Raw genomic sequence first — 144179 nt, 5'->3', positions numbered from 1 at the left:
GGACAATAAAAGCAGAATGAGTTTCCAAAAGAAATGGAAAAACACCTAAAGAAATATCTGTTAGTAGAGAGCAAAGCAGGTCCATCAGTGCTTTTAGGAGACCTATGTGTAAGAGTCTTGAGTTTTTAGTTATGTAGGTTGGTATTTTTAAAGGAGATGACAGACAAAAGTCTTGTCACATCATACAAGTAGACTTCTATACACAAAAAGTATCTTCTACATTTCCTTTTCTTTTCCCCAGAAAGTTTTGAGTTTTGAGCTACACAAGACAGATGAATAAGGACATAGTCTTGTCTTTAGAGTTTACAGTGTCCAGATTAAACTGAAATATTTTCCAAAAGCATGTGTTATGTATTTAAGAAAAGAAGTTCACTGTGGGGTGATAGAGATCAACCTTTTTTTTCCTGGAAGAAGCTTTGTTTAGTTTCCATTAAGTAATGAGCTGCTAAAGGATTTGCTGCTACAAGAATCCGAAAAAAGACACCTTAACACACTCAAGTAAAGCATTGTCCTGTGGGACAATTCCGTGGTACAAATTGGTGCCAGTAGGCATTCCATCACTGAAACATCAACTAGAAATAGCTAAACACTGAAGATTTGTTCCAGAAACATTCTTGAGAAAATTGTTTTCCTGAAATACATAATCATGCTTATTTTTTTTACATTCCAGTGTTTTTACTGGTTTGGTAGCCTTGACATGAGGCATGAATCACAAACGTACAAGCAGACAGCATTCTGCATTCCTTTTTGTGGAAAAGTCAGGCCCTAATGATTTTTGCAAGATATACCAAGGGAATATGCAACATGAACATTGCTTACTTGTGTTTCATTTACACAAAAATGACAAAATAGAGTACGTCTGCAGTTAGAGCCAGACATAGACAATGAAGAATGAAAGTAGTATCAAAACCATGTTCTTTATTCTTTACTTAGCTAGGTAGTAATTTGTTTTGTAAAAACAATTAGTTTTAATGGAATACTCTGCATAGTATAACACTAGTAAACATCAGTGAGAAGAACAGAATGGAGAGGCAGTGGAGTCAGCTGAATTTCGTATTGAGGAATTGTCAGTCAACATACCACCCAGCCTTTTTAATTTAAAAAGTTACTCACTATTCATTTCAGCAAGATAACCAATGTCAACATATATGAAATTTTTCTGAGTGCTCAATATTCACAATCCAGTATCTGAGCTGTTTGCTCAACTTAGCTCCTCTTCCTGACTGGATAGCTTTCCAGACTAAATTTGTTTGAAGCAAACTCTATCTCATCATTAAATTAATCTTAATTTAAAGTCCAACATTCACTTTCTGCAAACATATTGTCACAACAAGCAAATAAAAATGAATGCAAGCATTTGCAGGAAAAATGGTGAATATTTTCTTGTAATGCTTTTGTTGCTTTTCTCCTATCATACAATCATCCGTAAAATATACTAGCAGTAAAAAAGTAATAAACAATTGACCAACATATATCCGTTTATTTAGAGACAGTTTCTTGGTGAAGATTTGAGACTAAGACTTTGCATATGTCCTCAGTTGTATGAGAGGATATGGTTTTTATCTAGCTACATAAGGAGATCTCATCTTTAGTTTCTACTTGTCAAAGTAAATCTGGCATGATACCAAGCCATAGCTCCTTACACATCCACCTTTCTCTGAAACCAGATCTATGTGGACCTCAAAGCAGTGTTTTCAGGCTTACAGTTACATTGTAAGGCTCTTGGGCCGTAACAGCACTCATTAGAACCAACCCCAAACACCAAAACTCCATGTATGCTTATCAAGAACTAAGTACACTCCAGCCGTACGGGACGCCCACAGATTTCAGCTCATTCTAAACAAATTGCAGTTAGCTGAAGGCTGACAGAAATAAGCCTTATTGGCTTCAGGTTTCGCTAGAATAGCCTGGTCCTCAAGACACTCATAGGGAAGACGTATTCAGAGGTACTAGGACTCCACACTGCCAGCCTGCTCTTCCACACCAGAAGACTTTTGAAGTCGTTTGGACAACTATATTTGAAAAAAAATCCAGATTAAAAGAGTTCCTCCTTAAGGGCATCAAAAGAAGGATGATAACACACAGTTCATTTCTGCCTGAAGTGCAAAGTTCCCCAATTCAGCTTGTGAGACCTGTGTAATGTGAACAGTACTATTAATCTACACGTTTGCATAAGGATTTTCCTGGGTGAGCACCAGGGAAATATGCTGTGAAGACAGTAGATCAAGTTCTGCACAGATTTCAATGGGTATACAGTTCAGGTCATCTAATAACACTTCGAGATCTCTCTGTAGGACAGAAAGCCAAGTATTACTTGTAAAAGGGCTATTTGTAGAAGGGCTACAAGTATTACTTGTACGAAGTCTGGGACTCCTTTACTTATTGGCTGTTCTAAGTGCTTGCCAACTTGTAGGATTAAACCTGATATTCATATAGGAGACAACCTGGAGCTCAAATCTGTGTTTCTACTTTGAATCTGGGTAAGCAACTCAATCCTTCAGAGACAAAGTTTCAACATCTGTGGAAAAAAAGGACTTTGAAAGTACTATTTTCCCCTAAAGGGAGCATTACAAAGTGAACTATTAACGCTTAGAAAGGGTTTAGGGTTCCAGGAAACTAAGCACCATGGAAATGAAGGGTGCTGTGATCCCTTTATAGTAGAATATTTGCATTTGGCAAGTAGTTGAGAACTTTGGCTTTCAGCCTGCGCCTTAGCATCTCTGAGGGTCATGCATCCTTATCAACATTTTGTTCTCTACACTCGTATCTACTTACCATTTCCAGAGAACAGCTACTTTTGCTGTCCAAAAGTGGCAATTTCTGTACAAGTCAAACTTTGTTTCCATAATATCCTAAAAACAGATACCATAGGTTTTTCCTTGCATTTTTTATTTCAGCTAGAAAAATACTTAGAATACATTTGAATACAGTAATGGTTCTGCTTTCAAACTGCAGAACACTCTGAGTTTTACGCTTCACACTTCACCTACCATTGTATAGAAAATACTAACGATGACAGCAATGAAAGGAAACAGCCTTTCCCAGTCATAAACTCCTAGGTGAACTGCTTTTGTTTTCTGGAGTCAAACATGGTATGAAATTAAGAATCAAAGCATTCCATATTTCTGGGTACAGGTATAAATTACAAGTAAGCATTTATAAAATACTTCAAGCCGTTGAACAATGGCAGGACATCACAGCCCATTCCACAATCAGTTTTGGACTGATCCATTAACATCTTATATACAGTTGGGCATACATCTGATAAACATGTCTGTGTAACAGCACTTCTTTTTTTTTAATACTCTTTGCACATTAAAACAAAGAAGTAAGTAGCATGGGGCAAACTGAAACACCAAATGCAAACACCTGTAAATTTTCAGAACTTTGAGATCTTAACAACACTTGCATCCTGGATCCAAGCATTCTCACTGATTTCAGAGTGGATGAAATCCGGTCACCAAATGCTCGAAGTCTCTAAAACTCAGAATACTTCTCTGAATTTGAAATATGTCATGAGTTTCTCTTTGTACAGTAGAGGTAATTTATGTTGTATCTGGTACACATCCATTAAATTACGCAAACTTTTAAAATGCGTAGGCTTACACTAAGTACATCAAGAGCATTCAGCTCAAAAGAATATTTCTTGATATTTTAATTCTATATGTTGCAGAAGAAACAAAGCAATATAAAATATGACATTTTAAATGTGTGCTTTCAAAGGTTACTCTGTTAACTGCACGTCAAGCCGAAGTTTTCAGAGTTGTATTCCTGAGAAATAAAGCTCTTTGGGAGATTCATAGCTTGCAACGATACTACAGTTGCAGTGCTCAGTTTAAAAGAAGACTGAAAAATAAGTCAGAAGAGATTTGAATTGTTTGCAGGTCTTCTTTATCCTTGAAAAAAGTAAAAGTACGAATCTTAAATCTTTAGCATTCATCAGTGTTATGTCTATAATACTCTCTCATGTGATCACATCGCTCATAAGCCAGTTAGGGGAAAAGGATTCCAAAATGGAAGGATGTATCAAATGGATTTTCCACTGGAGTCTGTCCTGGGTCCAGTGCTATTCAAAATTTTCCTGCTGACCCAAATGGCAGATCACAGAACAGGCTCATTAGATTTAGAGACAAATGAAGGCTGGTACATTGTAAGCACTTTGGAGGACAAGAACAGGATTCAATATTGTTGTGATAAACTGGAGAGATTAGTAGAAAACTTCAGATACTTTTCAACTTGTACAAGTGCAAGCGCCACACTCAGGAATAATAACCTGCGCAGAGACAAAATGGGGAAGAGCTGAGGAGGAAAAAAGTCAGACAGAAAAGGGTATAGAAATTATAGTTGACCACAGAGTGGACATGAGCTAACAATGACATGCTGCTGCTAACACAGAAATGTCATTCTGGAATGCAGATGGTGTGCAAGTTTGCAGAGCAACCCTTTTGCTCTACTCAGCACTGATAAGGCTTTAACTGGATTTTGTGCCTAGGTCAGGGACCACACTTCAAGAAATTTATGAACCGGTCAGAGACAGTCCCAAAGATAGCAATAAAAATGATAAACGGTCTATAAAATATGAATTATGATAAAATATTGGAAAAGTGGGATTTTTAGCCTAAAAGACCGAGGGAAGGCTTGATAACAGTCTTTCAGGCACGTAGAAGGCTACTTTATGTGTCTACAGAAGTAACAGGCTAAAATTTAAGCAAGAAGATTCAGATTACACCTTTAGAAACATTTTATAATGAAAGGGCCGTGAACAGCAGAAGAGTTTGACTGAGGCTTTGCGTATCCCTACAAGTGCCTGGCACAAAGGACTCAAAGGTTGTTGCTTTTGCCTCAGATTAGGTGACTTCATGTTCCTTCTAGCCCTATGATCCTATAGTTTCTGTTCGCTCTTTATCCTGCTTAATTCAAAGCACTAAAGGTCATGACATACACCAGACTGCAAAATACATTTTATTTCCATGAGCCCAGTACGTTTCTGCTTCTCTATCTTCTACTTTCACTTTCTACTGAAGACAAAAGACAAATTATTATTGTTGATATTTGAACCAATTGTTTTACTGAAATTCCAGCTTCTCAGTGACGATCTAGAAACTTCAAGGCTTATGAGACATGAACATTGTGGTCCTTTTTCAGATAAACAATGAAGGGCAAGAAGAGCCAAACACGTACTTAATGTTTAAGGAAGTGTGTTGATATCTAGCAGCTTGTTCAGAAGGCTCATTATCTTGTAGGATCGAGCTGTCAATAGTGTATAGGAGACTGAGCTGTATGTATTTAATTCAGACAGACAGAAAAGAGAAAATTAAATCCTGAACTGTCATAAATATCTCCAAAACATCGTTTGTTGTTTAATTTACAACTTCAAACAATCAGTACAGCTCAAACTGAAAGGACAAAAATGATGCAAGTGACCTCAGGAACTAAGATATTTTCTTTTGTTAACAACAATGGCATTAACCCTTCTATGGAGACGAATAGGAAAGTTGCAGAGTAGGGAAAAACATCTTTTTTTTTCAAAAATAGCCCCAGTGTTATATCAAATTCCCATCCACAGCTCCTTTAGAGGTACTGTAGGGAGCAGCTGAAAGGCATAAACTGTAATTACAAGGCAAACCATGCCAAGTCAACACAGGCATTGCTCAAGAGGTCATGCCAAATGACATCCCAAGCACACAATGTGGAAAGAGGGTTTGCCAACAATTTTAATTTGTGAAAAATTATCTCAGTATTTTGTTTCACTTCGATATTAACATTGTTCTAAAAAATGTCAGCCAGTTACATAGGGGCTGGCTGCAGTCCAGGTGTGAAACAGTGATGAAGAGGGCCATTAATGAAAAATGCCAAGCCCTGAGTTTCATGTCATTAATATTTATGATAGAGTGTGAAGAGTCTTATTTAAACGCCACTTTGTGTGTGGGTTGGGGTGGAGGAAGAGAGAGATGGTAGGGGAGGAGAATTACGGTATTTATGCTAAAGTGTCAAGGCGTCTTGACAGGGAACAAAGCCCTTTACAGACACAGGGTATTAATAATTAGTCTAATGTTTGGATAGTTACACTTTATGTGACCTCTGATTTTAATGGCACAAAATTGGAAAAACTGACTACTCTGTCAAGCTGCCAAGTGAAACGCATTTGGATGGGTATTTGGAAACCAAATATAATTTTTAACCATTATCTATTATTTTGGGAAAATTGCCTAAAGGGAACTGAACCTCAAATATTTATTTCATGCCGGCCTACTCCTCCTGAAATTATGTTGTAATTTCAGGCAGACAATATGTTTTGTTTAGCATGATGCTGTAACTCCTACTGGTGCCTGCTGAAGTCCCAAAGTAGCCGATTTCCTCCCTTTGCAGATAGTGGGCAAGAAACTGTGTGCTGCCAGTGAGTACTGCCCTTGACCCTTCCCAGGTCACAGGAGGTGATCAGGCATTTGCACATCCAGGACTTTTCAGAAGCAATGGGTTTCGTACACTTACTAGATGTAGTATTTCGGTTCCTCTGTAATGAAACACTACTCCGTACTGTCAGTGTAATCCGTCCTGGAATGACAGCGCTCTGCGCTTTGTCACATGGACGCAGCGAGTCATTTTCATACTTTTATACAGTTCACATAAGATTTGCATGAAGTATGTAGCCAGTCCTCGTCTGTTTTTAATTGTAAATTGTCTCCTTCTCTTGACATAAATAGGCTGGTTTATGTCATAACTTAATTCCTACAAACCGCTGTGTTTTCTCAACTTATGTTGTTATGTCAAGAAATAAATGAAGTGCACTATACACATCATATTTTTCATGCAAGTGTCTGGCATGCATATTGCTTACATAAAAACACAGCGTTGTTTAAAAAAGAGAAAAATTTAGAGGGAGCTGGTATAAGATATCCACTTTTTTAAAAGCAGCAACTCCCTGGAGATTTTTCAAATGATGGTATTTCATAGGCTACAAAGAAAAATCAGATTTTCAAAATACAGAGAACCATCGAGTGAGATCAAATTTACAATCTTATACAAAGGAATCCTCACATTTGTAGCACTAAAATATAAAATGAAGTAATATTGGAATTAACAGTTGAAACATTGTTTTAATATGTGCTAACATAAACTTGGTAGTGTACTCTGTTACGCAAGAAATGTGTTAACTTTGAAGTCACTATCTCCTGATTCTACTCAGAGAAGGTCAAAGCTGATGTTCAGAAGGAACCTACAGTCTTTTAAGGCAAGGATGAATGAAGCCCCAGGACATGTTTTCTTAAATTATGTTAGAGCTGCTCTGTAACTATATTCATCTAGAATATACAGTAACATCCAGAAGTTAAGAATGGGTGATGGTACTTTGGGCTACACAACCAGCCCTGAAATAACAGAGAGGTTAGATTCTCCCTGACTTTAAACTGGTGATGACCATGGAGAAACTCCTCCTAATGAATGGTAATGAAATTTTCCTTAGTAGGGAATTTCGTACATGGAGCTTAGTGTGCAGTGCTTGGATGCTGTGGCAGTGGGAGTCAGGAGTACTCAGTGCTAGCTAGAGAGATTGCAAGGGCGTTCGCAGTTGGAGAAGGCATCTAAGCATCATGTTACATGTCACAGTTCTGTTGGCACGTCAGAGCAGTGACGTTCCTCTGGTCCCAGTGTCTGAGTAAGAATGACATGGGAGGAAACTGCAATAAGGAGCAGTAGCAGAGGTGTCAGTTCCTTGTGGCACAAGCCATGCACTAAAACGGTGCCTGGAAATGGCAGGGTGGCAACAGGTAATCAAGACAGTATTTTCTGGCTCTAAGATGACATCTACCTATATGTGTGCTGAAGTCATTACATATACCATCAAAACAGTCAGAAGCCAGTCTAGACATAGTCCTGATTCTAGAAGTCACTTTTTAACATACATTATTGCATTAATCAACAAATTCATATAATTTTCAGTTGCATTATCCACTTACTGAGTTTTCTTAGATGTCTCTGATATTCGTTCTTGTTCTTTTTAGTCCTCACTAACAGAAATAGGTTACTAGAACCTACCATATGATAATTTTCAGGGTTCATTACTTCATTTACAACTATCGCTTCATTCAATTTATCACAAATAAATCTAAGATTCACTTGCTCCTAGGTTACCTCCAAAATATTCTATACTCATTGGCCCAAACCAATATTTAGCTTATCAGGTTGTCTTTCTTGCTAATTTAAAAAAAAACCAAACAAACAACAACAACTTGTTATTCCCGAATTCCAGAATGCGTATTTGTGCTTTAGTACAATACAGAAGAACGAGCACCTTCAGAAGCATTGACTAAAACCGTGTGCCTCCCTTTGGAGAGCCCAACTCAGATTAGAATGATCAGCATCCAGATTCCAAAAGACATCTAAGTGTTGTCAAAAGAAGCCGTAGATCTCCCCCATTCCTGCAAATAAGAAACCATTCACCTCCAACTGAGATCACAAAATCTGGGAACAGTAACTTTAACAGACGCCTCTCCCAGTGTGATCCTGATTTTCAGTGCCTGTGTTTAATAAATGCAGATTGCCAGGGCCTCACATTGCAATTGCATTTATTTGGGCACTAACTATAAAGACTATATTTAGATGCACACTCAGTGTTTGTATTTCCCTTTTATAATCTCATATGGTGGCTCTTTAAATCTGACTTTACTTTTATACATTTGTCAGCCTCATCTTAGTGTCCATATTAGTAAGTTCAAAAATGCTGTTTGCCACTTCAAAAGAAACCTCCTTTGAAGGAGACAAAAATCTCTTGGATAATTCTAGGATGGCACGTTCAAGACGCACTTAGGATCCAGGCTGGTTAGAGGGTTCACCCAATACTTTTATACTGCAGCAGCGTTAAGTTCCAGGGGAATTTGTCCAGCATCTGGAACTGCTTAGTTTTTACTGACTGTTTCGACTGAGCACTAAGATTATCATATCTCTCTTTATTATCTCTGTACAATGTATATATATGTGTGTCTCAATGAGGTTATCATTTAGTGGGATTATTACATTTACATAATTGCATCAATCAAGTGACTATTTTAGACACAGTTCCTTGGCATTTGATCACTTTCCTGAAAAGAGAGGAAGATCTTTGATTTCAGGTCTAAAGAGGTTCACTGGAGAGCGATCCCAAAGATGCTGAACATTGATTTCAACGGAACTAATGATCAGGACATCTCAAAAGCAAGTGTTTAAGTGAAGAGTTCAGCTAATAAGGTCCCTGAGTCCTAAGTGCTTTGCACCCCCCAGGAGGTGCTGAGACCCTCCAGCTGCCCTGGCAGTTAATGGGAGCTGAGGATGCTCAGTATTTTGCATAACTCAGCTATAAATGCATTACACTTAACTGCATAATCTCAAGGATAAGAGAACATCTGTCATCCAATAACAGCAAGTACCATCTGGTTCTGTATCACTATATTCCTACTTACTTGAACAAATGAAGCTCAAGTGACACTGGGCATTGCTTCAAAGAAAAAACAAAATGTATTTACACTTGTTACTTTGCCCTTTTGCACATTTTGAACCGCTATAATGAAAGGCTGTGCCTACAAAAGCTTTCATTAGAACAATTTGCTATTTGTGCTTTCTCTGTTATCGTTTCAGAATGATATCATTTTTCTCTAACTAACTTGTGGAAGATATCCAAACTAGCTATGAAATACCTCACCTCCCATTACTCCCGACCTTAGCCAGTAGCCTATTTCTTTTTTAAAGATAGTATCAAGAGTCTTCTTGATCTTTTCAGCTTCTGTCCCAAAGAAGAATGGCTGGTCCAGCCTTCTGCTTCTCTTTGCTGGTACTAAAACAAAGCAACTGCAAAAGTAGCACAGTATCAGGCCAAAAATCTTTTCTGTAAGATTAAACTAGACCTCTGGAATTTCCCCAAAAGAAATTTACAGTTGAGTTGGTTTGAACACTTTGTACTGTTCATAATTCATAGTGACTTATTAATATTTTTAATGTCTGGAGGAAAATGAAATTATACTTTACTGCACTGTGGAGTCAATTTTTAAAGATGTTCAAATTATCTGACTAGATAATAATTCCTCTTCTGGCTTTTGACTACAGTTGTTCCTTCTGTCCCTTAATCAAACAGCAGAGCATGCGCCCTGGTCTAATGTAGGAAATGGTTCTTCAGGAAACTTTGGGAAATCCATCATTTAACTCACTACTACAATTTACTCTAAAGGCAGTTAATCATAACAATTGATGCTGTGCTTTCCAAATTTAGCCCTCAAGGGACCGATGTGCTGAGCACTCCCAGAAGAGTACTTGACTTGAAAATCAGACTTAGGGACTACTGGTAGAACAGGATGCTCAAGTAGGCCAAATGAACCAAATAAAAACAGCTCCAAGAACTAAGAGGAAACTAGTGGAGAACTAGAACAGCTTATATAAATCTAGGGAGGCAAAAATACATTTATTTGGAACCTTAGAAATAAAAGTTAAATTGTATCTAGTGCTTGGCTGAACTTTTCAGCCAACATTTTACAATGTTTTTCATTTTCTATACAATTTGTACATTTTATTATACTTGATAGAAACAATCTCTTTGTTTCCTTAAATATGTACAAAGGTGAGGTTTTGTACATACTTGACTAATTGCATCCATGCATACACACCTTCAAAGAAAAAAGCATTTTATTTGAAATGCCTGTAAGCTCACAGATGAAGTTACAGCTTTAAAACAACTGTCATTTCTAAAGCCCCCAAAGTCTTCATCCACACAGCTGAATTCCACACTTGCATCTCTGCTCTCACCATAAAACTGAAAAATGACTTCTCAAGGTAATGTTTAATATTATTTTTTGCATGTCTTACAATAGCACTTGAGAACCTGAATGATGTGTTCCCACTGTATTTAGAACTGTGCAATATCTGTAATACAAGGTTGTCTTGCAGATTTAGATTGTTAGCTCCTCACAGACTAGCGATAGGAGGAGAAATAAGCTCCAAGAGATGAAATGTTAGAAACCAGCTCTATTGGCTTCCAATCCAGTGCATTATACAGCAGAATATGCTGACTCTTACATTATGATGGCAACTATAGCAGCCTTTGAAGTGAGAGTCACAAACTTGTGTGTGATTCTTTAAAACTCTCGTCTAAGTCACTAAGAAAGCTTTGTATCTCCTTGTGAGTTGAAAAAAAGAGTTTGTGAAAAGTCTCCATGAGCACATCTGGAATAGTCTCACACATTTCGCTGCCATGAGGGCTAGCCTTCAAACACAGACACTGCAATGTTTTTCTGGTTTTATCTCACTGCAGGCTGTAGTACAGCACAGACACCATCGAGCTAGTTCTGACCACACTACCTCAGCTGCTGGAAACAGGACCCTTATTAGTGCTGACATTAGTGCAAGCTTATTTATCTCACTCTCCCTCAGCTCTGTTACCACCATGCCTCTCAGAATGCCTTCTCAGCATTTAAATTAAATTGTAAATTATCTTGCAAATTAAATTGTTGTGTTTTTTTTTTTTTTTCTGGCTATCTTTGGTTTCAGAGAAGCCTACTTCTCAAACAAACAGTACCATAAGGCCCTGGAAAAGAAGACGTAGGGAGGACTCACTCTTCTTCTTTTGGTTGCAAATCAACTGGATGAAAACACTTCTGTTGTGATCACGCTTTTAGATTACCATCTCCTTACATTTGTTGACATAATTCACAGGTAGTTAAGTCCTAGACAGATATTTCAAAATAATCCAGGATAGTTTAAGTATTACTAAGAGTAGTTTGAGCTGCCTTTTTTTTTTTTTTTGTCTAAATGAATGGTCTTTAGCACAAATTTAATGAATAGTTGTGGCACCAAATTTTAGGGATCAGTAACCTGTGGTAGAGAAAATGCAAGCCTTTCACTAATCTGGCCAGTTAGCTGGAGCCTGAACTGGACCAAGCTCAGCAGCCTCACTGAACAACTGCCTGATAGAAACAAGTCCTGCATCTCGGATGTGAAACGAGTCAGGAAAGTGTCCTTCTCTCCAAAACCGCACATAGTAAGGCCTATTCCCCTGAAAAATTTCAGATCATTAACCATTTCATTAGTATTGAACACGTCACATCAACCCACCACTTTCTGCTGTGAATTGTCTGCCCATTTTTCAGGGGAAATCATTTCAATGTAAAGTCACTGCTCAGGACAACGAAAGCCTTGTGACAAGCAAAGGTATAACAAGTCTTCTTTTCCACTGGGAATATGACCTGCCATACTACAGAAAGCCCTGAGGACACTGACGGAAGGAATACTAAGGCACTCTGATGCAGTTTGTTCCCTGATAAGGTATTAGTGGAGTTTACCATCTCTTCTTTTAAAGGGCAGAAACCTAGCTGACATACAAGGCAGCCACAATTTGTCCCAAGAGACTATTGTTTGGCAAAATGCCTGACCACTGTAGCTATTTCCCAGCAATTCCCCATAATCTTAATCATAGATTATTAAATAATGGCAAATATTTTATGGGCTAGAGCTGACATAACCAAAGCTAAACACTGCCTGCTCTACCTTGCCAAACAACGCACCTGTGAGTACCCGCCAGCACTCTGCTGCTGCACAGCCACTGCTACGTAATCGCATGCTGAATCTGTGCAATGTGGAGCTTTTAAGTGTGCTTTTTCCTAAAAAGAAAACTTTCCCTGAAAACTTTTTCTGATTAAGTTCTTGGAAAGTTTTTTTCCTTTTAATAGAAGCCATGTTCCAAAGTGACTATTTTATTCTTGCAGTGGTAAAAGGAATATGAAATTTCCCTAATAACCAAGTACTTTGCAGTAGTGTGCAAAAACTTTTGAAATATATATGAGTTTTTCCAGTCTGGTTGGATAAAAAACTCAAGGAGTCTTTCAGGGATCACATGGAATAATATCCACTCACTGGTAGAGACTCCAGTGATGAATTAACAGGCTCTCAACATACAGACCAAATCCCTTTCTCTCTTTCTCTCATCTCCCTTATACTCTTTTACACTGGTCAACTCAGAGCATTACCTCGTGTCACCTACAGCACAGAAAATTTCACAAGGAGACAAAATTCCTTCCTGTACAAGCTGTAGGTGGATGGTAGACTTTTAATTGTCCTGGCTGGAAACGTCAAAGCAGGCAGTGCAATCCTTCTTACTTCAGCAACAGGAATAAACCCTTGTTTGACAGTTTGCTGATTCCAAGATGTTCTTAGAAAAGATAAATTGGCAACTTTCTCCACTTCCAGTCACTAACACATTTTCATGTATCAGATTACTTGATATGTGGAAAAATAATGGTTCAAAATCAGAGATCAATGCTCTAGTGTAGAAGGCAAGGGAAATATAATATACGATAAAATAGATCCCACGTATTTATTGTGTGTCTTCTGGCCAAATTCGGTTGGATGACAATGGCAGGACGGTGTTTCAAGCCTATGTTCAGTGCACCTCTCCATATGGGATTCTGAATATAGTATTCTTTCTCCTCTCCTCAGTAATACTTTGACATGATATAGCACCTCTTACTTCTCTTCTGTAAACATTTTTGTAAGTGTTAATGAAGGAAATTAAAATTTGTAAATTAAGTATTTTATATCTGGTTTGCAGCTGAAGTAACCTGAGACAAAGGTAATTAAATAATATAAATTATTGCTTATGTTAAATTACGAACTATTTTAGTTAGGGACTGTTTTTTATTTACTTATGTCCAGAAATAAATTAATAATTAGTTGTAACAGATAATCAGTTATAACAAAAATAATCCTAGATCATGACAGTGGTATAAACAGAGGTAAGGAATTCTGATTCTTTGCTGTATCAAACCACTAAAAACTCGCCAGTTAGACAAAAATGACAGAAAATGATAAGGAAGCATAACTAAACCCCTACTTCTATAGGGGAAGAAATCACCCTGCTGGGAGCCCTGCTCATGAAACTGAGAGCTTGAGTCACTAAGGTGCTCAGTGTCTTTCTCTGGCTCACAGCTCCAGCTTTCCACCCATCTTTCCACAGGTGTTTTATGGCTGGTCTCTGCACTGCAGCCATAGATTAATTTGTGAGATGGAAAGTTTTCTTTTTCGTGAAGAAGCCGCTTCAGACAGAAGAGCAGGCTGAGCCAGGCTGGTGTGCTCCTGGCCCGTGCTAAGCCCCCCATACCACAGACGTCCGGCTGTGCCTGAGCATCGCCTCCCGCTATCCCGGCAGCACGACTGTCGGGACAGAGCGGACGGCCAGGTCTCACGGCAGCCTGCCCATGCGGGCAGAGCGCAATCGGACTCTACGAGCAGCACTGGCAGCTGCAGAGACCCAGGGTGAAGCGCTGGTGCGGGGCTCCCCAGCTCTCCCTCTGTCACGGCAGGGCCGACTGCCTGTGCATGCCTCTATCAAAAAGGAACAGCCACAAAATACTAAAGGCTGTTTTTCCTCTCCGAACTGACTGCCTGTTGTTTCTTCTCAAAACATGAGTCCATCTGCGTCTTCCCAAGCTATGGACGTGCAGAGACATCTGCGTCATTTTGAAAAAAGCATGTGTGTTTGCTTCTAACGGGAAGTTGGATTTGCCAAGAAATAATTGTCAAGACCCTTTGTTGTTTTCCTTTTTATACCTGTTATTTCTGAGTGAAAATTAGCTGAATCTCCTCTCCTTACCAATGTAAATCTGAATTGAGCTCACAGAGTTATGGAGAATAAAGTACTTACAGCATCAGAACAAATATTCTTGAATTCAGAGGATATCTGTGTACTTCATTTGATCACACAGATGACCTCTATCTACACTGAGCTCTTACTGAACATCACTGTACTTCCTGCAAAGTTCACAGGGCTGATCTGGCTCATCCACTATATTAGTCACTCAGAGATATTCAGACTGATGGACAGTACTAGGTATTCCCATGACAGCACTGGAGACAGAGGCAAGACCGTTTCTGTAAACTATTGTGGTACACAAGTAGTAAAAATGCAATTTTAGAAAAAAATTAATCCGGTAAAGAAAAATAGCAGTAATAGCTTTTAAAGTAAAATTACCAAGGTGAAATAATCACATTACCATAAGCACTGTAAGGTGCTTCCTTACAGTTTTGATAGAAACACCACTTCAGGAGCAAACCTCCCAAAGAGGGCAAAACGTCATTTTGAATGAGCTTCTACTTTTCACTATATAGGCATAAATCTAGATAAACCCTAGTGAAATGAGTCACTCAAGGCATACGGTACAGGGTAAAGAGAAGAATTTGACCCAAAGCATAAAGAGTGCCTGAGCCTCCCAAATTTATTTAGTTTTGCAGCAGTGATGAGAGTATGACAGTGAAGTGGACAGCAAAAATGAAGCCAGGTATCACTGCAGCCATTTCTCATCCTAAGCCTGTGATGTTTCTACTGCATTTGGTGAGGAGAATGGTGGCCACGAATCTACGCATCATATCCGGTCGTTATCACAGAAATATGAAACAATGAGCCACTCCTTGTCATCAAATACCTGTCTTTCACAATTCCTCCTTTTTCCATCATTACAATTAATTTAATTTATTTCCAGGTATAAGTAAAAGCAAAACATTTTGTTTCAAGTCTTCAAAAGATGTGGGACTTTCCTGAGGAAAACCAAGCCACACAATGACAACATTGTTCATTAAAAAAACAAGCTCTGCCATACAATGCAGTTTGTGACTTATCCTTTCTGTGGCAGGAGGGCCATTATTTTGATAATTGGGATGATAAGCTCTGGAAAGAAATTGAAATCTTGCATCCAAATCTTTCAGATGTATTCTTAAAATACAACAACCGTTCTTCATTATTTTTCCTTTTTATTTGGAGATTGCATTTGGAAGCTGCAGCTCATCTTAACTAGTAAAAGTTTACTTACACATCAGGGAACTGTAGCATGAAATGTTCAAAATGAATGAGATGAGAATAAAAAGTAAACAAAATCTAAATATTTTTGCTTCTCAAGACCAAATTATATTTTCAATCACATATTTAAAATCTGATTTACATTTCCCAAAGTAAGAACTTCTGGCATGATACTTGAAAATACAGACTTACGGGAATAGAGCACAATTTCATAAATATTGGTGCTTATCTTCAGAAGCTTTCAGATTAGTAAGCAAAATCACAGGTTTATCCATCAGATGAAAATCTATAAAACCTGAGGTAATAGTGATTTGGAATTAATCCAACAGCTATCTAGTTGAAAGAAATCATCTTCCTACAGGAGTATCCTTGGTGTTCAGAAGACCTCTATCTTAAAATCACATTACCAAAATACTGGAAAGTTAGGAGAAGTGATAGATTTCCTCAGAGGGGGTCCTATCTCTGGACACTATTAGCTTTTTCTCCCAGACATGATTACGCTGTGGGAGTCCTATGAACTTTCTGGGAAGGCCACAATTTTTGCTTCAGAATGGCTCAGACTGTTCTGAGCTGCAGGTATTTTGAAAACAAAATTAAGTTTCCATACAAGGTTAAAAATACTCCCTGAGCCCTCTCCCACATCAGACTGCAGCAGCAGAACACTACTATGCTATCAATACAGTCAGTATATTTTTCAGGAACAAAATATAAACATTGAGTTAGAACACTTAATATAAGTTTGCTAAGTACTTTTGCTTCCTTTCTTGGTCATGGTTATGAAAAAGTGTTTGTTTAAATGTGGAGGAAAATGAATAGATTTCCCAGACATCCCTCCTTTGCCAGCAAATACAGTGCTCATCGTACATTGCATAACATGTGGTGAAAAGGGAAAAAATTAGATTCTCTTGTCAAAATACTTGTTGTCTGTCACTAGTTTGTTTTTCTCTTTTCCTATAAATGCACACTAAGTGCCACCTCAGTTTCCACTGATTTCTACAGGGATAGGTTTAGTCTTTAGGGATAATGAGAAAGGTTTTTGGTCTACCTTCTGTGCTCTCGTACTGGCATTGTACTACCAAGCAACTTCCTACCGCTGACAGCAATTCTGAGGAGGACCAGGGAGATGGCAGTATCCTGCAGAACTGCCCTGAGGGTAAAAGCTCTTGGAGGTTTAGTCAACCACAGCAAATGGGCAGTAATGAGAAGAAGAGAAGGATGATACTCGAGCCTCACACCTCTGCCAGGCTGCTGAGACGCCCAGCAGCAGCAATGAATTAGAGACCCAGAGGTGGCAGAGCAGCCAGGCATAGCGAATGAGTTAAATCACAACTAGTAGGAGAACACGCGCTTAAGTAAATACGATGTATGTGCTGTCTCAAGCTTTCTTCTTTCAATGAAATCTTCCAGTTGGTAGGAATTAAGCCCACGACCCATCTGGAGGCTGCTGGGCAGTGTGCGAGAAATGAGGTTTTTCATTCCAGTCACTTTCCAGTAGGCTGCGTTAACATAAGAAAGTCATTACTCCTTTCACTATTGGCAAAACGGCAGTGACCTAAGGGAGCCAAGGGATGTGAAGAGGCAGAGACTCATCTAGGACAAGGAAGTCTGAGTCATTATTTAGGCACATTAAAAGGCTCTTTGAAGAGTGAGCCATGCTCTGTGGATAAGGACCTCGACCCTTGCAGTGACAGATCAGTGCCTTTCACAAGCACATCAAAACCCTGACACGCAAATAAAGCAGAAAGGGCTTCTTTCCTTGATTTCTGGGATATATAACTTTCAAGAAGGAATTTTAATGCAATGTGCATATATCATTTCCTACCAGATCCACAGAGGTGGACTTCATTATAGAGTCTGATAAAGACAACAGTAAGATGAGTCTATGTATTAACTTCATACCCTTTTCAATGAATTTCTGTCTCATCTCTGTGTCAAACATCTGTGAATGATTCAGCCAAAACTCTGGAAGCTGGCTAGGAACTACTAAGTGCAAGTGAAAGCATCTGTGCTCCAGATAGCACAGCTGTATGAATGATGCTGCTCATCTCCCTGCGGAGCGCACACCATGCCAGCTGTTTGACAGGATGAACTGGAAGGGGGATCGGTGAGAGGCTTTCTGAAAGAGGCCATGACACACTTCAAAAGCATTTTTTCCTTTCACTGCCCTGCTTTTCTGCACTGTTCATATTGCTTCAGTTATTTCACTTCTTTAATCTGATAAACATTAATAAAACAGCAAGTTCTCCTCCCAGCACTGATTTTTTTTTAATAATTTCTTCAGGCAGTGAGCTTACAGTCTGCTACTTTGCCAGGGTGAGACAGCTCGGTTTACACAGCCACCTTCCTGCATTAGCACCCAAGGATTTATGTAGAAAGTTTCTATTCAACTTTATAGTCAGTGAAAATCAACAAGGCCTGCAGCACAACCAGCTTTTTTCTAATGTCCTGTACTGAAGGGAACATTGTTGATTACACAAATGTTTTTACCTTTAATGGCTTTCTTTATATTGTTTCATTTCATTGTGTTGTGCTTAGCTCGCTGACTAATCTGCTCTGCTGAGGAACAAAATATCAGCTATCTTTTTCTCACTTTTGGAATAAAAACAGATTAACCTGAACACAAATTGCCCATTTTGTCAGGAAGAAAGAAAGTAAATATTAAGAAAAGCTTTTCTCATCCTTTTGAAGGCCTTTTCTTCTGTGTTTACAACTCTTTTTATGTGAGCTTCATGAACATTTGTGTGGGCAAAGTTGGGTTGGCATGAACAGTACGCAGAGAGAATTTCAGGCCTGTAACAGAGATTTTCTATCTCTGAATTAGATTCTTGATTAAATAAAACACATTTTGACAGGCTCAGAGTTGGCTTTGAAAGGTCAAGACATTCAGCCAGAGAACAGAAACAACACTATGTACAAAACACAAAGGCCTGGTCCGTGTCCCAAAGACCTTTACTAAGCAGCACAGAGCTGTGAGCAGCGTACAGCAAGATCAAAAGGACAGCAATAAACCAGAACCACCAGTGTCCACGGTCACATAATGACGGCTCTCTATGGCTATTAACTTGTGTTTCTAAATGCTACAAAAGAGTTTTCTCAGAGAAATTTGAATGGGAGAGGATGCTGTGCTTTTGCGCTAGAGTATAAGGCATTTTCAAGCACTGGTGATAATAGGAGAGCAAATGAAAAGGAATATAGTGAAACCTGACGAGAACACCAGAAGAGAACTTTACTCTTGACCTGGAAGCTGGAAGGGTATCTACAAGGTGATGGGCAACATGCAGAGGGACATTTCTCTAATTCCTTCCAAAAACAAAATAGGAGGGCAAATGAAAGTTAGGCTATCTCCACACTGTTTTTTGAAGTACTGGGTAAGAAAATTTTAAGCTCAACCTTAGCAGAGGGAAAGAAGGAAGAGATCAGGTAGATTCCATCCTGAAGCAGGAGAGGCGTTTGTTCTGGGAGCATCAGAATAAATCCAGCTGCATTTTTTCTATTTGTATTTTGTGATTGACAGATTTTTAATCGAATTATACTAACACTGCAGACAGCAAAGAACCCACACAGGAGAGACCTCACTGTCTAATACCTACTTTGGACCATTCAGAGCTTCAGCCGAAGCTCCAGTGCCAGCAAGCTGTAAAGTTCTCTGCTGTGTGGGTACTGACCTCTCCTGTCCAGTGACACCCTGACTCTCAATGAGAACGTTAACACTGTGTATCTCTTTAATAGGGCTCTTTTTTTTTTTTGAGATGTTCACATCATCTTGTTATCTTTATCTTTCCACCAGGTTTGCCTGATGCTGGCTAGTGGATTTGAAGGATCCTGGAGTTAAAGGAACTGACAGATATTCAAAGAAAAAGATAAACACACAAACTGAAAGAAGTTTCACTGTTTTTTAATGTTTTTACTAACTTGTAGTAAGAGCTTCAGAAATCATTTTATATTACTATTCATGAGCAGAGCTCTTCAGAAACATCAAGAATCCTGAGGGGGGAGGGGGGGGGAAGGAAAAAGAAAGAAGCTCTATTTTTGAATGAGGGAGGTTGTTTCAACCTGAAGCTCTCCTACTGAGATGTAAAGTGACCGAACTGTCCTAAGCTTTGAGCCACTCTGAATGAAAAACAGCCTGAACCTCCAGGGACCACCGCAGCAAGTAAGGACCGTTAGCAAATGAAAACAATAGCACCATGCATGTTTCAGTTTAGTGCTCAGCGGGGTTGTATCTGTGTTAAAATCTACATTCTACAAGATTTTATGGCTGGAAAGCACACGGGAGAACTTGCAGCATTCACTTTCAGCTTCACTGACTAGTTTAAGAACAACTTGTATTTCTTTATTTTCTTCCCTTACTAGTAACTATATGCATTATACAATTCCAATTCCTGTTCCTTTTGTTTATATATATGTGTTTATATCCTTTTTTCAATACATTTTCCATTCTAAAGAATTCACACTATAGCAAGCAATAGAATGACAAGATTATAGCGATGGCAAAATTTGTTTTTCCTAGTAGTAATATTAAACTTCATGCATCAGTTAAACTGAATATTAGCCCATATAAAATGAAAATCTTTCAACCTTCTTAAAAATGCAAAATCATCAAGAAGACTGATTTTTTTTTCCTTTTGCTAGTTTTCTTTCCACACGATTATCTTCCCAAACTACTTCTAAGTAGCAAAACAAGGTCATTTTTTTATTTGCACACAGAGATCAAGAAATTGAGTCAGTCACTAAGTAACTAAAGGGAATAGCTGTGATTTACCTCCTATAAATTAACAAAAAGATTTTGCCTAAGACAGAAAAGCTGGAAGGATAAATCAATGCATGTCTGAAAGACAAACAGCAGATTGATAGAAGATTAAAATTTATCAAAAGAACTATTCTGGTCAATTATCAATAGCATGTTGAGTTTCCTTTACACTGAAAGAACATACAGTGGCAAATGTTTCCTGATTTATCCTGGGTTTTCAGGACTTTAGTAAGAATAGAGGAGGAGCTGTGGTTCGGGGGGGGCTGCACTAGCCATTTTCCTGTAAACAGAGAATCCAATCCTGCCAATACAAATTTAATCAGCAGCGTTTTTTCCTCACAAAACCCATAAAGTCAACTGTCAAAGAGAAAATGGATTTTGGCAGTTATAATCAAAATGCATACACTGCAATACACACAATGCAGATCACGCAGTATAAATGAATCTGAAATCTGTATAAATGTTCTGAAGTCCAGTAGTGCCATACTTTTCTGCATATGCTTTTATCTGTTAATACCACTGTACTGGCAGGGTTTACCATGCACTCCAGGCAGCGTAAAATCCTTAAAAGTCACAGAAGGTCTCTCTTCTAGATCACTAACAAAGGAAAACAAAGTGACAGATGAAGGCCATGTACCACACACATAAAAATCCTGCCTTTCAGTTCATTTTGCACCTCTGTCAAATGGTCTCGTATGGAAAGGAGGAAAATAGCAGGAGATACGTATGTGTTTGGTGCAGGATGAACTGAGAAGTCCGGCCGCAGCCTGCAAGCACTCAGCTGTCCTCGCAGGCTGCTCCATGCTGCCTCACATTTCATTTCCTCAAGGGTGCTCATATTATTATTCAAGCTGTGAGAACACCACACGATCTTCTGTTTCCACATAACCATTTTACTCGGGAAATAAATAAAATTAAAATAAATTCAATAAGCTCAAATAAAAATTAAATGATTTTTCTTCAGGTTTCCAAAAAGAGATCAGACTTTGCAGCCGGAAAGCAGGAATGTCAGGCACAGCTGGTAGCTCGCAAGCAGCTGGAAGGAGTTTTAAGCTTTCCAAGAGTCTCCTTAATATTGTTGTTCTGAAGTGGAACAGTTTAGCAAAATTCTGCGCTTATTTCCGTATCACTATCCCTGTGTACCTAGCTCTTTCTGGCAGCTTTGCTCTCACACAGTTTGATTCTCTCCTAGTCTAAAATCTACACTGCAGGCTTTAAAAGTGGGGTGCCACAACAGCTAACATGCAGGTACTTGCCTTCTTTATTGGATATGAGACTTTTTGCTTTTGAAAGATGAAAACCACAGTTCACGTTTTCATATTCTACCAAAATAAATTTATGCCTGAATTTTTAAAGTGGAGAATCCCAGGTAGCTGGTCACTGATGCTTGGCTGTGGCTTCCAGGAGCCCTTACATATGGCACTGCTGGCATTTTAAATCCCAAGGTATCTAACTGACTGCTTAAAGACATGAACAGAGCTACCTACATCCTGTGTAACCCCCAAGGCTATAGAAAGCACAGATAGATTAAAAATCAGCTCCCCAGTGGTTTAGAAGACTAAATGCAATACTAAACCCAAGTGTTTCACCTGATGTAATTTTAGCTATGACAGAAACTTCTTCTATAGCCTAAGTCAAATCACATAATCCTTCCACTTTGTTATAGTCATCTGTAGTATAGGACAAGTGACAACCATTGCTGTCCTCACTGATCTAATGGGGGGACACTGATTAACAGAAAAGCTTTTAAGAGATGCAAATGGTATTTGGGTTCCAACAAAAACTGCTTTACTTTGTCATTTGTATTGGTTTTACAGCAGCACATGAAGTACCAGCTATGCTAAATGCTGCAGAAACACATGGCCATGGACAACCTCTGCCTCAGAAGCCTGACAGTGATGAAATGTAAGTAGTAACTTCTGAAACGGAGCACCAAGTGCAAAAAGACACGTAGCTATAACAATTTGGACCAGGGAGCTCTTGGATCACTCGCTAATTTCCCCTTGAAATACAGCTTCACTCCTTCAGGAAGTGAAGAGGGGTTGTGCTGACCCTAAGCTATTTGATGACAGAGTCTAAAGATCCATTTCACTGATTTGCTCTAATAGTTTTCTTCTTTAATTTACCAGACAGAAACTAGTTACCTAGTATCAAAAGGCTTTGAAGGATCCAGGTCCTCAGGTCAGACAAAGCTTAAAAAAAAAAGAGATGAGGCAGCATGAACAGCCACTGTGAGGAACACCTCTTCATCAGATTGCAGCTGATTTGGGATCAGCTACATTGTGAATACACTCATTCAGACTCCCTTGGCTGAACAAACGTCTACACCACAGATGTCTCACGAGATAGGCATGAAAACTGAAGGAGAAAATGGAAGGATCCTGAGTATGCCATAACCCTCTGAAAAAAATAAAATGGGATCCAGAAATAGACATGCACTCATCTGTAACAACCTCTTTTCAATCTGACTGTGCTCTTACATTTTGTTCTGGAGTATAATTAAAATGCCACACCAGCCCAATACATTCATTTAGCAGTGCTGCAGTTAGCCTTAGTTACAAACTAATCTCTTACGTATCTTCCTTGCTTGTTCAGAACAGTGAAAGTTTTGTGGTTATACCTTTAGGTTATCTTATCAATGTTACACATAAGTAATCTCTCTATTCACCTTGTTTACTGTTTAATGTTTTGTTGATCTTTCACAATCACAGATTAATGCTTCACTTAATTACCAGAATATGGCTGTGCATTCCTAAAATGCCCTGAAAACAATTTTTGTGCCCGCTGCGATATATTCTGTGTTACTTGTAGGCTCTGTATTGGACCAGGTACAAACCTCCATTCCCCTGCTCCTTCCATAAATTAAAAAAAATATGAATATTTGATGACATACCCACCCAAGCAAGAGATATATTTGTGGTACAGCTTCCAGTACAAAGAAGTCCTGACTCCAGTTGTGGTCTTTAGAAAGTATAGAAATAATTTTCATTCAATATTATTTTTCCAGAACCAGTGATACATGTAGAATATCAATGATGTTTGTTCTCATGAGTAAATCTGATCACAGTTATACTAAAGTATGTTTCCTCCCAATGGGGCAAAAGGAGTTAATTTATTCAGTTAAGTACAGTGCAAGCTGGGGCAAAGGGACACCTCATCTTGCAAAAATGTCTTCCACATAGATCAATAAGAAATGTTCAATAGTTTAATTAGCTTGGGGTCTGCACAAGATCAAGTCTTCTATCATTTTAAATAACTAACGTCAGTGAGAGTGTATAATTTTAGGTTCATAAAATGCTTTAAAACTTTGGCACTAGACAAATTTATTACTTTTATTTATTTGTAGCAGGATTGCATTGTGATATAAATTTTCTGGGCACCTTAGGCAGTGTACAGCAGATGCTTCACAGAGTTTCCAGGGCAATGACTAAAACAGCAGTTTTATTCATCATGGTAAGATAGAAAACAATGAAATTAACTGCATATGCACTTTTATGAATGCTACACCCTGGGTTATGAAGATTTCATAGTGATAGTAACAAACAGTACTAGGAAAATCAACCAGCTCTGCATCTCTAGAATATTTCTCATGTGATCTACCAAAACAGAAATTCATATGTTCACTGCTAATATTCCAAAATATCAGGAGGTAAACCAATACCTGTTTAACAGGTATTAACCCTAAACTTCAGTAAGATAAAATTAAAAAGAGCCAAACTAAGAAAAACATGTCTTGAAATCCCATGTGAGTTCCCGAAGACAGAGGAGAAGCAAGCACTGTTCCATTATTTAATAAGGAAATTGCAGATCATTTTGCCTGACATCAATGTCAGGAAAACTGATGGAAAGGCTGGTACAGGAAGCAATCAGTGTACAATTAAAGGATGATAGTACAATTAACGCCAGTCAACATAGAAAATGAGTTTTGTCAGAAAAAAAAAACCCTGCCTATTTTCCCATGAGATTATGAACTAGTTTGATAAAGGAAACTTCTGTAAGATTTCTATAGGGCTTTGGCTCACAGCTTTACAGTATTTGTGGTAAAACCTCCAGCAATGTATAATATTGGTGTGGTCCATACTAAATTGATCCAAACCATACTGAATGATTTGAACAAAAATATGAAATTATTGCTGGAAAAAGCTGCAAATTACAAAAATTTATAGAGCGATAAATAATGGGAAGGGCAGGCCATTAATACAGACCAACTAAGACCACTTAGTAAGGTCTGGACTATATTTTAACGCAGAGAAGACAAAGTTGTTCATTAAAAGAACAAAGAAAATTGGTCTCATGTCCAAGATGGAAAATGATTTTGTGAAAAGCAGTGACTTTGTGAAAAGCACATCCTGCTCTCTTCTGCAAATACAGAATTTATCTGCCGCAAAGCCTCGAGTGAAGCAGAATTGTGTTTAAGAAACATGAAAGAAAGAGAAGAATAGCATAGAGCTGCATGGTCGTGGCAAAGACGCCTTCAGCTACTGTGCACTGGGGAAACTCTTTCTGTCAAGTGAGAATGCAGAGAGAGACCGAAGCTGTGAATTGAATTCAATTCTGGATCCATTGACATGGGTGAAAGCTATTGCACTACTCCAGTGGAGTCAGGGCTCTCCTCCTCACACATGCTTAAGCAGCCAATACAATCCTAAACAGCACGTCCCAAATTGCAAGGATACGTACTTGAAAAACATCTGAGTAATCTTTGATTTATATAGTGCATCACTGCGTATCCTTCTCCCAACAACTACAATGGGGAAAAAAAGCCCCTTATAATTTGACTTCATAATTATCTGTAAATTAAGTACAAAACAAATACTTCAATTCAAAATCACAATTACTAGTAAAAGTACTAATAAGAACAACTGCTAATTGAAAATAACTAACTAGACAGTAGTTGCTGGAAAGCTCTTTTAAAATAAGCAATGTATCATGTAAATAAAAAAAGAGTTTGTTGTGCACTTGAGAAAGGTCTGGAATGAAATCGGGCCTACTCAAGTTTCCTGCTTACCTACTACCTCCTATTTAAACTCTGCCAAACTCTATGTATACATTAAAAGAAAGAACAGGTTGATCACAGCTTCAATTTTCAACATGTCAGAAGCCCAGAAGGAATGGAATGGAACTGGAAATGGACTACGTGGGTGCACAGTTACCGGTGACTATAGCCCATCTGAACCAGTCAATGCATTGCATTTGTTGTTACTCGACACACAGTACAACCACGGTGTAATCGGCCTACTTGGATCAGGGCTGTGTCTGCACGCTCGCCGAAGATGTGCTTCTAGCACGCAGGCACCAGAAGCGCTAGGCAGCTAAACCAGTAACAATGCTGAGAAGTTCACCTACAATTCCACCTACCTGCATCATACTCAAACTGGTCTCCAGACCAGCGCCCTTCAGCAAATTTGCACTAAGCTTGGTGAGGTCAAGTACATGTTGGAGGACAGGCACAGAATTCAAAAGAATCCTGACAAATTGGAGAAATGGATTGCAAACACAGGACGAAATTAAAAAGTTTAAAGAGCAAGAAAATACAGTTAGGCAGAAGTAAGCAGGTGTACAGGCAACACCTACACGGCAAGTATCGAGAAAAAGGGAACAGAGAGTACAGTCAGTCACCACAGGTCAACACTACCAGGCTGTTGCCCAGGAGGCATTTCCAAGGGTGACTGCATTAGCAGGAATACAGCCTGCAGTGTACCCAGAATATCCCTTCCACTCCATTTGGTATTGATACGTGTTCAACTGGATTACTTGATCCTAGCTTGGTGAGACTCCGCAGGAATGGTAGAAACAATGAGGGAAATGTCCACGCAGCACTACTTAGCTTAAAGGAGAGAAGGCTGAGAGAGACAGAGACTTGGTAACAGTCTTCAAATTTATCCCGAGACTTCCAGTAGAAAGTAGAAAAGGTTAAAACTTGAGCATACTGGTCGGCTGGCATACTAAATGCTAACATGTTAAACTCAAATTCTGTATTACATTTTTCAGGACATAGACAGCATTTTCCTGACAAATGTCTGTGTATTACAAACAACTTTGAGAATCTGCTGCTTTCCTGAGGTTAACAATAATTTCACATGGTACTTTGATTGACGCAAATGCTCGATCACATTCAAATCAAAATAGGAGGAAGCTACTGTTTTACATGGCTTCCTGCAGGACATATGCAATGTTATCCCAGAGGAGAAGGCAGGTTATGCAATGAATGAGCAGCTCTGCATAGTTATGTTTATTTGGGAAGCATTTCCAGTAATTATATGGAAAGAACTGAGAGAATAAACTGATAAGACATTCTCATGATTTAGTATTTTCATCCCTAAAGTAACAATTAGATTTTAAATGAATTGAATTTTGGTTGCTATTTCACTCTCTTTATGCAACTTAAATAATGGAAGGGAAATGGAAACTTCCTTTACTAATATTAGGATTCTTCCACTGCGTGTGTGGTTGCATGTGTGTGTAAAAGTGGTGGCTAATAAAGAAGCAGAATAGTTTCCTCTACCTTATCATATTTGAACCTCACTGGCAATACAGTAAAACCCTAAACTTGTTTTAGGAGCCAAAACGGACCAACTGTTTTCCAGATTTAAGGGATGGTAGAAAGACAGACAATTCCCATTTCTTAGCAAAGCTAAATGCTGCTCCAATTCGTCTAATGAGTAAGTCAGACAAATAAGTCAACTATAGTGACATTTGAAACCTTATTTTCTTCTCCTTTAAAGGGAAACAATATAGAAATACATTACTTTCAAGTAAGTTTAAATAAATATAGAGTTCTTTGATCATAAAATATCACAAATACTTCTTCTCTGATAACATACTTCCGTATTTGTTCTTACTAATTATCATGAGTTAGCATTTCTAATTTATATGCCTCGGATATACAAAAAACTCCCACCTTTCTTATTCCTTACATGACAATATTTGCAAAACAAACAAAGGAAAAACTTCAGCTGAAAAGTTTTTTGTCAATCAGTCCTGCTATATAATGGCCTACTGCTGGAAAAGCATCCTGGCTTCCATACTGAGTTCCAAAGCAAACAGCTTTGGCACAAGCAGCTCTTAATCTTGAACCGGACATATTTATTTGTATGTCATTCCTACAAATCCTTTTCAGGTTTATAGCTACTGCACATCAATTCTGTCATCTGCATTCTGGAAACAAACTGGAAAGCTGGGCGTGAGCTAAGATACATGGAGCTTTTTCAGAGCACTTTGGAAGCCAAAATTATGGAAGACTTTTTCCACTTTTACTGTTCACTTCTTTGTTATGCTTGGCCTTCATCCTCTCCTGTCACCTTAAAAATCAAAACAGCATGTTCATTATTATTCATGGAAATTCATCGGATATGGAGAAAGTATCCCTTTTTTCCCCCAACTGTTCCATTTTTATTTCTTTTGGGAAAGACTATGCTATTCTTTGCTTGGGCAGCAATCTTTTGAACTGCTGCTTTGCCGTTGAAGTCACAGGAAGATGATCATTTGCATTGGCTACTGATTCCTATTTGTAGGCTAAATAACGCCGTGGCTGGCAACTCCGAGCAAAGCGTACAGTGCTGTTGCCATGTCCAGCTTCTCCCTCCTTCCATACGCTGGCTGACATACACTGGCCCAGCCTGGCCAGCTGTCCGCAGCAGAGACAGCTTCACCCAAGGGTCCCAGCACCTCGCGGCACGAAGTACAGGGACGCTGTATGCTTCTCAGCTAGCCCAGTATTTAATATTACATTTTTATAGTGCTTAGTACAGTATCTGTTCTTGACTGGGGCTTACTGGATGTTACTACAGTATAAATGCTTACTTCTATTAGTGCTACTCCTAATTACATGAAATGAGACGCTGTGTATTGCAGCTGACATAATTTCATTGACCATTACCTTGTTACTCTCCTATGAGACAGACAGAAAATCTTATCTTACTTTTTAAATACCAGTAATTAAATTATATATTTGTATTCATCCTTTTGTAAACAAGCTCACTCTGCCTCTCTACAGAAAAGATATTTCCCTGTGTTTGGACATTCTTGTTTTTCCTGTCTAGGTCACGTCTGATAATTCTGCAATTGCTTTTTGAGATGGGATGAGCAGTACTATGATCAATATTCCATATGAGACCATTCAAGGAATGACATTTCAGATATTTATAAATCTGCATTTTATAATTGTATGTTTTACAGTTCTGTTATACTTCTTAAGCATTCTAACATAGTGTTATTTTCCAAAAGTTTTGCCTAGCTTAGAAGCTTTTATTGCCGTTGTCTACTCTAGCCTCAAAACCTTCTCCTGAATGAAATGGTTAATTTAGAAATCTATGAGTTACATGGCAGGTTTATTTTCTCTTTTCTAACACACCACACTTTCCAGGTTTTGACACTAAACATCAGCTTCATTTATTGTCATGCTGTCTGTTCATGCAGTTTGCTTGGGAATTCTTTACTTCCCTGCTGAAAGACTTCTCTTTGCCTTGAACAGGAGCTTGACTCTTGCAGCATGTCTTGACTGGTTTGTACTTTATCTTCACACTTGCTCTTTGGTCACCATGCACATTTCTCCTGAGATTCCTTTGATGACAGAGTAATGTTCATGTAAATCCCCCCTTTCTGTGTGCGTCATATTACACACAAACTCTTAGAGCCAAAAGACACACATGTCCAAGCGAGTGTTATGCACAGATGTGACATGAAGACACAGAAGAGAAAACCTTTCCCCCAAGCTCATGAACATGCTCTTAGTCCTTTTGTTGTGAAATTCCTGCTGCTGCTGCTTCTCAGGCTGCGGAATCCCACCCCTCTGTAAGTCGAGCCTTTATAAGCACCGCAAAAAATTTGCTAAGGTGTGCAGGGATGTCTGCTCTAACTGAAGTGTGCTGCTTTGCCTCCACTGAAAGGGGTTTAAGAGTAGCAGAAAACATTTTATATTATATTTCTCAATTGATTACACAGAAGAATAGTTTTAAAGACTCTGTATACCCTTTTCCCCAGAAACATGCTCCTATTTGTTATTCATATCTTACCTTAAAAGATACTGCATGTGACGACACAGGAATCTATATATGTACATCATACTTTGTGCAAGGTCTTTTGTGAGCGCAGACTATAAACTATTATAACTGTGTGCACATGCATATCTTAGAATGGAACTACAATACATGAAAGTGATGCTCGGCATTAGCCAAAATTTCAGTTCTAGCTGCCTAATATTAGCAAAAGTAGGAGCTGTGAGTCTGGGGCATCTTCAAAGGTAGTCTGTGCCTATTAAATGTGTGAAACGGATGAAAAAGCCTCACTATAGGCACGAAGGACTGAAAAGCCAGGGCTTTATTCAACTCCTATCCAGGTTGAGGTCTACCAAAGATCATCTATTGACACCCAAGAGTGAAACAGTCCAAAGTGACATCCAATTTACCACTTTTTCGAAGCCGGCTGAAACAGGCCATACCTTGAAAAGAAAATAACTGTGAAGTGGAGGTTGGGGAGAGAAATCCCTTTGCCAGGCTGCAGGAGAACAATTTACTTTTTCATCGCTGTTCTTTTTTTCCCCAGCCCCGCGGGGACTGCCTGGGCCAACCGCTCCAGGTCAGCCTCGGCGCAGAAGAGCCGCCCGCGCCGGGCCGCGCACACAAACGCCTCCTTCTGCCGCCCTCCCGCCTGCCCTCTCCCGCCGCCGCCCCGGGCACCGCCAGCGCCGGGCCGGGGGCTCCCGCCGGTGCCCCCGCGGCGGAGCCAGGCGGGGCGGCGCGGGGCGGGGCCGGGGCGCGGCGGCCCCCCGGGGCGCTGCGGGGCCGCGGCGGAGGTGGAGCCCGGCTGTCCGCTGCGGGACAGGCGGCGGGGCCGGAGATGCGCTGAGGTGCCGCCGGCGCGGCGCTGGGGCCGGACGCCGGGCTTCCTGCCGCCCGCGCACCTGGGAGCGGGGCGAAGGCAGGGGGTGGGAGCCGGTCCCCACCCCCGCCGGGCCGCGGGCAGCGGCAGCAGGAGGGCCGGGACGGGGGGAGATCGACAACAGCAGCCGCCGCAGCGGCAGGAGGAGGCAGAGCGGCGGCGGGAGCGGCGGCGCGGAGCATGGAGCGCAGCTGCCCCCCCCCGCCGGAGCAGGAAGCGGTGGAAGCGTGGCTGGACGATCACGGCGACTTTACCCGCTCTTACTTTGTTAGGAAAGCTACAAGGTAAGACCGGAGCGGCGGCGGCTAGAGGCAGATCCTTTCTTCCCAGCAAAAGGTCGCTCTTCCATTTCCCTTAGCTGTCTCCAAGAAAATAAAAGGAAAAAGCGATCCCCTCCCCGCTGCCCCACCCTCGAAAGAGCAAAAACTGAAACCAACGAGCCGCAGCTCCGCTCGGCTGCCACCGAAGCGCACATGGCAGCCGCTGCTCCCCGCAGCGCCGCGGGCTTTGCGCTCTTCCCCCGGCCCGCGGCCGCCGTGCTGCGGGGAAGCGCCAGCCCGGCACCGCGCACCGAGCGCTCGCGGAGCCATGAAGCTGTCCCAGCCTCAGAGCTGCCTGCCCTGCGCTTTCATTCATTTATTTTGTGTTCCCCTTGGTTTAAAACAGACATAGTCAACTTCTCCTGAGGAGCAAGCAATGAATTTTTCCCTGCCCTGCGAACTAGATAGAAATATGTCGAAGCCTCAGATAACATCCAATCTCTTCGGGAGGGCGGGTTATGTCATGATTTAGTAATCTCAAAACAAAGCGCTGCTCTTGAAGAGTTCAGTCGCCCTGTGGGCTTGTCACCTTTTTGACATCTCGGCGGCCACCGGACGGAGAGGGCGATGGGTTAAGTGCCAAGGGAGCTGACGAGTCGTGAGCGGCCGCTAAAGCCGTACGTGGTGCATTCGAGGGCAGAGCTCCGCCCGAGGAGGGGGACGCGGGGGTCTGCCTGGTGAGGCGAGCACCTCAAGGTGCCGTAACCGGAGGGCAGACGCTGAGGGCAGCGGGCTCCTGCCGCTGGCGACGCTGCGCTGCACCCCGGGGCTGCGGGAGAGAGGGAGGGACGGAGGGAGGGAGAGGAGCGGGGGCGCAGCCCCGGGGGAAGGGCGACGAGCAGGGGCTCGCCGCCCCGGGGGGCGGGCGGCGGCAGAAAGCCCGGCGGCCGGCGGGGACGGCGGCGGAGCGCGGGGCTCGGCGGGGCGCTGGGCACCCCCGGCAGGGGGCGGCCTGCCCGGCAGGGGGCAGCGCGGGGCCGCGCGCGGGGCAGGCGGCGGCGAGCGCCGCGGGCCGGGGGCGGCTTCTCGGCGCTCGCCGTTCCTCCGTGCCGGTTCTTGACGAGACCCTCATGTGAAGACCTGAAGAGCTCGCCTGGGCTTTCCCCCCCCCGGCTTGACATGCTGCCTTTCGGAGATAAGACGAGGTATTTGCTCACCGCTGTCACACTTCGGCAGCGGGACTTCGAGTTGAAACCGAGTAAATTCGGCTATTTTTAGGAGTGGAGTCAGGTTTCCGTTTTGAATATTTTCCGATAAACAAAGCAGTGGGGATGCAGAGCACGGGCGATCTGCGGCTCCCACGGTATATCTTAGCGGAGAGCTCGGGTTAGTAAGTCCTGTGGTTCGTTCCTCGGCCGCGCCGTCTCCGCGGGCTCGCTCCGCTCCTGTTCCGAGCCGCTTGCACCATCTGCTCCCTGCTGCTGATTTACTTCTTTCCCAAGTCACTGAGCGGGGATGGATGCATTCTGAATGAGGTTTTGCTGCTGCTCCTCTCTGCATGGGATGGGGCGGTAAGAAGAGAAATCCCCATTAATAATTGACTCGCAGCAAGCTAGAAAGCTTCAGGGGTCACCTGCTTTCTTGTGACCATCTGTCATGTTAGTCCTCTTTCTTCTGCTGCTTAGGTTCATTTAACAGAAAATTAATAAAAATGCCTTTAAAAATGTCTTTTAAATGTTGAGTTTTTAAATAAGGCTGTGCATAGATGTAGGATGCTAGATGGAAGTAGTTAACCTTGCTGTTCTCCAGAACACTGGAGCATGGTGTGGAACTGAAGGGGAGCTTGTTTGCCCAGGAAACAGGGGGTTAGCAGCTTTGAGAAGTAGCGTTTTATTAGTTCAGCCTGTCACACTTCCTTTGGAAACTGGAAGTAGTATTGAACAAATAGGAATGCTAATTAATAGTAACCGCTGTGTCAGATTTGTTTTCCCCATGGAGAGGTTTGGTTAGGCTTTTTTTTTTTTTTTTTAATGCTGAGACAGTTTTGTGTTTGTGTGGGTCTGAAATAGGCAGTAATTCACAAAATACAATTCAGTCATGTCTCCGTGATGGCGATGCCTCTGCATTTAGAGAGGGTTTTGCAGAAAAACTGTTGACTTTGAGTTCTTGCTTGGCAACTAATCTGTGATGTTTTTGAAGTGATGGAAACAAATCCGTGATGTTTTTGAAGTGATGGAAACATTGCGTTTGTCTCAAAACTCTCTTCTCTGCTGTCTTGCATGGAATGTTTTTTTTTTTTTGTCCTTACTGTATAAGTAGAAAACTATAGCTATACACTAAGGAGCCCCTCTTTTATATGCAAGTTGGTATCTGAAAAGATGAATGATAAGTTACTTAACTGTATGTTGGTTCAAATTTTATTCACTAAAACGCTATCCTGTAAAGCAAAGTGGCTTGAAAGAACTGATGTACTTTGTAAAAAGGTTTAATGTTCTACATTGTAGTGTTATTTAGAGCTTGAAAAGAGAAAAACCCTAAAATTAATGCCATGCTTTGTTTTAGTTGAGTCTTTGTACAATAGCAATACATCAAACAAAGACTACGCTGTTAATGTTTTGTTACTTAGGATTATATTTACTTTGTCAAGTAAAGCAGCGTTCCTTGAACCAGTTTCAGCTGTTTTCTAATCTTAATTTACTGCTTCTTATTTTTTGTTTTGCTTCATAATATGCCAAAGTCCTCACAGGTCCTAAAAGCAACAGACTAAGAACTTAGTTAATTTGGTATCTTGTGGAGCACAGAGCCATATTCTGCTTCACGTTGTGAGGCACAATTGCTAATGGATAAAGATAGTTTCTCTGTTTCTCAAATATTTATACACAGGAATAGGAAAAGATCACCAGTTCAACAGTTTATTACAGAGAAATGATATTAATGAGCTTTGAATCAGAACCTAATGTAGAAATTTTATGATAGGTATTAAATAATTTATATATTTTTTTCCTTGCAATTAATTCCCATAGTGTTTTATACAGTAGTTCTTTTGGTAATTCCTGCCAAAAAAAAAAAAAAAGTTTTAATTAAGTGTCTAAATAATACTTATAATAAATGCTTTGGATGGTCTTATGCCTGCAGATTTGTTTTGTTGGGTTTTTTTTAAGTATGGGAGTCGCATCATCTCATCTAGTCATTGAATAGTTAGTTACCTCTTGTTCCATTTTGCATAGGTCAGTTTGATATTAGTATCTGTTTTCGTGGTTTAAATAAGAATTATATTTTCTGGCAAGTTTCTTTTTATTCACAATTACTTAATTAACTATTGTTTATAACGTGTCAACTGTTAGAGTCATGAGGCTCCCCAGTCCATATTCTGGATTCTTGGGGAGAAGGGCTGCAGGTCATCTACTTTACCAATTTGCACCTGCTTTCCTCCTCTCCCCTAAAATGTGTTGCAGGAGATAGGTGCGTACAAATGGCTTACACCTTGTATTTTGATCCTGCAATGCCTCGATGTTGATAGTGCCACAGGCAGGCCACACTGCTGCCCTCCTCAGTCTTTGATGGCTTGGTGGACTGACGTATTCCGCGATAAAGCTATGTGGAGTGACTTCCACCTGTACAGTGCAAGGTTGCAATCCTGCCAGCATGTAACCCAGGTGAATAGCTTTAAATTGCTCCCTCCTTCGAGTACGTGAATAAACTGAGATCCCATGAGTAGGAAGCTACAGAATCAGTTATTTATTGCTTCATTTTGTACCAGGGAGACAAGTAGTATAACAAGTAGTTATCCATGAAGCGTGGTGACAGTATGATCGAAGTGCAGCACAACAAAGGGGAAGCATGTCACCAGCACACTGGGTGACGAGATGAATTTGGTTCACTTGGTGATACAGTGGTTGACAAACTTCTGGCTGGAGTTTGTTACTACACACATATCGGTTCAAGAGTTTCTAAATGCTTAGCTCCTACTAAATTTAAGCTATTTATTTTACTCCTTTTTTTCAGCTCCTCTCGTTATTTTTCCCCTTTCAAAATTTTAGAATTGCCTATCATATTCTGGCTTCCTAGAAAGCAGAAATGTTTTGAAGGAAAATGATTTTTCTTTCAGATTGTATCTTATGTTTACCCATACTGTTGTTAAAGGCTCTTTGTAGCTCGTGCTACAAATGTAATTGTTCTACTAGACATTATAAAGGCATAACCTGCAGCCTTTTTTGTCGCGAAACTGTACTGCATTTACAGCTGAATTTGTTACCCCTTTTTGTCTTCCTGAAGTTGTATCTTTTTATGTTCCTTTAAAAAAAAAAATCGATGCACTGTCATGTCCAAACATCATACTTATTTTAACCCCCTATGGAATACTTCTCTATTTCTGACTTCCTGTTTGTCCCTACTCTTAAAAATACGGGAGTGATTCTCCCTTAGTGCTCTTCGTGATCAAAAGCAGCAGACTGCCAAAACAGCCAAAGTGAATCTCTTCTCAGTTAGAGGCAACTGCATTGTTCAGGCAGTTTTTGTCTGGCTTCCTGAATGTGTGGCATGATAGAAACAAATTATTAACCCAAGTCTTCTATGCCTTTCACTGGAAATAAGATTTTGGTTATAAATACATCTTGGCTTATTAGAAGAGTTGGGAAATATTTACAAATGAATTAAGGTGGTTTTGTATTTGGAAAAATAAATGTGCTTAACAGCATGGTACTTCATAGCGCTTCACTGAGGATTCCAGAAGTGGCGTTTACTGGGAAACTGTACTTTGCTGGAATTCAGAGATTGTACAACTTGAGTATATCAACTACATTTATTACTTCAAAAAAACTCAAGTATAGTTGGATTTTTGTTTTCTTGATGGCTGGTGGACAATGTAATGTCCTGCCTGCACTACTAAATTACTTAGCACATTTGCCTTCTAATCTCTGTGTTTAGAGGGCTTTTAAAAAATGTCTTTCATTTTGAGCAGGATATTTGACGTTTAATCTCATGAATATTATATCTCATATGCATTATGTCATTGTTTTGTTTGGTAATATATGTGTGCTTAATTTTTTCTAATTGAAAGGAAATTAATTTTTGGAGCAAGCATATGAAAATTCAGATTTTCAAAGATAGAGCTGTTGAAGATTTTCTGCATTGAAATGTGCTTTGGCCTGTGTTTTTTCTTGAAAAGATCTTACTGACATACAAAAAAAATAATAATCCTAAAAATATACAGGTATGAGCCATACTCATCCCTAACATGACCTTAGTAAGTAGGCAGTGGGGTTTAAACTTGTATGATTGAAGAACCCCTAACAATTTTTCAGTGGAGGCACAGAATGCTATGCAAGTAGTTCGAATTCATGGAAAGGGGACTTGCTTTTCTATGTTATCCTATGCGAAGCATTTACAAGAGCACTGCAGACCCACTGATCCTTTGGACCATGGCTTGAAAACCACAGGAAGTAGTGGTGTTTAATGCAGGGATCAGAATATTTTCTCCCACTTACTTGGTTTTATTAGGTGTTTACAGAGCTTTTCTGAGAATGAAGTCCACAAAAAAAAAAAAATCTATTTCTGTGAAATCTTGCAAAGTTTTCTCGTTGGTCTAATGATCTCTGCAGTTGCCCCACTTATAAATAATGTATCCATATCCTTATGCCTTTCTTTATAACTGCAAAGTATTAAGATCATCCCAAAGTATTTTAAACTCCTGATTCAAAAAGCACTCAGGAAGGTAAGGAATGCTACCCACATTCATGAAGTTGTAAATGTGATTAAGTATTTTTGGCATTTATTCTTGGAAATAAAGCTAGGTGTGTGCGGGAGTACTTTGGAAACAATGTCTAAACCAGCAATTACTGAAGAAACTGTCATTTGAGAAACAGTAAGAAATCACTTACTGGCAATTTACATCATTAATTCCCCAAAAGTTACAACCTGAACTCCTCCACAGAATCTTTGGTGTGAAGATAAACTAGTCGGCAGATAGTACTGAGCAGCTACAAGGAGAATGTGCTTTTACTACTTGCCGTTTGCCCTAGGTAATAAAGAAACAAATAGGTGTGCACAATAATTAAAATACAACTGGTAAACCTTAGAGGACAGGTAGAAAATAAGATGGAATGAACTACTTTAACAGTTAACATCTCTTTTTGCCTTCTTTTGTTTCAGGGTAACTTTATTATCATATTACAGTACTTTTGATAATGCCAATAGGCATTTCAAATCTCGTTTCCATTTTTTTGCTTTTACTTGGAAGACTTTAGAGAACAGGGAAGAAAAGTGGAGCTGAGGCATACATCGCCTCTGGGGGAGACAAGACAGTTAGATGCCTTTTATTTCTAAACGGTAGGAGTTCATGGAAGCTTTGCGTTGGGCATCTGTTGAAGAATCATCATGTGAGGAAGAAATTCATGTCTTTGTACAGGATTAGGACAAAGACTACATACATAAAATAAAAATACAAATCAGTCTAATTTTGAAGCTGAAGCGAGACTTCTATAGTGTGTAGACATTGTGCTAGCGCTCCGCACAAGGATAAAATTCATGCTACATCATCTATGATGTCTTCAGATCAAGTAAAGTACATCATAGCCTATGTTCATGCTTACTTGAATGCTGGATTAAAGCTGAATTGTGTGGGAATAAATAACTCAGATCAAGAATCACAAAGAAAGGAATTCTAGACAATACATTCTTCACTTGAACTACTATGCTATGACCTATTTTCGTTTTCACCATTAAAGAGGAAGCATTTTGGTTTTGTCATGAATAAACATAAATAATAAAATCAGAGAACACAAGCCTTTCTCTTCCTTACTGACAAAGAAACATACATAAGTTTACAGGGAATGTGCTCTCACTTATATGATTTACTTGAAGAAAGAAAAAAAAAAAAAAAAAAAAGGGCATTAAATACAAAAGGAGCTATTTACGAAGTGCCAGAAAAGAAGCCCTACTCAAATGGCCCTTGTGAGTAACTCGGTGATTGTAATTTCACATTAGGTCTGGCGCTGAAAATACAGCCACAAAATATATTTGCTTAGTAAAAGATATATATTTTCCCATTTATTTGTGCGTTATGGTGAACAGCACAGAGAGCCATCCCAAAGCCTCTGCACCACTTAAGTCTTACTTAACCCCTATTTTAGGAATTTAAGTGGAACAGAAGTGGTGCCTAAGACTTACGAGACATCTCCAGGCAGGTGTGAACTTAACTTTTAATCCGTTTTTCACTGAAGTCAGTGGCATTGTCCTGTTGCTTTCCACAGCAAAATCTTTAGGTACATAGTTTTTTGGGGTTTTTTTTGAGCTTGGATCAAGAAGTAAACATTTGGAGGAGAAATAAAGGTCATGTTTTAGCATTTGACCTTCAATCCCAGAGGATTTATTCTGTCTTTATAGTGTGAATAGAAAGTCCTTTCTATGGAGGAAAGCTTTCTTGTGAAAAGTTAAGCTTGCAGTTTGGTTGTTAAAGAGAATTTGAAAATAGCCAAGAACAGCCTGTTAGTCTTCCACTTTGAATACTTTTGCTTCTAATAAAGCAACCTCTGCCTCCTATTTTAAAAAATAATATGAGCATTCAGACCAGATTTACATTATTTCATAGTTCTAAAAAGTTGTTATTTCACTCTTTCATAAGCATGGTTTGAATCAAGAATTAAAGTTCTTAATTTAGATCTGTATTCAAACAGAAGTCAGTCAGGCCACTTAACATGTTTAAAGTTAAATGTATGCTTAAATATTTGACTGAGTTGTGTCAAAAAACTGGCACCGACTTTAAGTCATACTTCATCTTCAAAAGTTCTTTGCCTACCACTGTTAGAAATAGCATCTCTAGTGACTATAATTGGAAAGAGTTTAAGGGAAAACAACTATTGTCATTGTCAATTTACTTTTTTAGTTAATTTGAAAACATTCCTTTTACATTCAGTTTACTGTTTCCATCTAATGAGGCCTCATACAGTTTATTTAAATCTTTCCATGGCCAGAAAGGAGACAAAAACACTTAGAAAATGATTGTGAAATAGGAAGTACTGGAAAGAAAATGGGAAGGCAAGTATAATGTCCAAGTGACTTTGACTTTCAAACTCATCTGTTAAAACAGAATCATTTTTGGGCTGTTGCTAACGCTTTAAATTATTTCAATGTCTAAATTATGTCAAGATGAGGCAAAGAAAATTGAAGACATCTAGTGGTTATTTTAAGGAAAGCAATTGAGAAAATAGTTACGAAGCTTGGCTTGAAATATAATCTTGTTGATTTCAACACTAGCAGGATTAGGCCACAAGAATTCAGGTACTTCAAAGCTGGCATTCTCTAGTAGCACAAGTTTGCACTGAACCCTTCTCTTGAAGTGTGTTACTGGTAACTGCTGGTTTGAATGAAAAATTAGCAAAACAGTCCACACAACTACTGAAACATTACACATTGTATATATGAAAGGTTTATGAGCCACAGAGAAAATGAGGAATTATTTTTTGTTTCCCTGACAGCTACTCATCACTCAGTACTTTTATGGTACAGCAATTATTATGTATTCTTTGTGCAAGGTAAGTAAGATGCAGTGTACTATCATGGTTGCATCCCGGTATTACTTTTGTGCTCTGTTTTTGCACGTTTTTTCCAAAGATACGAAATACTTGCTGCATGGTCACATTGGTATGGCCTTACTTATGTAGTGTGGTTACATGTGCGAGCAAGACAATTATAATCTGGCTGTTACTCTTTGAACATCTTCACTGGGTTGTTTGGGTTTTTTTGAGAACAATGCTGTGGATTTTGAGGATAATCACAATGAAGCAGAGATGGGTACAATAAATTATTTAATATTTAATTATGTGTGAGTAGAATAGTAATTAGTGTAAGATCAGCATGGTTTCGTACATATGGCACAGGAAATAAAGCAAGGTTCTCTTCAGGTCTTGGACCTGAGATTGTCTTCAGGTCTACTTGTGGCCTTCTGCATGACCTGGTTCAAGCCATTGTCCCCTCCTTGTGCTCATGTTTTCTCACCCAGTGATTTTCTATTTTTGTTGCTTATTCATATTGAAAACTTCTTGCTTTAGGGATAAGTCTACTTTCTGTACAGTGTTTAACAAATCAGGGCCAAAATGTCTTAACTCTGCAGAAGTTGCTGAGTTCTCATATAATGCACAATGTGTACCTGTATACACGTGATAATAGAGGGGAGGATCACACAATCTTTTTTTTTCTTTAAATGTTTCACCTGCCATTGTATTTTCATCCCCTTATCATCCCTATCTCTTCAAGATTGCTTTCCAATTTTTTCATCTGTTGATGAGGTCACCAGCCAAACTCACCAGTCACTACTGTCATGCTCCTTTGAAATTGTGTTTTATAGAGGAAAGACTGGATTTGGCTGACAGAAGTGACTGATAAATGGTTACTTCATACTCAATTGTTCCTGTTTATGAACTCTGGGATAAATCATAGCCTTCTCAAGTGGAGGCTCATACTGCAGTAAAGGATGCATGCAGCTCATGAGGAATGGATGCTGATGCCTGTAACTCCTCAACACACAGTGGTTGCTGTGCTGGGATGGAGACACTGCATCGGTTTTAACTATCTGTGTAGATCACTACGGATCAGTACCTGCTCGTGTTTAATACAATCCTGCAACTTCTAAACTTTTAATTCTACAGCAAGGGTCTTGTGCTTACAATCAGCTCTTGACAACGCCAATGCTTACTGAAGACTATTCATGTGAAGAGAGTAGTCACAAGTGTTTGTTTTTTCCTGTAGTCCCTTAAAAATGACATCTTAATCATGTATAGCACTTGTTACTTTCCAGTAACCTTGTGTGTGGTTCAGTATGTGTCTGGTATTGGAGATCTGTTGAGCTAATTCTGTGCTGAGAAAGTAGTTATGTTAGTAATACTACTGTTCTTGCCATGCGTTGTGAAATAGGATTGAGTGTCAGCAAGCAAACGCATGTCAAGACTTTGTCTGATAGCTTTTAAATAGAGTTAGAATACACCAGTTAATGTGAAATGCCAGTTCTTCCACCCGTGTGCATGACTGTGCGAGTAAAAGGAGCTAAATAGTTTCCTTCTTAGAAGAGGCATTCAGTAAAGGTCAGTGAACACTGTTCTTACTCCAGCTGAATTTGAACAGCTTTCCTGTTGCCCAAATAAAAATGCCTAAATGGTTTGAAGTTGAAAACCGTGCTTTAAATAGTATAGTTAAGGATTTGTTGTTGTTAACCTACAGAGCTTTTTGACAATCACACGCTATGTTGGCAAGTTATTGGACCATCATCTAAGAGACATTAAAGGGGACAGGACTATGTTACTCATAATTATGCAGCTCCACATATAGTTCTGTTCAATGTCCAAGTGCTTCATAAATAGTGCAGATACCTAACAAGTAGTCAGTTCTTAATAAAGAAACATAATTACTTTCATGTGAAAGATTTTACGGTTACGTTCCACATCCCTCAATAACCTCCGTAAGATACAGAATTGAGTGCTTATTTTACATAGTGAAAAGGCAAGAAGGTAAAAACTAAATTATCTCATGGCCACACTTTCAGAACTGGCGTTAGAATTCAGAATACGTTGTTCTCACTGATTACTATTACTACACATTAAGGCCAGGGGACATCATTACACAACACTCCAGAATAAATAAAACGACACGTTTCAACTAATAAACTGAATTTCTGCTTTAGCTTTGGCTTTGTCCACAAGGGCACATGATTCTTTCTCTGCCTTGTGTCTTATATCAACACATCGACGTATGTAAATTCAGTGCAAAACTGAGCTAGGTGAAATGATAGCATTTTATATTCTCCTTTCCTCATGTGTAAATAAGCAGTGACTCAGATTGCTCTACAAATTGCTGTCACTCAGCAATAGTAGAGGTTCACCACGCCTGTGCATTTTCAAACGTGCCTAGACAAAGTACACGGCTTCCCGTGCCTCATCACTTGCTAGTTTAAGAACGCTCTCCATCTGATACATATGAGGTTATTACAGTTACTTTTAAATCTTATTTTACATTACTGCCAGTCCTTGATGTTCAAAAATCAAGTCAGCACACACAATCATGAAACTGAGTCAAGTCACAAGCTTTCTTTTAAAACTATTGATTATTCTCTATCTACCTTCCTGTGTCTGAGGCTTTGAATGTAGCTGGCTCACGTGTTCAGGTTCTTTTCTGCAGCCTCAGTGCTAGATGCTACATTTTGTTCAGAAAAAGCTAAAATTTCCAGGTAATTTCTTTTTTTGAGCAGATTAGACTAAACCAAAAAGAACCCACGTACAACATAACACATACGATGACAAGAGTTATCAGCACTGATTTTAGAGGTTGTACTGTGTTTACTTGCAAATTTTTGCATGTTAAGGTTTTGATTTTTCTTAAAGATACTTCTGGTCATTTTCATCACAAATTTTTATTCTGTTTTCTTATTCAGTTTAATAAATGAAAATTCCACGTTATAAAATGCTAGCTTCTTATTTTGAAACAGCTTTTGCAAATGTGATATTGCCCTATGCAAATTATATTATGCATTATTATACATGGTCATGCCTCCCACCTTTAATACTTATCCTGTTTAAGGACTATAAAGAAATCTTGTTAAAGTCAAAGTTCTAATAATATATTAATTGTTCTTTATGCTTCTTCACTGCAAGAAACATTTGGATGAGGTAACTCCACAAAAAACACATATCACTGCTGTAACAAGGAAGGATCAGTGGTAGTTTTTATTAATATACTTAAAAAGCAGAACTTACTTCCTTTAAAAATAAGTAGCAAAGCAATGAACCAAAACTCTTTCAGAACAGCAATGGAATTTCATTGTGTTCTCTGGTATCATGTTTCCAGTAATTAGACTAGCTTCAGATTGCTGAGAAATTTATAATAGATGTTTATTGAGGTATATTATTGTTACAGCAAGCACTGTTCTGGGAGCTTTATGGAAAATGTAAAAACATGGGATGAAATCCTGGCTCTGTGGAACTCAGAGGCAAAACTCCCACCACCTTAATTGTGCCCAACTTTTCATTCAGTGGTTTTGGACTCTCATCGTCAGAAGATTCACAAATGCCCTATGTGACCATGCTGACCATTCAGCCTTGAAGATCACTGGGGCTATAAATGTTACTAACCATGTACGTAAGGTTTTGCATGATCAGATCCACAGTACACAGACAGAAGCCAAAAAGCTTCTATCAATGTAGCCAAAAGCCTATCATCCATTTATTTGGAGTTGCTCTAGTGTAGATAAGAGAAGAATTTGGTTTTACAGTGCTACATTGAGTGACATTTACCTCAGTCAGACACAGTTTTTTGAGGGGAAAAAAGTTACCAGGTAGCTTGCAGTGAAGTGGAATGAGTACAGTAGCATAATGACTTTCTTTTGCCCAGGTGCTCCCTTTACACTCATGCTATTTCCTAAATCAATTCAATTTTTCATAGCAAGCTTGCTTGCAGTTGAGCTCTCCAAATGATATGTGATTCCAAAATGTGAAAAACTCTTTCAAACCTTCTTAACAGAAGACAAACAAGTTTCCTGCTGTGGATTTCTTGCTAATAAAAATAATATTGGTGGACTTTAGATTTTAATTAATTACTTTACTTTGAATTAATGGTTAATTGCACTTGCATATTGCATTCTACAACTTAGATGAAGCTGTTCTGTAAGGAAAAAATGGCTGTGTACCGTTAACATGCACCGATGCATGTAACCGATCAGCGGCTGACTAACCTGACTAATTTCCATGGTTTCATTCAGCTTCTCTCTCGAAATTCCTGTGGTCTGCTGAGCAAATAAAAAATATCCCAAATTTAAAACATGACCACCATGAAAGGTTTCCAAAAGATCAGACTTTTTAATAGGATTTTTGCTGTTCATAGGCCCATACGTTATGTAATTCCAAAAAGAACATTTCTTCTGAGAGTAGAAAATGTGCTATGAGGAATCCTTAATGATGAGTAAAGGAAATAAAAAGCCCTCCATTAAAAAAAAAACAAACCCAAAAAACAAACAACAGATTTTGGACAAGAAAATATTATAGTGATAAGAAAACACATACTCATGTTATTGATGATATGTGTGCTTATGGATATTTCAAGATATGCTGTATTTAGTGAGGACATTATTAGGGTTGGCATTCTAGTGCTTCATTAATTTGAGAAACATCGTTAAATACCAGGGATCTGTGACATTTTTTAATTAATAGTAAAGGCTTTAGAAATGCAATTCAGTATTTTGGGTTGAGTTAAGCAATGAGTTTCATCTGCAAGGAAAGGAAATAGGAAAGATACATTAAAACAGCCTGTCTTTTCATTATTTTGAAGGGGGTTGAATTAGAAATATTCATGTTTCTTTCTGACAGTTTTTAAGCAAAACCTGTGTGCTTTGAGTCAAACCAGCATCTTTCATTGTCTCTGAGATAGCAGGGGAAGTTAACTTAGAAATAGTGTGTAGGAGACATAAAAATAGGAGGGGCTGCAGGTGATTTGACAGAGAGAATTAAAGTTCAAAATTATGTTTTTAAAAGTTAGAAATGGTCTAGAAAACCAGAATTAAACAGAAAGTTTTGTCTTCATATGAATATATATGCATCTTATACAGAAATCCAAATCTTCAGAATGGGAAGGACCAGAACTTTTCAGAATGAAATTACAGTGTAAGCTTCTGATCTTCTGCATTCTGAACGCCACAGCGTAAGCAGTCTTCCTCTGCCCTGTTCAGGTATTTCCTTTAGGCAGAAATAGCTGCCTTTTTGTGGGGCATAAAAGATTTCTGCTAATGTAGGCTAAGTGTCGTATAAAACTGAGGAATATTGACACAGAGGAGCACGACAGGTACACTCGTATCGGCTGTATGAAAAGGTTTAAAGTTTTCCTCTTTGCAGCGTCCTCTTCAATATGTATTAGTTCCTGAGGATTTTTAACTTACATCACTCACTGTATTTTTATTTTTGTTTTACAGAGAAATGGTTAATGCATGGTTTGCTGAGAGAGTTCATACCATCCCAGTCTGCAAGGAGGGAACCAAGTCCCAAAGTGAATCCTGTGCTTGTCACCAGCCTGCCTGTGCAGAGGCCACCAACTCTGGGACACCAGCAAGGAAGATCTCTGCTTCTGAATTTGACAGACCCTTAAGGCCTATTTTTGTCAAGGACTCCGTAGGAGCAGTGAGCTTCCTCTCTGGCTCTGAAAAGAAGGAACAGATGCCTCTGCAATCTCCAAGGATTGAGACCAGTGCAGGGGATCAGTGCTCAAGACTATTAGAACTTGTGAAAGATATTTCTAGTCACTTAGATGTCACAGCACTTTGCCATAAAATTTTCCTACATATCCATGAGCTTATAGCAGCCGATCGCTATTCCCTGTTCCTGGTCTGTGAGGATAGCTCTAATGAGAAGTTTCTTGTAAGCAGGCTGTTTGACGTGGCAGAAGGCTCCACCCTGGAAGAAGCTTCCAACAACTGCATTCGCCTGGAGTGGAACAAGGGCATTGTGGGTCATGTAGCAGCTATAGGGCAGCCTCTGAACATCAAGAATGCGTATGAGGTAAACCAAGAAAATGTTATCTTGAACAATTCTTGAAAAAACAAAAAGCCGTATTATCAGCTGTTCTAATGTTACCATTTTAATATGTGTATTTGGAGCTGTATGGACTTAAACCACTCAAGATGCCAAACCTGACACCCTGTTTTTGGTTGTAATATATATATTGTATATACATGCATGTCCAGAAACATATAGCTATGACTAATGCTAGCGGAATACTAACATCAAAATAAATTATGTAAGTTTGCCATTAGCAGTCAGATATCAGCCCCATCTTAACCAGCTATTAAGTGTGCACACCAGTATTTGCATTTCTAGCTTTGGACACTTCAATGTTTACAATTCTGCTTGAATAAAGACGTAAGATACTTCTGCATCAAAATGAATGAATGAATGAATGAATGAATGAATGAATCCTGATTTTGTGCTTTGAATTTAGGGATGATGGAAATTTTCATGAATTACTTAACTAATTAATTAACTAGTTAATTAACTAATTAATAAAGGCCTACAGAGCTGAAAATTACCACTTCTGATTGATCATCTCTCAGTTAATCTGAGCATTTTTACAGAATTAGGTAATATTACCAAGTAGATTTTTTCAGAAGCAAAAAAGAGCAGTATGATTTCATATTTCATATGATTTCATATGGTTTCATTTTCAATAAACACTTGTTTGCTGCCTCAGAAACTGTCTAAACATTTGCTAAGTACATGTTTCCAGCAGCACATCATCTGTCCTTATAGTTTAAAAGTTCATTCTTGAATTGGGTCCAACATGTTCAACTTGAAATCAATTACTAGAGAAAGAACAAAGCAGCCTTTAAAAACAGGCTGATTCATTTTAGTAAGATTTTAAAAAATCAGAGTTCTATAACAGTATTCAGCTGAAAAAATCAAAGAAGCAGTCTCTAGTAAAAGCAAAAACACTAACCACATTCATGAAACTTTGTTCCTCTGCGGCCATATGTCTTTCAGTATATTTCTGTAATTTCTTCTCGATGATAAAAGCTATACTAGGGATGGTTATTCCATGTATGCATTTATTTTAATGATGATCTAGGCTCAAGAAAGGCTTCTCTTAGGGTTTGGGGTTTTTTTGTTCTTTCTGGCAGTTGTATTTATCTATAGACACTGATGTTCCACATAAATACTTTTTTTGTTGTTTTAACGCACTGATACTAACAACACTGATACTAACAACTTTATATAATTATTAGCTAGTGATGGAACTTTTGTTATCCTGGGTAACGGTTAAGTCAAATATTGTACTTTTCTTAACCTTTAAACCAGGGAAGAAAAAGAACTGGTCCTTAGGCAAGTAGCCAAATAATTGTATTTTTTCTCTTGTATCAGGATCCGAGATTCAATGCAGAAGTTGACCAGATCACAGGGTATAAGACTCAGAGTATCCTCTGTATGCCAATAAAGAATCACAGGGAAGAGGTAAGTAGCGGTATTAGGATCGCTTCATGTAATACAGTTTCCAGCTATGCTAATGCTTTAAACTTTTATTAGCTGGCAGTCATTATCTTAGAATATAAAACCATCTCTTTTTTAAAAAGACTGCTTATGTTTGCTTGGACTTTAGTTTTATCTTATCTAGTTCAGTAATGTAAGCCAAAGGGAATTGTCAAGATTTTAATCCCAGACGCAGAAGAAGGACATATGTATTTAACCCTAGAAGTGCTGTGCCTGCTTCCTGTACCACGTATCTGTCAACATTAAAGTTCTCTGCACACTTATTGGTCTATCTCAGTGCACGCTCGGATTATAAGTAAGAATACTGTGTTTTACCTTAGCTTGTACTTACTTCATTATTTTCTTTAGAGGACACAAATTGGGTTTTGTCATTGTCTAAAAGGCTGGTTTTTACATTTTATTAACTCAGCTCATAACAAATTAAGGAACATACTTTAAGAGCTTAACATCAGGCATTTAAAAACACATGGTGTCGTTGTGATGCGGAAAAGTCATCCACAAGCCATATAATGTAAATCACTCCTAATTTAAAACAATGTGAATCTGCTCGTTGAACTCTTGTACATATTTCCTGTCCATGCTACTTCTCACAGAAGTTCTCTCTTCCTGTCTGATTCTATTGCAGTAGGGAGAATTCTTACTATGGACTAACGATGTCTTCTTGCACTGAGTAGTTGAAGAGTGAATTCAGTTAAAGTCAATGAAAGCCAATGAATTGAAAAAAGTGAGGTCTACTGTTTTACTTAGGGAATAAATAAAGTAAGTTTTGGGGTTTTTGATCCTGAATGTAGTAGCCTTCAGCCACATCACCAGTTCTTAGAATACTCACAAAGTGTAAGGCTCTCTATAGAGCGTGTCACAGCTTTAAGATGGAGATTTTCTCTCCTGTAATTCCTTTATTTTTCAGAGTATTTATGGTTTCCTTCCAGAAAGCTCAAACTCCAAAAAGAAATGCTGCCAAGATTGGTTTGAAGACATCATACCTTCTTTTTCTTGCTCTTATATCTTTTACTCCTCTTATGGAATGTGTCACCTTGATTCTTACTGCACTAAACCTTTTCTTCATTAAATAATTTGATTAAACTCTTGATTTAACTTGTTTGTCGAATCTTGGTCTAGCTGCCTCAGATGATCATCCAGGATTTCCTTTTTCGCTTACTGCTAATTGTAGTTGAAAATATTTTTTTCAGTTCTTCCAAGGACAGCACTTGATCCTCTCCTACTCCCACTCCTGCTTAAAAGTTTTCCCCTTTCTACCCAGCAGCAGCCACTGCTGGCCCTGGGCCAGCTGATGAGCAAAGCAGATGTTGTGTGAAGAGCTGTCAGGAACCAGTGGTCCATGTCAGGCTAATGTGAAGCTTTAAATTTCACCCAAGCCATCCCATTTTCTTTTTGCTGAATGGAAAAAATGCTATGCTCTATGTAATTTGGATCAGAAATGAATTACAAAATCTTGCTGGCCAGGGAGCATGAAAGTGCTTGCTTCTCACCAGGTCCTGACAGTAGGTGAGGGAAGGAATGGGAGCTGTAGTCTGTTGGTCCAATACTCCATGACTTGCAGGCTGAATAAACCTGCAATTGGCCGTATCTTCGGCTAGCTTTCTACTCCTAAGTGCATCAGCAAGTGGAAATGAAGCAGGAATTTGTTTATTTTGAAAGGTTCAGCCAACCTGAAGTTTGAGGAGAGTGTTAAACGCTCTACTCATATGCAATAATTTAAAGGGACTAAAGTATAAGATTTCTTGTAGGAAAGGATGGCACTTTTAAATTTTTTCTGATTTTAAAGTCTCTACCAGAAGCTTTTTCTCCCTCTTAAATGTTTGTGGACAGATGTTGGAGTCAGTGAATCAGTCCTTAATTTGCCATTTGCATTCTGCTGTTTTTTCTGTTTAAAAAACCCTCAAACAACAAAACCAGAATACTAGCTCCTCCCTGTGAAATGAAATGAAATAAACTACAATAAACTACAATAAAATAAAATAAAATTAAAAAATCCCCAAAGCCCCTCTAGTAATATTGAGGCTAGTGAATGCTGCCTTAGCCCAGGATGTCAGCAACCATAGTAAAAAGACAATTCTGGAAGACATCCAAAAATAAACACTGAGAAAGAGAAGCAACTGGGGTTTTCTGATTGTTTGTTTAGTATTAGTACTATTTTTTAAAAACAAAAGAGTCAGTAATTGAGAGGAAGAAAATCTCATGCTGATTATTAAATCCTCTGGGCCTGCTGAAGTATGGAGATTTTTCCAGTAGATGTTTTTCACATTTGCCTGTATTTCCATGAAGCATGGGAGAAACCAGAGTCTCACTTAAAAATAACAGCTAGTAAGAAATTCCATAGATGAAAAGAAGAAACAGTTTGATTCACAGAAGACCTCATGGAAAGGACCCAGAAACTAGCAATAATAATAAAAAAAAGCAGTGCAACCTGAGGACTTTACCTCTGAACAGATGCTCATGAACAATGGAATTAAATTCACTTAAGAGTAAAAGAACTTTTCTCAATCCCCTACTGGACCTATTCTTGCTGACAGAAATGCCACAGAAATGTTGCATTTCAGATGCAGAAAATTCTGCTGATTATATCCTTAAAGATCAGATCATAGAGGCTTGCATAGTGCTAGCTTTATAAAGAGTTCTTTTTCCTCTGAAAAATTACAAATATAAATTGAGCTTTCCATCTGACTTCGGGGACTTCGAACAAAGTTCTGGTATCTGTAAACCCCTGCTGCACAATCCCCAGTAACTCAACAGAATTTCTTTTCATCCCATCATATGACAGAAGTATTGCCACATGATGGATTCTGGCGTGCAAGAACGTATCATTTGCTGGTCTCACTATTGAAGAAAACGAGGAAGAAAGGGTAATCTGAATTGTATTCTGCTTAGAAAGCAAACCAAAATGGTTCTAAGTCAAATCATTTAATCACCTATTCCTGTATTTAAATTTGTCATAAGGCGAATGTGAAGCCATAGCAAAGACTGCATTTTGATCCTGAAGGATCTTCTTTTCTTCTGTAAGAGCAGATAACTCTGCACAGTTATCTAGATGTCAGTATGTAAGACTTGCTACTTGGGTTATTGACCTGTATTGGAGAACACAGTAAAACCTTCAAAACAGACAGAATTTTTATCCTCAGTAGTACAAAAGCCACAATGATAAGGTAGTATTAGCCAGCTTGTACCACAGAGTTACCATGGTTTTTCTTTTGCAAGAGGAAACTGGTATTGCTGGCCACAGGCTTTAGCTGTAGCTGTTAATGCCAACCATTTCAGTGCTACAGTGCTTATACAGAAATCAGGGATTTACCACTACTGGCAGAAGACCTAAGGTTGTGGTAGTTCAGCATTGTGGATCTCAAAAAGCAGATTTTATTTAATTCCTGGAGTGTCCTTAAACCTTAAATTTTTCTGAAGCTTCAAATGGTACTGATTTGCCTTCTAGAGCTCCTGTAATAAAGTCAGTAAATGCAGTGGCACTGTCTTCTGATTTTGTTTGGTCTTGGATTCAGATATCCAGATAAAGGACTACATCAGTTGTTGCAAGTAATTACCACCTCGAATTTCTCCATCTGGTTTTGTAGACATTTGTAAACAAACAGTAATTTTGACAAAATTTGATGAAACTCAATAGAGGACGGAAGTCTTTAGCTTAAACCAGCTCGCGGAGTTATCCCGAACTGATACAAGACTCAGTACAGCTCTCTGACTGCTTTGGAATATCTGCAGAATGGATGGACTCCGATGCACAGAGTCATCACAGCTGCCATAGAACGTCTACTGGAACGATGTTATTTTCTGTTCTTTCTGCATTTTTCTCTTTCAGCTGTGCAAAACAATTTCCATAAAATCCTATTTCAGTTTTATTTAGGGTTTTCTCATATGGGAACTTTTAGCTGAATTATTGTAGACCTATCTCCCAGGCTCTGAGTATGTAAGATTGAACCTCCTACCAGTTGGCTAGGGAATGTTTTATTCTGGCAGCGCTCACTCCAATTTAGTTTGTTCCTGTTTACTTTGCCGTATCTCCTGTCACTGGCAAGCTCTTCTCAACAAATCAGGGGTGCTATTCTCTTTGCAACAGCCTTTGAAAGTATCCTGTTGAATTTTATTGCATAAAATGTGACCAGGCATGTTACTATTAGCCAGCTAAGTTATTTTCTGCCACAGTGAACATTTCAGGTATAATACATCACAGTCACTGCAGTGCAGTGTAGATCTATCCAAGTGAACTTTAAACAAACTAAACTCAAGTTCCAGTAGCAGTCTTGCTGCAGGATTATGGAGAACAGTAATTGGCTTCTTGGGTGGATTTTCAGCTTGTGCTGACATGTGTTATAGTAGCTATACTGCTGGAAATCATGCAGGCTACTGCTGGCATGAATGATAGAAAAGGATGTGAAAGTTTTGTTGATTAAAAATGAGAGTCTGTAAATACAGTTCTGTCCCTGCAGGATAATTCTATAAGCCTGAGTCAAACCTCTACAAGACCAAGAAAGCCAAGTAAGGTTAAAACCACTTAGTCTGTCTTCTCAAGTGGATAAATTCCCATCTTTAAAAGGAGATAAAAGTTGAGTTTCTCTCTTCCTGTTACCATTCTTTGGCTTAATGTCATTTTTCTTCAGGTGTCAGCAAAGTAGATAAAAAAATGTATCTTAGGAAGCAAAATTGTATTAATTATATTTTTAAGTCAGCTGAAGTAAGAACCAACTAAAAAGGGCACTACCTGCCTGTAGAGCTGGAACAGCTTTCACAGAATTAGGCCTGTAATCTTAATGTGCAAAAAATTACAGCATGAAACACTCCAGATAAAATTCAGAGCATAGTCATCAGCACTGAAGTCATCAGTAATCATCTACTGGGAAATACTCTAGGTAGCCTGCTACTTTCAGAGGCAGCAGTCAGCTATTGTAAGAAAATAGTAAAAATAAAGCTCTCAGATAATTAGAAGAAATCTCTCCTTGTAATGTGGATCAGGCTTTATTAAATGGGCTAACTGGTACAGATCAAGAAGAAAGGTTACAGAACAAGTATCAGCACTGTAAGATTACCTGTGTTGCCAGCAAGAATACAATTAGGAAAGCTGTGTTCAGATGTGGTAAAGCGGGTGTGAATATTGACTCAGTAATTATTGGAGGGTCTTTTCCCCCTTTTTAGGACTGAAAATAAGAGAACAATTTCATCATCAACATTGCCTTTTGTCTTCATGGTGTATATATATCTTATGTGATCTGAATGGAAAAAAACAAAGTACTTGGTTTCTGATCCAAGGGGAATTTTTCCAACTGACTTTAAAGAAAGCTGGACCACTAAGGTCCTTTAGATACAGCTTGTTCCGTTCTGCCCACCCCTTACACGCTTTCACTACAGCAGACCTGGATGGAAGCTCTCATTAGGAACTGCATGGCTACTATAGATACACCTTGTTCTATAATCCCACCTGCCTTGTCAGACTAGGGGTAAAGCTCGTGAAAAAGACTGTGTAGCACATAGAAGGTCACTAATTACTTTAGGTATTAGGCTACAAACTCAACAGGTATCAAAGTATAAGCAGATACTAATTACTTCAGTCTGTCCTCTCCCTTAGTCTTAGTTTTCTTCAGCCCAGAGTACCACCTTTAAGCTTTTCTAGTGGTCATCCCCTTTCATAGCTGTTTTTAACCTCTTTCTTTCCCACTAGTTTTGTCTTGTGTGACCAAGAAATACACAGCATAATTCTGGTGGCATAGTAGGAGAATGACAAGAGATCAAACATACATGTATTTGCTTTATTGCTACAGGACTCAACTTTCAAAAAGTTCACTTGGTGCCTACCTGTTAGAGAATTAAAGACATAAAAGATTATGTCTAAGGAACTTGAAAAACACCTTTTTGTTAGACTGATACAATACTTTCACGAGCAAGTATTTGAGTGGACTGTCATTTTTTTACAATATTCTCCAGGCTTTACAGAGAATTAGCTTTATCTTAGATATGTCTCGTTTATTGCCACAAAGATTTCACACTTTTAACATACCCGTTATCTGAATAACTTTTCTGTATAGCTGAGCTCAGAGCAGTTAGTCACCTTTGATTCAATTTTTCTGCTGATGCGAACATAACTCCCAGCCGGACATCACAGATCCGGCCTATTGTTATTTCAGATTTGTTTATAGTAAGTTTTAAAAATGAGGATTTGGGTTTCATGCTGTGCTTAGTATTCTCTAAAATGCAGACATATGTTCTCCATGGCCTAAAATGCTACCACATGATTTACTTTTGTCCTAATTACATAATTACTTTAGTAACAGGAACAGATTCTCTTGAGTTTCCTACATCTTCTCCTAATTACCTGGTTGCAGGCAAGACTCCAGTGGCTAAATAATATCCATCTGAGGTTTTTCTCATTACTGTCTCTACACACACAGAATTTAGTGAAGTTCACTGGAATTTGTACTGATATAAATGAGACCAGAATTTGGACCAGTTTAATTTTTAAATTTATTTTGTAGGAGAAAAAATGGCACATACTACAAAGTTGTCTTTAAAAGCTTAGAATGCCACTGAAACAATGAAAGCAACAACAAAGGTTTGCATCTGCACAAAATTTTTATCATCATCAAGACAACTATGAATTTGTAGCAGGTTTATTTTCTCCTCATTGCTCCCTTCCTTTTCAGTTAAAACCTTTTATTGAAAAACCTTAATAAAGATCTAAAAGTGACCATTTCTCTTGGAACACATACCTTTGTTAATGTATCAGAAACCTGCAGTGCTAATAAAGGGAGCCTAAATAGTCTTTTTGCTATATTAATATGATCCTTTTACAGTTTTCTTATAGCTTTTTTAAGCACCACAGACTTTTCTTTCATGGAGGGGATGTGTTTACACAAGATGAAAGCACTCACCTTTTGGATGCCTTAAAAAGCCTCTGACCTCGTTAAAGTTGTCTTAGCTGACACTGGATCACAACTGAAAAAAATAAAATAAATGAAATAAATACCCACAGAAGACAGTGGTATGAGAAAAGGCCTAAACATTAATCTCTGCACATGTAGGTTAACATAAAAGCATATTGACTGGTTAAAGGATTTGCTTAAGTATTCACAGCCTGCTATAGAAGCTTGTAGGGCTAGTTGTACATTGTTACTACAGTAAGGAAGTTCACTGATAAGAATTATTCCTCACTGAAGTAAATGAGAGGTTGACTGTGGGAAAAACTGGGTTGTATGGAATGGAGCTGACAGTTAAGCTTTATTTCAGACAGACATTTTTGAGCCCACAGTTGGCAGTGATTCATACTGCAGAACAATGACCTTATTTGTAACACCAGTATTTTGGGAAGGCTAGGCTGAGAGATAGTAAATTGTCTTCTTTTCCATTACAAAAATAAAACTATATGCTTTCCATCAGTTTAGCAATTATAAATTTAATGATTAACAGGTAAGTACAACTTTTTAAACATGCACACCGCACAGTTGTTTTCTGATATTGTATATCCCAAAAAAAGCAAGATGAAAAAAATACTGTCATTAACACCTTGCACTGGTCTTACACTACTTGGATCTCAAACAAAGGAAGTTCTTTGCAGCTTTGTCATCATTTGTTGTAAGTATGCCAAAAAAATCTGAAAATAATCAAAAGCTTTCCATATACTTTATGGCTTCTTACCACGTACTCTTTCACGTTATCGTACTGGGCTAGGTGGGCTTCATCTGTGCTAGCACATTCTAGCCGCTGAGTTTACTGCACAGCAGATCTATTGAGTTCAGCAGAAGATGAGGTCCAGCCCTTTAAATAGATGAACTGTCTAACTATAAGGAAGTGCAGGGGTTTAGTGAGTGACTTCCCGCTCCTCTGAGTTTCCAGCCTCCCTCTCCTACCTCTTACTCTGGCACTGCTCCTATCTTTCAGCTCTGCCCTATCCTAAATCCATTCCAAGTGCTGCTAATGGCTATTCAGCTTGATACTGTAAACTGTGGGCTTCATTCCTGGGTAGCAATATAAGTAATGGCTCAGACATAGTTGTCCCCACCCTCCACTTGGCACCTTCCTCAGAAGTACTTTGGTACCTTTCTCATCCTCCCTCATAAACAGCATTGGGTTCACCACCTTATAGCTCTTGCTCTTGATATCATTTACAGAAACCTGTCGTTACTCACTAACGGTCAGAACATTTTTTTTTTTACTTCACAAATCAAGGAAACTATATTTTCTGCAATTCTTTTAAGACTAAAGTCAGATTAGTAATAATTTTCAAAGTCTCAAAAGGACTGGAAACATACTGAATTATATTAGGGAAAGGCTAAGGCCTTGAAATCCTATAATCTACGAAATGTTTATGCATTAGAGAGAAACTATTATAGTAACAATTTCATATAATATAGAACAAGAGTCTGCAACAGTAATGTGTACTATAATAATGAAAATAACTTTTTTTTTACTAGTGACAAAATATTTGAGTTAGAAAACCTCTCATTTTCACCTTATTGATAGTGAAAGTCAGAAGTATTTCAACTGAAATTAACCTCTCTCCTTCTGAAAGCCTTCCAATTTTAGTGTGCTGTGAAATTACGTGGTTAATTTATGACTCAGAAGAGTAGAAGCATGGAAGTACAAGGATAAGCACAGAATCCAGAAGAATTTTAAACTAGGTTACAGGAAAGAATGGTCACTGCCAGTACACAGCTTGAATAACTGCAGCAGAGAATCCACAGAAATACTATCATGGTGAATTAATTTTTTACAGAAATGCTCACTTTCCCTTCATACTTTTTGTAAGAAGGTCTCTTTAAATTCTCTTGTCTTCCTTGGACTCTGAAAACAGATCCAAGTTACCAGAGAAGACATCTATGTTCAGTATGTAAGTCCAAAGCAACCACCCAATTTCATCTCTCCCCAAATGTCACAGTTAGAGCCTGCGTTAGAAACTGGAATCAGTACTAAGCAAAGATCTGAATTCCATTTTCATTTTTATAGGGCGTTCTGCTGTTTGCAGGGCAGATTGGTTTCCTGGGAGGCTCTCACCAGCATGTAGAATTGAACTCTAGTAACATAAGCATCATGCTTCAACAGCTGTGTTGTTCTCTCACATTCATTTTACATTTTTTAAAAATCTAAACCAACAGCCTGTATGGAGAAATCATGTTTATTGGCTAACTATCCTCTATATAGAAAGTTACAAAAGCAACAGTAGCTTGGACTTTGATTGACTGTCCTTAAAGGGACTGTTTTCTACTTTGTAAGAAATCATGTTTTAATCTCCCACTTTATGGAATTATGTCCAGAAATCTGAAATCAAATCTTACCACTGATTATTTCTATACTAAAAAAGCATCATCTGAAATTTAACAGAATTTAGACAGAATTTTGTAAGAATAAAACTAGATGTATAATCTGGCTTGGTTTATTGTTACATGGATTCCATTTTCTTCCACTTCCAAATCCAAAAGGAGACAAGCCAACAAAGCAAGTAAATGGAGCTGGTCTGCTAATGTCTTTATTTCATAAATCATAGTCATTTTTTTTCCAGTTCAAGTAAACCCTCCTTGTTACTATCTGAGCACTGATTTACTTATTTAATTTATGAAGCCTCTTGGCTGGTGATCTTAACACATAGTCCATTTGAAAGAGAGGGCTTAAGCCTTGTGCCAAAAGCAGAAAGAACTACTGAATGGAAAGCCTCTAATGTTGATCAGGGCATATGGGTTTGCTTCTTAGGTCGATCACAGATGTCCTGCAGGACCTGTGAATGACTTTTTACCCTTTGCTTAGCTGCTTTACCTGTAAACCAGGATTCTTCCCTACCTCCTATGGGTTGCTCCATAGAGAAAGTAATTAAAAATGTTGAGTTATCAGAGTATCTTGGCAAGGACAGTCTAACTACCAGCTGAACCATAACAAAATCTCTCTTGTCAGTGTTGGTTTAATGTGGTCTTAGTAAAAGCCTACCTTTAAAAACATACTAAGTTTGAGTAACAAACTTGAGTCTGGCAGGAAAACAACCTTTGTCCTCTTTTTTTGAGCAGATGAAAATTAATCCTGTCAGATTCGGAGAGATACAAAATGCAAAAAGATCACTGTAGCCAAACTCTAGATCTGGTCAGGAGGCTATGTTTTGGTCATTTTATCAGAGCTAGCAGGAAAGGTATTTTTCTACACACACAAGCAGATGAACTTCAGAGAGAGCTGTTGTATGATCGGGCTTATGGCTGCAGAAGTGTAAAACTGTTGTTGTCTTTCTGGAAGATGATTGTTCCAATTTATAGAATCAATTTTGGATCAAATCAGCTCCTCTTCATAAGAGCATCCAGGACTCATGCCACTTAACTCTTTGGATATTTCAGGTTCATGCTCAGCTATTTGTAATATTAATAAATTAGGAAAAAACAGGCTTAAATATCTTCTGTTATCCAAAGGTCAACCAAATGAATACCTGTAGTGAACATTTATTATCTTCTATAAATATGTCTAGAAATACAATCCAATGACAGACTCCTAAAAATTACCTAATTACTCCATTTTGAATACCCTAGGTTGTTGGTGTGGCTCAAGCAATCAATAAGAAATCTGGAATTGGTGGCACTTTCACTGAGCAAGATGAAAAGGTATAAAAGCTGGACATTTATTTCTCTTCTGTTTTCCTAGGGGAATGGGGGATGGATATGTTGCTACTTTTCATGCTGATCAGAAGTTTTAGTTTTTAAAAATTAAATACCTCTGAAAAAGTAAAAATTTCTAGTAAGACTACAAATGTCTTTATGAGGCCATGAAAAATGTGGATGTGAAATAGTTTAATCTCTGGATCAGCATGGTATCTCTCATATATCTCTGAAACACAGGCTTACTGTACTGAAATGCATTGTAAAACAGTTTCATAACTTTTAATAGACATAATTTTTTATTAACTGCTTTTAACTCTCCTGAGTTTTGAATATTTTGAATATTAAAATTTGTGTAGTGATTCTTTTTTAAATACGGTATCGCGTCTCAATATAGCAATTGCAGGACGAGAAAAAGCTCTGGATAAATTATGAAATATATATGAAATAATCAGTAGAGCAGACAGCACCTTGATTCCTAACTCTCACACTGCAGTTGTTTTCCAAACATTTCCAGACTTCACATTCAGATTGATATAGCAAAAAAACAGGCTGCACTCAGGTTGAAGAAGTTGACTTAAGTCTCAGCAATAAAAAAAATCAGAATTCACCTTTCTGCTTTGAAAACTTCTCCTTTAAAACAAAATGCATACTGAGTATCTGCAAGATATCAGAATTAATCCCTTTCAGAAAGGGAAAAAAATTTGTGGTTTTGCTATGTTAGCAGAATTTTATTTACACTTTCCAAGAGATTGAATTCCCCAAAATGAGAGGCTGATTGTCTGCACTCAGTTTTTCTAGATAAAATATGCATTGCTCCAAAATGAGCTGATTCCTTTGAGCTGCTTCTTATATCAATCCTGCTTTTACCAGGATAAAGTATGAAGATTATTAGTTTAAAAAAGGGAGAAGAGATTCTTGAGAAAATAACAAATTATGAGTAACTGGAAAAAAAAACCAACCAACAACTGAATGTGTGGTTGCCAAATTCCAAAACCAACTTGTATCAATTAATACTTCAAAATGAAAACAAAATATTACAGTATCTTGGAATAGAGTTAAGATGCTGTGAGACTTTATCTTCATGAGGTGTTGATGTTCATTTTTCTTCAGGATTTTGCTGCGTATTTGGCATTTTGTGGAATTGTTCTTCACAACGCTCAATTGTATGAGACATCTTTGCTTGAGAACAGGCGTAATCAGGTATGGTGAACAGGTTTGTTCCAAGAATACAGAAATTACAACGGTTAGCTAGTAATCAGTGCCTGCTCCTGATAGTTCTCATATGCTAGTTATTCCTTGGCTATTTTTAATTACTCTGATTGAATGCTGTGTATCTCTGATAAAGCTCTAACTAACTGCACTGAGAAGTAGCTGGGCACATTCCAGCTTGGGCTGGAAATTTTCTGGCAGGTCTGAATTTCCATGTGGCTCTCAGTGTTTGTAAATTGTACAAATTTGGATAATCTTTTCAAATTGGCTTCATGCTTCTTGTGAGGAAATAGGGAATCTAATATGAGCACATCTGAGCAGCTAAGCCCTTCAGCAGGAGCTCTGAAATACAGCAGACTGTATCTAAATGATGATGTTTTCACCATCTGCTAGAATTACAACAGATACTAATAGTGGTCAAAAGAAAGAAATGTAAAGATCACTGTTTTTAGAATGGTCACGAGCCATAGGAAGCTATTAGGTTTCCTGAGGACAAATAACTGTGTTGTCTGGATTTCTCAGGTTTCATTTGATGAACTGTTAATGCCTAAATCTATTCTATTGCTCTAACTGAAAACATCAGACAGCCAAATATGCTATTTACTTCTTCCATCAAAAGTGTCAAACTGGCTATTATTTACTGTTACTTTGCAGTCTGTGTGAGAGCCAAAACTTAATTTTATCACAGACATACATGTTGACTTCCTTAATTCAGGGAAGAGGAGAAGAATCAAAGGCAGTAGTAATGATTATTATTCCTTAAATCACAATTAGTCAAAATTTCACAAAAGACCTTTTCCCCAGGTGCTTCTTGATCTTGCCAGCCTGATTTTTGAAGAGCAGCAGTCTTTGGAAGTAATTCTGAAGAAGATAGCTGCCACTATAATATCCTTCATGCAAGTGCAGAAGTGTACCATCTTCATAGTGGATGAAGATTGTACTGTGAGTATGTTCTTTGTCTAAAAGCAGAAGTGCTTATTGCCTGAAAGCAGACTGGGCTTCCCTCCATTCTGACCAACAGTATTTCAAACCCGTAGTGTATGTTGCATCACCTTTTCGTCCTCTTCCTTTTCTTTTATGGCATCTACTCAGGTTACATGTTGTCTTGGGAGGCTTTGGTCTTTATGTAGGCCAGACTACCATTTTATGCAGCCATTTTGCATTACCTTTTGATAAACTATGGCTCTAAGCAATCTCCTGTGGCATAGATCTTGAATGCCGAATTCTTTCATAACTCATTTTCTTGGCTACTGATGTAGGACATCAAAAAGGACAAGGCTGGGAGAAAAGCAATGTGGCCTTTGCTTCCTATGCAGAATCAGTTTGGATGGCACTTTTAACTTCCTGAGTATATCTACACAGAGACTATCTAAATAAGGTGTCTAAACAGAGTCATGGCCTGTGCTAAGATCCTGGCTCACTGAAGCCAAGCACAACTCCTTTCCAATCTGCCCACCTGAATCTCCTTCCTATTGAAAATAGGCTGCAGAACAAGGAGCAGGGTATTATGTTGCGTGCCTCAGTCTTGTACTGGCATTGCTAGTTTTACCTTTACTACTTGTTACAGATATGGGCGTACTGAGATCTGGAAGTGAGGAAGCATTTCCAGGTTCTGTAGCACAGAAATGACACACAGCACTTTTGATCATCTGCCACAATCCCATCTCTCACAGTATTTAGAAGGGTCACTCCTGCATACAAGAATACAGAAGAGGAATTTACATAGTTTTTGTATTCACATATTCACAGTGTCCTTGCAAGTTAGATAAACTCCAGCACCTAGTTTACAGTCTGTAGTTTGAATCTTTAGTACAGAGAGAATCTTAATTTCTTTCTACGTTTAGGCTTTTCAACTGCTAGAAAAAGCTATGTGAAAAGCAACAGAGATCAGTCAATATGTTCAAAAGGCTTTGATGTCTTCACCTGTCCAAGCAAAGCGAGTCTAGAGTTGGATGAATGTTAAAATAAAGAAGTTCTGGGCTGACAGATAAATTCGGCACAGCTTGTAAATACTGGCATTTCTTGTCAGAGTGATCAGTAGAGATTCAAGACACTTCAATGATATTTAAAGTTGTATCAAAAGATATTTTTGTGGTAGGATCCTATACACTTGCTGCTAGATGTGAAATGAAGTTAAATAATTTTCCACTTGTCTTTATTACAGAATAGGTTTTGATAACTGCAACAAATTTTTCATGAATACTACTATTCTAACTTACGAGAAACTTATACACCTATATATTATAACATCCTTTTGTTATTCCAGGATTCATTTTCTAGTGTGTTTCACATGGAATCTGAGGAATTAGAGGATTCAGCTGAAAATCTGAAGAGGTAAAACAAATAATAACAGATCTTATTTCCACTGGGTACCATGTATGACTGCTATTTTTATAGAGCAGGTTTTGCCCTGAAATGTATATGGACAAACTCTATTGCCTTAAAAAGGTCATACTGAGCAGAATAGGAGAGAAGGGCCTGATCTCTTAACTTTGTCAGGTCTAAGTGCATAGCTGGATCATGAGGCTGAGCTATGGAAATGTACAAAATATGAGAAGTAAAAAGTTCAGGTTGTGGGCTGCTCTAAAACTGATCTGTAAGAAATCTGCATAGATGACTGTTGTAGAGTAGACATGTCCACATTAGTAGATACTAATTTTAATAGTTTTAATCATTAATCTTATTTCATAGATACGGAAGCTGACTCAAAGAACATGATTGACTAATTCAAGAATAAAGTCCTAAAGTTCTAACTTTCAGTCATCTTTGAGAAACCATTAAGAAGGTCAACTGGGAGGAAGGGAAAGATGTGGAAATAGTTGAATTAAAATACCCAGATTAAATAGTTTTCAAATTTCCAAATTTAAATAGTTCCAAGTTTCCAAATACCTCTGCATTGCAATTTGAAAATTACTGTCTCCATTACCTTTCTCTGTCATCAAAAACAGTTGTTTTCAATAATGTCAAAAGAGTGAGACACAGTTGTATATAAAATGCACTACTACAGATATAGTGTGCAGAAAGAAAATGGAGATTTCTGTACCTCTTTGATCTTTTTTGCAGTGAACATTTATTATATTAAATTTAATTCCATGTATTATAAAATTAAGTGCAAAGTGTGTGGCTTGAGCAACTAAAAACTGTTGAGCTGTATTATGGTTTTAGACAATGTACAACCAGAAAGTACAGAGGTACAACAGGCTAGTAAGGTCACAGAGTGGAAGAGAAAGTTTCTGTTTACTTCCTCTTCTACAGTATGGGAATGGTAGAGAGAATTAACCTTTCCTATTCATTTTCCCTTTCACGGTTACTAGTTAGTGGATTCAAAATGGAATTGAAGGGCACAATTTTGGGCAACAGCAGAAATAATAATGACATGGATTAGATGGGAAATTTTACTTCACGTAGTAAAATTTCAGGCTTATTATGTAATCAAGGACCCTGAATCAAACCCGAAATGATACCAGTTTTCAGAATTGTGAGGCATTCCCATGTATAACTAAGTTTGTGAAATAACGGAAGAATAATTCCCTTCCTCCAGCACTGTGAACATCCTTACACCAGAAGGATAACTAAAGTCAAGTCAAATGTCAGAGGGAAGCTCCAGGAGCTTGATGGGACTAGGTTTATTATTAGGACATATGTCCTCCTCTAAAGCAGGCAAAGGGTCCAAGAGAATTGAATGCCTTAATTAAATACATCGTGACTAAAAAAAGTAGGAGATGATTGATTCTATAAAGATACTTTATGTCCTGATTTGGAATAAACAGTTCTATTTCAGTAACAGAATCCCCATGCAACTAATTGTGCCTTTACTTTTAGAACAAATTTGAAATGAACTTAGAAGCAGAAAATTCACAAATGTTACCTGCTGCACTCCATTTAAAGAATATGTGAATTTCATCCACTATTGATTTTTCAAGTGTATCAGATTTGTGAATGGAGTTTGTTTTCAAAAAAATCTGTTTATTTCAATATAAGCCCAGTTGTTCATTCTCTATCCTTCATCTGCATAAACTGTACTGATTTGTTTATTTCTTAAGTTTGGTGTTCAGTGTTAATGTTGTTGAATATTAAAGAAATGGTGGAATGTATAACTCAATCCACTCTGCAATTCTGTGATGACAGCTGGATTAGGATACAGGATTTGAACTCAACTCCATTATATATCTGTTGGTTATATCTTTCCTCATACAGGAAAGATAGTACAATTACCTGCTTTGCATAAGGAAATGACCCATTTTCATACTAAGCACATAATAATAATGTTGTATCCTTCAGGGACTATGATACAAACAAAATCAATTATATCTATGCTCAGTATGTCAAGAATACAATGGAGCCTCTCAACATCCCAGATGTCTGCAAAGACAGAAGATTTCCCTGGACTGTAAGTAAAATAAGCTTAGATTTGAAATTCAGAAATGGAAAATGTTTTTCTATTTACCTTTCAAGCCTTTTTTGTTTTCCCCTTATTATTGCTGTTAATGTAAAAGCCACAGTTAGAATTATGCAAACACAAAGGAACGTACGTTTGCTGGATAAAATCCATTATCAGTGAAGAAGTGGTACAGTACTCACCCAGTGAGCCGGGTGGCCACAGGAGGGATTTATCCCTACAGCCATTATTGAAAAAGCCTGACATTAATTTGTCCATAAATAGTGCAATGTGGAGAGCTTGCAATATGTTCCATGGAAAACATTTAAGTGAAGGAACAGTTGGAGGCTTTCATAGTAACCCTCGGTAGTTTACTGTGAGTGTTGGGAGGCTTTAAGAAGTTCCTTCCCTTTTATCCTCTCCTTTCCCTTCTTGTTCTGGCAAAGATTAATGTTATAGATGCAAGTTCTTTGCTGTTGTGGAGAAGGAATAACTTCACTTTTCTTTGGGAGCTTTTGCTTCACACTTCATCAAGTGTGAGCTTGTGGTACGGTATACTGCTGACCACACAAAGTTAGGAGGGAAGATCACTTGGCAAGACTCACATTACCTGGTTGCCTTCAAAATCGTCATCAACAAGAAGCAAACTTGTAATTCTGTAATTTCCTGTCAATGCTGAAATCTGAACTTTACCATGAAACAGCAGGTTCTTCTCAGGGTAGCCATAAACCGATTTTCATGCAAGCTTGACTTTGTGTTTCTCAGCTGCCCTTGCTGGAGAGTTCTAGGGAGAGATGCTGATTCTTATATCCTTTTTTACAGCTGATTTCACAGGTATATCACAGGGCAGAAAACAGCAAATCCTACTCTTGAGTTATTCCATACACCCTCTTGATAATGGACTACTATTAAGTAGTAGTACTTAAGTTCCAAGAGTCATGTAAAGTATCTGGCATGACTTAATCCTTTAATATTTTCTTTAAAGAATCACATTTTCTCTTGCCACTTGTAAGCATTATAACGTTTGTGCATTTGCCTGCAAAGAAACTGTCTACAATCCTTGCACAGCACCAGAGAGCAGAGCAACAATAGTAAAAAAAAAAAAAAAAAGTTTTAATCTGAAATATAAGTGTGTACCTATTTTTTTTGTGTCACATACAATTAGAGATTGGACCAAATGTACTTCTCAGCAACTGCCATGTTATTCCAGGAGAAGTCAGAGCAGAACTACGCATTTGAAAAAGATATATTGTCTTTCTGTTCCACCCTTCCACTCCCAAATAAATTCTGTTTCCTTCTCTTGGAGCAGGAAACATGATAAAAAGTCTTTGGAAGGCTGCAGAATGTTGACATAGTTGGTGATAGTTTTCCTACCTGTTGTTCATGGGATCATAATTTCGTCTTCACTAAGCCCCCTTTCATTGTGTTGGTGGATTATTCAAAGCATCTCAAACAAACCAAAAGAGTTTTTTAGTGCCACAAAATGCACAGTTACGTTAATGTCAGGTAGTTACTCTTGTTTTATGACATCTGTTCCTTACATTGCCATATTGCAAATGAGGGAATGTGCTGGAAAAGGGAGAGGTCAGCTCATCACCTGATGAGAGTAAAAAGGTGTCCTAAAGCCCAACTGATCTCTTTTCAGCTGCACCGAGTGGAACACTTTGTTTGGTGCAAAGTTGTCATTTTCATGGACGTGGTGTCTTGTAATGAAAGACCCTATTATGAAATTTGCACATTTATAGCACAGTTACACAAGTTGCTGTAAGCTCCTACTGAATGAAGATTATCATAATTACCTGTGTTATTATTCACCGAAGCTTGTATCAGATACAGTGTTTATTATACCATCCATCCAAAGATGTGCAAACTCTTTGAAGACGTGGCTGCTTTTTGGAGGAGTATTTAAGCCAAGAATAGTTGTAGACCCCAGCTCTGCAGCTTTTTCCATTCAGCCACTTGAACGTGAGTCTTTAAAATGTTAACTGTGTTTTTTTGTTTGTTTAACAGAATGACAATGCAGAAAATGTAAGTCAGCACATAAAGAGTTTGCTGTGTACGCCGATAAAAAATGGGAAAAAGAATAAAGTGATAGGTAGGTGTCTTTAAAAAAAATATTTTTATACATTTCATAGAAATATTTCTGTGCTTCACAGTAAAATCCCAGCAACATGGAGAAAAGATCATTATTTATCACTTTTTCAACTAAGTCCACTGCAACCTTGACTGTAAATTGCTTGCCTAACAAGTTACCAAGTATCTACAACCCTCTTGTGATACTTCACCATTTTTATAGCTTCTCTGCATTCTGAAATTTTCTGTAAGTAAAATTATTTTCATTGCTTCCTGTTTAGAGAGTCAGTTACCACTCTTGCTTGTGTAAATCTTTTACAAGGCAGCGAAAGGAAGAGAAGATGTAAATCAGTAAATAAATTCTTCAGGCTTGAGCTGTCTGTAGTGCTGGGCTTTTAGGGAACAGGGGGCATGCGGAAAGACAAGCTGAACTGCACAGACATTGACAGGCTCCTCACATGGGATTCGGCTACGGAAAGATTCACACAATAGCAGGCTAGCTGCTGCTGCCTGGTGCTATCAGTTGCCCTTTGGAGATGCCTGCTTCTATCTGTGAATTACAGCCCTATCTTAAGACAATAGTTTAAGTGTCTAAAGCTACCCAGCATAAATATCTCTGCAGCATCTCCTTTGCTTTTCTTCTGTTTTAAAGTACCACTGGTTTCCTGGGCCAATATTTTCAGAAGTAATTTGACATCACTTAAGTCCATATAGGCCTAGATGCTTATGGAAGCTGAGAAGCCCGATTATCTCCAGTTTCCTAAAAATATTTAGGTGGCGGTGGTCTGGGTCCTCAAAGATGAGTATACACCTAAATAGTTTTGAAGATCTGGTCATGGAATAAGCTTAATGAGCTTTAAGTCTTTCAGTGAGTTTCAGATTCACCTTAAACAAACAGATGATGATGCTTTTGGAAATTACCAGGACTTCCCTGTCCCATGAAGAGTAGAATGAGTGTCAGCCTGCTTCCCTGGTATCTCTAAGTTCCACAAGCAAATAGAACATAAAATATACTGATTCCTAGATAGCAGCATGAATCCAGCTTCCTCAGCTTTACAAAATTTGGCAAGTAAATGTTAAGAGTTCCAAGAATGCATTTTTTTAATGGTCTTCAAATAATTTTCCTTGAGAATTATGGCAAAACTGTATAATCCAATGTATATAGTAAATATGAGATCTCTTTTCTACAAAGACAGATCTCTTTTTTAACTCTTGAAGCAGAAAGAGAAGCATCATCTCCATCTAATGGAGTTCTCTGAAATTTCTTTTGATATCAGCTTCTTTAATAAGTTCTTTAATTACTTTGTTTTAAATATTCTACCAGACCCTAGAAGACCAAGATGAAGATTCAAGTGTTGAGCTTTAATTAGATACGTTTCACTGTGCTATTAGCTACTGATAAAACTGTTGCATCTGATCTCACATAGTTTTTTCCTATTGTTATTTTCTGTGGAAGTTCGAAGTGAAAGTTTCAGTCAGGCCACCCATTTAGATGAGTTTTTCAAATCTCAGTAATTCTCACTGGGAAATGTTCTTTGAAGTCTTTTAAGGTTTCACGGCCTGCCTAATGTTCAGATCTTTAATGGGGCAAGGTCAAGAAGTTGTCTTTGGGACAATACCCAGAAGTTCCTTTAGCATACTATATACTCTGTAAGAATATTATTGTAAGTCTACTCTTTTATTTTTAAGATTAGTATACCCCTAACCAGAATTTAGGAAGTGGGGTGTGCAGATGGGCGTGGGGTTGGAAAAACCGTCCACAGCAAAACCAAGCAAATCTTACTGGCAAGAAAGATGAAATATAACTTTTTAATTCTCCCAACTTGTGCACTTTTCAGGTATGTCATGAAAGCTTTACGGAATCTTTCTGTGGTTTTATAAATATGTCCCAATAAAAGACTTTTGAGTTCCTTTAATTGTAGTGTATGGATCCCTCAATGCTTTGGGAAAGCTTTGGAGAAAGGTTTCAGTTAAAGAATCTTAAGTACTACATAGTATATTTACTGCAGTTCTCTCGATTTTTTAAGAGACAGTTACATGCATCTAAATGCTGCATCTTTTAAGAATTCATTTGCTTTTGTGGCTTATTCACTCTTGAGTCTTAATCTTGTGTTCATTACGTCACAGTTGCTATGGAAATAATTATAATGTCATAAACAGAACTAAACAGAGATCTGGAAGTGAGTTTCATGAGATTTTCCTATTGAGTTTTATAAGTCAGCTTCTTTTTCCCAGGGAAAGTTAATCTTGTTCTCAGTGAACCCTTATTTGCTGGGATTATATATTTTTACTATCATTCAAGCATCTAGTCATCTCATTCCATTAAGGTTCAGAATCCTGTTTGAAATATCCAGATACCACAACCCCTGCCACAACAGTTTACAGCTACAGTTATAATATTCTTACTGATCTCTTTAGAGGAGAAGCTGATCTCAAGTAAGCTCCCCAAACAGAATGTAATTTGGAAACAAGACAGTGTTACATTGTCACCAGACATTAAAACTTCTAAATGAACAGTCAATGTTCTTCTAAAAAGACAGTTTGCATGTGTTATCTACATTCTTTTCCTCAGTTTTTCTACCTACTGTAATAGGGATGATGCATACTTGCTCCCTCAGAGACTTCTTTTCCTTTTAATTAAAAACCTCAATACGCTTTTTTAGTCTGCAAATATGGAGTACTAAAATGCTGGAAATATTTTCATATAAAAAATTATTAGCACTGACAAGACCTTACAGTAGCTGCTGATTATGTTCACTGTTGGCACTGCTGTAAAATAGTATTAATTATAATTTCTTCCCTACCCATAAGCAGAAAGCAAATCTGGCCTCCCTGACCTTATGGCGGTGAAGTGTAAGGCATTCAGATTCTGTTCATATATCCCATGGAAATTAGGAGTAGCTCCACTTATGCAAGAAAACTTAAAAATTGCTAAGAGTGTTCTGGAAACACCATGCTAAACAGTTATTTTCTTTTTCTGGTTAAATACATATTTAATATTTTACTCTTTCTGCTGCAAAATGTTCTTCATAAAATACATAAAGTATGCAAACTGGAATGCAATAGCAATTCATAGAAAAGGAAGACTTCTTTATTTAGTAATTTTTTTCAGAAGTTTCAATTTTCAATGATTATTTTCACTGTGATACTTATTTGCAGTTGGCCAGGAAAATGCTAGCTTTTATGCTCAAAACTGTTAGTACTCACACTCATGAGACTGAGAAAACATTTGGACTCACTTAAGACGACAACGACCTCCAGAGCAGTTTTGGCCAAAGACAACGTATACTTACAGTGTGGCTGCTTTAGTGAATATTCTGATTTCTTAGCAGAAACTGCCATCTGCTAGGTAAAACTAAAGTGAGGTTTATGTGTGAACTTCCCTCTGATTATAATGGCGTCAGGGATTTAAGCTGCAGCAAGGTCTGGCAGAAGTTACCTTTCAGACCTTTGGATGGCACGTGCACAGAAAAGTCCAGGAATTCTTAACAGAAAAAAACCACATGCAACTATCAACAAATTTGAACCTGGCAAGCTGAATTCAGTCAGATGATTTTCAGTAGTTCAGCGGTCTTTGGAGCAGGCTGCAATTCAGTCACATCCTCATAGAATCAGCGAGTGTATTTAAGCTTTGAGCCCCAACTTGGGTATTCTCTGTTTAGTTCATTTATTTTAAAGAATTAACAGTACTGACTCAAATAAGGAAGTGAAAACTCTGTGTACTGCTGTTCTGACTTTCATAAATGTTCTTTTGGCATGGTTACAAAAATTTAATTAGCCTCCAAAGGACAAATTGTCTTCAGGGATTAAATCAATCTAGAATTCTATTAATAATAAAAGTTAGGATGAAAACGACCCTAGAATCTCACAAGATAATCAAGTCTGTAAAGCCCTACATTTTTGTTTTACAAATCCTAATAAATACTTATGAGTCTACTAAGTAATATATAACACTTCAGCATTTATTCTATAATACAGTGAAATTAATCTAAAAAACTTCAGGGAAAACCCTACAGCTCTCCTGTGTGTCACTTTTATGTATATTGGTGGTTTGTACTGTAGGCTAAACTGTCCTAGATCTAATTTTACTCTTGATGTTCCATACAAGTTGGCATACATGTTGGCAGTTCTCTGTATTACTTCTTTTAATTTCTGTATCCTGGCATAGGGGTTTGCCAGCTTGTGAATAAGATGGAAGAAAACTCGGGCAAAATCAAGGCTTTCAACAGAAATGATGAACAGTTCCTGGAAGCATTTGTCATCTTTTGTGGCTTGGGGATCCAGAATACACAGATGTACGAAGCTGTAGAAAGAGCCATGGCCAAACAGATGGTGACATTAGAGGTGAGTTCAAAATCTAGGTGGTCCTTAATTAGCCCAAAACAGATCCTAATTTTCTCCAGACCCTGCCTGTTCTACACATAAGTACAGCTACTCACACAGATACTGAACAGAAATTGTTCTCCTCCAGGAGAACAGCATTTGGCCTGTTGAGTTGCACAGGAATTTTTCTGCTTGTTTCCATATCTGCCAGCAGACAACTTTATTTGGTATTGTATTTTAACTTTACTCATGAGATTTAATGGTGAGCTGAATGCATCTTTTCCTCTCCATGAGGCTACACATTGGCAACACAGCGGGTTTGTTCTGTTGCGTAGGAAGAGGAAATGGTTTGGGGGATTAGGGGCTTCCTTTTCTTGTCTGAGGTTTTCTGTGATGATTTTGGCTCAGTCCTTCAGACGAACCGGTTTGTGGAGTAACAGCAGCATTATTGTAGGTTTTCAGCAATTTCCTCAGACTCCATCAAACCATATCAAGGTGAACGTCATCTGGTCTCAGCCTTTGAATTGGTTACTGTTAAGTTTAATAGCTAAAGAGGGCTTTAGTCTGAGAAGCTGAATTACTCAGAGGTGATAACTTGAAGCTGAAAGTGAAAAATTTGTAGACTTTGGATCTCCTAACATTCATTATGTAAACAAAGCATTTGCAGAATTCCTAAAATGGGGATTATGTACCCCGTAGCCTCTAAAAGAAACGTTACAACTCTCAGATAAATCTGTATTAAGTCATGTTAAATAAAGAGGTAGTAAAATTATTGTCAAAATAATTTCGGTGCTTTTTTTCAAAAAAGAGTTGTTTATATTTATGGCAAATTAGCAATTCTCTCTCCTACTACAACACTTTATAGATAATACAGGAAGCCCAGACAGATTATAGATTAGTATGTAAGATGGCTTCTTTACAAAAAAAAGTCAGTCTCTAGTCGCTAAAACACCTCCGCAACATTTTCAAGTCCTGTGTTCTCAACAGCTAAAAAAGGTGAACTTAGTTTGTTAATTTAAAACAAACATATTGTCTTTCAGACGTTCTTGCCAAGTTTCAGTTAGGGCAAATCTTTCTTTTATGTCTCAATAAACTCCTGAAAGGATTATTATGGCAACAATGTCAGGCTCATATAATTATAGCTGTTTCATGTTTTATTTGTCTTTGAAAGTGGGGCATGAAAACTTTCCAAAGAGAAAATCAGAGTTCTTTGCTCTTTTATAGAAACTATTTATGTTTTCTTGGCCTAATTATCTCAAGAAGGTTCTGTGCTGTGGGAGATTTATGAAAGCCGCAGATATCTCCCCATATCCTTTCAAAGAGCTCCCTTAAAACCAGGGCAGGCCCTGCATGGACACTAGATTTCATCAGCAAATGCAACGCAGTACAGTGCAGCTGCTTTAGGAAATTCTGCTTTAGGAAAGATACCTTTTTATCACACTGCTTTTCTGTTTGTACTAAGGGCTGCTTTTCTCTCTCTCTAGGTTCTCTCATACCATGCTTCTGCTGCTGAGGAGGAAACGAGGGAGCTGCAGGTAACAGCGGTAATTGAATTTTTTACTATTATTTTAGAGATATCCCATTAATAGAACAACGAAGGGCAGTCCTTTACACAGATGTGATCCCTAAACATGCAGAAGCACATCTTCCAGAAATAAAAATTACAGTGAAGCTTAAACTGATCAGTTCCTGAGTTGAATCAATACATCACCTAAAAGGGAAACGTTACAATGCCTACAGTGAGAGACATAGGTTGGCCAGAGAGCTGCCATTACAGGAGAGCCAGACGTATACTGACTGCCTTTCTCGTGAGTTTAAGGGACAGTAACAGCTGATGCAATGTTAGTATTGACTCACAGTGGTTGAGAATTTCAGAAGCAAAATGTCGAGAACTCTTCTTTCTGCAGCTGAGTCTGACTGTTGTATATTTGATATCTTTGGTACCTTTCAAGCATCCCAAGTATGGGTGCAGCTTTATGGCCTTACACAGAAATTCTATATTTAATTATTAATGCAACAATTTTTTTTAATTATTTTTATGGTTACTTTTCTGTGCAGTGTCCTGTTCTGCTCATGTTTAATTCTCTGTTTAGAAACCACTGCCTAAGGACTAACTACAGCTTTGATTTCAAGTGTAGTTCAAAGCACAGCCTGTGCTTAGTCTCTCCAGTTCTCTCTGTTGAGTAGACGTTCTGGGGGAATAGCATCACCCCTGCTGTATGAAAAAAAAATGGGAGGGATGAATGCAGCAGATTTGGCTTCCTCTAGCCTAGTCTTGCAGCACTATTCAAGCAGGTTTTGCACGTCAGATTTACCACATATCTTCACGTCACATCCCAGGGCATGGAACAAATACCCTTATTTTCATGCTATGAAGCCATCACTCTGAATTTTAACAGAGCAATCAGATTAGTTCAGATCATTTGATCTGAAAAAAAGAAAACAGGCACTAAAAATAAGGGTATCTTAGAACTTCAGTGGACCACATGGGGCCCAAAGCAAACCATGGACCAAGTGCTATGTAGTATGGACAAATCATCTTGTGGCATTTCACCTCGTTGCTAGAGAATAATCCCTGTCCTGTTTTATATAGCAGTATAGATCTAACTAGCTCATTGATAATTTGGTTTCTTCTTTGGCTTTTGTGTAGAAGATAATTAATTCAGTGACCATTCCTAAAATGGCTCCTTTAGCCATTATTCTTTTCTTTAGAAAGCTTAATTTGAATATTTGGTCTTAAGTCTTGCACGTGGTTCTTACTGGCTTCAAAAGAGGCTTACTCTGTAGGTAGGTTGAGGCTGGCATTCAGTCACATGCATACGCTTATAGAGAACGTAAAATAGTAACATACAAGCTAATGTATTCTTTGCTATGGAAAAAATATGCTCTGTAAGCTTTCTCAATTTGAATAACAATCAAGAGACAATTACAATTGTCTTCAACATTTTAAAGACTGTCTACTTCCTTTAATTATATTGTTGGGATTCTTCCTGCTTAGTAGCAAAGTCAAGAAAGCCTCTTCTGATAACAGTTCTAGATAGGATAGCTCTCCCGAGCAGAGCATGCTAGAGCATGATGGTATATATACATCTTTGCAGAAGATCAAAGTGATTCAAATACAAATTTATCTTGAAATCTTCCCATATCCACAAATGAGGACTATCAGTGACAGACCGCATTCCATTCACCTCTCTTCTCAGGAACCAGGAAGAGGGATGGGATCGGCCAGTTTGTGCTATTTGAACAGGACTAGGAATTTACTCTAGAGTACAAGCACCCTGATAGAAATGATCTTGACAAAAGCTACCTATTTTCCAAACCAAGGTATGGAGAACAGGACGTTAATTTTGAATTTGTTCTGCAGTTGACCAGAAGAATGGTAGCCTCACAAGGGAAGGCAATTTTAGGTCCCTCTATAAGATGATCTCAAACAGCTTTGTACTTGAAAAATCTAAATTAATGTAAAAAGAAGAAACCAGTAAATACTTTTTTCTCTATAATTTAGGAGTATATCAAAATTCAGAACATACTATATTTATAGTAAGTTGAAAAATAGGAGTATAAACATTGAAAAAAAAAGTCTATTTTTTTTCTCAGTTAATTGCAAATCTCTGAGGCCAAAATCAAAATTCCACTGGAGTCCAGTAGCCAGCTTGATGAACGAAAGCCACAAAACATCTGTCTTCCCTAACTGAGAGACAGAACCTGTATTAATGGCAGTTCACATTGGTTTCAGGGGCAATGAAGATGGTAAATTCACAAATGAGGCAAAAGTTATTCTCAAGTATTTCAGTGGGCATTGCAGAACTCAGTTTAGTTTTGGAAGCCGCTCTTGACCTTTGAGGATAAAGCACTCCTCAGCCCTTAAAAGTTTACATTCTTCTTCTCTAAAACTCAAAGCAACTCTTGTCTTTTCAGATGTACAGCTTTATAGTACCAAAAAAAAAAAAAAAAAAAAAAGTATTTCTTTCTGGTATTTTGTAACTAAATACAATGTAAAATTTAGTATAAGAGCTTTCTCTCCCCTAGCTAGGACACATGCTGTCACAAAGTTACTCAGCAGAATCAATGGTTTATCAACATAGATACCGGATTTAAGCTTCATAGCATAATATTGGAATTGATACTTGTACTTACTATCTTTGAATCAGTACAGTCAATATATACTTTATTAGTGAGACATGGCATTGGCGACAGAAATGACTACAGTGTGTCGCCAGTGAAATTTGTGACAGCAGAATTAGCAGTAAGTGGTTTCTCTAATTTAAAGCTGTAACTTTCAAATACATTTAAGTTATGGACTCCTGAAAGGATTAGATTGGAGACACAAAACCTTACAGTCAGAATGTCAGCCTACCGACAATAGCCCTTGTTTTCTCCTTAATTACCCTATGATGAGACAGGATTGCAGACCCTTACCCTAAAAATCCACATGGTACAGTCACATTAACACTCCTGCACCACAGTTGATTCAGTTAAAACCTTATTCCTAAAACAAGGAAAAGAGACAAATCTGGCTCTCTGTGTTGTTAGCATTGTACCCTTTGAGATATAGGATCCTTGCTGCCTTTTTTCCTTGGTCTCTGTACTCATGAAGTAGAACACAATTAAATGTTGCAACTATCAACCTCTGTCATTTTTTTTTTTAAACTTTTACTGTGTCTGTGCGTTGATAAAAGTAGCAGCACTTGAAAAGAGATAAGGCCAAGTAAGTTTCAAGATCATTCATGTTAAAGACATCAGTACTTCTATTCCTAGTCTTAACCTAAATCCTGAATAAGTAGTGACAAAGGGAGTACCTGCTACTCAAAAGTTGAGAAAGTTAAGTTACTTCCTTAGCTTCTATTCTTGCTTGTGGGAGAGAGATAGGTGATTCTAGAAAGCAGTTCAGAGCAAGTGTTTTAAGTACCGATTCAGGGAAATATGTAAGCATGGCAGTTCCTTTCTTATGCAAATAATTCTTTCCTTGCAATCTGACTTGCAAACTGTCAGCAAGGTGTAGAGAGCTTTTTTTTCTTTGGTGTGCTGACAAAGACTTTCCAAAAACTTCTGTGAGATACCTGTGCTAGTATTTTCCCCTAATTAAGAATAACATCTACCCCATTTTCAGGATGCTTTTGTGTTGACTATCTTCCCATTAACAGTTCCGAAATCAGCATAACTAGTGGAGCAGCTAACTAATATAACTACCTTGCCTGAACTGAGACAGACGTTACTCATAGTTTATTCCAGGCTTTGTGTGTGGAGATGCGGTCCCGGTGCCTAAGTTACAGTGATGTAGCAAGTCACTGTCTATAACCCTGGCGGCTAAAGCAAACGCAACACATATTACAACTTCTGTTCCACTACGGAGGGTCAGCTGATGAATGGCAATTTATTTGGCTTCAGAATTTTATTAATTTTTATTTTTCACTCATATCATTGTATCAAGCCACCCAAAATAGATTAAAATTATGCTTTCTGGATATACCTTTCTGCAAGTTGCTTTGTTTTGCTTCTAAATAATCTGATAGCACAGAAAATAGATGCTTCCTCAGGCAGTTGGACTGTACGTCCCTTCCAAGTGGAACTATTCTATTCTATTCTATTCTATTCTATTCTATTCTATTCTATTCTATTCTATTCTATTCTATTCTATTCTATTCTATTCATTATCTGCTTTGTGTAATAGGCTGAAGTCAAATTTTCCACTTTCATCATCATTTCCACACACTACAGAATGTCATATTGCATCAGTCACCTCCTTTGAGCCTGGATACTGTCTGCATCCTGTGTTTTATCATCAAAGCAAATGAAACAAAGCAAAACTGTACATAGTTGCCACTCAGTTACTACAGTGGTCCCGCCTTTTCCTTAGCCTTCCTTTTGCTGCCATGGTAATCATTTTTGTTGCCCCTCGCATCCCTCACTAGTTCCAACTCAAGCTGACCTTTGGTTTTCCCGTCTTCATCCCTGCACACATTGGTAATGTCTCTATATTCTTCCCAGGTAGCCCATCCCCACTTCCTCCTTCTGTGTACTTCATTTTTTCATTTGAGCTCACTCAGGAATTCCCTGTTCATCCATACTAGCCTTTTACCATGCTCACTTGACTTCCTGCATGACAGAACGGACTATTCTTGTGCTTGAGGCTTTCCTTGAAGGTAACGCCTTGGTGTATGAAATGAAGTTATAAGCTTTATCTGTAGGTTTTTCAATCAGAATAGAAGACTTGGTTTTAAAATTATTTTCTATACTTAACCAGGTAATGAAATGGAGTCACTAATTAATTATTCACTACTAATTACTATTAATACAATACCTATAGTGAACAATAGTAATTAAAAAGTCACAGTTATGTAAAGAGGAGAATTAATTGGCACATTTTCTTCTTTTATTCACTATTTCATGCTCTTTATAGTATTCCTGAGATGGAGAAATTGAGCAAGAGGTTGTAGTTTGGTCAGTACTTACAGAAGCTGACTGCAGCTCAATAACTTGAAATTAAAATAGCTGATGAACTTTCACGCTGTAAAGTGGGGGGCAGATGGAATGAAAGAGGAAATATCTAATCCAGTTAAATAGCTATAGAGTGGAGTTTTTTATGTCTCAGCTGAAATTAAACCTACTGTTGTGGCTGTCAAAGGCAGGAGATCAAGGAAGGGAGAGATGAATTATGAATGAATTCGGAACACAGCCATGAGGTGTTCTGTTGAGCTCCCACTGTGTCCTTCCAGCCCCTTTCCTCATGAAATACCAGACTGCAGTTGCAGTTTTTCAAAATTATGTCATTAGAGTTCCTGAATGGTTGCATTATTTTCCACTGAACATACAAGCCTGGTGGTTCTTTCACATGCTCATAGGGGAAATACCACATGAATCCAAACTGAGGGACACAAAATTACTGGTACAAGAAATGTGGAAGAATGTTGGAACTTTTTTCCTGTGTAAATAATATTTTTTCATAATCTTTCATGACTTTTAGATTGTGACACACAGGAAAGATAACAGCAAACTTTTACGGAACAGAAATTGGTAGATATTGTTATGGGGAGAGCTGATTTTCATGCTACATGTAATAATACTGTAGATTATGACACATGCTCCCTTTTCAGTGCCTCAGCCTTCTAGGACACTGTTGCACATGCTGGAGAAATGTTTTCCCCTAGAATTACAAAGAGGAAGATAAACACATAAGTTTCTCTCTTTCATAATTTAATTTTTACCTGATTTTCTTTTAAATCACACTTATACTGAGTGAAACAACTGTAAAGAAGTAGCACTGAGAACTCTCACTTTTATTTTACTGAAAAAAATGATACTGATTTTTGTTCTATAGTGTAAGACTTACCATTCACTTTGTTAGCAACCTTAACATCTGCATTTTGAAGGGCAACCAATACCTATACTCTGAATTTTATAACTAGAAAAAGTGGAGTTGTAATACATAGAGTTGTAATACATCTAATACATGGAGATATTACTGATAATAAAAGTTACAGATTTTAAAAAGTATAGAGTTGGGGGGTTTTGTCTACTTTGTAATTTCAAATTTCACATTGAAGGTTCACGATTGTACTCAAATTACATCAAAAACCTTGTCAAAAAGTTTTAAAGATTATTGATCACAGGTGAACCGAAATTTTTCAGGTTTCTAGCCCTGAGAAAGCTCTGCCTGTGGACATGTTCTGACTACCTTAGCACTAAATGTGGATTCTGTTAGGAATTCTATTCTACTGACATCTCTTTCCTCACCATTTTCAGAAAAATGTCAACAGTTACAGATTTTGTTGTCTGCTTGTCCATAAACACAAACATATAACTCCGCTGCCTTGTTTTTTCAGTCTCTCAATTTCATACATACTCTTGGCTACAGTTTGCCTTAGGTGATTTAGATAACAGACTGACCAGGTAATCCTTTCCTTATTCTCTTATCTACGGAAGAATGTGTGTTAAATCTAAGCAAACAAGGTAATGTTAAACAAGAAAGGTTAAGGAAAGATAAATGAGAAGTGATCATAAGGTTTCAGTATAATGTGAAGGTCAAATCTAGTATCTCACTACTTCTCCATTGAAAAAGCAGGTATTTATGTTACGCTTTCTCTTCCCTCGTGCTAAGTTGTGTTCTCTTATTCTTCTCTAGGCTGCTGTAGTACCGTCGGCACAATCTCTCAACCTAACTGACTTCAAATTCAGTGATTTTGAGCTCTCAGATTTCGAAACAACACTATGTACAATTCGAATGTTCACAGACCTCAACCTGGTGCAAAATTTCCAAATGAAACATGAGGTATGAATGCTGTCAAATGCTGCTTCACATAAAGAGACAACTTAATTACTAGAAAATCAGAATAGTGAAACAAGCCTACAGTAAATATAATTGGAAATCTGTATTAACGAGCAGGTAGCAAACTGGGAAGGTATATAAAGTGGGCAGTACTGGAGTTTGTCCTCAGTTTGGTTCTACTGAATGATTAATAATTTGGTTAATAGACTGTAAAATGCTTTTAGAAAACTTGGGGAGTGGATGTAGAGGACTTGGTTAAAATTCAAATTAGTTAGAAAATGTATAGCAATATTTCAAAACCAGCAAGAGTAAATATATGAAGACTAATGGAGACAGTCAAATATATAAACTAAAAATGGTGAACAAAAGAATAGCTAGTGGTAACAGAGAGAAAACCATTTCACAGCTACTAGTATCAGAAACTGTGTAAAAGTCAATAGTAGCAAAAAGCGGCAAATTTCATTCTTTACTGACAGAGTGATATTAAGGCCTGTGGAGTAATTTTATTGTAGCTCATATTTGAAGAGACACATAGAGATGCAAATTAATTTTTAAAAATAACAATTTAGAAGACTGAGCAAAGTTTGAATGAATTAAACTGGTTTTCTCCAGAAAACAGAATATTGAGGAGGGAGATAATAGCAACTTTTCAGTAACTGAAAGGCTATTATAAAGAAGACACTAATATTGTTCTCTCTGTCCATATAAGGTAGTAAAAGTAATTAGCTTAGTCTTTCCCCTCCAGAAGATTAGATTAGGTTAGGAGGAATTTTATAGTTACAGAGACAGTAAAAACAGATTACTTATGTGGGCTGTGGAAATTTCCCTGAAGTTTTTTCCAGTAGATCTAGTTGTACATATGCATTTGTCAGAGGTGATCTAGACAGGTACTTTTATTTTGCTCCTTGCCCTGGAGGTAGACTAGATAATCTCTGAGGTCTCTTCTAGTCAATATACACAATTTCTATTTGTAAAAACCTTCATTTTTAAATACTTATTTTTGCTTTATATATTTTTCAGCAAAACTTCCAAAGTACAGTCTCAAAATGCAAGATTAATTTGGAGGACTTCAGAGGCAAACAAATTAGTAAAAGAAAACAGGTGTTTATCTTCTAGATCACCAGTTTATAGACCAGTTTAGATTAGTAGTGTTTAGGAGTACTGTATTACCTAGTCCGATCTCTTGAATATCCCAGTACTTAGTTTCAACTTTGTAGTAAGGCCAAGAACTTGTACTTCCTTAAGGGGTATGTCCCAACAGAAGAGAGGGAGTCAGGTAGCCCAGTAATGGGTGGGTTCTAGTTCCTAGTAGAGCAATTGTAATGGATTTGCAAAACCAAAATAACACCATGACAATAGACACATAATTACACATCTCAAGAGAAGCAAGAGAACATTGACAGCTTTGAAGCTACACTTCCAAATTTCCATACTAGAGCTAAAGAAAACTGGCAGTGGCCTAGCACTCCTTTTTTAACAGTGATAAGGCAGAGAATACTGCTGCTTTTGTCTGTGGAATTGTTTACGTGGGTGAATGATACTGGATTTTCATTTGTCAGTACAACATCTTTCAGTAGGAACACTACAAATTTTCTTTTACAAACCAAGGCCTAGATCCTCAGCCAGCATTTAACATAGAGCAGTATGCTGTATCCATTTAAACTGAGGGACCTGTTCTAGTACACATCAAATTACTATCTGACCTTCATACCTTTTACTTTCTGAGAAGTAAAGTATAACCCGCAACTTGTAATACTGTTGTGTAAAACATCCAGGACATACTTTCTTCCTGCATAAAAAAAATACTACCCAGCAATATAGTAATCTCTGGTTTTCTGTCGTACTTATTTGTTTTCCAAAGTCCAATTCTGCTTGGCTTTTGACAAGCTGATAATGAGGGCAAAGCCACGTGTTCATTATCAAAACAGCTCTTAAGAGAACTCTGTAATTAAAAAAAAAACATTTTCTCTATCAAATATGCCATTACAAGCAAGGATTTTTTTCTCCCAGTTAGCTAAACTCAGTTTCTGCATTAACAGCAGTGCATCTGAGACTAACATTTAGCCATTAGTAGTAAAAACCCAAACCCCCACAAGTATTACATACTCGACGAGAGGCTGAAGTGGTGGCTGTAAGCATATTCTTATCTATGTTCGCAGTTACAAGTATGTCATATTGGAACTTAATAGAGTTAAAAGGGTTTTTTTTTCTGTAAGAGAGTTTTCAAGCAGGATTAGAGAGATATATATTTTCATTAAAAAGACTAAATTTCTAATACACTTAGAGTTAACTATGTGATGCTGTTTCTTAAAGGTTCTCTGCAGATGGATCTTAAGTGTAAAGAAAAATTACCGGAAAAATGTTGCTTATCACAATTGGAGACATGCCTTTAATACAGCGCAGTGCATGTTTGCTGCTCTAAAATCTGGTAAAATTCAGGTACACTTCGCTGTTTCTACATTAAGAATCTTCTGGCTAAACAAATTCTGTAATGATGCATAGTTCTGATTGTCATGTCAGTAAGATGTTCATCATTCTGTGGTATTGCTACTGAAATCAAAATGTTTCTGATGAAGACTTCTGACTTTAAGGGCTTGGTTTGTGAAATTGTTTTCCTATTGTTATGTACTCACTTTCAGTTAAATCCTCTGGAAATGATCAGGTGGATGTTCCCAATGGCAATGTCTCAAATAAGGCACATACATGATTGTGGCCTTTTTTAAAGTTAACACTTATGCTGCGAGCAAGTCAAAAAGGTGGGGAAGCAAAGGACTGACACTATTTCAGGATGCTTCCTTGAAATATTCAACAGGAAATTTTTTAAGTTCAAAGACAGAGATGAGTACAGCTTTAGACAAAGAATAGAACATTTTTTGGAAATAAAGACTTAAATGCTCATTTCAATGCTTTTGAACAATATTTCAACCTTCCACTTAAAAGACACATAATAATTTAAAAAACAACCCAATCATTCTTTATTACAAATACTGAAGGGTTACATGATCCCCAAAATAAGAAAGATATTGATCAAGATTTTTCCAGAATACGTTTTTAGGTTTTGTTTTTATATTCTTGAAGAAAACAAAATGTTCCTGTTCATTCTGAATTAACATGTTTCTTCAGTTTGATTACAATTGTTATTAGTTGGTTTATACTATTTTACAGTAAGCACTTCTGAGAGAGTAAAGAAATCCTATTTGTAGACCAAAACCAAAACCAATAATGAAGAGGCATTCCCTTTCTCTACAAACTTTGTCTCACTATAAAAAAGGACAAAAAAGTGCTGGAAGAGACACAGGCAAGGGCTTTCATATTCCCTCTATCCTGAAATGGACATGGTAGTTTTGCTCTGTGTGCGGTCTAGCAATCTCTAATGATCTTGAGAGCTTGCTTGCTATTTTTGGAATCCTGTCAGTCCTCACTGCAATTTCCATAAATTGTTTTATTCCTAACTACATTGGATTCACTCCACACTGATTTTCATGTCCTAGATTCTGAAGTCAGAAGGGCATTGAATATAAGTCTCTCAATTTTCCTGAAGTTTGAGGGGAAAAGCAAGCATTGGGGAACACATCTTCCTAGGAGAAACATAAAACCAGTCATTTCCAAAGTGATCTTTTGACTAGATTAAGGACAGGTTTCATTATCGAGAAAGCAGATGCAAATCTACAGAAGTCGTAATTGCTTAAAAAAATTTGGATTTGATTGTACAGAGGGTACAGACCCTCAGTGGCAGTGCTGCCACTAGCTGCTCCTCAAATTCCTGTCCTGACTGTTGTGCCTGCTATTCTTGTCCCATTACGAAGTGCTGCATGAATACTGTAGCTTTGTCCAGCCTCTGTTTCTCACTGGACAGATTTAAATGAATTTCCTATCCAACCCTAATGAACAGCGTTAAAGATACAAAATAGTCGCAAAAGAGAAACTGTAACCTCTCCAGAAATCCTTGTTGGAGCTCCAGAATAAACTCTTTAATAATGCGTCAGATATTGTTTAATTTTGTTTTCCATGGGTTTTAAACTTATGTTAATGTTTTTGCCCAGGGACCAATGAAAAGCATGACATTTTTCCCTTCCAATTATTCCAAGGGCATTTTTGAAATGATTTTTTTATACCTAGTTAGGGAACGTAGCCTAACTCCCTTGAGGTAACAGAGGAGCTGAGCTAAAAGTCATGGGGCCAGAATTTTAGAAAATTCCTCATGCTCTCTCTTTGCTGCCAGATGACATTATGCAAGTCACTTCCTCTTCTCCCATATCAGTTTTCTCATCAGTATACATGGGGCTCAGTGATGTTCCTTCTGTACACTGCATTGAGGCCTATGGAGAATGATTTTTACTGGGCACCGCAACTTCAGAGATAACCCCTGTTCTCAGCATACTGGTTTATGTCCTTGTCCTCCTTGGGCCAGAACTGTGTATCTGCTATGTGGGTGAAGACAAGACAGCAGATATAAAACACATTGTGCAAAATAAATCCCTCTCACAAAGCTAACTCACTTCTTGCGTTACTCTTTACATATAGAGCAAACTGACTGACTTAGAAACTCTGGCTTTGCTCATAGCAACTCTAAGCCATGATTTGGATCACAGAGGAGTGAACAACTCTTACATACAAAGGTAAGTAAGTCTGAGAGAAGTCAAACAAAAACAAATGAAGAGCAAAATCACAGAGCTAAATTAAGTACAGCCTAATGGATTTGACGATATGAGGCTGTGCAAAGGAGCAGGTTTTTACGAAGTACTGGGCGCAAGAACAGCCAGAAACATTCAGGGAGTCCAAAGCAAAGATGCACAACCTCAGTTGTTGACTAAGGACCATGGCAGATGAAGTGAACTCTTTGTAGACTCTGCAGGGGCAGCATCTTCTTGCTCCTGTTCACAAGTTCCATCCCCCATTTCCTGTACAGTGACAGCAAAAGGTCACAGCTTCTGAGGGACAGCGTGTAGGAAACGTGCAGCTTTTCAGAGTGCTCTCTGCCCAAACAGCTGTTCCTCATCTAGTCTGGGCCAGCACAGAGCTGAGATCTGCAGCCATCTCATACAAAGGTGTCTCCTTACCATTTTGAACTCTGGTGGTTTAACTCATGATTTAGCCATGTTTTTCCAGAATTCTGAGCTGATTTGGATAAGATACCTATCTAAAATCGCATTAAAAATGTATGATTGTTTTGCATTGATTTTGGGTTATCTGTACTCTTTAACTTTGATCAATTCTGGAATTACAGAAAAAGCTTTACAATGCAAAAAAAGTCAAAATATGTTTTAAAACCTTGAAACAAGATATTTTTACTAAACAAAATATTTCCCTTTGAAGTTATCAAAACGAAGCATCTGAACTCTTCTAAAATTTTATCCATATTTTCATTTTTAACAAAAATTACTTGTCTTTTAAAAATTTATTAATAGTTTCAGATCTGCCCAAAATGTGTTTTTCAGTGACTTTAGTATTCACTTCAAATAACAGTATGAAATTCATAGATTAAATAAATTGACTTAAAACATGTTATAATGTGATTACTGCGATACAGCAATGTGTCCTGATCTGACCAGAGATGGGGAAGACATCCAGAAACATGTACTTGTATCTTTTCCTGGCAGAGTTGGAGAGTGATTTTGAAGCTACCTTTGGAAGAAGTGGTCTGCTCTTCTTGCTGTGTGTAAAGTAAGATACTAGGGGAGGAGGAGTTTGTTTGAGGCAGAGAATACTGAAAGGCAGAAAATAAGTAAGCTGAAGCAGAATTCCTGCCTTTCAGATAGATGTTCAGAATAACACTAAAACTGATGTGTAAAGCGAAAAAAAAAAACCAACCCCAAAATGCCACAAAATTGAAAGAGTAACCTTTTTCTAGTTCCTGAACAGGGGATTCCAGCAGTAACTGTAGCTTTGCAGTGATTGGAACCAGTTAGCTATTTTTTGCTTTATTTATTTAAAAATAAATTTCCTGGAAGACATCTGGAGATGCGTCATCTCCTCTTAAAAATGTCCTGGGAAAGTGTCATAGACAGCAAAATCCAACATTCACACATGCTGTAAAGAGGAGATGATTACAGCTTGATAATTCTTTTTCAACAGAAAGTTCCATGAATTTTGTTTTTAAATCCCTCATTTAAATCTAAATTAAAAGTTATTTTTTCCAGGAATTGATCCTTTTTGTTTCTTCCTTGAAAGCAGGGAGAGTGGTTACTTAGCATATGATTCTCTTCTTATGCAACAAGGCTTCAATAATTAAAATGGTCCTGGTAGTAGAAATTACAGGAAATGAACTGCTTAAAGGTCTTTTGGTAGATATGCAGGGGTTTTGTTTTCTTTTTCTCCCAAACCCACATGTAAAGCAGGCAAGCACAGAGTATGAAAACTGCATAACCAAACCACTGTGTTCAGAAAGCAATGGTGTCCTTTGGCTTGGCGCGGTGGTTTAACAGAAATGCTGTGTACTACAGAAGTAGGACCTGAGTTTAGTTCCAGCACTTGTGTCTTCCCAGACAGACAGGGTCTGTAAGTACTGAGCGAGCTGTAGTTTGGTGCAGTACTTGGGAAGATAACCTAAGATATTTCTCACATAATTCTCTCTTCAGTCAGGATGAACTTTAGGGGACACAGTATGCATCCCACTTAAATCAATGGGAATTTCACCCAGCATGTGTTGGCACCATCCTACAATGTTTCCTCACAGAAACACGCAAGCATATTTGCTCTATACTCCTTTTGCAGTGGTCTCAGAGGAGGTGCCGGGCAGACAGCCCATAATTCTCAGGGGCTTGCATCCTTTAATCTCCCCTTCTGTGTTTTTGTTTGTCTTTCCGTCTTTCTCTCCGCATTTTTGTGCTTCTTAAATCCCCAGAGTTTCCTCTTATGACTTTTAGTTGAGTCTCTGTGTGCACTCACTTACACAGGGACCCAATCCTGCAACCACTAATTCATGTGAATGATCCTTAACCATACAAAAAGTCCCGTGGAACTTTATCCTAAACAAGAATTTCTTACATGATTAAAAATTTGTAGGTCAGATTATAATTAGAGTAATAGATTCAGGATCAACAGCAAAACAGACTTCCAAAAGAATCTGATTTAGTTGGAGAGATGACATAAGCAACATGGGACCAGGGGCTGAAAATGAAGATATAGTAGCAAAAGCTAAGAACCTTATTATGCAGTGAGGAACGAGGGAAAATCAGAAATCCTCAGAAAGAAGGAGCTTCAGTATTTTGTCTAAAGCTCTTCAAACAGTAAATTGTATTTTCTGCACTAAGATAGCTTTAAATTCTGCATCCACACGGTTTCATGCTGTTTTTCACTGCCTGTAGTACAACCAACATCTTGTTTCCCTTTTGGATTTTACCCTGGGCAAAGGGTAGGTAACGATATTGTAGTAGTTTGGTCATGAAGAGCGTGGTGATGACTGAAGTACCTATACAGTTATTAACACTGGGAAATTACTTGATCAACATTTTGAGTCCTGCACATTTCGAATCCACTGAGGTCAGCAGGAATTTCTCCATTGGTATCAGTGGGCTTCTGATTAGGTCTGCATTACTACTTAGAAGCTCAGTGGTTGGGCTGACTAAATATGCCAGGCAGGTGTTTAAAATATTACAAAAATCAAAACTGTCACTTAAAGTTTGCTTGCGACTGAACTCTTCTTGTTGCCTTTCCTTTCCATACAACAACTTTCACTCCCCATAAAACCTTGTATTACATTCTCACTCCTTGTGTGCAGCTGGTCTCTACAGGTAACAGAAGGCAGAAAAATAGAGTTGTCTGTGCTCTGAAAAAGTAACCGCGTTGTCTTTTATCTCTACTCCCCCTGCATCCTTCTAAAAGTATGCATTTTGTTTGGCCAGTTACACAGAAGGGGGAAAGGAACTGGTTAAGAACAAGCATGGGTGGTTGGGGGTAAACTGATAAGAGGACATTAAAGAGAAGTTATTTCTGGATTAGTGGTATGTTTAATTTGATTTTCCATCTGATGGGTCTTTTTACTCCTCAGAAGCGAACATCCACTGGCTCAACTGTATTGCCACTCAATCATGGAGCATCACCATTTTGATCAATGCCTTATGATCCTGAATAGTCCAGTGAGTGCCACATTTTCATGTATGCTGAAGGAAACTATTCCCTATTTTACTTTTTATTTTTAGCTTTGGATAGATTCCCACTCTTATACATTCCTAAATGATCTTTATTCCTTTTTGGGTAAAGAAAACAAATGCAGCAGCTTTGAAATCACAGTTCCATTGCTGAGTGCCACCAGACTTTTCCAAGTGTTGCCTGATAAGGGAAGCCTTGCTAATATCCTTTTGAGTACCTGCTTCCTTGGACCAAAGGAAACAAAAGGCTTTGTTGCCATTTTCGTGACCTCTTATGAACCACCAAACAAACCCAAGTCCTTGCTCTCATTTCAAAAAACATTCCGGCCTACCCATACACAAAGCAGTCCTGATGAGACCAAACCAAACACTGCTAATGTTGACATTCCAAACCTAAGTTAAGTAAATATGCAAATAAAACTACATTCTTCTTGTTTTATATTATTAACTAATTCTAAGACCAGTTATTCAGCATGCACAATCATTTCAAAGTAGTATATTTTAACTGCTCATTTCATATCACAGGTATGGTACTTCCAGCATCCTTTGCATTGTAATGATTCTTTCCTATTCAGACAGGAAAATATGGGAAAAAAGGTGGAGGCAAGATGCCATTTCACCAGCTCCATACTGCTGTGGTTTAACAGTGGGCTTCTGAGCTTATATTTCTATGTAATAGCTTGTTATTTATGTTGCTTCAAAAAAGGAAAACATTTTCATTTACATGAGATGTATAGGCAGACACTGGAATCTATTATAGTTCCTCTGTTTCAAGGAGTGGGGGGAAGAGGAAAGGGAAATGCTACAATCCAGCTAGTGGCAAATTTAATTTTGATGAATGAAATGGACTTAAAGGCTTTGATGTTGCTCTGCTTGCAATTCATTCTGTAATAGCCAATTATGATGCTGTTGCTCTGCGGCTTTCTGCCATTACTCAAGAAGACTGGAATTTTTATTTTTAAATTGGGGAATCTGCAAAAGGAAGCAGGGTAAAAGAATGACATCAGATACCAGCCAGCAACTCATACTGATTTAGTGTCTGAGATACGTTTTAGTAAACTGATGTGCTGTTGCCCATTTTACTGATAACACTGGTTTTGTTTTTTCGTAAAGGGAAATCAGATTCTCAGCAGCCTTTCCATTGAAGAATACAAGGCCACACTGAAAATGATAAAACAAGCCATTCTTGCCACAGACCTAGCACTATACATAAAGTAAGTCAGAGACAAGTTGGCTGGATAGTCATTGTTGGATGTTCGGATTGTGTCAGCACGCTGCAAAATCTTTTAACTTCTTTTAAAGGAGGAAAGGAGAATTTTTTGAACTTCTGAGGAAGAAGCAATTTAATTGGGAAGATCCTACACAGAAGGAGCTATTTTTGTAAGTAAAAGCAGAATGATCAAGAAGTCTGTTATTAGGTATCTAATTTTCCATGCCAGGTTGCTGTGAATTTTACCAGAACCAGCAGATCTGTGTGCTCTGGGCCCTGTACAAACTGGCAGTGGCACATGGGTCACCAAATGACTCCCTGGGTGTGAATTACTAAGTGTGCAGCCTGTATAACAAACTTTGTTAAATAGCACATGGAGTTACATAAGCATTTCTGTTCTTCCGAAAGAGTGTAGGGTTCCTGTCTGGGTAACATGCTCTTTTGTTGTCAATACTTTAATATTGAATCGCTGAAATCAATAAATTAAGATTCAAGACAGGCAGTTTGTTTTGAAGCTGATTCCTTACTGGCAGTGAAGAAAAAAGATGACGAAGAATAGAGACACGTACTGTAATGCACAGCTCCAGAAAAGCAGCTTACATAGCCTGTCTCAGAAAGGAAGGATACCATATTTCAAATTCAGTGCCTTTAAAAAACAGTCTAATTTAGCCATGTTCTATGTCTATTCCTATTTCAGTCCTTGGCCTCCATACTGTCAATAAAGATGGCAGTCACTGTTAACGTCAGAAATAAATAAATGTGCTGTGTGTCCAGTAGCAAACAGAATGAAACAGTTCATTTGACATGAATCCACCAGATGAGCCAGTCCAGATTTGCTCATTTCTATGTGCTCACTTCACACAGGTGAAAGTCTGCCACATCATTGAGCCTTGGATACCTTTATAACTTGGCTTTAATTTCACTTGTTTGTCTGACTTTGATGTTCCTTGAAATTTTATATTCTATTGTATTAATCACTTGACTTCGTGGCTACATACCTGTCACAATACAGTACTTCATAGATTTCTTTCTGGTTTTTCTACAGAGCAATGCTGATGACTGCTTGTGATTTATCAGCCATAACCAAACCATGGCCAGTTCAGCAACGGGTATATGCTTAATTTTAAGATTTGCTAAATAGAAACTCCACATAACAGCTTCTGCTTCCTCCATCCAGTCCTTATTGCAAAGGCAGTGGAGGAACACAGAGCCTTAGGAAGCAGTTCTTCAAAGTGCTGTATGTGGATGGAAGACTTTCTCAGGTCTATGTAGCAAGATCTGTGCATTTAGCTATGTCACCATGTTAGCAGTGATCTGAAGGTAAATTGGGAATCTTTGTTCTTTCCAACATTTCTCTGTTACTACAAGGCAGTCAATTGATACAACACGCTAGTATCAGCTGACCTTTTTCTGTGTGTGGATCATTCCAACTTTTATCATTAGTTAAGATGCCTATGTATCATTTTATTCTGTCAGAGAAAATATCAGCACACACAGGTGTTTTATTTGTGCACACATGTGCATGAAGAATTCTAAAAGCTTGCTGTTAAGCTGGAGAATCTCATTATGGGTCCCAATTCGATATATCCTAAGGAGAGATAGGAAACACAGGAAACAGTTTTGATTGTAGGTAGGCAAGCAAACTTTTAGAGCCCTCAATGTGTGAAATCTCTTACAGATTGCTGAGCTTGTCGCTACTGAGTTCTTTGATCAAGGAGATAAAGAGCGGAAGGAACTCAACATAGAACCAACTGTAAGTGGCAGAATCATGCAGAATTGCCTCTTTCAAAATGGCTGCTACAAACAGCACTTCCCACTCCTTTCAAAAGTCACAATTTTATTGAAATTCTATGAATTTCTCCCTCTGACCAACTCCTTCCCTGTCTTCCTAGTAGTTACTTTTCTTCTGTGGTTCCCAAACACCAACAGTGTGTTATTATCTCTGAGCCAGAAGAACAGACAATATTATTTCTTCTAAATTGGTATTACTAAATTGCCTAGGAAATACATTCCTAAATTGGTACCTATTTGCAACCTATCCAAAACCAGTAAGCTTGTCTATTTGTCTAGCTGTTGGGGCTCTGTCAGTCCAAAGACAATCTCCTAAGGCAAGTCATGCAGTCAAATTACCTGCATTGTAACACATGTACTGACACCCTGCTGTGCTGAGCTGCTTGTGCTTTTCAAGGTGCTGCTTTTTAATTCCAGCCTGTTCCTTTGGTTTTGGTTGGGTTTTTTATTTAATGCATTTAAACACAGAGCTTGTTTACTTCTTATCTGCAGGATCTAATGAACAGAGAGAAGAAAAATAAAATTCCCAGCATGCAGGTTGGATTCATAGATGCTGTTTGTTTGCAGCTGTATGAGGTATGGTGTCTAAGAAAGAATTGCAAATATCTAAAACCAGAACTGCTCACTGTAGCCTCTAATAGATGCAGATTTAAAATGAGAATAAAAATCAAATAAAAAACTAGTCTCTTAGTTAAAAAGATTTTTTTGTTATATATTACATATGGTTCATTATTCTGTTGAAGAAATTATTGTTTTAGTATTTATCATTAATGATATGTTTGTCTGATTAATGTATTTTGTTAGAATTTTTTAAAACCTAGTGGTAATTGCTGTGCTCTGTGCACTTGGTGTTAGATCCCTGGGTTATATTCTGGATTCCAGCAGCTCCAGTGAGCTGCTATGATCATCAGGGAAAGTCACAAAACTAATGCTTTGCCATCTAGGAAAAGAATGGTATCCATGTAGTGCATTGATAAAAAGTGTTGTTTAAGAGTTTTAAAGAATTCAGAATTCTTCATGCAAAAGGTGGTATGCTATGTATAGGAAACTTACCCAAGTTTAACATTTCCCATCTGTTTTTTTTTGTCTTTCATCACACACAAAAGCAGTACATGAGAGAATTCACTGAAATGTTTTTTATCCTGGTCACAAACTGTATAAGGAGATCCTTGGTCAGATATAGTGTGAAACAAAACATAATGATTTCTGATTTTTTTAACCAGTAAAGCACTAGAGTGAAAGCCTGTTCACTGCGACTGTAGCAACTATTTTACAGGAACTGAGGTGAGAAAAAGAAAGGTGAAGAACAGAGAGCCTAACTCTTAAGAATCTTCCAGTGGGAGGAATAACGTGATTACTCAAATTTTTCCCTCTTACACAGTAAACTTTTCTAAAAAGAATCCACATCCATCAGTTGGAAGGAAACTCCCCTTCCGGAGAGGGAGCTACTAACTGCTGCCCCTGAAACTCACATGTTTCTGTGCTGTAGAAGCTGTTTGTCAGGAAAATAAGGCAGCCTTTGCTGGGAAGCCTGAGAAAACTGTCTCCAGTAGGAGGCAGGCCATTGAAAGAACACCATACAAACAGAAAATTCTTTGAGCAGTACACCTGAGCAGACTTGAATGCCCATAGCTCCAGAGCCTGCACTTCTATACTTTTTCTTGTTAGGAGAGGGCTTTACCTCTCCATTTATGAAAAGACCCGAAAATTTTCCATTATTTACTCTGAAATATGCACTGTATCTTACATCAACAGTTACTAAGTGATACTAGTCCAAACTGTACCCAGCTCCTGTACAGTTCCTGCAAGGAAATGAGGTGCATGAGTAATTGCTAGCTACTGTGTCCCTGCTTTTTAACTGCAGCTTTGTTACACTACAGTGAATACAAAGCCATTCCTGGTTAGCAGCCAAAATTAGCAGTTTGGAATCTTCTCCCTTCTCTTTAATTGTGGAAGAAAGAAGGAGGTGCTACATCCACAGGAGGGGGTCTAAGCAGCATCTTTTTGTTGAGAACATGCTGCCTCTTATGGCTTTCAGTCTATCACTCTCATTTGTCACCTTGTCTCAAAAGTCTCACCTGAACTGGAACAGCACGTAGCAGGCTGACAGCGTCTGGGACTTCAAATGGACTCAGGGTATGCCAGCATGTGTCCTAACCTGACAGATAAGTGAGGGTGCCTTACCTGCAGGGACAGAGAGCACTGAAGAGGATGGAGAGCCTATGAGGAAGTGACAAAACCCGTAACAGTACTGCTAAATCCAAGGAAGGGGCTATGGTTTGAGCTGACCCACTATTTGTCTATTTTGACTGGAGTACAGTAGGAAATATTACCTGCTTAGGCAGATTTTTGTTTTCTTCAATGAGTAATAAATGGTAAAACATATAAACAACTTCGGTGTTACTTTGAAAATTAACAAGCACACAGTTCACTCTCCAACGTCCTAATGCTATAAAAGCAAACAATATTACCAGGGTTGTAATGACAGCCTTTTCACTGTTTTCCTAGCTGTCATCCAGTCAGTAGGAATTTGACACACAACACAAACAGAGATGAGTTCCCAGTCCAGTGCTGCAAGTATGTCACTTACTGTGTTATTCAGAGTAGGTCAGATCCCAGTGAACTGAAGTTTGTGGCTTGTGTTAGCGAGGTAACCAGTGCAGTTAAACTGAATGATCTACAAGTCTTCCCTTTATGTTCAGAAATCTGAAAAAGTAAGATAAATGTGTTTCATTCTCTTCATTTTTTAATTGAAAAAAAAGTACCATTTAGCAGTTTTAAATGCTGTTTAGATACATTCAGATAAATAAAACTTCAGAGATATTTGACAGTCTCATCCTTCTTCTAGAGGTGTAAATCAAGAATAATTCGATTAAGTCTACTGGAACTAATGAAGCAGCCTATGAAGCCAAAAGGAACTATGAATATTTATACAAGCTGATAATTCAGTAGGGTCCCTATGTAAAGTTACAGGAGAATTAGACATCGCTCTCACGTTATTTGAATGAGACCTGAATTTCATGTGAAGTTCTGACTGATTTTATGATTTGTAGAGTGACCAGCAGAGGGGCCAGGATTCTTCTCTGTGTACTTTGCAGTCAGTCATAGTACTTAAAAAATCAGTGGGCTCAAACACTCTTTCCAGTACCTTGTTGTCCCGCACTATCTGGGCTATTAAACTCCCACTTTACGCTTCTGAATAGTGTGACTTCATTCCAAAAGCCAACAGAACCCTTTATGCAAGTAAGGACTGATTGTCATCGTGTGAGGATACATTTTGATCACTTCCATCAGGAAAGAGAAACATAGAAAAATGCTTATGAATTGTTCTTTTATTCATTTTTTCAATTCTATATTTAAAAATCGGAATCCAGTTTTCCTTCAGTCTGATACAGTAACACAGCCACATCATGAAAAATACTTGATTGACTTCAGTCCCAGTTATTCCTGAAAGGCACTAAGTGTCAAATGTAATTTTTCTATGGTGTGCTAAGTGTCTTGAATTCAAATATTTCTGGGAGAACTCCTCCGAATCAGTGGATACACTGTCAGTGAATATGCACCCATTGACTGTACCTGCTCTGTGCCTGAGTACCATTCCAAGGTCATCCTTATAAGCCACCTTGCTATACATTGAAAGGACTGGCTTGCAAAGTCCATGCATAGTACTTCACTAGGAATACTGAACAGGTCACTTGTGCATAATACAACAAACTCATTGTGGTTCCTTCTGCACCTGTGTATCAAGTGCTGTATGGACACTGACGCTCAGTTTAATCTGCTCTCGTGCCAGGTAATTATGTTCGTGTTTGATGTGCAGCAGGAAGCCTGCCTTGAAGTTCAAAATACAAGTTCAAATTTCAATTACAGATAGACCTCATATTTCAGTAATTCTGGTCTCTCTCACAGTCATCTTTAAGAACACTTATTTTGTTGTTAAATGCAATCAGTTTTACATGTTCTTAATTTATTTCAGGCCCTAACGCATGTGTCAGAGGCCTGCTACCCTTTACTGGATGGCTGTAGAAAAAATAGGCAGAAATGGCAATCCTTAGCTGAACAACAAGAGAAGAATCTGATTAATGGAGAAAGCAATCAAGCCAAACGGAACTGAGATGCTGATTTAACAACTACAAGCTTAAGTTCACATAGAAGACATAGTAATAGGGGAGTACTGCATTTTGCTAAACACTGTACGAATTTGGCTTATGTTTTGCCACTGCTGTGTTATTTTTCCACATTTCAAGATATAGCATGACCACGTATATGCCAAGGTTACATAAAAATAGTATGTTTCTTTGATTACATCTGACTGAGATGGAAAAAGATGTGCAAGGGTAATTTTTGCTACCCTGTGCCACAAGAAGGTACGAATGCAGTTACTCGACTGTCCCTGAGAGCCTATTACTTTAAAGATGTATATAGTTGTTTAGTGATCATGTTGTGGCCAGTATTGTAAAGACTACTGCATTTCGCACCTTGTTTCCTCTTCCCATCTTGCTGTGTTATGCTATAAAAGTAATGAGCAGTCTTGCCTGTTCTCTTCCCGGCGGTTTAGAGGAAAGATTGGGACTAACTCTGGGGAGCCTAATCCAGCATATACTATGCTAACCTCTTCTAGGAGACAGAACTGGGCTTTGAAGTGAAAAAGCCCCAGAATCTGTGCATCCAGTAGGTTTTTTCATATTATAGGAATGTCTTACCAAATGTCTTACATTTGGATAAATTTTTAAAAGCTCTGTGAATTACTAGGCAATGGGGGTTTTAGGAGTTTTGTGGTAGAAGTGTCATAATTATCCATGAAAAATGGAAACTGCTTGAAGATTGGTGAAACATCACAACGTAACTGACAGGCAGCCATGGAAGAATGGCTCCCATAGAAAACTGCAAGATGCACACACAGAAATGGAAACTGAACAGGATCATTTTTATATGCTGGTTTTAACTTAATTTGGAAGTTGAATTTAACATCATCATAACCAAAAGACTGAATCGCAGGCAGGAAAAGTACACGAGAATGTGACTGCAAGAGATGAAAATCCAAATCAGAACGATGCAGGCACGGCACTTCTGGTGACTATCAGTGACTGATTCTTTAGGACAGTGTTATTACGAAATGGCTATGACCACTTTGAAGAAAGTTTTATGTTAACATCTTTTAAAAATAACTTTTAGCATTAGTTAATATTAACAATGATTAATCACAGTGTCTTAAAGGAATGTGAAAAAGGATACTGAAAGCAAAAATAGCTGAGAATGCTACAGGGATTTGTATATGAGGCATTAACATTCAGAAAAGTAAGAAATTAATTAACTTGCACTAGTAAAAAGCAACATTTATATTTTATTTAAATGAAGATGACTAGTAAAAATTGTTTTGAATTGGGAACCACTTCAAGAAAATATACACATTAGACAAACCCCCAAAAAGCAATACAAAGAGAGTACTATTCTTTGGGTAGACAGGATGAGGAGATTAATGTCAGCAATCTAAGGTGAGTTAGCAGTAGGTGTAACTTCGGCTGCATAGAGACACAGAAAATGTGGGGTTTTTTTTTAATCTGTAGTAATGATTTTTCAGTTAAAATCAGCAATAGTATTAGGCAAAAGTAATACATTTGGGATTGTGCCTTGAAGTGTGGGAGTTTATTTCTATAACAGTAATCCAGAAAATTCCATTTGGAAACTATAATAAATTCTTCTTCCCAGACGATTATCAATCCCCACCTTGTAAGAGCTGGTCAGAAAGGCAGTGAAAACAACCTCCTTTTATCAGTCGCTGCATTCAGATAAACTATATCAAAAGCTGATAAAAGATGAAGCAAATTTTTCAAAACGTTTGATGATATGGAGTTTCACAGTCAATTTTTCTTTTTAAATGTAGAATAAGGTATTCTGATAGTCTGCAGCATTTCTGCCAACCTAAATTTGTCACGGATTAAATCCTATCTCAAATTTCTATACTGTCTACCAATAATACATTATTGCAGCTGAATGTGAAAACATTTTTCTACAAAAATATTTCTCCTGCTATTTTTTTCCCAGATTTTCAAAAAAGTATGGAATTCAACAATAATTAAGAATTCCAGGGCTATCGAGGGCTACTGGTATGCAGTGCTCCATATGTGTACTTACATGCACACACAGTACAATATATGTATGTAGTACGTCTTAGCTACGCAGAAAAATGACAGCAGCTTGCCCCCAACACACACCCCCCCAAAAAAAGTTTTTAGGTACTTTTGGATAAATAGGAAACTTTGCTTCAGGATTTGCATAGTCCTTGTATATTCTTTTCCTTGAATGCTTGAGATACTGAACTATAATTATTATGCTAACTGATGAGATACATATTTAATATAAATATGAATAAAGTATATGTATATAAAGGTGTATTCTTGCTAGTATGGTTGAGGCTAGTAATTCATGGTGACAACTCACCAAACCAACTATGAGTCATTATTACAGTACAGTGACATATCATTTACATTAAGATCCCAATATTTCTTTGCTATGTTGTATGTTCAGTAAAGCTTTATTATGACATAAATTTATAACTACTACAAAGGAGTGCTGGATTCGTACCTTTGACTTGAAAAAAATGGACATGATTTGCATTTTTTCAAAGGTTCACTTAAAATTAACACGGTTACACAGTATGTACATATATTTAATTACTTATCTGTACACATTTATCCCACAGAATCTCTTCCATTACAAAGATTGGAACATACGTAGAAATACAGTTCCTAGTAAATAAACCATTCCAATGCCATAATACACCTGTATCTGTATATATTTCTACAAAACCAAACCTTTTTAACTACTGGTTTACGAATCTTATAAGCATAGATTGCTGTACTTCACGAAAATTTAGACAGTGATCAAATTGTTTATATAGTGTTTTACTCTCCTGAAGGCAAAGTCAGAGCGTGATGGTTTTGTGTCATAGCTTTGTGTGAACTGTTTGCAGAAATTGGTCTTTTCTCTCATAATGTAGATAGGTGACAATATGAAAAAGACCCAGACTGTCTTCTGCCTGAAATTCACTGTCTTCAGAATTCAACATTTTCAAACGCAGCTAGAGGATTACAGCCATAAGTTTCATCATGAGTTGCGTATCTAATTATTTCAGTCATGTCTCAAATGTATCCTCCCCTCACTTATATTGTCTAGCTAAAGCAATCAGTGTGGATTATGCAAGAAACAAGCTGAAATGGAGTTTATCACTTTGTCAGGTCAGTCTTAAGTCATTAAAGCCATTGTGAAATTTGATATTTAACTCTTCAGGTACAGAATTTGTCCCACTAATTTTTAATACTTGTTTCAATGAAGATAGTATCTGAAGATAGACTAAGTTAGTATCCTACTTGTTCTCAGACATGGACATATTTTCTTTTAACGTCACTCCATAGCATAGTTTAATGCTTAAAGTGCACTTTCTGGTTTTGCTCCTCTTCTGAAAAAATTACTTGTCATACAATTAATATATACAAAATTACTGTTAACCCTAGCTCTTCTAATTAAAATAACCGTGAGGCTCTTAAGCTCTACGTAGTACTTCTTTTCCAACAAGTTAGTCACACGTCCAATATTAGCTGTAGAATGTACAGGTTTTCTATTATCTCACACAATAAAAGGAAGGAGAGGAAAATAATATAATGTTGATTTTGGAGATGGTATTGATTTTTAATTAGTACCAGTTTAAAGTTAAGAGCAGATTACTCTCATGTCTTCACAGAATACAAGTGGGCTAGTGATAAAAGTGAATAATCTATTCCATTGATGAACAGCTGATCTCTCTTTAGAAGAGAGGACTGAAGCCTCATCTCATGCATTACCCTCTGACAATTGCATGCAGATAAGGTTTTGAACTCTAATCCAATGCATTTCATCTGTCAGTAGGATGAACTGACAAAATCAGAACACAGTCTAATTCATATATATTCAAAATTACTAGATAACTGATTTTCTAACCTATCATACAGAAAGATTATGAAAAGTCAGATTAGCCCCTAAAAATTAGGGGATGTTGCCCAAGTGATCTGGTTGGTGCCCCTTGCATTTATGCATGAGAAGATGGCAGAGAGTTTTGATGGAAAAAATGCCTCACTCATAATGAATTCATACATTTTTAAAGGTTTTATAGAGACTTAGTATTTCAGGCAAATTTATACATTAGCTTTAGTTAAGAGTCCTGTCTCTGTGATGCTGTAGTTTCTTCATGTCAAATCACATGCAGTTTACATTCCACAAGATTTCAGCTTTATTTCCCAGTTCCCTGCTGTACTTCTTCAGAGACTTGCACTAATTTGAAAGATAAGCTTGGACATTGGAGCTTGAATGAAAAAATGAATTTGGCCAGAGTATGATAAATAATGAGAGCTGGATTTTTGGTTTGGACTTTCACAGGAACAAGAAACATCACAGAATCTGGCCTGGTAATTAGTGACACTTGCTAAATATAGCAAATTGTGACAGCAAGATATTTTATCTTTGTCATTGCTAGATGAATGGAAATTGCATTGGAAAGCTTATTTTCCACATAAAGAAGTTTGTTTCCATAGAGAAACTCATACCTAAATACCACTGTTTGTAAATGTATATTTATGTGACAGTGCTATATAATAGTCAGTTTCCACTAACTTTCACAGCATGAGCTTGTCATGCCAGGGCCTAAGGCATGCTCAAATGCCCATTGGAAGTCAATTGTATGATTCCCATTTACTTCATTGGGAGTTGGATTGAGCTGTAAAGAAGGTGAAAGACTGGGCCAAATCCCCCTTTTGTACCTATAAAGAGGGACCAAACTCTTACCCTTGGTAACACCTGCCTCACCTGCTCTTTGCTGTATTCAGCTATTCCTGCTGATGCCCAAGGTACCGTACAGATGTAACTGAAGTTAGAATTTGAGCCCTCTATGTATTCACGTCAGACACCTGCATGTGTCTCTTAAAGAATGTAGTGTGAAATGCACTGTAAATAGTTTAATATACATTTCTATTATGGTTTAATAAAAATCTTAATCACAGTCACTAGCCACTGAGTTTGTCCATTTGTATTCTCTTTTATCTTTTAAAAATATTTGAACAAACATATAGTTTCTGGGCACAGTATTTTTGTACTAGGTTGAGGGGGTTACTCTGTATATTTTGTTCTACCTTTAAGCATTAAAGTCTTCTGAATGTTACGTATTTTCGCTTCCTTCTGTCTTATGACTACTTCGTAAAACTAGTTACATTACTTAAGAGAATCATTAGTCCACTTACTGTACAGCTGATAGAGAATATAGAGTCAGGTTATTTTCTATGTTCAAACTGCTGCTTATTACTTACTTCCTCATTCTTCTCTTTGTACTGTTTTCATGCTTTTTAAAATAAAAAGGACAATGTCGAATTTTACGGTGTTACTTAATATTATTGAGGTTGAATTTTCAGTACTTCATTATTCCCTGATTCATATCATTGCTTCTGTAAATTTATAATAACTTCTCTAGATCCTAGAGATCCTGAAGAGGAAAACTTCACTATTAATATCAAGATACTTCTAACATAAGTACTACTGAGATGAGCTAGTAGTAAAGCACTTGTTTAAAAACAGCAAAAAAAAATTTCATTGCTACCAACCACTAGAGTGCACTGCAGCTACACTTATCAGGAGCTGTCGGAAACGAGTTTATTTATTGGAGAAGTAAAACTGGCAAATACAACTGTTATACAGATCCATCCGCATCCTCTGCCTCCAAATATCAATTCCTGGGGTAGTGTGTATGAGAGATAGAAATAGTCAACCCAGTGACTTAAACAAAACTGAAAAATTTGGTTTTTTGACAACAAAAGGTGCATCATGTGCGGACTGCTGATCCTAGAAGCAATTCTAGACCAATGGGCTTCTTGGCAATTTCTGTTCTTTGCCTATTAGGTTCTCCACAGCAACACTTTTGGCTTGACTTTTTTTAGCTCTAGGCAAAACCAAAAAGTATGTACCTCCCTGCCAAACAACAGTCTCATTCAAAAAGTTATGAAGGGCCAGATTTAGTTCAGCACAAAACACAAGCACTGTTTGCTTGAACCAACTGCAATTCGTGAGTGCAACTGAACAACTGTCTATGTATATTTGCATATATCAGGTAACCATTTGCTGTGGGACAACAATCTTTCCAGCCCACTCACCAACCTAGTCATGCTCCTGCGTGGTCCTCGCTGGCCTACTGAATGTTTGAATTCATTTCTGAGAAGTGGCGCAGTTTTCAAGAGGAGTACTGGAATGTATTTCTTACCCAGCCCAGAAAGGAATATAACCTTGAATGAGGGTATTTTTATTGAACCTGTGAAAAAGAATATTACACTTGGTCCTTCACATCTTGCATAACTGCAATGACTTTTTAACAAATGGAAAAGACAATAGCTCCTTCCTCCAGCCGTATTTCTAGTAACAATGGTGACAGCTATTGCTGACATGCATTTCACAATCCTGTGAAATCTCACCCTTTAAGATTTTTTGGAAATAGTTCAAATGTGTGAGTTTTTTACACTAGCAAGCTTTAGGATTTAAATTTATGGAATCTGACAGCCATTGAGTTTTTCGGCCCTTCAGGGGGAGAGTAGCATTTCTTAGCACGTATTTAACTTTAGAACTTCATTTTCCGTTGAAAAATATCACAAGTTATAAAACACAGTAACTTCACTTCAGTATTTACAATTCAGAATTTCTTGAAATACATGGCTGCATGTTTTTCCTCTGTTATTCCAAAGGTCTCATTTTATTTAACACGGAAATTTATTTTTACATTTCCTGAGAGACTGAATTGTTCTCCAAACTGCTGTATTATTTTCTGTTCTGAATCTGTACTATCAAGTAAAGAGAAAATCCTCTTTCCTGCTGAAATATGAGGATAATCAATTCAGCCATAGCCTGCTACTGCCGACCCAGCGGTTCATAATGGATGCTAAACAGATCTGTACTTCACACAGGTTTCTTTTGTTTAACATGATCAAAGATCTTTAACAAAAACTAGAAGCAAAATCCATGGTTAAATGATATCACTAGTTTACACGATACATTCACATGTAGGCATTTCTTCAGAATCTTTTTTTGTAGTAGTTAATCAAGTCACTTGCACATTATATTATGATATAGACAGTATTTTAATGGAAGGGAAGTTCATTTTACAGATACGTAGATGGGTGATCAAGGTCACATAGAAAGTCCATTTCTGAACTAGAAACAGAACCAGGACCTGGGTGTCCATTCTGCTTTTATGTGAGACATGAAGAAACAAATGGTTTGTCTTGAAGCCATCTTTTCCTTTTGGATATACAAATATTTAAGTATCTGAGCCATACAGGGTGCTCTCTTGCTATTATGCTGAGCTTGGTAGAACTCTGAAGCTCACTATTTTACAGATTTGATTCAAGTCACTAATCCAGATAATCACGATAATCTTTGATAGAGTTTGGAGCTATACCATAATCAAGAGCAAAAGCGTACGATTAGCAAATAGCTATGTTGAAATGAACTAAAAGTCTAGTTCAGATTTTGGAGAAACCGAAAAGACTGATGCAGACTTTCACTATTGTACTTGTTAGCTCACTGGACAATAACACCACCCCATCCTTTGATCACACTTCATATTCTGAACAAAAAGAAACTACTCCCCTAAATTTGCCTGCCATTCCTTTTTCATTGAAAGTAGGCTAGATTCTACTCTTCTAGGTAATCGTAGGATTCATTTTACACTGCAGTAATGGATGAAATAAATACCAGAGTTATTATTGCTTTAAAAAAAGTCCTGCGTTTTGCTTCTAGATTTTTTTAACCTGGAGCTTATTAGCTCATGCACTTCAGTTCTCTCCAATAATCAACTCTCAAAAACAAGCAGCACTTTATGCATCAGAGCCATTACACAGAAATTAAAAAGGAGAGTATACAAACTCTCTTAAGATTAGGTTTTAAGATCCGCAGCTCACTACTAATAATCAGGTAAACAAATCTATACTCACTGGAAATTTTTAAGTAATCTTCAAATGCTGAATCTTCATGTTGAACAGATTGCATATTAGCAGCATCAGGAGATTCTCCTTGAACCAAAACAAAACCAGAAACTTAGCAAACAGACAGCTGGAGTAGGACAAAATCTAGCTCAAGTACAATCTAATCAATCAATAGATCATATAGCAATACAACATATAGCAATACAACATCCAATTGCAATACGTACTTTGAAATTATTTGTTCAAGAGATGGCATTAGTTAGGCTCCATCGAGCTCGTTGTTGCTAAGCCACCCATAGTTAAGCTAAAGTTGGCTTTACTGACATAGAATTATCTATTTACCATATCAATGTATTTGAGTATTGTAGTTGAAATGCTTAGTAAAACTTCACAATAAGGGATTGAGGGGCACTTACATCATTTACGTGCCCAACCATCTTTGCAATCCATCCCAAGACATACAGATGAATCATGCAGTAGAAAACACACACGAACATTGCCAAATCAGTTCATAACTACCTGACAGAAACCAGTTAATCTGCATGGTTTTAACAGGGATTCATCTTTCTCAATATATAATATTATATATTATACTATTAACATAAGTATATTAAGTTTCTGCTCGCTCCAAGTCATTATCACTCGTGGTAAAGCTTAGTTCTACTGTCTTAGCTAATTTTAGGCAGAACAACAACTTGAGACAATCCACAAAGCAAAATAGGATAGACAAATATAACTCACTGCAAAAGCATTTTTGTCACCCTGATCTTTGGAACCTCATTGTCAATTACCATCATAATACAGCTCGGTATGATTATCACAGCCTGGCATGATGAGATTGGCATGACCATATAAGTTAATAATTTATTTCCATCCACCTCATTTAAAGATCAAACTTCAAAGTTAACAAGTTTGTTCGTTTTCAGTGTTCTGAAGCCAGCACATTGAAGAAAGCCATGAAGCCAAGAATATACCTCCTTAGTTTTCATGATTTTCATGCAACCAGCAACACTAAAACCCAAGTTTTTCAATGCACCATCTATGCAAAAATAGTAGTTTTGAAAACCACACAAGGAAGATGTAGACAGAAGAAGGAAAAAAGTTGCAGAATACTCCAACACATAAAAAAAAAATCTATAAAAAACTATTTTAATTATAATTTTAGAAGGAAACACAGCTTTTACAGCAACTGAAAAGAACTCTAAATAAAGTGTATATCATTCGATTCTAGTACATGTAAGAAAACTGAAGTCAGATTTTAGTGCGTTAATAGCCCTAAGTAACCCACGTAAATTGAGAGCGATTGAAAAGACGGCTGCTTGTTCTAGCACTGACATTCCATCAGACCTCAAAGAAGAACAGTTCTTTATGCTGTCGGCACTGCACCAACGTAGGGACACCATGAAACTCATAAATACTGACCACCTGTGTAGAGTCTTACTTAACTGACAGATCTGTGGGGCTGATCTCAACAGGATCCTAAGGATTCATGCCCAGTGAAAAGAAATGTTAAGGACAGAAAAAATGGGACAGAAATAGAGCAACAAGCCTTGATGTGAAATTTGGGACCCAGCTACCTACTGCTCCAATGGTGAAAAGGTTTGGAGCTGGCTGGTTAGGCTGACTTCTGAGGGAGAGCAAAGAATCACAAGCGGGGAAAGCAAGCTGTGAGACAACTGGCTGGGACAGCACATCTGAGAGATCTTCCTGTTAGCTGAGGACTCACTCCAGAAGACCCTCTACCCCTTTTTAACAGCAGTTTTTTTCAGAAAAACTGCTGAAGTAAGTTTGATATAGAAATTGATACTTGACCTGCAGTATGTCACTACTCTGAGTTATTTTTTTCAGAGGTTAAGAAGATGGACTAGATTCAAATGAGGAGAGTAATCAGTAACATTAGTTTTGTCTAAATATATAAACACTGCTTCAGATACTGGCCAGCAGGTCAAGGGAGGTGATTCTGCCCCTCCGCTCTTCTGAGACCCCACCTGCAGTACTGCGTTCAGCTCTGGAGTACCCAACACAAGAAGAGCATGGAGCTGCTGGAGCAAGTCCAAAAGAGGGCCACGAAGATGATCCAAGGACTGGAGCACCTCTCCTGTGAAGACAGACTGAGAGAATTGGGACTGTTGGAGAAGAGAAAGCTCCGGGGTGATCTTACAGCAGTCTTCCAGTACCTGAAGGGGGCCTACAAGAAAGCTGGAAAGGGACTTTTTACAAGAGTATTTTGTGATAGGACAGGGTTAATGGCTTTAAACTGAAAGAGGATAGATTTCAATTAGATATAAGGAAGAAATTTTTTACATTGAGGGTGGTGAGGCACTGCAACAGGTTGCCCAGAGAAGCTGAGGACGCCCCATTCCTGGAAGTGTTCAAGGCCAGGTTGGATGAGGCTTTGAGCAACCTGGTGTAGTGGAGGGTGTCCCGGCCCATGGCAGGGGGGTTGAAACTAGATGATCTTTGAGGTCCCTCCAACCCTAACCATTCTACGATTCTATCTTAAATGAAATAAATCAGCAGGTTCTTGAAGAGAACACAGAACCCACCTAAGAAGTAGAAAAGCTCTGCTGAAATGCTCAAAATGATGAACTATAACCAGATACCAGGTATTTTTGATTATGTGTATCTACTAAATAAATAATATAGATTGACAGTGACAACTACAAAGGTCAAGATACACTCCAATGCAATAACAGAGATCACCTGACTCCAATAAAAACTCATTTTGCCCATTTTCTGAGCTGGCTGAAGAGTAAGATGGGCATCCATGCTTAGCACAGCACTGGGCACAGGCTATTACACTTTCTGAGACATTGGGTTTGGTTTCAGCACCATGTTAACACAACTACTCATCTTCCATTTTATAGTTGCCTGATTTTTACCCACTTCCAATTACAGAGGCTAGCATGTACATATTTCCCTAAGTCAAATGTCTTGTCTGTACCTGACAATGCTCCAGTTCACAATGAGATGCAGTATTTCAATTTTGTCCTTCACAAAAGATAATTTTGTAATTCTAATATTCATATAGAGGCAGATTTTCTCCTATCAAAATTATGCCTACTTCTCTGCAAATTTTATTTTAGAACATTTATGTAAGTCAAGGTGATGAAAAATCGCATGAAAATGTGGTAATAAACAGCATGTCAAAACTACATAATGAGACCTAAATGGTGATGTTAAATAGATATTCTGAGGTACTTCTCTCACTGCCATTAAGAGTAAACAGCCTGAACAACTTCCATCTGGCAGGCTTCTTTACCCTGCAAGACAGGAATATAAGAGGTAAGAAGGGGAAAGAACAGATAGCTAGTACACAAAGAGTGGCAGGCTCTGCTTCTTCCTAGCCTTAGAGAAAAAAAGGCATTTCTAAGATGGAAGACCACAGCTTTGAGGCAGGCGAACGACAGTAGCTGGAACAACGGAAGACAAGAAGACAAGCTGTAGCCTGAAGAGGACACGCATCCACAACCCCAACCCTTGTCACTTTCAGGCAAACCTTCCCATTCAAAACAGGGACACGCCTGTGGATTCCTGCTCTCTCCCAGCTGTGGCTGTGCTGGCTCACCAGGTTAGTGCTCCAACACGTTCAGTGTGACCTCACGCTGAGGGTACTGCACCCTCACAGGAACCATTCATTTGGCAAATGAGATTCTTCATATTCCTCTCTCTTCCCCATATGGTTTAGGCAAAACCCCTAGGTTTGAAAAATCTGCTGTATAAGAGGAGGTGGCTCATTTCAAATGAAATTGATTAGGAAACACTTATAAAAGGAGCTCTGGCAGATTCGAGATGACCTCCGCGAGTTACTGCTGGGAGAGACTCCTTGAATTGGAATAGCTGTAGTTGGAACATGAGGTGTTCACAACTACAACACACTGGTTTGCACCAAATCCCATCTTTCAAAAGACCAAAGGGTCTGAAAACAAAATTAACTCTAATGCATGGTCAGATTCTAGCACCTTGTTTTGGCTTCAAGTATGGCATCTTTCCCTACACCACTTGCAACAGTATGAACCTACATTCTTTTTTGTTTTCTTTTCATCAAGAGGTGAGAAATGCTTGTTGAGCTGTTTTTCCTCTCCAGTCTGTTACCGAGATTACTATTGATTTCAAAATGAAGCTGAGGTGAAAAGCCACAGTATTCTGGCATTGCTAGCAAAGTTCTAAATTTACAGTTACTCTTCAATAAAACCTCTTGTTCCAGGCTGTAATCCATAGACGTACAAGATGTTGATAACATGAGACACTGCTAAAATTTGGTAAGTAGAGCACAACCTATCACCTGTGTGCTAAGCAAAATCCAACTCAATGTTCTGGATTTACATTTACATTTTGACGCTAACGGACAGCGAAGCTGATGCCATCCACATGAACAGAATAATTATAACCCTAAACTTGGTAAAGACAAAAACTGTGTCAATAGTTTTGCTTTGGAGAGGGTGGAGGGGGAAGAAGGAGCTAAGTTAGGGAAGACTCATGTTCTGCATTATCCTCGAATGGACAAAATCTGGGACCTATGGAAATCAACCACATCAGGTAAATTCACTTAGCTGCACATCTTTTTCTATTGTAGGAATGGGTTAGATGCACATAGCATTCATGCTATGAATGTGTTATAATGAAGAAAATTTGTAGAAACTGCTCAGAATTTAAACTATAAAGAGTGAGCACATAAGTTTAGAATATCATCCTAATTTTCAAAGCGCAGCACTACACAAGCAGCAAGTGGATAGTTTTCTGAAACAACCTGCAGACATTCAGTAAATCCTCTGCCCCATGCTTATTACATTGAGCAGAACAGATCTCTACTAAATTATAATAGACAAAGTAGAGATTTGTGTTTGGTTTGTTGGGTAAATATCTTTTCTCCAGTTGTATAAAGACTCTCCCACAAGCATGATGGTACAATAGAGATAGAAAATGTCAAGAAATTTTCTAATTATTGCTTTCACTAGATAGCTGATTTTTACTACAACTCAAATATGGTGAATAAAATGAATGGATTAGTGATTCTTTATCAAGACAAGCAATAAAGATACTATAAAATGTCATGATTTGGCAGAAATAAGGGACAGATTCAGCAAGCAGTGTGGTCACGATTAGAAATTTGATTAAACGACAGTAAACTTATGGAAAAAAATCAGTGCATCCATTGAGCTTTAGTCAGACACATCATCCTGCAAATTGCTTTCAAGATAAGCTAGTACATAAATTCTTTTTGCAAAGATCTGCTACTTCAGAACAGTCCTCCTATAGACAGAAACATGGCATTTAATGGTACTTGGAAAATAGACAGGAATGAAAACTATGAAAAGTTCATGGAGGTGATGGGTAAGTTCTGCTTTTCCAATGCCTCCTACAAGGATAATACCACTATGGCTGAATACAAACTCGAGCTGTCTGTGACCTATCTTCTGGCTAGCCTGTCCTTCTGCTGTTTGCTGCTCTGCCCTCAAAGAGTGTACTGCACTTATTTTCAAAAGATTCCACAGGGGAGAAGAAAGATACTGATAAATGTTCTGATTTTAATTACATTATGTTAATCTTAAACAGCTTCACTAATTCCAGCAGATTTATTTCAGCAGAGGAAAGAATCTCTAAGTCTGCATTTGAGGAAAAGGCTCAGAGGATTTGAATGATAAACTTGAATCAGAATTCTATAGCTGTAATATAATTTTGATAATGTGAAACTAGTTTAAAAGATACACAGGGAGGAAATCATCATTCTTCAATTTTATCAAACACATGATTCAACTCATTTTAACATCCTGATACTTAAGTTTGTACAAACTGTGTGTTATATGGGTATAAATGCAACCATTCCAGTTGGACGGTGGTTTGTGTTATATTTGTACTGGTGAATATGGCCTCAATAAAAAGTGAAGAATAATAAAAATTCAGGTCAGAATGCTGGAATAAACTCACTTGACCACCTAAAAGTCACCAAAAAGAGACAAACATGATGCTGTAGGTTGGTTTTTTTCTGATTGATGTTAATTGATTTTTCTAGGTGTTAATGTGATGAAAAGAAAGTTAGGAGCCCATGATAATCTGAATATCACTATCCAACAAGATGGAAACAAATTTACTATCAAAGAATCGAGCCACTTCCGCACCATAGATATTGAATTCACTCTGGGAGTCAATTTTGAGTACAGTCTGGCTGATGGGACTGAAATTACTGTAAGATACTTTTTATATAATTATATACTTATGATATTATAACAACTTTATGAAGTATGGTTTCAACATGAATGATCTGTCTTCCTAGTTTTTAATTTAAATTTTACTTCTAAAGTGTGACTGTTCAGGAATGCTTGCAGCTTATAGACAAAACCACAAGGTAGTCTTAACTGTTAATGGGTCAACACTGTACCGTGAAACTCAGGGTTCCATAGAGTGCCCAAAAAGCAGAGAATGTAGCAATTTTCACACGATGAAATCCAGGGGATTGCAATTTTACTTCTTATAATACTCAAGTGCACCATCTAGAGTGCAGAGTGGGTATTTTAAAGAAATTACTTTTTCTCTGTTGATACAATTAATTAAGGTGCACTAAGCACAAAAAAAAAATCTAACTTGACTATTATGCAAATAAATAAACTAGTGGGATTATTAAAATTTCATTTTTACAGCCTTTCCATCAACATCTAAAAAAGCATTATTAAACTGTTTTGATCTCTTCTCACTTTTAAGCATTCCTGCAGTCTTTAAATCAAATCAGTGTCATATGTATTGCAAAATACTTGGGTTTTTTTTTTCCCCATTATAGGGTTCTTGGAACTTGGAAGGAAACAAACTTGTAGGAACATTTACTAGAAAAGATAATGGAAAAGCACTCACAGCATACAGAGAAGTTGTAGGTGATGAACTTGTTCAGGTGAGTTAAGCAGCCAGTTACACATAATTTTACAATATAATGAACTGAAAGAAAAATAAAAGCTATTCTGAAAGTAGAAAATATTTTCAAGACAAATAACTTCATTTATCTTTAAATTCTCAAGTCGAGTAATTTATTAAAATTTAAAACTTTAAAATAAAACCCACGATCTGTGATTTTTATGTTTTTCTACCCATATGAACTGTACCTTATCAATGCATTCTGGAGCCTGTGAACACAAGCTGCATACAGAAGATATATAGAGAGTGATAGATATCTATACATATATTATATAGATGTGTTCTGACTGAAGGCCCTTTTCCAAGTGTCTGCCTTGTAAAAGCCTTACCACAGGAGCTTACTACAGGGTCATGCTGTCTATGGCTGAGAAATGACCTTTTAAAACAAAGTTTGGGGTTGGGCTAGGGGATGATGGCAGAGAGGGCTAAGTTTGATACAAAAAGGAGATGTTTCACAGCTTTGCAGTACAGTCAGAAACTGAACTGTAATGCTTTAAGATCCTCTCGACTCATGGGTCGCAAGCTTCTTAAAAGAATAAATAAAAAAAACTAACCTTATGGATAGATGTGAGATTTGAGATGTCAAAAACATGGAGTCCAACCCTTCAGTGCTTCTTCACACTTATAATGAAAGCAGTCACATAGATGAAACTTACGAAGTAGTGGTAGTGGAAATACAGCACTTCAACATTTTGGTTATTTTCTGAAGCCCCCAAAAGCTGTCCTGTAGTGGTTCAAATGTTTACATAGAGAATTTATGCCTATTGACAATAGGCTGCTTTCCTTATGTTCTTTTCCTCAGAGCCAGCACAAGGGCTGCTAGGCCCCACATGGCCACCAGTCACAATTAATTCAATCACTGTTGACCATCTCTCAGTAGCATCTGTGACATGAAACTTTGTAATAGCAGCCACTGATTTTTCTTCTTAATTTCTTAACAGACCTACGTATATGAAGGAGTTGAAGCCAAAAGATTCTTCAAAAGGGGCTAAATACTTCACCCAGAACAGCACCAGAATTAAAAAACAATGAAAGAGAACCATTTTTTAACATACCCTGTGGGTTTTTTTCCTTTTATCCCCTCACAGCACCTGTTTAGTACCTATTTAGCCTTGTTGAAAACACAGGCTAGTTCCTTATGTTCACTGTTGTGCCTTGAATAAACAAAATCCCATTACGATTTGATATAAATGCTAAAATGTTATTTGGACCAAGTCCTACCTGAGGGGTTTTTAAAACACCTCGCAGGATTTATTCCCCTGTTTTCTCAGCTCTCCGTGACTGTCTTTTTTCTGGCCATAAACGAAGAAAAAAATAAAACCATTTTTTCCTTTAGTCATTTTTATAACGGCATCCTCTCTTAGCCTGTATTTTTGTGTTCTTCAGCGTCTCATAGCTCCCTCTACTGCCAAAATGCTCTCATGACGCAAACAGTGTTCGAGTTAGGAGTAGGACAGATCACCCTTCTTAATGAGGTTTCCTTCCCCAGATATTAATTGTATGCAACTTCCAGTGTAGACAGTTTTTACATAATCGTCTCTCAGTGGATACATACACCACATACATCACAATGAAGAGAATACTATTTCAAACAGTCCTTCAATTTTCTATTACAAAGAGATGTAAAACTGAAAAGCAAAGGTATGAAAAACTAAACAAACAAACAAAAAAAACCCACCAAAAAAACAACACCTTAAAATCTGGAAAAACTAAACAAACAAAAAAACCCACCAAACAAACCAACACCTTAAAATCTGGAAACAACACTATTACAAAATTCTGTCTCTCTCTAGGCTATTTTGTTCAGACACTAAAGCCTTTAAAAGAGAGAGGGATAAAGAATAATGGCTTGCATTAAGCCATGTGACAGATCTTTCAGTTAAGCTATGCACACTGAAAAAGCAGATTTAGCTACAAGACAGAAGCCCTAACCATCGAGGAGCTGTTACACAGTTCGACCTTCATTCTCAGCTGTGTGTCATTATTGCTTCTAAATTGCACATTAGTATATTAACAATTACATGTCAAAGGTTTCAGGAAACTGGAGAATGCCATTTTATTTCTTTTAGAGAATTTTCTGGCTGGAATGAAATCTGTATTAAGTTCTGAATATGTTCTCTCTTTCTCCCCTTAGTATGCTGACCCTTTAAGTCTTGCAGCCTTCTGGTTCAGAAAGTCAACTCTGTCACCAATGCTCTGCCACAGCCAGCCCAGTAGCACCCTGATTCATGGTTATTTTGTTCTAGGTTCCCAGATTTGTTTGATTGATTTGCTACAATAATCAGTGCGGTATTTTGTTTTTTAGAGTATTTGAGAAATTATTTTAGTTCATTCTGGCTTACATACAAGGCCACAAACTGAAAAGTAATCTGATCGTTATTTATGGGAAAAAAAAAAAGAGAGCTCAAAAGTATGTAACAACTTCAAATACTGCAGACAGATGTAGTCAGCAGCTGTACTTAAAAATAAGGGAAAATCTTTGAAGACTCAGTCTTCAGTACCTGAGATAAGATCATCAGTTAAAGGGACAGAGAAGCTTTACAGCTTTGTTAAACTAGCAAATAAGATCATTATATTAGAATGTGAATCAGATAGCCTAGCAAATTTGAGTAGGAGACTTTTGTTTCCTAGGCAGGAATTTTAGAATTACATTACTTTCCAACTTACTAGGGAATCATTCACTTTGGGGAAACCTACAAATCACAGTTCCTTTCGCTCAAACAAGGTAATAAAGATGGCTACAAGACTTAAAGGGGAAGTATTGTCATTGTTCCCACTTAAAATCTCCAATACACTCCACCTGACACGCATATGCTTACCCGATACTATGTCAAGACAAACTCAAGTTCATTCTTATTTCTAAGGATAGAACTTATTAAGGAAAACAGCTACCCCTAAGTGTATGCTTATGAGAAGTTAAACTCCCATCAGATACACCTGCTCTGTATTCTGCTGCAAGTATTGCCTTTTCTCTTAATGTGAGGCTAAAAAGGGTTAATAGCTACAATGAGGAAGTGTTTGGGTTTTTTAATATATTGCTAAGTTTCTAGTTAGGCTTCTGGACACAATGGAAATAATTGCACTCCTTTCAATGCTGAGTGAACTGGCTGGACTGAGGGCAGTACATCACAGCTATGATGTATGGCATCAAGCTGTGCAGCTTTATTTAATTTTAGACAGCTGTGTGTTGTGTGAATAAAGCATGCACTATGCACTGTCTACACGAGCTTTACCATGTTTGTTTAGGGTGTACAAGCTCCAACCAACCTTCAAGGATAGGAGCGTATCTTAAAACAATTTCAATTTTCCTAAACTTCTTCACAACAGGATTTCCTAAAAGGTCCTTTAGTTTCATCCAGGCAAACATCTGCTCTCCAAAAAACTGTATCGGGAAGAACTTGTGAACGTTTATTTCCACGCGAGTCCCGATACACCTTTAGAGAAGGGAGCCAGCACGGTTTGACAGGACTGACCACCTGCTCGTCCCCACACCCGTGTCTCACCTGAAGACTGGTGGGGAGCGGCAAAAAGTAGCGCCCAGGTGCTACCACAGAAACGTCAGTCACCACCTCAGAGAGAGCCTCCACAGGCACCACTCCTCCTAACGCCAGCAGGAGAAAGAGCGGCTCCCTCCATGTCCAATCTCTTCACCACAGGAGACCGGCCCACCACCGCCATTAGCCCCTCAGCAGCGAGCGGGAAAGGAGCCGCTGTAGCGGCCGCCTGTGAGGAGAGCAGCTGTGAGGGGACCAGCGAGGTACCGCACGCGCGCTTGCTGCGGGCGGGAAAACACCAGCACGTCACCGCCGCTCGCGCCCCAACGGCCACTAACCGCCGCCCCCGGCAGGGCGGGGCGGGCGCTACGTGAGGCGGCGAGGGCGGTGCCGCAGAGAGCGGTGGCGGCGGTACGTGCGCTCCGCTCCTATTGGCTCCCCACCCGGAAGACCAGCTGGCGCCTGCGCCGTGAGTGCCGCTGTGCCGCGCAGAGACCTCTGAGAAAATGGAAGCGGCGGTGCGGCGGCGGGAGCCGCAGCAGGGCGCGGCGGCGGCGAATGACGGCCGGGCGCTGTCGTTGTCGGGACAGTCCTACTGGTTGGACCTGTGGCTCTTCGTCCTCTTCGACCTGGCGCTCTTCGTGATCATCTACCTGCTGCCCTGAGGGCGCCGGGCCCAGGTCAGCCGGCGGAGGGCGGGTGCGCTCGGGCCGGGGTCCTGCCCGTCGCCTGAGGCGGCCCGGCTCTCAGCGTGGCGCGGCGCTCCCGGGCCGGCGCGGGCTTCCACCCACCAGTCGGGCGAGCAGTAGTGAGGCGGCGGCTCTGGGAGGGAGAAGGGCGGGCGGGCGGCCGGAGGGTGACTGGAGGCGGGGTGGGGGGAGCTTCTGTCAGCACCTGGACGGCCTGTGCCTCGCTGAGGTGCCCACAGGTGACCCGCGCGGACAGGCTGGGGGGAAGGTACGGCTCCTGGCAGGACAGCAGCTTTGGCTTCGCTTGCCCGGAGCGTCCCAGCAGCTTCGCCTCAAAAGGCCTGGAAAGCACCAAGCAGTCTCTGACTTAAGCCTGCATAGCAGCAGGGCAGCTGGCATGGCATGAGAGAAAATGCACACCTCAGTCGTAAGAGCGGCTGTCGGGATGTGCCCGCTTCTGCTACCAAACTTCACCATTATCCCACTTGTACAACAAAGCTTCTTACAGTTGCATCCAGACACCTCTGAGTTGAGAGCCCTTTAAACCACATAGTTTTTGCAAGCTGTTCCTTTTCTTACACAGGAAGATCAACAGTAGTGTGAAGTTTTCAGGGTAATAAAGCCCTGAAGCAGATGTGATTTTTTTAAAGTACCAAATACCTCTAAAAAAATGTAAAAGGTAAATTCAAAACAACCAGCAGCTTGTTTGTTTTTGTGGCTTGGTTTTTTTTTTTTTTTTTACAAAGAAGTACACTATCAGCTTTTGGATTAGATAATATGCTTGATGCTTTTTTCATGTTTGCTGTATTTTCTAAAGGCCTGTATGGCACTGCAAAAGTAACCAGACTTCTTCTGTTTTCTGTAGATCCACTATCTAATCACAGGATGCACCTTATGAAAACTAGCAGTGGAAGAAGACGACCATTTGTGCAGTATAAACAACTGGGATCATAACTCCACTTGCATGTGAATGCAAGAGGCATATGTATGCACTACATCATAATATATTCCTGGCTCTATCACAAGTACTACTCTTCAGGTTTTTACTTTTATCCTGTTTGTGTGTCTAAACTGTGCCTTAGAAGTCACATAAGACAGCTTGACTGTGCTTTTGTAATGAGTGCCTGAAGGTTTGTTAAGCAGAAATGAAAATTTGTATCGTTTGAATAAAATCAACTGAAAGGACAGACTGTAAAGTGGCTGAGAATAAAATCCAGCTTCTACATAGACTGACACTTTAATTTCCCTCAATAGATGAAGCTTATCCAGCTGTTCTGCTTTCAAAAAGTTGATCATGAGGGTTTGATGCTGTTTGATTTTTGTTATACCTTTTTGTCTTTATACCACAGCATGCATGAGATTCCAGCTTCTGCAGTTACTATGCTTTCTGAAACATATTTAACAGCAGTAGCAGCCTACTGTCCTCACTCATTTAGATAAAACAAGTTCTGATTTCCTTACTATAAATAGTGAAGGAGCAAGCTTCCAACAGGAGCCATCTTGAGTAGGTGGCAGGTTATATGTAAAGTACCCTCTTCCATTTGCCTTCCATGGGTGACTAAGACAGTAACAGGTAAGTAACAGGTTTGAACTTCCACATGCCCCATCAAAATGTCATCTGTCTTGCTATAGGGAGTTTCAAAACAGTGTTATATCAAGGAGTCTTGCACTCTCAGGAGAAAGAAAAGGAAGTTAAGTATGTGGAGTAGGTTCAGTTTTCTTCATTATTTTTCCCTCGTGAATACTAGTTTCTGATTCGGAGAAATACAGTTCATGGTGGTTGTTTTTTTTCAGGAATATTTATAATAAATAATGAGATTTCAGAGACTTTGAAGTGTAGAATGTTTCACTGTCTTCTAACACATTAAATGAAAATAGGCTCCTATCAGGTTAGATAGGTTTTGGGATGCAAATTGGTCATATATGCTGTCTTTAACAATAAAAGAAAAAGAAAGGGAAAGACAATTGCTCACTGACAGTGGCTTTCTGTATCAGACCTGTGCTTTAAGAACTGTGACACCCGTACTGCTAGCATCTATGATCTTGGCTGTTGGTCAGGCTGTTTCAGAGTTCCTGACTCACAGTGCAGAGAAGAACAGAACTCTGACTGCATTCCCACAAATAAGAAAATCGTTTTTCAAGTTTTTCAAATTAAACTATTAAAAAAAGAGACAAGTTCACTATTTTTTTTTTTCTCCCCTCTAACATAATTTCAACAGGGAAATCTCCAGGGAACAACCTATTAGGGAAGCACTGTAATGCTGCTCCATTTCTCTTTTGGTAAGGAAGACAGGTGAGAGTAAGTTTTAATAACCTTTAGAAAGTTAAAAGACATTTCAAGGTATCTTCTAGTAATTCAGTTCTCTCCTTCACAAGGTTTTATATATCTCAGAAAACTTAAGGCTGGCAAAGTGCAGGCTTGTGATGCATCAGCTCAAGCTGCTTGATACACTTCTGGAGCACATGAATACATATATCAAGGCAAGTTTCACTTACCCCTAATAAAGCAAAGGTAGTAAGGTAGAAAGCTTGCATAACTAATCAATCCATTGTCAGCAAGTCTAGGATTATGGTATTAAAACTGCTGTATGCATTTCACAGCTTTATGAAGAAATAGTTTAGAAGACGAATTTTGCTGTTTAAAAAAAGGTAACTGAACCACAATCTCTGCAAAACTTTCAACCATTACCTGTCACTTGAAAAATGTAGTTCTGGAAAGCCAACTTTTTTTTATATACATAAAAATGTGGAGTAGAAAAAGAACAAAAGACAAAAGATATTTTAAATTTTTATCTGATAGTTTGAACAAGCAGAACTTTGCAAGAAAATTATTCTAAAGACTGAAAAATATATTAATTACAAGACTTGTTAATGTCTTTACTGTTACAAAAATTGTCTAGGCTCTTATACAAATCTATAGGCAGAAGGGGACATTTATAAAAAAATAAATAGGCACCCTAGGTAAGTTAAAACAAGTTATCACATATTAGTTAGCAAATATTACATACATACCTGGAGTGCAGAGTCAAATATAAAAACAAAGGTGCCTTGATTAGCTGTCTATTTACTATAATTAAATACCTGGTAAACATGGGTCACATAGAAAGTTGTCTGGTAAGATTGTTTCAGGCAAAGCAAGGAGATTGAAGTACATCTAAATTAGTGCAGCTACTTTATAAGTGAGTTTACCAGTTGTGCTTACTGGAAGCCAGATTTCATTGGTATCAGTAAGAGGCATTCATATTGCTCATTGGACAGAAGTAAGAACATTGCTATGCATGTTTAAAAATAAGTCTAACATCATTCACAGTTGTTGCTGTGCTATTCATACATAAAAATACTGTCATTTCAAATACAAGATTTTTGCAAAACATTTTACAAATTATACATTATTTACAAATTCCAATAATCTTTGTTTTTATACAAGTATTAGAAGACAGTTTTACTTAACTGGCTATGTATATTATGTAACATTGCTGGATGAACTAGAAAAGGTTAATTTACACATTCTGAAATCTCTCTCAAAAATATTAATTAGGAATCTTCCAAGTTCTTACATTTGCAGGGTTCTTTTTCTCTATTCAACTTATTTTCTTACAAAATAATTTTAAGTTGCTGTTTACCAGCAGCCATACCTGAATGTGCATAATTATTTGCACTACAAATTCTAGAATTCATTTTTTTTTCAAGTGCTACAACAAATTTTGATCAAGAAGGTATAAATAACAAGATTAATCCAAGATACCTTGTTTGTTGCCTATATCATGTTCCAGTTCTACTGTAAGTTACATGTAGTTTAAAAAAAACCAAACCTGACCCTGACACAGAACAACCCAAACTACTGTTTAAATGTATACCTTGGATAATCAGCTAAACGACTGCCAACATTTGGTTGAAGCACTAAAACTTCTGTAAGGTTTATAAACATAAAAAAGCCTTTCTGACTATTAGTGCAAGTATAAGCAAGAGTGTGTTTATGCATATTTAACCTCCTTGCATTATTTTCATAACTAAAAGGCATTGATGCTCACATGTAATCAACAGCACCCCAAGTTAACACTCTTAATAGGAATGACAAAATCTAGCTTTTTCACAGGTTGTGTCAGGCTTTGCTGATGTTAATTCTAAATTATACATTGTTCGATGTTGCAACAAGACTAAACCAGAACTCTCAGCCCCTGCCTCTTGACACCATGGGTCATTTTGAACAGTGAGGGCTGCCACGAGGGTGAAATCCTGTTGGCCCTTCTTTCCTCCCCAGCCCTCACAGGGCCACATCCTGGGCCTCAGCACTCGCTAGATAGTTCTGTGCACTGATTTAACTAATGAAATAAAACCTGAATAAATAATCCTCTTTGTTATTGAGATAAGTTGGGTTAACAAACAACACGGTAAATGTCAGAGATCCCAAAATGGCCGGGCAGAGTACTAGAGAAGAGAAAGAGAGGAACCTCTTCTTTTCATGCTGCCTCAGCCACCACAGTCTGAGTGGCTGCAGGATCAGTCAGCCTGATCTGCTAATACAGAACGTATTCATGTGTAGGACAGCTCCAAACAGGAAAAACCATCAGTAAAATCAAATGTCTGATCCCCGTTAAACATTGCTCAAAATGTCAAACTGAAGAAAGATAGGAAGTTCAATAAATAGCAGCATTGACTTTGAATGCAATTGTAGAATAAATCAGAACTGAACATAAGTAGTAAATATACCTAAAACCTTACAGAAGGTATCTTCCATAGTTGCATGATAACTCTGTATTTTAAAATTTGTATCCTATTCTGCTATATCAGTTTGTAGCTTATGTGGTTAAATTTATTTTTAATAAGTTAAGGTATGTAGCTTATAGGGGGAACAAATCTGATAAATATGTTTAAAAATGTACACTAACATAGGACAGTCTATTACTGCAGTTTACTTGAATTCCCTTGGAAAATCTTATTTAACAATTGCAAACCAGAACCATTTTGAAGAATTATTAATAGTATTAAGGCTTTTCAAATAAAAAGTTAGAAATGCTCTGGGTAAACTTGTATTAAAGACACTTGAAGGTTTGTGAAAGCACAGACTCTCAGAGAAGTCAGTTGAAAAAAAACACCCATGGCACCTCCTCCTACCTATCAGGATAAACACTGCTCTATTATAACTATATTTACTGCATTATATATGGTAATATGTTTATCCCTTTTGTTAGTCTAACTATGTAGTGACCACAGTCTGAAGGAACACTTATTAAACTGCTACTAATTAAATCTTCTTAAAAAATTAGTAACATCGAGTTGATCCCACTGCTGTAAAATGCGTACACCCAAAGGGACCATTTTTATTATAAATGGTGGAAGACAAGCTGAGTAACAGAGGTAAGCGTTAAGGCAACTAGAATCACAAATCCAAGAACCAGAAGTTTAGCACCTCTTCTCCTCTGTTCACCTCTGTTTGCATATTCATTTAAACAGTCAGAACTCCTAAGCAAATCCTAGTTCCAATCCTAGTTATCACACACACAGAGATTCGAGGTTTGTGCCATTTACAGACTACATGAAATGCAGAAGTAAGATACAGATGATTATTTTTTTTTTTTAAGAATCTATCTACTGCAGTGTATGCCTTCTACATTTGCCTTGTACCTTTGCTCAGGTGCAGGATGCCTGGGCTCAAGAGCAGCATGGTATGTAGCATTCAGTTCTACTCCAGCTGATGGAGGATGCTTTTCTTTGTGAAAGCTTCCACTATCTGTAAAATACAGCTTGGGTCTCTGATGATATTTCATCCTGTATGTGTCAGTCATACAACTATCTACTGAGAAATAAGTTGTTAGGGATACACTATCGTTTCCATCCACGTAGCCAGCACTTGGTCCCATATGACGAGATCCTTTCTTTAAAATGTTTTCAGACACAGTCCAAAAGTCATTAACTGATAAGCGAGGTGGAGAATCTGGTTTATGAACAAACAGTTCATTCCCTTGAAATGGCTCTTTAAGCCTTTGTTCATTTGTAAATATGCTTCCTTCTGATGCAGATTTTAAAGGTGCACCTGTTTGCCTTGACAGATTATTTTGCAACGCTTCTGTTGATTTCGTATCAGCTGCTGAGGTGTTTTCTGATCCTGGCAAAGCATTCAGAGCGTATTTCTTTGGGGGTAAAGGGGGAGGAAGATTCTGGTACACTGCTTCGGGCACCCAAAGAGCATCTGCCCTTCGGAGCGGGTGCCCGGCATGCTCACTGGCAGGAGGAAGCACCATGGGCCTTTCTGACAGGTTCTGTGGCACACAAGGTGACAGCCCCACCTTGGGACCAAATGTTCTTGCGTGATGAGACTGCGGCTGGGGAGAGGAATGAAAGTCGTTGTTTATCAGCTTCCTTCCACAGACGTTTTCTGTATAGGGGTGGGATACGCCATCAGCACAATATACTGACACATTCATCTTCTCCAACTTGTCTGGATTAAGCCAGTCTGAAGAATTCTGTTCATTTGCCTTGTTCCTACTTTCTGACTTAATGATGTCTTTAACAACTGGCTGTAGAGCCGATGATGGGAAAAGTTTCCTATTGGTCTCAGGCATTTCAGCTCTAAAATACAAAAACAGGATATGAGTATCCATTAAAACAGAAGAAAAAGCTCAAATAACCCAAGTGTTTTTTTTTTTCAAAGGCAGCCTTAGTAACACTGCTTAAATATTCGAATTGACTAGAGAACTGGGATCTGCTTAATGTACAGCTATTTGATTAAAAATGGTATTAAATCACTCCAAGGTTTCTTTAATTTGAAAGGTAAAGTGCCCCCCAAAAATCTCCACAAGAGATTGAAGGAATTTATCTTACCTTACAGATATTCAACATTTAGGACTATGTCAAACATGTCCTCTGCTTTCTAAGCATGTCTGTGACTCAGTCCGATACACTGACTTCTCAAATATTAGATGTTACTTTTGGGTGCTATATTCGTATTCAGGTTCTTGATTTTTAGGAGGTATTGAGCACTTACGGTTCAAATTAGAAACAACAGGTATATAGCAGCACCTTCTAAACAGAAGTTACCTTTTCCTCCCCTTCCAGCTAAACTTTTCAGAACTTTATGGGGCTATTGTGCTAACCACAAACCGGTTAATCACTGCCTGTTGTACTATATAAATTCAAACCAGAAAAATATTAACACACTCTGCTCTAGTAAGATGGTTTAAAACAACGGAAGTTAGCTGGTTGCACTGACAGCATCAAAATTAAAATAAAGATGGAGAGCATTTAGCCCTATCAGTTATGTAAAATACAAAAGGCATTGTCGATCAAAAATATTAAATACTTTTACTTTTTGCATGCTTAATATTGATTACTATCACATATCAGAATTTGGTATTTAATCTTACAGTGTAACAGTAAATTAATGCTAGTATTTAGTTACCTCTTTACTGGAGGACTGGGCACCTGCATATGTAATTCTGTTGGGAAATTAACATGAGGTCTGTAGTTAACTTCTGAATTGATCTGGTCTTTCCTCAAGTCTAAAGATAGAAAAAAATTATTTCAAAATAAGCAGAAATGCAGTCCAATTCCTTCTTTGCAATTCCTCAGAGGTTACAAAAACACAACACAACAAGGCAATTACTTCTTTTCAAGATTTACATTGATCAAAATAACCATTTTGAAGAAAATCTGTCACAGAAGGTCAGATCTTATTCATCTGAAATAATCTAGAGGAAATTTTTTTTTGGGGGGGGGGTGTTTTGGTTTGTTTTTTTGTTGGTTTTGGTTTTTTATTGTTGCGGGTTTTTTTTAGTGTTACTAGAAAATAGGTGATTACTACAATTTTGAAGTCCTAAAGACATATTTTCAGGATCATCTTAACATTTCACCTAATTAAAAGCACGTTCTCAAAAGCAGCTTTTTATAAATGAATGTTTATTCCAATATCTAAAATTATTTACAAAAAAACCCTGTTTATTATTTCTGAAATTTCACATCATGCAATACTAATCAAACAGAATGAATACTGTAAGGGTTGCAAGGTGGTTTGGTGTTTGTGTTTAGGTTAAGTGCATTATGCATTCTTTGAAACCTTTAAAACCTTACAGCAAACTTTACGTTCATGGAGATGCTGAGCAGACAGAGAGCACTTGCTCTCACGTGCCCTCAACACACAACACAAGAGTGCTGGGGCCAGCACTACTATCCTCACACTCTAGAAGCTCCTTTTATTCACAGGCAAAGACTCATTCTCTAAAAATACCCAATTTCTGAACAACGCAGCTCCTAGTTAACAGTAAATAAAGGAAGCATTGAAGTACCCGTGTCGACACGACAGAATAAAAACACTGTCTTGGCAAGTGACAAGCAACAGTCTATTTGTTTAGAGACAGATACCAGAAGTCTTCCTAACACAGTGATTGGCCCATTATAATCAGTCACCTGCCCTGAAGCCATTCAAAAGACGTCTTATTTTGTGTATGTATAGACTAGATTGATATAACTACTACACCTATTTCAGAAAAACACGAAGTAAATTCAAAACAGGCAGCACGCATTGCCTGATTTCTAGTAGAGTAACCTGGTGTTCAGCAGACAGTACTGAGCCAATTTCCAATGGGATAACATAGGCTGTTTCATACTTTCATCAACAAAAGCGACAAATATTTATATCTATTCTTAAATGAGGTAATCTTACCAAGAGAAAATGTTTTTTTATTCACTTGTTATTTCCCCAAGTTTAAATAAATTCTTGTAACTTTTGACTCGTGAACATATGAGGCAAAAACCCAATAAAAGGAAAGAACTAATGACTTTGAGTGATGCTGTTGGGTGATACTTGTTTTGAGGGTCAATATCTGCCCTATCTTTAATTGATGAAAGACTGAAGACACTAAATCTTTGACACAGAACACAGGTTGCAGAGGTTAAAAGTCATAGCACAAGAGACAAAGCCCCTATATGGCTTTCCTTTAAGCCTCGAAATAAAGATTTTAAAAAAAAAATTATAATCTTGCTATTCCAGCGTGATAAACAATACCACAGCCTTAGAAAGAATATTTACAGGAAAATATTGCTACTCATTGAGCCTGTGTGATACTGGCAAGGAACAAGTAATTAACCTGAAAGCTCAGAACTGATCCAGTGTGACACTGGCATCAGAGCTAACTAACGCTGAGGCAGTATTTCAAACAGAGCATTTTATTTTGCTACGGACTTTAATAAACTATAAATTGCTTTAATAGAGAAAAAAAAAGCCCAGGCTTTGTCACATTATTTCCTGTACATATTTCCAATTCAATATTTCATCTCAGTCTCAACATCAAGATACAGTCCTAGGAATGAATTCGTTAAACAATTTGCTAGATTAACAGTGTCCGAAGTTAATGGTTTTCACTTTCCGACTTTGAATATATTGACTTTCATACAAGTGCTCGTCTACCTAAAAATGACAAATAAACCACCCATACAACTGCTCTTTAATTCCCCAAAGTGCCTGATGGCGAAGACTGCAGATTTTAATTCTTTGATTTTTAAGCCAAGCCAAACTCCTAAGGAATTTCACCCGTTCAGCCCTCCCGAGAGGCAGCATCACAGCCCGGTCGGGAGGCGGCAGCAAAGGTTAACAGGCTGTCTCCTTGGTGGGACCATGGCACACATTCAGCCAAAGCTGCTCAGCGATACCAGGCGGCTTGTGCCTTCAGAGTTCTAGCTAACTTAAAAATAGATGTGTTATTTTCTCTTCTGCTGACAGGATACCCATGCACGGTTAAAACCAGACGCAGACTCGATTGGGAATTCTGGCTCTACGTTCTTTGCAAAGCCAAGTATGGGACAAACAAGCGCTGTGCTCAGCCGGAGACTGACATCCTTATCAATGGGACCTAAGAAGCTTACCAATAAATGAAACGTAACTCTGGTTTCTCGAGTACAAACCAGTCTGCTTTTAAGATTAATAAACATCTGTTTTCACATCTGAATAGCCAATCCAGATTTTCAGATTAACAGCCATTCTTATAGCCAATAGGTAAGACACAAGTTCTCCTCTAGTATGTCCATTTACACATACAGAACATTTGCAAAAATCTGCAAAGCTCAGATTTTCTGAGGAAAAAACTGGGGGAAAAAAACAGAACAAAACAATCAAAAAATACCCTCCAAAACCCCCACATTAAATTCAATTTCCTTCCAATGTGTTTTAGCTGCATGCTTCCTGTACTTTTGACTACCTAATTTTTTAAATTTTTTTAAGTTGCCAGTAAAAAAAATAAGGTGTAATACATTTTTTAAGAAGTACTGTGGTAAATCTGTCTCTCCCTGAACCCAGACATTTTTCTGTACTCAGCTGAAACAACAGACGAACTTACTGGAAACTTTGGAAGTGTGGAACAAACACATAGTCCCAGCCAAGAAGGTAAACACATTATAACTTGTCCAAAATAGAATATTATTTTTAAAAAAACAGAGGCCATCTTCAGAAAAAAATCCTTGTATTCAAGAAATTGTCCTTTTGGAACAACATTCAGTCGCAATACATTGCTTATATAGTCACTAGTGGAATTTTTTTCCATGGCTTTAAACAGCTGGAAAAAGTGATAGTAAAGTTCCAGTGTTGTTTTTGGGGGGGGAGATTGGATGGTATATATTTGTGCATGTGTGAGTGTTTAACTGGGTTTTGAAATGAAGCAACAGTCAAACATTATCAATTATGACCCTCCCTTCATTCTGACCTGCCTGTCTCAAGGAGTTTATCAGGTCTCTGTTTTAAAACTCAATCCTGAACTTTTGCTTCATCTATTTTAAATTGCAAACTTCTCATATTAATAAACTGAATTACAAATGAGAGAGTGCTTTTACATTTCAGTCTTCATGCACTGCTTGACTACATCTGGTAATCTTGAAAGTTTAGGGTTTGGCTTGAGTGGTTTTTTTTTCATAAATCAAAATCTTTAATATATCATTTCAAGACACTCCAGAAGAGCATTTATTTGTTCCTGTTTCATGTTAAGTAAATTAAGTTGTCTCATGCTCTTGAGCTGAATAATTATTAATGAGAAAACCTCTGCATTTGTAATATTACAAACATTGCTTTGCATTTATTTTCAAAGGGAAGCAATTATTAATTTAAGGCATTGATTCCAAGTATATCCTTTTCTGGGGTCACTGAACAGGCAGCTTTTAATACTGCATCTTAAACAGGAGGCCTTAAAGCACTTGGCCAATTTTAACCACAGTGCTTATTGTATTGACAGGTTAGTTCAAGAACGAAGGGCTCTGAGCTGAGGAATCTACAAAGTAGGGCTTCTAGCATTTTTTTTTCTTATTCTGTGTCCCCCCCCCCCCCCCCCCCCCCCCCTTAGACCTCCCGACAGTAATGCCTTTTATTGAAATCGTCAGGAGTGGCAATTTCATGAAGATATCTGTGCCTTAGGAATCAGGAAGGGTTGTCACAAAACTGACTGATTGAAAATGATTATCAGTAGCTAGCACGCAGACTGCTCTGAAAATCCATTAAAAAAAAACCTCTACAGCCCTTTCCAACTTCCAAGAATTACAGTCAGCTTTCTTCAACTTGAAGAATGTGCAGCTGGAAATTTTGCCCTCACACTGTTCATGTCATATGTTCTTTATAAACAAACAAACAAAAGCCTCAACAGTTCATCAAGTTCAAACTTCATAAACACTAACACATTAATATAAATCAAGGATATTATATCTGCTTACCTAATATCCACGTTTTCCTGCCAAAATTTGACCACACAGATTAGGGAATGGCCTGATGGGACATTTCCTTCAGCACTGCTGTTATCTACTGCTTATTACCAGTGAAAGAAGCAGCCATTTGATCTGCATAACCACTGTGTGATCCAATGTTACTATCTTTATAATGCTCTAACAATAAGTTTATTTTTGTAAGTCAGGGACAGAATTCCTTAGCTGCTGAACAGTAGCCTTATTCAGCTCCAGTTAAAAAGGAGGAACTGGTAAAGCACAGTTATACAAACAGTGGACATAATTAAAAGTCCAATATTATTTCCATAAGTTGTTTTCCACACATAAAACAACACTCCCAGTTATTTTTTTCAAATATTTCTTACATTTCATTCCTCTCTCAGAAAGGGCTGAGCATTTCTTTCTTAAAGTACTATCTTCTAGGAGTCTGTTTGGTATATACTTAACCAATTCATGTCTTGTTGATAATATTCTGAGATACAAGGTCATACAACTGATCCGTAAATTACTACTATTGTCCTTGCTGAAGATGTTCTAACACAGTTTTTAGACAACCAAAAAACTGAGTCGAAATAAATCTTTAACTGCACAGACATGTGAACTGAGCAAATTCTTCGGACATATTTTCAGCCCACTAATCACTTCCATTAAAAGAGTTATTTTCCAAAACATGCATATTTGAGAACTTCACATCTGATTTAGAATACATACGTTTTTGTTACAAAACTATTCAAAAGTTAGTTACTGAATTAGAATTACTGAATAGATGGGATTTTATCATCAATGTTTTATGACAATTATTGTGATTATGTTTTCTGATAAATCTAAGGATCACTTGGAACCCCTATGTTTTTTTAAAGAAAATGTCCGACGCATTTTGAAAGTTTTAAGTATACTTAAGTACAGTACATGGTTCTCTGCAGAGAATACACATTACTAAGCTCAAACATTGTTTGAACTCCCCTATTCTTCATTCCAACAGAGGCCTTTATATATTTTTCACAGGTGGTTTGTTGTTGGGTTTTTTTTGCTACCCAAGCGTTTATTTTTTTCACTGGTATAGTAAGTATACTATGGTACACAACTAAGGCAGAATTAACATCATGCAAAAACAGGTCTGCATTCCATGCAACATCACTTCTGGGTTGTTTTTTTGTTGTTGTTGTTAAAATTAGTTCTCTTTCTATAAACAAAAATTAAATTACAATAATGACAGAAAAGATAAAAGCGGTATGGCAAACCCCTCCTCCCTAACCTAAGTCTTAGAAGAAACTATACTGCATGTTATTTGAAAAGAAGTACAATATCTATAAAAATCAAATGTTTCCTGGGGAAGTGGCCTAATATTTATTGCATCTCTTTGTACAAGCACCATTCCATTGTTCCAGCAACAGTAGATAATGATTTTGGCTGGCCTCATGCTGACCATAATATTTATATGCCAAGGCATTTATCAACTTTATAAAACCCCAACAGACATATTAGTATGTAAAAGGAAGTAGATTTCCCTATTACAAGTGTTTCTTCCTGATACTGCTTCATATCTTGAAGGAAAACAAACGGTACCACAGTCCACCCAGACATTTCTAAAAAAAAATCTTCCTTAGTATCCACCTAAAAAGCTCATGGAAATGTTTTTAGGGAAAACACAGAGCGAACAAAATTACCGGGGTTTTGTTTTGGTTTTTTTTTTTTGGGGGGGGGGGAGGGGGCACAACACATGGACACTTCCTAAAAAAAACCAAAAAAACCCACAAATCATTAAACAGAGAAATATGTTCTCAAAGCAGAATATAAGGAACAGATGTGGAGATTTACATTTAATCATTTCCACTGGAATTAAAAGCAAGCACCGATTAATGCCAGTGAACATGAATTATACTGGATGCTTTATGCCAGCACAGAGTCATCCAAAAATCACAGAATCATGGAATGATGGAATAGCTGGGGTTGGAAGGGACCTTTAAAGATCATCCAAGTCCAACCCAGCTGCCACGGGCAGGGACATCCTTCACTAAATCAGGCTGCTCAAAGCCCTGTGCAACCTGACCTTGACACTTCCACTCATGGAGCATCCACAACTTCTCTAGGCAACCTGTTCCAGTGTCCCACCACCCTCATTGTAGAAACTTACTTTCTGTGTCCAATCTAAATCGACCCTCTTTCAGTTTAGAACTGTGGCTCCTTGTCGTATTACTACAGGCCTTGGTAAAAATCCCTAATACCAATGAACAACAGTGGTTTTCTTTCTTGTACAGAGAACCTACACCAGCCAGAAGCAGTTACGCATTGGCCACTTCCTGAGAAGGCAGTGGTTAACATACACAAGGAAGGACAAACTGTTCTATCAACCTATAAAGACAATGCTTTGTAACAAACACACCAGGAGAGGAGCAATGTGGCAAGAAGAATCATTGTGTCCTGATTATCTATGACAATTTATAAAGAAACACGAGAAGCAGCTGTGGCCTCTCAAAACAACACTTATACTTTCCACACCAAAATACCATATTTAAAATAGATCCAAGCGCTACAAAAATATCACCTAGCCTGTTAACTTTGGTGCTAGAGGGCATGTTTGGTAGACATGTCATATCTGAGCGCTACCACTGCTGTCTGAAAGGAGATAGTAAGAACAGGTAAACTCCCACCATGCAGATGTCCCACCTAGCACAGAAATAGGGAACTACAATTGCTGCTACCATCGTAAGACAAAAAATTTTCTTCACATGATGGTGGAGCACTGAAAAAAAGCCCAACCCCTCTATGTGGGAACCCATGTATCATGGCAAATAACCAGGAATCCATTTACACTGTACATTTGCTGTACAAGAAAGCCAAGAAATCAAATGCATGCAGTTGTTTGTGGAACAGAATGCTTTAAATACCCTTGAAAAAAGTTATACCATTATTAAACCTGCTTCTCCATCACATTTCCATCAAAATGCACACCAAGAAGGGATATGAACACTTTCCATCTTTATCCAGCAGTCTAACTTCACTTAAAAGGTTAAAAATGCGAACAAGAACAAAATCTGAAATTCACTGTGGAGGAAGAAAAAAACAACAACAAAATACAACCACAAAATAAGATTTCTTCTGCTATTTTTAAAAAGATAGAGTACACAGGCTATGATGAGTCAGCAAGAGACCGCTCTACTGAAAAAAGTATATTAAAAAACTAACATCATGGTCAAAACAGCCACGAACTCCATGCCAATTTTCTTTTAATCCATCTAAATACAGACAACCTGATACAAAAATTGTCTAACTTTGAAATATCTGGTTATGACTTGTCAAACAAAAAAAAGGGCAATGATAAATTGTATATGCAGTTTTAAATTTTATGAACTATCACGACATTAAGTTATGCAGCAAAATCATAAAATACAAAATGCTAATCAGAAATCTGTCCACCTCTTGTGTGATATTAGTAAGTTAGTATTAAAATTTTGGTACATCTAAATTATTTTTAGAAAACTTTTTTCTTTAGACAAATTAAAATCCTTACCATAAAAGTTTCTGTTCTGCTGGGATACCGAATGTAGCAGATTGTCGGCTTTTTTGCTTGACAAGTTCTGTTCGCTGTAAAAGAAGCATACAGGTAATTTGAAGGCTTAAACTTTTGATGCATAATCACAAACTTTATTGCCTTGAGTGCACAGAAGCATATATGTGAAACTGACTCCTTGTCATCACCATCACAGTTTTTACTAACACATGCTCACTTTACAGAAGACACATAAGGTGGCAGGGGTGGCCCTTTCATACTTCTAATACCCCTCTCACACATGGCAGGCTGTGCTGATGCAGAGAAATTTAGGATGACCTGAATCCTGTAATACTGACAGGTAAAAAAACAGTTTGTGAAACTGGTGTTCTCAGTTTGTTCTGGAGACAGGATGCCCACTCATGCCAGCCTTACTGTAGAGTCCAACAGCAGGATGCCTAACATGCAGCATGTAAAAAGCAAACTTTCTTGATCATGATATCACATCAGCCTGCTTAATAAGAAAAATCATGTGTCATCTGGGAGAAAGAACTAACAACTACACTTTTTCTCATTGTAAACTAAAGAATTTAATAAAAATCTCAAAAACTGCTTATGAACAGAGATCACCAAGAAAGCACGACAGTTTTGAGTATCTGTTTTCTGTAGTGATTTTCAAATGGAAGAGATACCACTGGTCACCTAATTAAATTTATTTCTAAGTTTTACCTAAAATTGCCACTTTAGTGCAACAAAAGATGACTACCCATGTAGTACTCATGGTTTCCAATTTATCATCAGTATCACCCATGTCTGAAGCAAACACATTTTTCAGTGCTAACAGTTCACACCCTAAATATTTCAAAATTAAACATATAGTAGCATCTATGACGCACCTAAGTTTTCTAAAAATGCAAAAATCTCATCAGTATCAATATCGTAAGTACGTGTAACCTCTTAGCTAACATTCTATCTTGGGTATTTTCCCAGTTTGACATTTCGCCATTCATTAATACTTTGTTGTGACAACAAACAATTCTTCTAAGTTGTGACTGCCGCTTGGGTCTTTCACTCATAGGGATTTTCATTTTAAAACTTTTTCTTCAATTGGAAGAAAACTGGAAGATTCCAGCAGCAAACCCAAAAGGAGAAAATAAATCAATAAATAAATCAATCAGCAGATTTAGTAAATCTTGCTGGTTTAGTTGAGCAAAAAGCATGCCTTACCAATCCAGATAGGGAGCTGGCAAACACCCTGCCAATTCCTTCCTTCTCCAAGAGTAAGGCAGAGAAAAAGATAAACAGTAGCAATAGTAGCAATTTTTCAATTAAATAGTAATACTCCTTATTGAAAGGGAAGGAAAACAAGAAAAATGCTGAGAGAAACAGGAAAAAGGGAGAAAGAATCTCATGGAAAACAAAATGCTATTTTTTTCCACATTCTAAAAGAACTTCCAAATAACTCATTTGTATTTTTTTGTGCTTATGAAAAAGGCTGAACATTTTTGACCAGTTTTAGTAATTTTACACTTCTCAGCAAAGATCTGATTTCAAGCAGATCAATTGATTATTAAGTGATCAATATACATCTGAGGTGTTCTAGAAAACTGAATTTAAAACAATGACTGGGAACAGTATACGAGATTCACCTGCTGCCATTCGCACCTCTGCATTAGGGGCCTGTCTGCACAGCTGTTACAGATAGGATTTATACAGACACTTGTATTCCATTGCAGATAGCAAGTCATCCGCAGTCCGAAAAACTTGTAACTAAAGGAGTGCAGCAATTATTTCCAATTAACACACCCTGCCCCTCAGCAGGGCTTAGCAGCTCTGGCTCAGTGCCATCATCATGTGGCTCAGTGCCTTCCGAACAGAACGAGTGTTGCAGCCTCAGAGTGAAGGTAAAGTTAATAATTTTCCACACCTTTATATCCAGATATGCTGCTAACTTTCTAGATACCTGACCTCAAACGTATAAAGTTCCAAAGCATATTTTCTTGATTTTTTTTTTTTTGAAACACCACATGAACTTTAGCACAACTTATTTTTCTGTAAAGACAATCTACACAGGTTCTAAGAGCACTCGCATTACCTGCAGGAAGCACTTTCTTTAACATTCTTGATATCTGCTGGATTGATTCCTTCAATAACAGGTGAGTCTGGATTTGCAGATCCATTGCTGATATGATCACTGCTTTCATATCCAGATTCTGTCCTCTGAATCTGCCAGTTATCACTATGGATTTTTCTCTCTGTAAATCCTTTGCTTTTTTCAGCATTCCCTTTTCCCTCCGAATCCAGCGAACTTCGACTTCCTGTATCCTGTTTTGTTTCATCTTCATATATAGTCATTAAACCTTTCTGGATTTGGTTCTCCTTTGGCCAATGGTTAAAGCTTCGCTCCTTTTCATGCTTGGATTTACTGTTTGGATTTGCCTTGTGCTTTGGGCTATGCTGTTTTTTCTCAGTCTCACTGAATATGCTGTCTACATTTAGTGTTTCTCGCATAGGTTTCCAACCTTTACTTCTGCTTCTGCTGCTGCCGATACTTCCTTTGTCCCTAGAGTCTTGACTGGTGTCTGTATCGTAGCCAGTGACACCATCAGTCCGGGTCCTGACCATTGGTTTCTCCCCAGCAGGAAAAGCTTCTGTTTTATTTGATCCAAGCACCTGTACAGAAGGCTTTGCTTGGTGAGGTGCATTGTCATGCTTATAGGGGCCTCTTCCCTGGCTGCCATATATGCGCTGATCAGCACAGTGCCTAAGGCCGCTTCCGACTGGAGGAGACCCCGACTTCACATTGGAACGATCTTCCCCAATCAAATCTTGTAAGAAGGAAAAGAAAAAAGCTCCATTAAAGGTCTCATTAATATTTAATTGATAGTGTAAGAAAAATACGTACTGTAACAATATCTCAACAACTGCAGTACATTTTTCAGAATACTGAAAACTGGGAAACTGATCTTATAGTATGTTCTCTTAAGAAAAAAAATCTGCACAGCTAGTATTGATCTAAAAGCTATTTAACCCATTGATTCTCTAGTCATATTTTTAAAAATGTACCTCTTTGTCTCCCAGACTCTTTTCTTGGTCCTCTGTCGGCATCTTTTCGTAAAGATGAGAAGTTTTTCATATCAGCAGCTTTCTGAGCACACTCTCTGGATATGTCCTTTAGCCTGTCCTTTTGATCGCTGTAACCTAGCTTAGCTGCAAAAAAATACTTTTTGTCAAAGATAATTACTAAAAAGTCATTCATCATCAAAACACTCAAATATATTTCCATACCATAACATTTATTTTTTAATATTAGTACTACTTTAAAAGATTAATGAATTACATTACACAGATTAAGAAAATAAGATGTATAGTACAGATATAAATGTATCTCCAAGAAGTCCACTAAATGGAGCTAATGAAAGTAAGCAAAGCAGTATTATGTCAAACATCTCTTACAAAGACCTTTTACTTATTCAAATTGAACGCTCAGCCATTTTCAAAGCATGCACTATTACATTTTTAGGATTTATACTGAAAAAAATGAATCTAAGTTTAATCTTATCTAAATGTAAAAGTTTACTTTTAACAAAAGAGCAGAGTCACTGTTTATGAAAACAAATCCTTCTATTTCCGAAAAGGTAAATACTGACCATTTTTGAGTCATCACTCCATCAAAAAGTTACCAAGCCGAGCATTCTCAATTTTAACATGTCTAGAAATTCAACAATAAAGACAGAGGAGAAACATCTCAAGAGAAGGCAGCATCTCTCCGCCTGAGAAGTATGGGGAGTTGAGAGCAAAGGCACTGAGAAGTAACGCAGTTACTTCTTGCTGATTTGCTTGGAAGCCTAATGTGCAGATCAAATGGATTTTTAACAGGTAAGAACTTTTCTACTATTCTTTCCAAATAGAAGATAAAGTCCATTAATATATAAGACTACAAATAATGCTGCATATCACAATACTGTTGGGGAGCAGTGTTCCTGAAATAGCCAATGATCCACAGAGCCAGATCATGTGCTCCAAAAGATCAACCATCTTCAAGTTTCTAATGTGCCTTTTATCCAACAATATGATTGGAAGGCATGATGATGCCTGAGAAATGCATCAAGGCCTCAAAAGCCACTTTAGTTGTTATTCAAAGATTCATTCTACTCAGTGATGGAATTCTTCCTTTAGAAATAGTTCTGGTCCAGAGGTTAGCACATACCTGAAATGCTATCAACTGAAGTATTTCATAAGGAGACGCATTTGGTTTTTTTTTTTTTCCAGGGGTAGGGAATACATACCTGGACCTCTACCACCACTAGCTTGAATATGGCTTCTAATGAACGCTGAATTATCTGGCTGAAGTTTTTTACTGCTCCTTTGATTAGTGGGGTCTCCATTTCCATTCTCTTTCATGTGGTCTGATTTAGGAGCAGAATGCTTTTCAAATCCTGTCAAATAACATATTTATCTTTAGAAATGAAAGTCTTCCTAATTTAAAGTTTCCAATATCTAAATTAAAAGTAAGAAAACTTTTTAACTGCAGATTTTAAAAAAAAAAAGAAAAACCTCATAAAAACCCCACCATATTTCAATATGCTAGGCAACAAGGTTTTGTAATATTTTATATACTGCCATATTTATAGTGGTAAAATGTAGTGGAGTAGGGTCCTCAATTCCTTCTTCCCTGAAGCAGTCTATGTCCTATTGCTACTCATCATGTGAAGAGGAATATGTTAAATTCAATTGGCCTTTTATTTAATTTACTTGTATGTTATGTTTAACATTAAAAAAACCCCAAAACAACAGCAGTACAAACTACAGAACCAAAAGTCTGGATTCTTACATATTGAGGCCTATACTATATGAATCTTGAAGAAAATAAGCTTCCTGCATCTCCTCCTGATTTTTCCTCAAAGTTTTGAATCGTGCTCTGAATGTGTGTGTATATATACACACATACACACACAGATGCTCCAAAAATATCTCTGTATTTGTATGAAGCTTTAAAGTATCTTTACAGCATTTCTGAAGGTATTTTAAATGTATCAGTACGCACACAAGAACGTTCACATATACAACTATACTAGGATTTTCTTCTGACTTCACTGAAGTTGTGTAGTTATGAATAATCTACAATAGAAAAATCTTTTCCTCCCGTTACCCATCAGTCTCAATCTGTATTCTCTTATGAGACACAAAACAATATTGAATATATATACTGATCTTTTTTCTTTTGAGATCCTTTAGATAATTACTGATAACAGTATTTAAAAACAGAGCAGCTAATCCATTACCTTTTCCTTTGTAATCCCCATTTCAGAAATATAGTTGATACTATTATTAAAAAAACAAACAAACAAAACGTATCTTAATTACCCAAGTCTTCTCCATTTCCTCCTGCTGGTTTGCATTGAGACCAGTGAATAATCTGCTTTGGAGCATCTTCTGGAGATACTGCTGTGCCATCTGGATTAGCATAAAATAGCAACAACGGTTGAAAGTGACATCGAATGCACCTGGAGACCACATCCTTCCATTTTGTTCCGATCTAAGAAAAGACAAAAAAACAAAATAAACCCCCCAAACTTTATCAACAGCATGGAACTCAATTATGGAAAGAATAACTTATTAAGCAACAGGTACCAAACGCCTAATTCCAAAGGCACCTTAAGATTCAAAATATTGACACGTGAGTTTATGTAAACAGTGGCAAAAAGCTAGAACCAGTATCACAGGGGCTAACAATCAGAACATCAACACTATGAAAGTAACTGCCAGTAACTAGGTCGTCTTTGTCATCAAAAGAAGTAGCAACTCAACAGTAGGCAAGTGTATTAACAGTCTGAAACATTTTGGTATTTGGAAGGTAGAACTGTAAAGCAGTGAAGCCAATTCTAAAATTCATTTGAGAAAACCGATTTAGAAAACCAAGGGTTTATTAAAATAAAGACACTTGTTTGACTTGTTTCCAGTTTGGTGTCAGAAGTATGAATTCTAGAAACGTAAAGATCACCAAATTTGGTAGCAGTAAAAACAGTATTTACCTCTTTCACGTTAGCATCATCAAACAGCACCCATTTGCAACTCTTGGTGTGAAAGGCAAAGGCACAGTAATGTCGGCTTGTGTAGCAAATCATTCCCACCAGAAAAAGTTCACTATTTTTGGCATTTTCATCTGTAACTCTATAAAACAGCTGTAAAAACATTTATATATTTTAAAATATGTACATTTAGTCTCAATTTCCAGACCTACTACTGGCATTTCACCAAGGTAATTGGTATTAAATAACCTTTTGCATGATACAATTTTTCATGAGTATAAATAATGATTTTTGCACTTATTAGGTCTATTTTAATATTAATTTTTGCATAGCTAAAAGGGTAAAACAATAATGCTCTGGAATAATTCCACAGATTTCAAACTGAACATGATATTCCTAGATTTTCAACTAGGAATTCACTCACATTTATCTCTGTACTTAGGCACACGACCCATACCTCTGACAGGACATTTCCTCTCACAGAAACTACATAAAGCAGCACATTTTAAAGAATGGTAAAAGTAGGCATAAACTTTGAAGTCAAATTGTGTTTTTGAAAAAATACATATGGCTATGTATGTTTATATCTGTGTGTATATATGTGTGTGTGTGTATGTAAATATACACAAAATACATGTAAAATTACATTCTAGAATAAGCAAATAGGATGTTTTACCCCAGGAAGATAAAGTTGTGTTGCCAGATTTCGCATAACCTCTTCTGTCAGGTCAGAGTGTTCTGAATCCCAGACTAACCCGATTGTGACAATCTCAGGACAATTCATAAGAACACGACGAATTTTTATTTTTTGTCCACAGTTACTCTAGAAAAAGGAAAAAAACGTGATGGGAGGGAAGACAAAGATGTTCAAAAACTCGAAGTCCAAGGTTGAGTTAAAAGACAAGAAACAGGGTGAAAGAACAAGTTCAACTTCTGCTAATTCTCAAATTTAATTATGGTGTTTGTTTCTAACAATTTAAGGATAACAATCTTCATCATAAAAAGACTCTGATGAAGACAACAGTTAAACTTCTACATCCAATCACCACCTCAAAGCAGAAATCTCTGAAAATATCCAAGTCACCATCAGAATTTCTCTGTTGTCCCCCCTCCCTTTCATCATTTAAGCTTAGGTCTGTATGTTCTTGTTTACTTTTCTACTGTTCCTAAATTAATGGTATTTACACAGAACCATTTCAGGAAGAGAGGAATTAAGCAGAAGAATCTAAAAGAGACTATTTTTTTCATAGAAGCACAATATTGTTCCAACAGAAGACAATGTTCTCAAGCAGTCAGGGTATATGAACTAAAGCAGCTTCACTCAGAAAATACACCTGTTCCAACTAATCAAAACCACATGTTGAACATGAAATGAAAAATCAAAGACCTAATAACTAGACTTTCTAAACGCGCCACTTGCACCTACAACACCATTTTTATCTGTAACTGAAGCAACATAATATAAATTTAAGGGCTTTTTTGCCCTAAGCTGGACTGCACTGAAATAGCCACAAATAATCCTGCTTTTAGGGGAATACTTTAGCTGATTTAATATCCTAAAAAATCTCCCTTGTATCTTAAAGTAATGGAACATCTTTGTTTACTTACAGGACACTTTCTGTAGTCATCAGCAGTATTTGCTGCCTGCAGCAATTCTGCAAACATTTCCGGCTTCAGACGTTCATGCCTCTCCATCATTCTTTCTACTTCATTACTGTAAAAAATAAGTGGAAATATCTGTGGATCTCCCTTCTTAAGAGTTAACAGGTTTCAGTCAACTCTCAATTAGCTACATCTTGTGACTAAAAAGAAAAGATACAGAGGTAAAACAGCAGCAAGACATGCTTTTTGTCAAGCTCTCTCTATATCTTGCTTTTGAAATCCAAATGTTACTTTTGGACAGTAGCTGAAAAAACACATTTTAACTAAGGAATACACATTTATTTTTAACACTTACAGCATTTCTCTGGCATGCTTTGTGTATTACTGGAAGGATGGATATAGAAAAATGAGATACAAGAATAAAAGCTCTTACCACAGGGCTGTTGTAGAAATATAACGCACAAATTCCGTAAAAGGCAATGGGTCTGATGACGCTCCACAACTGCGACATACACACTGCAGAAATAAAAATACTTTTGTTTTTATTTACTCAGGACAGTGGAAACAAATTATTTAAAACCATCAAATAAAGGTCTGACCTGTTCATACAGCGTCATAGCGAACTTCTGATGAGAAATACAGGATTTTGAAGTGCACATATCTGTTTCGCTGTTTGGCACTAGGTGAAAATGAATCCTCTCAAGGATATTTTCCTAAATAGAAATAATAAGGTAAATATAAACAGAAATTATGAAGTCAGAGTATATGAGCAACATTAGAGTTTAATACTCGAACTACTCCCCTTGGCTCCAAATAGTCCACCTACAAGTTTAATATGTATTTAATTCCATCCCTATTCACAACCCAGTGGATGGGAATTCTCTTCCTCTCAAGGTTTCCAAACAATAAAACAACATTAGACGACAGTTACCCAACTGTTCTTCCAGAGTGCATCATTCTTTGAAGCAAATTAATCTTCGAGAAAAATTAAAAAAGCTGTTCTTACAGTAAGACATGATGTTAATGTAATTGCATGCAACGACTGAAATATTTTTTTGGATCAGGCCTCTGTCTCAGTTCTTCACATTTTTATGTTTTTGTCTACCTATCAATCTAATCCTGTTTAGCACATGTGCCAACACAAGCACCATTGACAGAAGCATGGAAAAACCTCATCAATGGCACACACCCGATCCCATCCCAAGTCTCACTTTTTGATCTTAAAAGAAAGAAAAATAAAAATAATAATAAAAAGTACTGATTGTCATCAGTTTGGCCTCTGAATCAGGATAGTAATTTTTAACTTTTTTGCCAAAAATACCAGAGGTAATGGGAAGAAGTGAGTATATTCAGGTAGGTAATTCAGGCAGTTGATTACTTCAGGGGTCCAAATGCATTTTGACTGGATGAAGCACTAATAAGAAATCTCCTTTCATGACTGCAATCCCTTAACCTGACTGCAAGATCTCCAATAGCCACTTTCAGGAGTTCTCCAATGGATTTTCCTATGTATGTAAAAGTACATCTGGCAGGTAGGTATTCATTTGTGGATACTTCCAAAGAATGTCCAAAGCTCGAAATAATCAAAGCGGCAACCATATTTTCTGTCCCTCAAATCTGTGTCTGAAGTTTAATACTGTTGTTGTTGGGTTTGTTTTTTTTTTTTAAGGTGAACAATTTTCATTGTCCAACACAGGACTTCTCAGAAAGGCTTCTTTACCATTGTTCTATGGGATCCTGAGTCATCTTTAATGCCCACAGTATGGCTCATGTTTTTCAACGAGACACTTCATAAAAGCAGAAAGTAATTCCAGCAAGGGTCAAGATCTTCGCGTGTTCTTTCACTCTTGGATAAGGAAATGGAAATCTCTTCTGTGGAAGACTTCAGTAATGAGCTGGTTAGTTGTAACAGAACATATTTCAATAGCTGATGAGAGAATACTTGGAGGAGCAGACTATATATTCCAATCCGTAGGTGCCTCTTTTTCCAAGAAGGTAACACTGCTCTCCAACTAGAAACTTTTAGGAGCGACTGAGAGTGCAGTATCCTCACCGACCTCCTGTAGTAACCATGCTTCACATTTCTCTCTGCCTGAGCTACAGAGTCAGAGAAGAAAGTATGGAGCAAATGCAAGATTACTCCATCTCACATTACCAGACACTTAACTCCATGTGTCTGTTCCTCGAAACCGACATAAAGAAGGTCAGTAGTATCATGTCATTTGTATCCCACCCGTGAGTCTGGAGCTACCAAAACAGCAGGCCAGCTTGGCATCCACAAAACTAACATAATTCTACTCAACTATCACAAAGAATACTTACAAAGCATTCTGCTGCATCATCCATTAATCCAAGCTGGAAACGCTGTTCATCCTTAAAACTTTCTGCCAGGGCATGTCTCATATTATCTGACGGGAGTGCTTTTTCTCGACTGTGTTGAAATTGTGAAAATATTGCCTAGGAAAAACCATGATTACTTAGCTTCATTAGCCACTTGACAAGACACTGTGGTTCTACACAAATATAGCAGTTCTTACGCAGCATGCCTAAACAGGAAATATACAGAATGTTTATAAATCCATGCAACTTTAGAAATTACTGTTTTCTCTTAAAGTTGCTTAGGTTCCCTGTTCTGTTACCCATGCCATTATAAGAAGTTACGCTACCAAACTGAACTTTGATCCAGTAGGAAAACAACATAGAAGTACATTGAAATTGCAAGTGATGGACTTTAGCTCCTAGAAGCAACACAAGCCCTCCTCTGTAATTATTCAGCTTTTTCAATTTGGCCGCTGGAATAGCAGTTCATGCATACGTAGCCCATCTTTACAGATGGTGTTTATCTCTTAGGGCATAATGTAATAGCACTCGAGTTAGTTTAACACCCATCATTCATTAATAACCTAACATTTGCATTACTACTTCAGATAGGAGTGTATCTTTATTAAAATTATGGCTATGCAAAAAACTCCTATAAATTAGAAAGCTGATAATACTCATGATTAAATCATCTCTCTGCTGAACCAGTGCACACAATACAAGAGAACAGGTCAATATCTGCAGTTCCAGAACATTAGAATAAATTGCATTTGTTTTTTCCTTCATTTCCCAGAAAACATAATTGGCTACTACTTTTCTTTTGGCAGAGACACACATGCAAGTGACCTCATCATTTAGCAAGCAAGGGACGTTGATTTTGAAAAGACTAAAAGTTAAAAGCTATTAAATGAACAAGAAAACATTTGCAGCTATTAAAAGGTGTATTCCACTGTCAAGAATTCTAAGTCAAACTTTAGAGAAAAGCAAAGAGAATAAAGACAAAGCAAATCAGGAGAAACCATGTAAAATATAAATAAGAATATGCATTCTTCCCATAGGCCTCATACGGTTAAAAAAAAATAAAATCTGTTGGACAGAAGGCAAAGATACATCAGATAAACAAAGTTTCAGTGCTAGCAGAAACTAGTTAAAACCCATGATGCATTCCAGGGTAAGTCTGTCAAATATTTAGATTTCCCTCTCATAACAAAAAGCATGGACTACTGATAAAAATTACGGTCAATATCTCAATGTAAACATTCAAAATTAAGTTTTTAACAGATCTGGTAATACAAGTTAACTCTGCTTTGAAAACGTTTATCACTTCTCATTTTGGCCACTAGGTCATTTTTGGTACGCGACAGAGCCTTACGTGTCCCGCTAAAAACAAAGTACAGATAAGCACTTATGCAGATATGTACGCTCATTTTAGCCGTCTGCATAGTCGAAGTCCCACCCCAGTGATATCCAGAGAAGAAAAGAGCATATTTACTTCTCAAAGCACCACCAAAAGAAAAAGACAATGGACTAAACTGAAACAAACCAGAATATATTGTCTCTGCTTCTAGTTTATAGGAGAGGCTGATATAGATAAAATATCCTTCTTTACTGATGAACAAGTAAGAAGGGTTGAAATAGCCCAAGACCACAAAAAACCACCCAAAACACAACCCCCCAAAAAACCAACCTAAGTCACAAACAAGTTACTGAAACTTGAATCCTCATCCAGCATATACACTGCATGAAAATCAAAACGTCCCAGGTTCTGAACATAGAACAAACTCAGAACAAACTCAACCAGTACCTCTAAAAAGCCAAGAAAGCAAAACCAGTAACACACATGACTGAGGACAGATACTTCCAAATGAGTTAACCACAATGTTTTGAGTTCAGTAATGAGGATACTGGCCAAGAAGTTATAAAGATCACAACTATACTGTTAAAACAAAAACTAATTCCATTTTAACAACACGCAGCAACACCACTTATCAATATTCCTGGGAACGTACCAAAACAGGAAGACAGCACAACCCAGGCAATGCAAAATATTCAGGCACAGTAAGCCATTTAGATAAATTGCTCGAGATGATGCATCATGGGAGTGATCAATCCCTCAAGAACAGATACTTGAAAGAATAAAGAAAGTTTCAAGTCCTACATTACTGTAATCTTATGAAGCAGTTGAAGTTAGCATGTTGCTTTGGAAGGTGACAAAGCGATGCAAAACCTATCTTACTTTGTACTGGAGCCCCAGAAACTACAGAAAGAGAGACAGTATTAACGTACAGCAAGTGGTATGTTTGGCTTGAAAAAAAAAGACATCTGGTCTTCACAAGTGCACCATTAAAATGGAATAATTCATCACTTACAGGTTCAATTCCAATGCACCGTGAGCGCTACCTTCTTCATGTTTCGGAGCACACTGAGGCTGCTACACTAGTTTTTACTATGATTTCAGAGATATGATTAGTCATTAAGAGTATGTAGTGTAACACACACATTCCAGCAACTGTCACCCTTCAATGTCTCTCCATTTCAAGGCAGCTCCAGTGCAGCATTGAACAAGACTGTATACGACCTTCACATGTAATATGTATCAAATGGAAAGAAAAAGGCCATAAAGTTTACTCTATATTATGACATCAGATATGAAAATGAATCCCTATACACATCTAGGAAACTACAGCTATCACCCCAACACAGGCACAAGATTTTATCTGAAAACACACGTATGCCTGAGTTATGGTCTGGACTTTATGTACAAACAAGATCAAGTGTCCAGCACGAAGAACACGATGGGCATCAAAACACTGGTGAAAGAAAAAGTCTCAACAAGATCTATAGAGTCAAGAGCTTGTAAAAAGATTGGAATAAAAGATTCAGGCAGTTAGTCTGAATATGCGTGGTCTCAACCTACTTCAACTTGTTAGTTTTTTAAAATTAACTGTGTTAACCAAAGAAATAAAATGGCACCTTATAGAAAAAAACTGTTTGGGAAAAGACAGCTGTACCATATTGCAATCATTATAAACACTAAAAATGGCTGAAAAAAGCTACACAGTACACAGATTATACACCTCCTGAAAGATTAAATAAATGTCACTGCAAACAGTTCTTGCCTAAAACGTTTATTCAGTAACAAGGTTTGGTCTATGAAACTCACAGAGAATAAACTAAAATACTTGGCTTACCCTTGCCTGCAATTTAGCATCATCAAAAAACATTTCCTCAATGAACTACATTTTCAAATAGTGTCGTGCCTTTCAGCTCCCTCCAGTTCTGTACATCACTGTTTCTACTACTACATTTGACTATATGATCTACAGTCCTACATTAGAATTCCAGAAGTGTCTTTATTGTCAAATTGAAGTAAAAGTAGAAAGTGCATACTCTTAAAAAAAAACTACCCCTACACATTTTTTCATTGAGATTTTTATCCTGATGAAACAAGTATCATGCTTACAGTTGTAAAAACGGTAAGAACCTAACAGAATGCAATGTTTACAGACTTCAGATGAGTTAAAAAACTGCTTGAAGGGCAAGTTTTATGCGCTAGTTAAGATATGCAGATCTGACTTACTTTCAAACACTAAAAAGGTACCAGCTTTCATTAGTTTTCCAGTACCACTACCTGCCTTTCATTACTTACAAACTGAATAATTCAGTTATACACTGTTATCATGAACTACTGAGTAAAAAGAGAATCTTGAGACTTTATCAGAAGTAATATAGTTATTGTAAAAGAACTGTATTCAAACACTGCAGGAAAGAACAAAAGCACATGCATACAAATAGAAAAAAATCTGAGAGGCTAGCTAGAAATTTTCCAATAAGTTATACTTTCTTTGAATGCACAAAAGTTTTATGTTCAAACAGACTGTAAATTTTGTGTACTGTAAAATTTCTTCTGAAATATTGAATATTGAAAATATTTCTGTTATCAACATTTGTTACAAATGTCCTTAAATCTAAATTGTTTCTTTACACAAGAATGATTTAGTCACTCAGACATGCATATGATAAGGATATAAATTAGTAAAAATTAGTTAAATCATTTTTCCCTCATTTTGAAAGATGATTCTTACAAAAACCATTTACCTTTAAAGCACAAAATATGCACGCATCTCCCTGGCAGACATGTCCAGTTAAACCTCTTAAACTTCGTCGAAAGATGTCAAGTTGCCATAATACCTATAAAAGTAAAGTTTCACAGAAAATAAGTAATAAGTGCTGAAGGTTCTACCTTTAACACAGCAATATTTAGTAGATTTTTTTTTTTTAAATTTCACATAACACGTACAACTTAAGCATCAACGTTGCTACAAGAATTATGGTCCTTTTCCATTAGCTTAGTAAATTGTGGAGGCAGAAGAAGGTTCACATTCACCACTCATAACATTTAGATACAACGGCTGAAGTACACTTAAGGGAACAAGCAGCAAGCTAAACTGTGTCCAGAGACTGTGATAGTTGTCTTATGGCTTTACATAAGACGAAGGCAGCTATGGGGTTAACTTCTCTTTCTCTTTCCTTCTTCCCTCCTCCATCCTTTCTTTCAAGTAAAATAAAAAAGGAAACGTGGACACTGAATTGCTAAGTAAAATGCAAGCATCATTTTGGGTTAAGTCTGTACTACAGTCTTGTGATCTCTTACTAAAGCGATTGCTCAAGTACCCTTGTTTTTCCACAGATCAAAGTAATCCTGGTCCTTAATCAGGAATGTTTCTACCTTTTATTTGTCTAACTACTCTATACAAACGTAATGTCAGCTTGGCTACACTACACTGCTTTCAGTATCTAATGTCGTAGGTACACAATCAGTGCAGTAGTTCAGAAAGTTGCCCATTAAAAAAAAATAAAACCCTCAAAAATTAGTTCTCAAGCAGCACAGTAACACAACAGCTGCAAATCCAGAAAAAAAAAAAATCCTACCTATAAATATAAAAACTAAAATAAATTTGGATGCATTTGAAAATGAATGTCTGAACCTCAGTTCTGAAGGTTGAACAGAGGTTACAAGAAGGGAAAAGAAAGGAACACGTTCCTCCCCGTAAAAGGGCAGTCACCAATCATCAGCCACCATTTGATAAACAGCAGTAGGTTGTGAAGTAGTAGGATTGTCTGAAACTATAACTAAAAATGACTTTGGGTTTAATTTTAGGGCACCCTAAGGGAAAACAGCAAAACTGCAAGAGAATATAGGTCATGCTGTTCCCATTGGAATGTAAACCAGCAAACTCATTCTACTGAATCTATTGTACATTTTTATGTTACACATATTTAGATACCATACACATATACACCATGTAGATACAGCTCTCATATCTCCTATGTTTAAATCCATACCATTTTTAAGACTTACAGGTTTTTTTAGGAAGTCTATGCATCTATTAAGCCCTCTGCCAGTTTGGCAAATAATTCTGTATAATTTGAAAACGATCAGGTCCAAAATCTAAGTGTTATGGAAAAATATATTGTTCTGGTCTTTATTTGCACAGCCTAGAAATTTGTTGTTGCTGTTCATTTCTAGGTTTAAAAAGACTACAGGATGAACTAAACTGTGCCTGCTATTCTGACTTGCAGACAACGTGGAATGGCTAGCACTGCTCTGTCACAGAATTAAGTAGATTCCCATATTCCTTGTCAAAAGAAGGCTTGTAAAAACTCAGTTTTTTACCATGCTAATGTCACTGTACTATTAAACTATACTTGAGAGATCTAAAGAGCCAACATTTTTTCAATTACAGCTCATGTACAAACGGAACAGTGTGTAGGTAAACACATGTAAGAAGTTGTCAGTAATATGTACGCATATAAGCAGTAAAAAGAAATCTAAGTCATACTTCTTTGGTATCAAGTATATCTCTCTCTTTAATACCACAAATCTTTCCTAAGATTAGAATCGAAGCTTTCAACTACATGTGCATCTTCGGATATGCCCCAGTACCATGGACTCGTGTCAATTTTGATAAAATGATATGTTAATAAAAATAGTGTCCTAGTCAATACCAGTACTCACATTAAAAAGCATCCTGTATATTTTGCCAAGTAACAGAACTGCTACATTATGTTTAACAGAAATATTAGTTTTAAAACTCAAACAGCAAGTTTTAAAGTTATGAGTTGTGAGTTTCCAAATACAAAAGGAAAGTTTTTTCTGATATTCTTAATGCATGTAAACAAAATAACATGCCGTCATTTTTTGCAAAATTGAATATTTAATACTTTCAATCAATTCCTTAAAATGAAATGCTAAGTAAAATTACTTCCATACGGTTGTTTGGTTTTTTTTTAAGGAAAGTCCATTCCAAAAAGACATGCTATTCTGTCTTACTTGGAAGCACTAGGAGTTTAACTGAGAACTGAATTTAACACCATTGAAAAATGTGCTGTATTTTTCTGTAGAATATACATACTGCAATATAAATGGTAAAAACAGCATTGCCAAGAGAACACCTTCCTTACCATGATCATCTAAGCAGCTAAAAAAACAGAACCGTTTAATAAATCAAGTTTTTTCTTACCTGAACAGCACTATTAAGAAAGCAGCTGTTTTGTCCGGGCTCATTTAGTAAGCCTTTTGTAGGGGCCAGCGACAGTATACTTCCAGGCTGATAAACTTTTCCAAGGTTACTCCCAGGTTTTCTTAAGAACTTCACCCATGCCATTATTTTTTAGACTTTATAATTGCAATATTTATGCTTAAATATTTAAGGATATGATGGGTGCAAGGCAAAGAAGGCCCTAAGAGAATTGCTCTGAAGTCATGGCATTCCATTCAACTCTGTGCAACAGTAACCATCCATGCGTTTAAGTCCATTTTCCATGAGCAGCTGTCAGCCATCTATCAGGATCAGTGTCTCCCTTAAAATACAGCTATACAAAGTTTTTAACTCTCAGACTTCGAAGAAAACAAAAAGTGTCCAGTTAAGGTTAAAATATGTTAAAGGTTACTAGAATAGAAGTTCTTATTAAGCAAGTTGCACAGTAACTGACTTCTCCTTAGAGGGATATCAACAAAGTTATTACTATAAATCATTAGTTGTAGTATATTGCAAGTTTATATATATATATATCACAAAAATGGAAAGTTCTTGACGGGCATTATACTCCTGTTCTCTGATTTTCTTCCATCTTCTTCTTACTTTTAACTGTGACCCATGAAACATATTCCAGTTTAAAAGACTCCATGTTTATTTCATTCTCTTTCCAGTGAATCTGAAATAGGAAAAAAAAAAAAGAAAATATAAAAATATAGTTTTCCAAAACGTAAATGACCTAAATCAGAAAAGAGACCATGGCCAAGACAATCTCTTAATCTAAAGGCAGACGCAAT

The 144179-nt window shown here is 37.7% G+C and overlaps 3 protein-coding genes and 1 long non-coding RNA gene across 4 annotated transcripts; 3 read left to right on the top strand and 1 right to left on the bottom strand.

Annotated features, from left to right (window-relative positions):
* Window positions 1-30614: 30614 nt before the first annotated feature.
* Window positions 30615-92741, top strand: PDE5A (phosphodiesterase 5A). Its single transcript, XM_086612075.1, has 21 exons — window positions 30615-30718; window positions 44640-45222; window positions 46579-46668; window positions 57219-57290; window positions 58398-58487; window positions 59301-59438; window positions 60763-60830; window positions 62778-62886; window positions 64885-64969; window positions 69116-69291; window positions 70755-70814; window positions 77393-77539; window positions 79850-79975; window positions 82061-82155; window positions 85527-85614; window positions 86740-86840; window positions 86929-87006; window positions 87882-87945; window positions 88515-88589; window positions 89120-89203; window positions 92604-92741. The coding sequence occupies exons 1-21, from the start codon at window positions 30615-30617 to the stop codon at window positions 92739-92741; spliced, it is 2571 nt and encodes an 856-aa protein (XP_086468201.1).
* Window positions 92742-105887: 13146 nt separating this feature from the next.
* Window positions 105888-108515, top strand: FABP2 (fatty acid binding protein 2). Its single transcript, XM_009981241.2, has 4 exons — window positions 105888-105954; window positions 106634-106806; window positions 107396-107503; window positions 108465-108515. The coding sequence occupies exons 1-4, from the start codon at window positions 105888-105890 to the stop codon at window positions 108513-108515; spliced, it is 399 nt and encodes a 132-aa protein (XP_009979543.1).
* Window positions 108516-111551: 3036 nt separating this feature from the next.
* On the top strand, window positions 111552-112941 carry LOC147528677 (uncharacterized). Its single transcript, XR_015222175.1, has 2 exons — window positions 111552-111697; window positions 112572-112941. It is a non-coding gene; the product is annotated as an uncharacterized LOC147528677 (long non-coding RNA).
* A 4350-nt stretch (window positions 112942-117291) lies between these two features.
* USP53 (ubiquitin specific peptidase 53) lies at window positions 117292-143511 on the bottom strand. The gene is made up of 15 exons (XM_086611688.1): window positions 143368-143511; window positions 140942-141034; window positions 136847-136981; window positions 135124-135237; window positions 134958-135040; window positions 134531-134636; window positions 133599-133745; window positions 132926-133075; window positions 132258-132429; window positions 131180-131329; window positions 129957-130100; window positions 128986-129718; window positions 126912-126985; window positions 119106-119205; window positions 117292-118276 (listed from the first exon to the last, which is right to left on the bottom strand). The coding sequence occupies exons 1-15, from the start codon at window positions 143509-143511 to the stop codon at window positions 117292-117294; spliced, it is 3330 nt and encodes a 1109-aa protein (XP_086467814.1).
* Between the last annotated feature and the right edge of the window lie 668 nt (window positions 143512-144179).

Source organism: Tauraco erythrolophus, chromosome 5 (assembly GCF_009769465.1).
Source record: "Tauraco erythrolophus isolate bTauEry1 chromosome 5, bTauEry1.pri, whole genome shotgun sequence".
Taxonomy (NCBI): Eukaryota; Metazoa; Chordata; class Aves; order Musophagiformes; family Musophagidae; genus Tauraco; species Tauraco erythrolophus.
This window is presented reverse-complemented; position numbering and strand designations above follow the sequence as displayed.

Coding starts and splice junctions, on each gene's coding strand:
- FABP2 (XM_009981241.2), top strand. CDS start 105,888: ATGGCATTTAATGGTACTTGGAAAATAGACAGGAATGAAAACTATGAA. Junction 106,807..107,395: donor CTGATGGGACTGAAATTACT/GTAAGATACTTT, acceptor TCCCCATTATAG/GGTTCTTGGAACTTGGAAGG. Junction 107,504..108,464: donor TAGGTGATGAACTTGTTCAG/GTGAGTTAAGCA, acceptor ATTTCTTAACAG/ACCTACGTATATGAAGGAGT.
- PDE5A (XM_086612075.1), top strand. CDS start 30,615: ATGGAGCGCAGCTGCCCCCCCCCGCCGGAGCAGGAAGCGGTGGAAGCG. Junction 59,439..60,762: donor TAGTGGATGAAGATTGTACT/GTGAGTATGTTC, acceptor TTGTTATTCCAG/GATTCATTTTCTAGTGTGTT. Junction 79,976..82,060: donor TAAAATCTGGTAAAATTCAG/GTACACTTCGCT, acceptor CTTTACATATAG/AGCAAACTGACTGACTTAGA.
- USP53 (XM_086611688.1), bottom strand. CDS start 143,511: ATGGCATGGGTGAAGTTCTTAAGAAAACCTGGGAGTAACCTTGGAAAA. Junction 133,076..133,598: donor CACAACTTTATCTTCCTGGG/GTAAAACATCCT, acceptor ATGTTTTTACAG/CTGTTTTATAGAGTTACAGA. Junction 129,719..129,956: donor AGAGTCTGGGAGACAAAGAG/GTACATTTTTAA, acceptor CCTTCTTACAAG/ATTTGATTGGGGAAGATCGT.